The sequence below is a fragment of the Rhinoderma darwinii genome, chromosome 2 (assembly GCF_050947455.1).
Source record: "Rhinoderma darwinii isolate aRhiDar2 chromosome 2, aRhiDar2.hap1, whole genome shotgun sequence".
In the NCBI taxonomy this organism is placed as follows: Eukaryota; Metazoa; Chordata; class Amphibia; order Anura; family Rhinodermatidae; genus Rhinoderma; species Rhinoderma darwinii.
In genome coordinates this window covers 124,183,247-124,296,226 of record NC_134688.1, presented here as the reverse complement: position 1 = coordinate 124,296,226, position 112,980 = coordinate 124,183,247, and the positions used below count along the sequence as shown (strand labels likewise).

At 41.7% G+C, this 112,980-nt stretch overlaps 1 protein-coding gene across 4 annotated transcripts; it reads left to right on the top strand.

Moving 5' to 3' along the window:
* Nucleotides 1–38,413: 38,413 nt before the first annotated feature.
* COG3 (component of oligomeric golgi complex 3) lies at nucleotides 38,414–112,393 on the top strand. 4 transcript variants are annotated; one of them, XM_075852263.1, is made up of 23 exons: nucleotides 38,414–38,653; nucleotides 43,070–43,216; nucleotides 43,588–43,649; nucleotides 43,911–44,076; nucleotides 46,048–46,122; nucleotides 48,094–48,186; nucleotides 48,978–49,103; nucleotides 53,104–53,184; nucleotides 57,952–57,995; nucleotides 59,422–59,548; nucleotides 59,792–59,883; nucleotides 62,044–62,183; nucleotides 64,074–64,234; nucleotides 66,300–66,408; nucleotides 72,242–72,357; nucleotides 73,279–73,368; nucleotides 79,809–79,929; nucleotides 85,179–85,267; nucleotides 85,343–85,477; nucleotides 95,597–95,672; nucleotides 99,974–100,101; nucleotides 103,137–103,235; nucleotides 109,245–112,393. In XM_075852263.1, the coding sequence occupies exons 1-23, from the start codon at nucleotides 38,480–38,482 to the stop codon at nucleotides 109,272–109,274; spliced, it is 2,481 nt and encodes an 826-aa protein (XP_075708378.1). In that variant the 5' UTR covers nucleotides 38,414–38,479; the 3' UTR covers nucleotides 109,275–112,393. The 4 variants fall into 4 exon arrangements, with proteins under 4 accessions (XP_075708378.1, XP_075708377.1, XP_075708379.1 ...); XM_075852262.1 differs by having other exon boundaries at nucleotides 53,101–53,184; XM_075852264.1 differs by lacking the exon at nucleotides 109,245–112,393 and adding an exon at nucleotides 108,541–109,225 and having other exon boundaries at nucleotides 53,101–53,184.
* Nucleotides 112,394–112,980: the final 587 nt, after the last annotated feature.

The window sequence follows — 112,980 nt, the reverse complement described above, 5'->3', positions numbered from 1 at the left end:
GAAGCAGAGGTCTGCAAATTCACGTCCTATCAGCACGGGGTATATGCGAATAGGACGTGAATCTACAGATTGTATGAACGGGTTAATATGATATAATTTAAGCTTTAACCCTTATATTCTAATAATGGCAAGTGTATAAAGCCATGATGTTATAAGTCTTTAGCAGTGAAAGGGGTTAAATCCCTGCTCATCCTGGGTTTGAGCCCAGTGGGCGGTCCTACTCTTTGAATGACAGCCTTTCCCGTAGGAGTGTGCATACCGAAATAACTCTTGATTCCAGAGTAGGACCGCCTGCTGGATGTACTCTTTTTCCCATAAAAAAAAAAAAATACGCACACGCACACACACGCGCTCTATAACATGCTGCTCACCCACAAATTGGACAGCAATTTCAATGTGACCGGTTCCTTTAACCCCTAGGTGCACCACAACGCAACTGTACGTCGTCCTGTACGTGGCCATTGTCTTAGCAAACGAGAACGTGAGGTTCCCGGTGTACACTGTCGGTGACAGTGTGCACCAGAAACCGGGAGGCCAGCGGACACGCCACTGTTGCCGATTAGAGGCTCGTTGCTGCTGATTTCGGCAATTAACCCCTTAAATGCGGCGATCGATTGCAATCTCCGCATTTTAGGGGTTTCTAGCACATCGGCAGACCTCCCAATGAAACGTGGGGTTTGCCGATGGTTAACATGGCGATCGGAGGCCAAACAATGGCCTCCGTGTCTGCCATGTACGGAAGCCTATCAGGACAAGCCTCCTGATAGTCACTGACAGGAAGCCTAAGTCACTGTGTCGTTCCCAATGCACACTGTCCATGTGCATCGGGAGGTCAGCTGTCCATGACCGCTAACATTCAATGGCTCATCGCTGCTGATTTAGGAAATTAACCCCTTAAATGCGGCAATTGATTGTGATCGCCGCATTTAGGGGGTTTGTAGCACATCGGCAGCCCCCATGCAATTGTGGCTGTTGCCGATGGCACCCAGAGGCCAGACAACGGCCTCCGGTTCTGCTATGTATGGAAGCCTCTGGCTGGTCCTCATAGACTTACTGTCAAAGTGACTGTGATGTCACACTGACAGTTGGAATACATTACACTACCTAGGTAGTGTAATGTATTTTAGCAGCGATCAGTGCTGCTGGTAAAAAAAAAAGTGTAAAGAGTAAAAAAAACAATAATAATGTTTTACAAAAGTGTAAAAATAAGTTGTTTTTTTTTTTTTTTACCTAGAAGTCTTTTATTATAGGAAAAAAATTAAAACGTTAAACAGTACACATATTTGGTATCACCGCGTTCGTAGCGACCCAAACTATAAAAGTATGTTATTTTTCCCGCATGGTGACCACTGCAAAAAATAAATAAACGAAAAACAATGCCAGAATCACTTTTCTTTGGTCACCACCCCTCCCAAAATATAGAATAAAAAGTGATCAAAAAGTCGCATGTACCCCAAAATAGTACAAATAACTACAACCTGTCCTGCAAAAAACAAGCCCTCCCACAGCTTTTTTGACTGAAAAATAAAAAAAAGTTATGGCTCTCAGAATATGATGACACAGAAAATGTATTATGATTTTATTGTGCAAACACTGCAAAACATAAAACTATATACATATGGTATCGCCGTAATCGTACCGACCCGCAAAATAAAGTAAAACTGTAATTTATAGCGCATGATAAACGCCGTAAGAAATTATTTAAAATACCCAAATCACTGTTTTGGTCAGCTTAGCTCTAAATATAAAGTAATCAAAAAGTTGTATATACCAAAAAATGGTACCAACAAAAACGTCCGCTCGTCCCGCCAAAAATAAACACACACATCGCTCAATCAACCAAAAAATAAAAAAACCTATGGCTCTTAGAATGTGTTAATACAAAAGTTTTTTTTAACAAATAAATATTTGTTTTTAAAGTAGTAAAATATTAAAAACAACCTATAAACTTTATTTTGCGTCTCAATACAATTACGGTGATATTAAATGTAAAGTTGTCTTTTTTACCGCACGGTGAAAGCGGTAAAAACGAAACCCAAAAAACTATGGAGGAATCAGTTTTTTCAAATTTCACCCCGCAAAGAATTTTATTTTCAGTTTCCCAGTACATTATATATATATTATATGGTATTTTAGATGGTGTCCATTAGAAACTACAACTCTTCCCGCAAAAAAATAAGCCCTCACACCACTCTATTGATGGAAAAATAAAAACATGGCGTTTGGAAGGCGGGGAGTGAAAAACTAAAACGGAAAAGCAAAAAAAGATCAGTCTGGAAAAGGTTGATTAATTCATTTTCATGGCCTAATTCCACTAAATTCTGCAAAAAAAAAAAACTGTGGTTCAAAATGCTAACTATACGCCTAGAAAAATTCCTTGAGGGATGTAGTTTCCCAAATGGGGTCACTTTTGGAGTGTTTCCACTGTTTTGGTCCCTCCAGGGCATTACAAACGAGACATGGCACCGGAAACCATTCCAGCAAAATCCGTGCTCCAAAATCCAAATGGTGCGCCTTCCCTCCTGAGCCCTGCTGTGGGTCTAAAAAGCCGTTTATTACCATATAGGGGTATTTCCGTAATTGGGAGAGGATGCTTCACAAATGTTGGGGTGCATTTTCTTCTTTATTCCTTGTAAATATTACAAAGCTCTCTTTTTCAGAAAAAAGTAGATTTTCATTTTCACAGACTAACTCCAATAAATATAGCAAAATACCTGTTGGGTTAAAATGCTCACTATACCCCAAGATAAATTCCTTGAGGTGTGTGGTTTCCAAAATAGGGTCATTTTCGGGGGGTTTCCACTGTTTTGGCACCACAAGACCTCTTCAAACCTGACATGGTGCCTAAAATATAATTAAAAAAAGGAGTCCCCAAATTCCTTTAGGTGCTCCTTTTGCTTCTGAGGCCAATGTTTCAGTCCATTAGCGCACTAGGGCCACATGTGAGATATTTCTAAAAACTGCAGAATCTGGGCAATAAATATTGAGTTACATTTTTTTATGTAACACAGAAGGTTTTACCAGAGAAATGCATTACAAATAAATTTCAGCAAAAAAAAAAAAAAATGAAACTTGTAAATTTCCCCTCTACTTTGCTTTATTTCCTGCGAAACACCTAAAGGGTTAAGGAACTTTCTGAATTCTGTTTTGAATATGTTGAGGGGGAAGTTTTTAAAATGGGGTGATTCATTGGGGGATTCTAATATATAGGGCCCTCAAAGCCACCCTGTAAAGATAGCATTTTGAAATTTTCTTGAAAATGAGAAATTGCTGCTAAAGTTCTAAACCTTGTAGCGTCCTAGAAAAATAAAAGGATGTTCACAAAACGATGCAAACATTAAGTAGACATATGGGAAATGTTAACTAGTGACTATTTTGTGTGGTGTGACTATCCGTTTTATAAGCCAACCATTTACATTTTGAAAAATGCAAATTTTCTCCACATTTTTCCACTAACAAAGTACAATATGTCACGAGAAAACAATCGCTTGGATAGGTAAAAGCATTCCGAAGTTATTACTACATAAAGTGACACGTTAGATTTGAAAAAAAATCAGCAGTGCCACAAGGACAAAACAGGCTGCGTCCTGGAGGGGGTTAAAGGTGGCCATACTCATTGAAGCTGAGCCACGGTATCCGCATGCGGATTGCGGCTAAGTGCGATGCTTCGCCTGTACTTGCAACTTGAAACCACATCAATTGCCGGTAATCTGCGAGGTATTACCGTGGCTCAGTGTGGACTGGATCCTAAACATATACTTAACGCCTTAGAAAGATACACTATATGGCCAAAAAAATATGTACACCACTCCTAATTCTCCATTTCAGGTATATCAGCCACCCCCATTCAAACAGGTGCATAAAATAAAATACAAAGCCATGAAATATTCATTAACATTGTAATTTGGGTCATACTGAAGATTGGACTTTAATCATAATATTCATTCTGATCTTCTAGATCTGCTTCTGTAAACAGTAAGTGCTATTATTGTGTAGTGGAAATGCCTTGGAGTAATGGCTCAGCCACAAAGCATAGACCATGCCAACTCAGAGAGTGGGGCAGCCGAGTGCTAAAGTATAAGGCATGTAAAAATAGTCTCTCCTGTTGCATCACTCACTACAAAGTTCCAAACTGCCTCCAAAAGTGACCGGTACAAGAACTGTGCGGCAGGAGCTTCATGGAATGGGTTTCCATGGTCAATTAACGGCACACAAGCCTAAGATCACCATGCACAATGCCAGGTTGGCTGGAGTGGTGGAAAGCATGCAACCATTGGTCTCTGGAGCACCGGAATTGCTTTTTCTGAAGAGATTAATTATGCTTCACTATGTGGTAGTCTGATGGATGTATGTGTTTGGCTAATGCCAGGAAACTGCTACCTACTGGAATGCATAGTGCCTACTGTTAAGTGGACGTGAAACGCGTTGCGAATAAATAGTAGTTTTTTACAAAACTTTACTTGATCTCAGGTTACTTACTTTGTCCACGAACAAACAGCAGCGCCTCTATAGATCCTTTGTTTTATCTGCATCTCTGCCTACTGTTAAGGGGGAGGAATAGTGGCCTGGTTATCATGGTTTTTGCTAGGCCCCATATTTCTAGTGAAGGGTCTATAAAGACATGGTTTGATGAGTTGAGTGTGGATGAACTATACTCCCAACCCCAAGCCAAAATTTGAGTCAATGGCATATTATCAGACCCTTTCCTGCTGACTTCTGGAATAAACTACGTCAGGTTTCAGTGCTCTTTGGGTCGCAGGGTCCCCCCTCTCTATGTTCCAGGATTTTGACTTGGGACAGCCTAACACTATACAACTTGCGGATTTCAAACTCACCCTCCAAAAGTTTGTAGCTACCACTCCTCAGCCATATGCTGACCCAACGTGGTTGGAGAACTATATTTTCCAGCCAGCTCTTCCTAACAAGTTATTGTCCAAGCTGTTTAGGGGGTCTTCTCTTAGACGTATCGTCACAGAAACCTCATTACATCAGATACTGGGAAAAAGACCTGTGATTATCTCTCACACAACAGAACTTCGATTTTGTTCTTGAGGAACTGGCAGCATGGGTGACAAACTCTAGAACTACGTTTTTGAGGGTGTGGAGAACTCTGCTATCCTCGGAGCATGGGAGGTTGAGCAGGACTAGTTGATAACTTGCGCCCTTACCTTTCGGCTTCTAAGGGAGACAGATTTTTGGTCATTCCAAATGTTAGTCGTTACCCGTATAGCCTTCACACAGTTCTATCGGACCTAGCTGCTTATAACATACGTGGTACTTACCTTTTAGGACAATTTTCTAGAACCCTCCTCCTGATATGGTACATGAACATGATAATACTATGTGACGTTAATTTTCTGAGTCTATGGAAGGTGCTATTTTTCCTTTGCAATGTACTATTCCCTCACTGATCTATGTGTGTACTAAATACTTATGTCATTCATATTATAACTACCATTAGATGTATATACTGTATTACATACTCATTTTTGTATCCATCGTAGCTCTGGACCCGATGTTAGATGTCTGTTTTACTTACCTTGTTATCATGCAGTTCCTTGTTGCACACATTCTCATCTACTTATTTTCAGCCCCAGACTGATGCTTATTGCTCATATCTATGATGTAGAAAATTTGTTAGAACGTTGTTGCCTAAACCTCGCCCGATTCATTTTTATTTCCGTATGTGTCTGTTTCTAAATCATATCGCATCTGTCGATTTTGGTTTTAAAGTGTAATGTAACCTTTTTTACGTTTTAATAAAAAGGAACCTACAGCTCATCGTGCAAAAAATAAGACCTCATACTGTTCAATCAACAAAATAATTAAAAAAAATATGCCTCAGAATATGGCAACACATTTTTTTTTACAATGTTTTTTTCTGTGTATAAAAAAAAATATATATATATATAAACTTGGTATCGCCGTAATAAAGTTAAGTTGGGGTTTTTACCACATGGTGAAAGCCGGAAAAAAAATAAACCCAAAAAACAATGGAGGAATAGCAGTTTTTCCAATTCCATTCCACAAAGATTTTTTTTTTTACATTTTCCCACTACATTGAATGGTTCATTAAATGGTTCCAATGAAAACTATAACGCCTCCCGTAAAAAATAAGCCTTCACACCACTCGATTGACATAAAAATAAAAAAAGGTATGGCTATTGGAAGGCAGGGAGCGAAAAACGAAGCATGGCTTGGACTTTAAGGGTTTAATCATTCTAGAGTACAGTGGCGGTGTACTTTACACCCTACATCTGACGATAGGCATTTTGCTTGGTTAGGTAAGGCTGTTATGCAGCTACTAGGCCATAGAAACCCATGCAAAGAAGCTCCTGGCGTACAGTTTTAGTGCGGATGTTAATGCCAGAAGAGGTTTGGAACTCTGCAGTTACTGAGTCAGCAGAGAGTCAGCGACTTTTATGCACTACAAGCCTCCGCACACAGCAACCCTGATCTGTAACTTCGTGGCTAAGTTGAGATGTCTAAAAGCTTCCATTTAAAAATAATACTATTACTCACAGTTGATTGTCGAATATCTAGGAGGGAAGAAATTTCATAAACTGGTTTGTTGCAGCGGTGGCGTGCTATTACAGTACCACGCCCGAAAATTCAGAGCACTCTTTAGGGTATGTGCACACGCTAGCTGTCATTTACGTGTGAAAAGACCGACTGTTTTCAAGAGAAAACAGCTGCCTCGTTTCACTCGTAAATGCTCCTCGCATTTTCGAGGCGTCTGAGACGCTCGTAAATCTTGAGCTGTGCTTCATTGAGTTCAATGAAGAACAGCTCAAATTACGTGGCAAAGGAGTGCCCTGCACTTCTTTGCCGAGGCAGTCCATTTACGCGTCGTCGTTTGACAGCTGTCAAACGACGACGCGTAAATTACAGGTTGTCTGCACAGTACGTCGGCAAACCCATTCAAATGAATGGGCAGATGTTTGCCGACGTATTGCAGCCCTATTTTCAGACGTAAAACGAGGCATAATACGCCTCGTTTACGTCTGAAAATAGGTCGTGTGAACCTTAGAACGATCCATTCTCTCACAAATGTCTGTAAAGACAGACCTCATGGCTACGTGCTGGATTTTATACACCTGTGGCAATGGGACTGAATGAAACACCTGAAGTCAATGATTAACCCCTTCAGGACCAAGCTCATTTTGGCCTTCAGGACCAGGCCCATTTTTTCCAAATCTGACGTGTCACTTTATGTGGTAATAACTCTGGAATGCTTTTACCTATCCAAGCGATTCTGAGATTGTTTTCTCGTGACATTTTGTACTTTATGTTAGTGAAAAATGTGGTCGATAAATGTAATATTTAGTTGTGAAAAACACCAAAATTTAGAGAAAATGTGCAAAAATTAGCATTTTTCTCAATTTACATGTATCTGCTTGTAAAACAGATAGTAATACCACACAAAAATAGCTACTATTTAACATGTCCCATATGTCTACTTTATGTTTGCATTGTTTTTTGAACGTCCTTTGATTTTTCTAGGACATTACAAGACATAGAACTTTCGCAGCAATTTCCCACATTTTTAAGAAAATGTCAAAAGGCTATGTTCTCAGGGACCAGTTAAAGAGGCTCTGTCACCAGATTTTGCAACCCCTATCTGCTTTTGCAGCAGATCGGCGCTGCAGTGTAGATTACAGTAACGTTTTTATTTTTTAAAAACGAGCATTTTTGGCCAAGTTATGACCATTTTCGTATTTATGCAAATGAGGCTTGCAAAAGTACAACTGGGCGTGTTGAAAAGTAAAAGTACAACTGGGCGTGTATTATGTGTGTACATAGGGGCGTGTTTACTTCTTTTACTAGCTGGGCGTTCTGATGAGAAGTAGCATCCACTTCTCTTCAGAACGCCCAGCTTCTGGCAGTGCAGGTCTGTGACGTCACTCACAGGTCCTGCATCGTGTCGGCACCAGAGGCTACAGTTGATTCTGCAGCAGCATCAGCATTTGCAGGTAAGTAGCTACATCGACTTACCTGCAAACGCCGATGCTGCTGCAGAATCATCTGTAGCCTCTGGTGCCGGTGTCCTCGCTCGTCTGACACGATGCAGGACCTGTGAGTGACGACACAGCGTGATCTCTGGAGAACACGGCTGTGTCTGCACTGCCAGAAGCTGGGCGTTGTGAAGAGAAGTGGATGATACTTCTATACACAACGCCCAGCTAGTAAAAGTAGTAAACACGCCCCGATGTACGCACATAATACACGCCCAGTTGGACTTTTACTTTTCAACACGCCCAGTTGTACTTTTGCAAGCCTCATTTGCATAAATACGAAAATGGTCATAACTTGGCCAAAAATGCTCGTTTTTTAAAAATAAAAACGTTACTGTAATCTACATTGCAGCGCCGATCTGCTGCAATAGCAGATAGGGGTTGCAAAATCTGGTGACAGAGCCTCTTTAAGTTCTGAAGTGGCTTTGAGGGCCTTAAATATTAGTAAGTCCCCATAAATCACCCCATTTTGAAAACTTCACCCCTCAAAGTATTCAAAACAACATTCAGAAAGTGTTTTAACCCTTTTAACCATTTCACAGTAATTAAAGCAAAGTAGAGGTGAAATTTACAAATTTCATATTTTTTGCCAAAATTCATTTGTAATAAATTTTTTCTGTACCACAGAAGGTTTTACCCAGGAAATGCAACTAAATATTTATTGCCCAGATTCTGCAGTAGTTAGAAATCTCCCACATGTGGCCCTAGTGCGCTACTGGACTGAAGCACCGGCCTCAGTAGCAAAGGAGCACCTAGAAGACCTTTTTTTTTTAAGAATATATTTTAGGCACCATGTCAAGTTTGAAGAGGTCTTGTGGTGCCAAAACAGTGACCCCATTTTGGAAACGATACCCCTCAAGGAATTTATCTAGGGGTATAGTTAACATTTTGACCACACAGTTTTTTTGCTAAATTTATTGGAATTAGTCTGTGAAGATGAAAACCTACTTTTTTTCTGAAAAAACATAGAATTTTTACAGGGAATAAAGGAGAAAAAGCACCCCAACATTTGTAAAGTAATTTCTCCCAATTACGGCAATACCCCATATGTGGTAATAAACTGCTGTTTAGACCCACGCCAGAGCTCAGAAGTGAAGGAGCAGTATTTGGATTTTGGAGCACAGATTTTGCTGGAATGGTTTTCGGTGCCATGTCGCATTTGCAATGCACTGGAGGGACCAAAACAGTGGAAACCCCCCTAAAGTGACCCCATTTTCGAAACTACAGCCCCTATGGTATTTATCTAGGGCTATTTTGAGCATGTTGATCGCAAAGTTTTTGGTGTTATTTAGGTTATTTGTCTTTTTTTGTCCCAAAACATTGCATTTGCCTGTACAAATAACTATGTCGTGCTAAAAAAAGCATATGACCAACAAATGTGTCAGTCCGTAGAGTTAAGAACAGCATCTCACTTTGATATATAGTAAGTTAGATTGGGAAAATGTAAAAAAAAAATATGAAACTGTTTGAAGTGAAAGGCAATATATTTGAAGAGTGGAGGAAACAAATACTGAGCATGTTCACAGAATAAAAGGACAGCCATTGGGCTATATATATATATATATATATATATATATATATATATATATATATATATATATATATATAATTTTTTTTATTTTTTTTAAGGGACTGGTTGTACAACGTCTCATTAGCACAACCAATCCCTATATGAGGGACAAACGTGCCAAGTGACGCTGGCACTCCATAACAGATCCCTGCCCGGCAAGGTAGGAAGTCAAATGTGCACAAAACAACCAATCACCTGCAGAATATATAAAGGAGCAGTATCCAACACCGTATGTATAGATACAGTAAAGGATCACTAAGCCACAAATTATTGTCAGCTTTACCAGCAGTATTATCGGGTAGAACAAGTTGCACAAAACCGTAAAACAAGCCCACACTGCACAGATCAGGAACAGCTCGTATACCCTCCAAATAAAAAGAGCTTTGCCCGTATCACCAAAAAGTAAAAAAGGACTAAGAATGAAAATAACTGCTTTTTATGTCAGGACATAATCATAACAGGCAGAAACGAAAAAAATCGAACATTTTTAAAACTACATCCCCCAATGTATTCATCTAGGGGTATAGTGAGAATTATTAGTCTTGTTTTGGGGTTATTAAAATTTGTGAGTGGGCAGAAAATGGGAAATAAATAAAATTACTTTATATTGGCCAATATGAAGAAAGAGGGGACTGATGAATAAAAAATAATTTAAAACTCTAATGAGGTGTGATAAATTTTGAAGAATTCTTTTATGCATAAGCTGGGTTTTGTGGGGCATGTATCGCATTGGTAGGTGGTGTCTCTTCTGATCCCTCTTCTTGTACACACCCTACAGTTATTTGGGGGTCTTCTTTTTTTCTCGGTAGGGGGTATTTCTGTTGGAAAATGCTGGCCTGGAATAATGCGATTTACATTACTTGCAGTACCCTCCCCTTCTGGGTTTCCAAATATTAGAAGCCTTGATGATCTTCTCCTGGAATTGCAGGAAGGTTTCACGATTGCCTGCATACCTGGAAACCACAAACTCATTATAAAATGCAATTTGGGTGAGGTGGACGACCAGCTTTTTGTACCATGTTTTGCTCTTACGCATGGCACTATATGGTTTGATCACTTAATCGTATAGGTCCACCCCACCCATGAAGTGATTGTAGTCCCGGATGCAGGTAGGCTTGGTGGTTAGGGTGCTGGATCCACGTACTAGAACTGGTCTGCTGCTAGCATTATGAATGGTGGACAATATGTGTACATCCCTTTCGTCCTTAAATTTAAGAAAGAGCAGATTATCGCTGCAGACGGCACTACTTTCCCCTTTCTGCAACGTCTGCCCCAGCAGGGTTTTGGGGAGGCCCTTCTCATTCTTCCGGATGGTGCCACAGGCCACCGTGGATCTGGACGAAAGGGACTTTAGGAGGGGAATACTATTATAAAAATTGTCCACGTATAGGTGATATCCCTGACCAAGTAAAGGGTGTATCAGGTCCTAAACTATTTTGCCGCTGATACCAACAAATGAGGGGCAGTCTGGGGGTTACATTTTTTAATCTTTCCCCTCATAAATTTTAAAACGGTGTGTGTGTACCCGGTGGCGCTCTCACTCACCTTGTATAATTTTATGCCAGACCGGGCCCTTTTGTTTGGGAGGTATTGCCTGAAGTGCAGCCTCCCTTTGAAATTTACGCGGGATTCATCGACTGCTATATTTTTTTCAGGGGTGTCATTTTCTGAAAATTTTATATTATAGTGGTTGATGACAGGCCTAATCTTATATAGCCTGTCATAATGGGGGTCCTGGGGTGGTGGGCAACGGGAATTATCGTTATAATGCAAAAACTTGAGCAGGGCCTCAAAACGTGTTCTGCTCATCACCGTACTGTAGAGGGGTGTATTGTACAATACGTCATGGGACCAGTAGTTCCGGATATGTGGTTTTTTTCTTATGAGGCCCATATTTAACAATAGACCTCAACATTTTTTGAGTTCCACTGGGTCTGTGGGGGTCCAGTTTTGAACTCTGGCATTATATGAGGTGGGATTGCTAGATATAAACTGCTCTGCATACAAATTGGTCTGCTGGACCATCACAGAAACAAATTCCTCAGAAAATAACAAATTAAAAATATCTAATTCCCTGAACCCCGCTGTCTCTCTACTTGGATCCCTGAAGAGGCAGTAAAGTTGGGAACCTGAGGGGTAGAATTTACAGCGGGTGCCCACATCGCCTCATTTTAATCCGTCTGCGCAGGACCAACTGCTCTTCTGCGCTGTGGGGAGGTGCTTATCAGACTCGCTAGATGATGATGAAGATGAAATAACAAATTCCATCTCCTCATCACTTGCAGAGTCGGTGTCGGAGTATAACATGGCATATGCCTCCTCTGGACTATAAAATCTCTGGGCCATATTGGTATGGTACAGTATATAATAACTAATAAAGCTAATAAAACTCCCTAAGGCTATGTTCACACGGGGTCTTTTGCCGAGTTTTTTGACGCGGAAACCGCGTCGCAAAACTCGGCAGAAACGGCCCGAAAAACGCCTCCCATTGATTTCAATGGGAGGCGTCGGCGTCTTTTTCCCGCGAGCAGTAAAACTGCCTTGCGGGAAAAATAAGCGACATGCCCTATCTTCGGGCGCTTCCGCCTCCGACCTCCCATTGACTTTAATGGGAGGCAGGAGAAAGCGTATATCTCGCTGTTTTATGCCCGCGGCGCTCAATGGCCGTGGGCGAAAAACGGCGCGATAATTGCTGTTCACACGGAGTATTTTGGGGGAGGAATATCTGCCTCAAAATTCCGTTTGGAACTTTGAGGCAGATATTCCTCCCCCAAAATACTCAGTGTGAACATAGCCTAAGGCTGTGTTCACACGGAGTATTTTGCAGGAGGAAAATTCCTCCTGCAAAAACTGCTGCAGTAGGTTTTTGCACAGTGGTTTGACAAAAACTCGTCAAAACACTCGTCGAGGTTTTTTTTTCCTCTTTCTGACTGATTGAAATGGGGTTTTGGAGGCGAAAACCGCCTCAAGATGGGTCATGACGCTTCTTTTTACCGCGACACATTTTTTTTATTCGCGGTAAAAAAAACTCGTCCAACTCCCATTGAAATCAATGGGAGGCATTTTCGGGCGGTTTTTGAGGAGTTTTTTGGTGCGGTTTCCGCATCAAAAAACTCAGTGTGAACAGGGCCTAAAATCAATATAACTAAAAAGCGATCCCTAAAAATACAGGAGTGGGACGGAGCGCACTGTATAGGTCACAGGTAGTGACAAGACACAGAGGTCAGGTAATGAGCCTATATAAAGTAGCGCTACCCCTAACAAGATTCCATACAATTGCTAAATAACTGTTACATTTAAAAAAAAAAAAAATAAATTATGTATTTTTATTTTTTTTATATTTTTTTTAACAAGAAAACTAAACTCACTAAAAATACAAGAGAGGACGGAGTAGGTAGGGACAGAAGACCTTAAGTAAACGGTCAGCAGGTGACGGAGATCAGCAGGTAACGGATGTCAGCAGGTAAGCAGGATTACCAGGTGACAGAAGCTGGGGATAGGGGTCAGTATAGGGTAAAATTTGGGAACTTTTTAAATAAAATTGACAGGGACACTGAAAGGGACTTCAGATCTGACAGGGACCTTCACAGATCTGACAGGGTCCTTCACACTAGGCAGGGATCAGCTGAAGGGCATGGAGGGTGAGTATGGAGGAGATATTTTTATATTTTTAACAGGTTTTTTCTGTCAGAAACACTCTGACACACGGTACACTACACTACACTACACTGATGACCGGCTCTGAGAAGATCTGACATGCAATGAGCTTCTAAGAGCCGGGAAATGGCACTGTGTCGTCAGTAACAGCTGTGATTGGTTTGTCACATTTGACTGACCAACCACAGCGATCGCCGACAAATGGCCGCTCCGATAGGTCCTGGGCCGGGTAACTGTGATTGTTAGCTGTCACGAACAGCAACAATCATTGTGATGTCACCATGTCAAGTGACATGGTGACAGTTTGACTACAGGACGTTACTGTACGCCCTTTTGCGGGAAGACACTGCTAAAAAGGAAGTACAGTAAACGCCCATTTGCAGGAAAGGGTTTAGAGGTGTGTCCTAATACTTTTGTCCATATAGGGTATATAGAATGAGGGAAATGTATCAATAGTACTTCGGTAGTTTTCTGGTGTAGAAAAGTTGCAAATGCCCCAAAAGTCACAATATGCACTTTAAACCTGTGACTTTTGGGGCTCACGCACTTTATTGAAAAGTGGGTAGAGCTTAGTAAAAAGGCGCGAGGCCATCTGAGGCCCAACAAACTTACTATCCTTTACGCCAGAAAGTGTCATAAATTATAGTGGAAAATTGCAGCTGGCGTAGATTTACCCTTTGTGGCGCACAGACAGCCAGAGATGCGCCTTATTTATTAGGAAGTGTTCGCTTCTTAACACCTTAGAGACCAGTCTATTTTATGCAATTTCTTTAGTTTTTCCCATAGTCGCCTTAAAAGAGCCAGAACTTTTTTTATTTTTCTGTGACATAGCTGTATGAGGACTTGTTTTTTGTTGGACGAGTTGTATTTTTCAATGGCACCATTCTACTTGTACTTTTTTGATTAACTTTTATTAACTTATTGGGGGGGGGGGGGGTGATACCGGGTGTTTGGTATCGCCGTTGTGGGTGAAATAATCCAGGCGGACACAGAAAATAGTTTAACCCCTTCGCGCTCAGGTCAGTAATAGTACGTCCTGCTAAGTAGAACGTTCGCGCTCAGGTCAGTACTATTACTGACCTGAGTAAACACGGCGCCATCTTTCCCCGGCGCGTGTCTGAGCTGTGATACCTGCTGTTTCCGAAAGCAGGCTATCACAGCTTAGTGTGCAGGGACCGATCGCGGTGGTCCCCGCCGATTAACCCCTTAGAAGCCGCGTTCAATAGCGATCGCGGCTTCTTAGGGGTTAAGCTGCCATCGCCGGCCTGCTACACGATAGCGGGCCGTGATGGCTACTATGGCAACCAGAATCCTAACAATGGACTCTGGCTACGCCATCGACGGAAGCCTAGTGGGTCCCGACAAAATCAGGACCCACTATGCTTGCTGTCAGCGAACAGCTGACAGCTCTAATACACTGCACTACGCATGTAGTGCAGTGTATTAGAATAGCGATCAGGGCCTCCTGCTCTCATGTCCCCTAGTGGGACAAAGTAAAAAAAGTGTGAAAAAGTAAAAAAAAGTTGTGTAAAAATAAGAAAATAAAAGATTTAAAAGTAATAAAAGTAAAAGTCCCCCTTTTTCCCTTATCAGTTCTTTATTATTAATAAAAATATATAAATAAACAAATAAACTATACATAATTGGTATCGCCGCGTCCGTAACGTCCTGAACTACAAAACGATGTTGTTATTTATCCCGCGCGGTGAACGCCGTAAGAGAAAATAATAATAAACCGTACCACAATCACAATTGTTTGGTCACTTCACCTCCCAAAAAATGGAATAAAAAGAGATCAAAAAGTCGCATGTCCCTAAAAATGGTCCTGATCAAAACTACAGTTCGTTACGCAAAAAATAAGTCCTCGCACGGCTTTCCTGATGGAAAAATAAAACAGTTATGGCTTTTAGAATAAGGTAACACAAAAAATAAATTATATTTTACAAAATGTATTTTATTGTGCAAACGCCATAAGACATAAAAAAAAACTATAAACATCTGGTATCGCCGTAATCGTATCGCCCCGCAGAATAAAGTGAATATGTCATTTATACCGCACGGTGAACGCTGTAAAAAAAATTGAATAAAAAACAATAGTAAAATTGCTGTTTTTTTAGTCACCGCGCCACCTAAAAATAGAATAAAAACTGATCAAAAAGCCGCATGCACCCCAAGAAAACTACAATGGATTCCTCAAGGGGTCTAGTTTCCAAAAAGGGGTCACTTTTGGGGGGTTTCCACTGTTTTGGCACCACAAGACCTATTCAAACCGGACATGGTGCCTAATAAATTAAATTAAATTAATTAAATGTCACCTCTACTGCTCTAAATTCCTGTGAAACGCCTAAAGGGTTAATAAACTTTTTAAATGCTGTTGTGAATACTTTGAGGGGTCTAGTTTCTGAAATGGGGTGTTTGATAAGGGTGTCTAATATATGGGCCCCTCAAAGCAACTTCAGAACTGAGCTGGAAACTAAAAAATAAAATAAAAATGAGGCAATACTTCGCTTCTTACATTATACTGATAATGAGCCGTGCCCACCCCGAGATGGCCCCAGTTTTGACCGTTTGTATAAACGGAGACCCCTATTAGACCGTTTCAGTGCCCGGTTTTCCCAGCATTCACCCCCGAGAAGTGTATTTCTATAGATGAATCCCTGGTACATTTGAAAGGGAGGCTTCAATTCCGCGAGTACCTGCCGGGTAAGAGGGCAAGGTATGGCGTGAAGATGTATAAGCTGTGCGAGAGTGCATCAGGGTATACCTACAAATTTAGGATATATGAAGGGAAGGACACCAGTATTCAGCCCTCCGAATGCCCCCCCTTACTGGGAGTTAATACAAAAATTGTGTGGGATTTGGTGCACCCACTGCTGGACCAGGGTTACCACCTCTACCTGGATAATTTTTATACCAGCGTCCCACTCTTCAACTGCCTCGCTTCCAGAAGTCCTGCGGCATGCGGCACTGCTAGAAGAAACCTGAGAGGCCTCCCTACGACTCTGCTTGGGCAAACACTCAGAAGGGGTGAGAGCAGGGCACAATCTAGCAGCAACATATTGTGTGTCAAGTACAAGACCAGGGAGATGCCACACCAGTACCCATGTACCTGTACGAGGAACCAGTACAGGGACCCCCAAACTAGACTGCATCCTGGACTACAATAGGTACATGGGAGGGGTGGACTTGTCAGATCAAGTCCTGAAGCCTTACAGTACTTCTGGAAGCGGGGCCACAGGCATCGTACCAGGGCAACACTTTTTAGGAGAAGTTCCCCAAACTGGCAAGAAGGGAAAAAGTCAAAAGAGGTGCAGAGTCTGCTATAAGAGGGGGATAAGGAAGGACACAATATATCAATGTGACGCGTGTCCCGAAAAACCAGAGCTCTGTATGAAAGAGTGTTTTCAAATTTATCATCCATCCCTTTATTTTTAATTTACCCCAGTTTTACTCGCTCTGATCCACTTCGCACAGCTTACCCCTCCTCATCTTTCCCCTCTGAGCCCTGCTGTGTGCCCAGGCAGCTGATAACAGCCACATGTAGGGTATTGCCGTACCCGGGAGAGCCAACATTACAGTTTATGGGGTGTAGGTCTCCGGTGGCACATGCTGGGCACAATATATCGGACACTGACATGGCATATATATAGAAAATTGCAAATCTCACTCTGCACCATCTGCTGCGCATTATCTTTTACACAATACCTGTGGGGTCAAAATGCTCACTACACCTCTAGATGAATTCCTTAAGGGGTGTCGTTTTTAAAACGGGGTCACTTCTCGGGGTTTCAACTGTACTGATACCTCAGGGGCTTCTGCACACACGACTTAGCACCAGAAAATTCCCAGTAGGCCACATGGTGGTCCTTTCCTTCTGAGCCCTCCCATGGGCCCAAACGGCAGTTTATCACCACAAATAGGGTATTGCCGCACTCAGGACAAATTGGGCAACAAAATGCGGTATTTTATTCCTTGTGAAAATAAGAAATTTTGAGCGAAAACTACCTCTTATTGGAAAAAATAATTTTTTTTTTAATTCACAGCCCAATTCAAATAAATTCTGTGAAAAAACTGTGGGGTCTAAATGGTCACAACACCCATAAATAAATTCTTTGAGGGGTGTAGTTTCCAAAATGGGGTGACTTCTGGTGGGTTTCCATTGATTTGATACCTTTGGGGCTCTGCAAATGCGACATGGCACCCGAAAACCAATCCAGCAAAATCTGGGATCCAAAGAACACATAGCGCTCCTTTCCTTCTGAGGCCTCCCATGGGCCCAAACGGCAGTTTATCACCACAAATGGGGTATTGCCGCACTCAGGACAAATTGGGCAACAAATTGGGGTATTTTATTCCTTGTGAAAATAAGAAATTTTGAGCCAAAACTACCTCTTATTGGAAAAAATTTCATTTTTTTGAATTCACAGCCCAATTCAAATAAATTCTGTGAAAAAACTGTGGAGTCTAAATGGTCACAACACCCATAAATGAATTCCTTGAGGGGTGTAGTTTCCAAAATGGGGTCACTTCTGGTGGGTTTCCATTGCTTTGATACCTTTGGGGCTCTGCAAATGCGACATGGCACCCGAAAACCAATCCAGCAAAATCTCTGCTCCAAAGAACACATAGCGCTCCTTTCCTTCTAATACCTCCCATGGGCCCAAACGGCAGTTTATGGCCACAAATAGGGTATTGCCGCACTCAGGACAAATTTGGCAACAAAATGGGGTATTTTATTCGTTGTGAAAATAAGACATTTTGAGCCAAAACTACATCTTATTGGAAAAAAGTTTTTCTTTTTAAATTCACAGCCCAATTCAAATAAGTTCTGTGAAAAAACTGTGGGGTCTAAATGGTCACAACACCCATAAATAAATTCCTTGAGGGGTTTTGTTTCCAAAATGAGGTCACTTTTGGTGGGTTTCCATTGCTTTGATACCTCTGAGGCTCTGCAAATGCGACATGGCACCCGAAAACCAATACAGCAAAATCTGGACTCCAACAAACACATAGCGCTCCTTTCCTTCTGAGCCCTCCCATGGGCCCAAACGGCAGTTTATCACCACAAATGGGGTATTGCCGCACTCAGGACAAATTGGGCAACAAAATGGGGCATTTTGTTCCCTGTGAAAATAAGAAATTCTGATCAAAAATGACATCTTATTGGAAAAATTGTCATTCTTTTAATTTCACAGCCCAATTCAAATACGCGCTGTGAAAAAACTACGGGGTCAAAATGGTAACAATAACCATAAATTAATTCCTTGAGGGGTGCAGTTTCCAAAATGGGGTCAGTTTTGGGGGATTCCTACTGTTTTGGCACCTCAACACCTCTCCAAACCTGGCATGCTGCCTAAAATATATGCTAATAAAAAAGCACCACCAAAATGCACTAGGTGCTTCTTTGCTTCTGGGGCTTGTGTTTTATTCCACGAGCGCAGTAGGGCCACATGTGGGACATTTCTAAAAACTGCAGAATCTGGACAATACATATTTAGTTGTGTTTCTCTGGTAAAACCTTCTTTGTTACAGAAAAAAAAAAAGAATAAAATTGAAATTCAGAAATAAAAACGAAATTTGCAAATTTCACCTCCACTTTGCTTCAATTCCTGTGAAATGCCTGAAGGGTTAAAAAACTTTCTAAATGCTGTTTTGAATACTTTGAGGGGTCTAGTTTTTAAAATGGGGTGCTTTATGGGGGTTTCTAATACATAGGCCCCTCAAAGCCACTTCAGAACTGAACAGGTACCTTAAAAAAAAGGCTTTTGAAATTTTCTTAAAAATATGAGAAATTGCTGTTTATGTTCTAAGCCTTGTAACGTCCAAGAAAAATAAAATAATGTTCTAAAAACGATGCTAATCTAAAGTAGACATATGGGAAATGTGAGCTAGTAACTATTTTGGGTGGTATAACCGTCTGTTTTTCAAGCAGATGCATTTAAATTCTGAAAAATGCTATTTTTTCTAAATTTTCTCTAAATTTTGCAATTTTTCTCAAATAAAGACTGAATATATCGACCAAATTTTACCACGAACATGAAGCCCAAAGTGTCACGAGAAAACAATCTCGGAATCGCTTGCATAGGTTTAAGCATTCCGACGTTATTACCACATAAAGTGAAATATGTCAGATTTGAAAAATGGGCTCTGAGCCTTAAGGCCCAAACTAGGCTGCGTCCTTAAGGGGTTAACAGTTAAAACAGCGTGTTTATTTGATCGAGACACAGAGTGGCACAGTACACATACCACTCGCTGTGATAAAGTCTATTGGTTGATGGTAAATACTCTGCTCTCTTTCTTTACTCTGGACCCTGGATACCCCATCTGTAAATGGCTGACTCCAACCTCCAACTGCTTTTTCTTACCAACTGTTATGCAACACCAGCCACGCCTACTGCGTAGGGAACAGTCCAAAAGGGGAAATTCTATGAGTGGAGATAGAGGAGAATAATGGGAGAGTCCAGGAGGGGAAATAGTGGGGAATAAAGGGACGATACAAGGACCGATCACCGGGCTTCATTTAAGTACAACTGTCTAAGGGTATGTTCACACGGCGGGGGTCCGTAACGGCTGAAATTACGGGGATGTTTCAGTCTGAAAACATCCCCGTAATTTCAGCCGTAACGGCATGTGCAGGCGCTTGAACGCCGCGTCAATTACGGCCGTAATTAGCGCTGCTATTCATTGGAGTCAATGAATAGCGGCTCCAATTACGGCCAAAGAAGTGACAGGTCACTTCTTTGACGCGGGCGTCTATTTACGCGCCGTCATTTGACAGCGGCGCGTAAATATACGCCTCGTGTGAACAGACAAACGTCTGCCCATTGCTTTCAATGGGCAGATGTTTGTCAGCGCTATTGAGGCGCTATTTTCGGGCGTAATTCGGGGCAAAAACGCCCGATTTACGTCCGTAAATAGGCCGTGTGAACATACCCTAAAGGCTGTACGGGTGGGAAAGACTGACATGATCTGACACTTGGTGCCAGAAGACCACTCCCGTTCCGCCACAGGTGTGTAGAAAAAAAAAAGCAATTCTGCCATTGTTCTAGCGATTCATATTTATGCCGTTCACCGTGCGGTGTAAATAACAGGTTACCTTTATTCTATGGGTCAGAACAACGACGATACCAGGTAAAACCTTTGTACCCTCGGTCAGAAGTAGGAGAGTGCATACTTGGGAACATGACTCTAAACTGGCCGGTAATACCGCAGTGTGTAAAACTCGGGAACTCATTTCTCGTCGATTCTGGTGGCCATCTACAGTGAAGGAAATAAGTATTTGATCCCTTGCTGATTTTGTAAGTTTGCCCACTGTCAAAGACATGAACAGTCTAGAATTTTTAGGCTAGGTTAATTTTACCAGTGAGAGATAGATTATATAAAAAAAAAAGAAAATCACATAGTCAAAATTATATATATTTATTTGCATTGTGCACAGAGAAATAAGGATTTGATCCCCTACCAACCATTAAGAGTTTAGCCTCCTCCAGACCAGTTACACGCTCCAAATCAACTTGGTGCCTGCATTAAAGACAGCTGTCTTACATGGTCACCTGTATAAAAGACTCCTGTCCACAGACTCAATTAATTAGTCTGACTCTAACCTCTACAACATGGGCAAGACCAAAGAGCTTTCTAAGGATGTCAGGGACAAGATCATAGACCTGCACAAGGCTGGAATGGGCTACAAAACCATAAGTAAGACGCTGGGTGAGGAGACAACTGTTGGTGCAATAGTAAGAAAATGGAAGACATACAAAATGACTGTCAATCGACATCGATCTGGGGCTCCATGCAAAATCTCACCTCGTGGGGTATCCTTGATCCTGAGGAAAGTGAGAGCTCAGCCGAAAACTACACGGGGGGAACTTGTTAATGATCTCAAGGCAGCTGGGACCACAGTCACCAAGAAAACCATTGGTAACACATTACGCCGTAATGGATTAAAATCCTGAAGTGCCCCCAAGGTCCCCCTGCTCAAGAAGGCACATGTACAGGCCCGTCTGAAGTTTGCAAATGAACATCTGGATGATTCTGAGAGTGATTGGGAGAAGGTGCTGTGGTCAGATGAGACTAAAATTGAGCTCTTTGGCATTAACTCTACTCGCCGTGTTTGGAGGAAGAGAAATGCTGCCTATGACCCAAAATAACACCGTCCCCACTGTCAAGCATGGAGGTGGAAACATTATGTTTTGGGTGTGTTTCTCTGCTAAGGGCACAGGACTACTTCACCGCATCAATGGGAGAATGGATGGAGCCATGTACCGTCAAATCCTGAGTGACAACCTCCTTCCCTCCACCAGGACATTAAAAATGGCTCGTGGCTGGGTCTTCCAGCACGACAATGACCCGAAACATACAGCCAAGGCAACCAAGGAGTGGCTCAAAAAGAAGCACATTAAGGTCATGGTGTGGCCTAGCCAGTCTCCAGACCTTAATCCCATCGAAAACTTATGGAGGGAGCTGAAGATCCGAGTTGCCAAGCGACAGCCTCGAAATCTTAATGATTTACAGATGATCTGCAAAGAGGGATGGGCCAAAATTCCATCTAACATGTGTGCAAACCTCATCATCAACTACAAAAAACGTCTGACTGCTGTGCTTGCCAACAAGGGTTTTGCCACCAAGTATTAAGTCTTGTTTGCCAAAGGGATCAAATGCTTATTTCTCTGTGCACAATGCAAATAAATATATATAATTTTGACAATGTGATTTTCTTTTTTTTTAAAATATAATCTATCTCTCACTGGTAAAATTAACCTAGCCTAAAAATTCTAGACTGTTCATGTCTTTGACAGTGGGCAAACTTACAAAATCAGCAAGGGATCAAATACTTATTTCCTTCACTGTATAATCAAGGATATTGAAGACTGTCACCTCATGTTCCGTCTGTGCCTGGAACAAGGTCTCCAAAACTGGACCAGCTGGTCTTCTTCTGCCTCTCCCAGTTCCTGACACCCTGTGGTAAGACATCGTGATGGACTTTGTGACAGATCTGCCTCTCAGCCGGCTGCAATACCATCTGGATGGCAGTGGATTGCTTCTACAAAATGGCACACTTTGTTCCCATGCCTGGTCTACCTTATTCTCCTCCTCTTGCCGTTCTCTTTATACAGCAAATCTTTCGTTTGCATGGCCTGCCCCATCATATTGTCACCGACTACGGTGTACAGCTCCCCTCAAGATTTTGGAGAGCTGGTCATGCTGGACATTTCTCTTGCATACCACCCACAGTCCAAGTAGAGAGGGTCAACCAGATCCTAGAGAACTTTCTTCATCATTTTGTCTCTGCTCACTGTGACAACAGGGTGAATTTTCTTCCCTGGGCCGAATTCTCATAACAACTATTCCGGAGAATGCACGGGCTCCTCACAATTTTTCTTTGTATATGGTCAGCATCCTCGGACACCTCTTCCTGTATCTGCTTCCTCTGAAGTTCCTGCTGCAGACCTGTAAAAAATTCCTTATCTTCCATTATCTAAGCCATTTCTTGTATGAAAGAGTACGCACTTTAGAGGAAACCTCCTCCACAGTATGCTCCTGGCGATAAAGTATGGCTATCTTAAAAAACTTCTGCCATCATACAAATTTGCTCATAGTGACATGTCAGAAGTTCTGATCGGTGGGGGTCCAGGCACTGAGACGCCCATCTATTGCTAAAACGAAGTGGCAGAAGCGCCATCATGTAATTCTGTCATGTAATGGCCATCATGTAATGCTACAATTGTATGCCTAGATATGGTTTCCCCTGGGGATAACAGCTGTTAAAAGTGGATTAGAGAAGTCAGACCCGCAGCGTTTTCTTTTTTTTTTTAAAAAGTGGTTGTCTTTATAAGATGTCGCCTTTAAGGAGACTTAATTGCCCACCACAGCAGCTCTGGAAACCGCAATAGTGAAATGCGCATCAGGGTGCGGGGGGTATTGGCTTTCCTCTCTTGATATGGACTCACAGTGTATGTTGTTCCATTTATTGTTTTACATGTTTTTATATGATTTATTATTGCACTTCACTTTGGAGTCTGCTGCTTATTAGGGACTTTAGTGCCATCTGTTGTAGACTATTATGAATTGCAATTAATATTTTAGTGCCTGACATAGATTTCTATCAAATTTAGTGTACAATACTACTAACTACATTCTATTTGATTTTAAGTGTACTTTAGAAAATATTTATTACCGGAAGTGAAATTTTGTCTTGTCAGATTTATATTAAAACTTATGTCGGTAATATACATAAATGGAGATTATAAATTGATATGAAATTGAGGGCCTGTGCCATATTTTGGCACTTTTTGCAACATCTCTCAAACGTTATTTTTTTTTTTTTGTAAGATTCAATCTTTATGACCCCTTAAAGACTGGCCTATTTTGGGCCTTTAGAACATAGAGGTATTAATTACGGCAATACCTAATTTAAAATTCTGTGTTTTTTTAATGCTTTAGTACTTTTGCTGGATAAAAACATGTTTTATAGAAAAAAAAAAATATTTTGTGTGGCCACATATTAACATCTTAACACCGAAGGACGGATATATCCGTCCTGAGCAGCTGCTAGTTCGTGCAGGAGGACGGATATATCCATTTTGTGATGGCACGGGTACTGACACTGTGCCCACGCGATCAGCGGCAGGAGCACGGCTGTTATACACAGCCTGGCTCCTGCTGCAACTGCCGGAATCGAAGCGCGCTCTGATTCCGGCAGTTTAACCCATTAAACCCAATAGTTACAGCGACATCTAATGTGTTTGACAGAGGGAGGGAGCTCCCTGTGTCACCCCATCGGCGCCCCCGCAAAGAAATCGCGGGGCACTGTCTGGTTTCCATGGCAGCCGGGGGCCTAACAAAGACCCCCAGGTCTGCCTTCAGCAAATGCCTGTTAGGCGATGCCGGAGGCATGACCTAACAGGTTGCCTGTCAGTTTTACACTGACAGGCAATAATGCTTTGGTATACTAAGCAAAAACCAATGGCAAAATTCTCTTTTCTCCCATTCCCCCATAAAATATTAAATAAAAATTAATCTATAAGTCCTATGTACCCCAAAATAGTACTAATTCAAACTACACATTGGCCCGCAAAAATCATGCCCAAATACGGCCTCATTGACGGAAAAAGAAAAAAATTACGTCTCTTGGAATGCGGCGATGCAAAAACAAGTAATTTATTTCTAAAAGGCTTTTTATTGTGCAAACGTAGGAAAACATATAAAACCTTTACATATTTGGTATCCCCGTAATCGTGCCGACCAAAAGAATAAAGTTAACATGTTATTTAGGCTGCATAGTAAACGGCTTAAATTTATAACGTGAAAATCAATGCTGGAATAGCTGCTTATTTTCAATTCTCTCCTAAAATAAAGTTAACCCCTTAATGACCACCAATACGTCTTTTCCCGGCGGTCACTAAGGGGTCTTAGGCTAGGCCGTCGCCTTTTCACGGCGGCCCAGTCTAAGCTCTGCACGGGCTGATGACAGCCGGAATCCTGCTCTAACGACCGCGATTGAAGTTTACTTCGATCGTGGCCGTTTAACCCGTTAAATGCTGTGGGTTAATAGCGACCACAGCATTTAACTTTTTTACAGAGGGAGGGAGCTCCCTCTGTCACCCATCATCGGCCCGCAAATACAATCGCGGGCCTCCGATGGGGTGCCATGGCAGCCGAGGGCCTGATAAAAGCCACCAGGTCTGCCCTGGACATATGCCTGTTAAGACGTGCTGGAGGCACTGACAGACAATAATACTCTGGTATACTAAGTATACCAAAGCATTATAGCAGTGATCTAAAGATCGCATAGTAAAGTCCCCTTAGTGGGACTAAAAAAAATAAATAATATTAAATAAAAATTATTAGTAAAAAAACAACAAAACACATTTTTTTCCATAAAAAGTGGTTTTATTTAGTAAAAGTGTAAAAAATAAATAAAAGTACACACATATGGTATCACCGCGACCGTAATGACTCAAACAATAAAGTTAACATGTAATTTAAACCGCAAGGTGAACACCGCAAGGTGAACACCGTAAAAAAAAAACGCAAAAAACAATGGCGAAATTGCTTTATTTTTCCATTGCCCTCCCAAAAAAGTCATAATAAAAGTTAATTAATAAGTCCAATGTACCCCAAAACAGTACCAATCAAAACTACGTCTCGTCTTGGCAAAAACAAGCCCAAAAGATCACTACATTGACGGAAAAATAAGAAAATTACGGCACTTGGAAAGCGACGATGCAAAAACAAATCATTTTAGTCCAAAAGGGTTTTTATTGTGCAAAAGTCGTAAAACATAAAAAACCTCTACATATGTGGTATCGCCGTAATCGTACCGACCCATAGAATAAAGGTAACGTGTTATTTACGCTGCACAGTGAACGGCGCCAATTTAAAACGCATAGAATAATGGCGGAATTTCAGGGGTTTTATCTCTCCCCCCCAAAAAAAACCGTAATAAAAGTTAATAAAAAATTTATATGTACCACAAAATGGTGCCATTAAAAAGAACAACTAATCCCGCAAAAAACAAGTACTCCTAGAGCTATGTTGACGGAAGAATAAAAAAGTTATAGCTCTTTGAATGCGACTATAGAAAAACGAATAAAATAGCTTGGTCATTAGGGCCTAAAATAGAGGGGTCAATAAGAAATATGATCACAAGAAAATTAATTTCAAGTAAATACATGTGTTTGTAACAGGACATCACATCTCACTTTACAGAGTCGCAGGAAGCTAACTGTCCCCCTGCTCAGTCATCGCTCCTCGTAAACTAAAAACTACCCTTTCTCCTCAAGAACCCGGCAACCGTCAGACGTAAGAAACTGCTCATAAATTGACATGCAGTGCTTTTTTTTTGATCCGCAGCATAAATTGACATGAATTCAATGAGGAGTTAAAACCTGCAACAAATAGGAAAATGTTGCAATTTTTGTGGCGGAAAATCTCAATTCAGAAAAAAAAGAAAGATATTTTTGCTTGAAAAATATTAAAAAGGTTCATACTTTCACCCGACCGTTGTCATAGCGATGCGATCCTCTGTTTTGAGCGCAGCCTGGCCTCCTGGGATGACACTTCATCCCAAGTGACTGACACAGCCAATCACAGGCTGCAGCGGTCACATGGACTACTGCGTCATCCCAGGAGGCCGGGCTGTACTCAAAGCAAAGGAATGGTCGCTGTGACAATGCCCGGATGGGAAGTATAAACTTTTTTTTATCCCTGAAGTATTTCCCCTTGAAAAACGGAACCAATATTTGGTGTGGTTTTTCGTGGCAGAATTCCATGCGACTTCCAGGACTGACACGCTTTGTTGTACTTTACACAGCGGATCTGCCCTGTCTGTCCCTACCCCTCCTGGAAAAACATTAATATTTGTATAAAGAGAAATCCTCTTCTTCTGTTTTATGACTGCATCCTATTCTTAAAAAAGTTTTTTGTTTGGTAACTAGGTTCTTTTATTTGGGGGTGCAGTAGGTGAAGCTTTGGCTCCAGTTCCCACTTTTTTTCTTAGATGTCTTCAGAAGGTTCCGGGGACCGAGGTTTGGGACAAAGAAAAGCAACCTCTAAAGAAAAGCACGGTAGCTGCAGGGATTGTGATATATCCTCTGCCTGTTAGCTATGAACTTCTAGGTGCCATGGTTGTTGCCCTTGTGACCCTGCTGGTGAACCATCTCTGCAAGATAAGCTAATATGAAGGACTATGTCCAAGAATCCACGCGGAGATGAAAGAGCCATTAAATAGATCATTCTAATGGGGAATTCCAGATTGTAGATACATTTTTCTCCTCTGCGGAAGATGAGGAAATGTTGGAGAATATTCTTTATCGTAGAAAAAATACACAGAAATTGTTAAAGAGTCTCTGTCACCACATTATAAGTGGCCTATACTGTACATGATGTGATCGGCGCTGTAATGTAGATTACAGCAGTGTTTTTTATTTCGAAAAACGATCATTTTTGACGGAGTTATGACCTATATTAACTTTATGCTAATGACTTTCTTAACCCCTAGGCGCACCAGGACACAACTGTACGTCTCTGCTGCCAGTGTCTTAGCGCACAAGGACGTACAGTTACTGAGTGGGTCCCGGTGCACACTGTCGCCGACAGCTGACAGCTGACACGGTCCTTTGCCGCTGGTTTCGGAGAATTAACCCCTTAAATTCGGCGATCAGGTGCAATCGCCGGATTTTGGGGGTTTCTAACATATCGGCAGACCCCGGTCCGAAATAGCGGGGTTTGCCGATAGTATGGCAAACGGAAGCCAAACAATGGCTTCCGTGTCTGCCATGGACGGAAGCCCATCAGGACCAACCTTCGGCTGGTCCTGATAGGCTTCCTGTTAGAGTGACAAGAAGTCACTGTGTCGTTCCCGATGCACACTGTCGGCGACAGTGTGCATCGGGAACTTGGAGATCAGCTATCCCCGACAGCTGACACTCCAGTGTTGCCGATCAGCGGCTCATCGCCCCTGATATCGGCAATTAACCCGTTACATGCGGGGCTCAATTGCGATCTCCGCATGTAGGGGGTTTGTAGCACATCAGCAGCCCCCATTCAATCGTGGGGGCTGCTGATGCTTGTGATGGTATCCGGAGGTCAGGCAACGGCCTCCGGGTCTGCCATGTATGGAAGCCTATGAGGACCAGCCTCTGGCTGGTCCTGTAGACTTACTGTCAGAGTGACTGTGACGTCACACTGACAGTTGGAATACGTTACACTACCTAGGTAGTGTAATGTATTCTAGCAGCGATCAGAGCTGCAAGTGTAAAAAGTAAAAGAAAAGTTAATAAACAAAAAAAGAAAGTGTAAAAAGTAAAAAAAGTTAATAAAAATGTTTTATAAAAGTGTAAAAATAAGTTTTTGTTTTCCTATAATAAGTCATTTATTATAGGGAAAAAATGAAAAGGTTAAAAAAAAGTACACATATTTGGTATCACCGTGTTCGTAACGACCCAAACGATGAAACTATAATGTTAATTTTTCCGCACGGTGAACGCCGCAAACAAAATAAACGGAAAACGATGTCAGCATTGCTATTTTTTGGTCACCACCCCTCCCAAGATATAGAATAAAAAGTGATCAAAAAGTCGCATTTACCCCAAAATAGTACCAATGAAAACTACAACCCGTCCCACAAAAAACAAGACCTCCCACAGCTTTTTTGACGAAAAAATAAAAAAAGTTACGGCTCAGAATATGGTGTCTCAGAAAATAAATTATTTTATAGAAACGTAATTTTATTGTGCAAACGCTGCAAAACTTTAAAAAAACTATACACATATGGTATCGGCGTAATCGTACCGACCGGCAGAATAAAGTAAAACTTAATTTATTGCGCACGGTGAACGCTGTAAGAAATAAAGAATTGAAAGCGCCAAAATCGTTTTTTGGTCACCTTAGCTCTAAAAAAGATCCTGTGGGGTCAAAATGCTCACTATACCCCTAGAAAAATTCCTTGAGGGGTGTAGTTTCCAAAATAGGGTCACTTTTAGGGGGGTTTCCACTGTTTTGGTCCTTCCTGGGCGTTGCAAACCCGACATGGCACTGAAAACCAATCCAGCAAAATATGTGCTCCAAAATGCGCTCCTTCCATCCTGAGCCCTGCTGTGGGTCCAAACATCAGTTTACGACCACATATGGGGTATTGCCGTAATCGGGAGAAATTGCTTTACAAATGTTAGGGTGCTTTTTCTCCTTTATTCCTTGTAAAAATGAAAAAATTCTATGTTTTCACAGAAAAATAGGTGATTTTCATCTTTACAGACTAATTCCACTAAATTCTGCAAAAAAACTGTGGGTTCAAAATGCTAACTATACCCCTAGAAAAATGCCTTGAGGGGTGTAGTTTCCAAAATAGGGTCACTTTTGGGGGGTTTCGACTGTGTACCACAAGACCTCCTCAAACCTGACATGGTGCCTAAAATATATTCCTAAAAAAAGGAGGCCCCAAAATCCACTAGCTGCTCCTTTGCTTCTGAGGCCGGTGCTTCAGTCCATTAGGACACTAGGGCCACATGTTGTATATTTCTAAAATCTGCAGAATCTGGGCAATAAATATTGAGTTGCGTTTCTCTGGTAAAACCTTCTGTGTTACAGATTTTTTTTTAACCCCTTCCCGCTCCTTGACGTACTATTACGTCATGGCAGCTGTATCGTTCGCGCTCCATGCCGTAATAGTACGTCTCGGGAGTAACGGCCGTTTCGGCCGTCCTCCCGACACATACAGGAGCTGTGACGCTGCTGTCTTGTTCAGCAGCTGTCACAGCTCCTACAGCGGGGACCGATCGCTGTGTCCCCGCTGATTAACCCCTTAAAAGCCGCGTTCTATAGAGATCGCTGCTTTTTAGGGGTTAAGCTGCCATCGCCGGCCTGCTACGCGATAGCGGCCGGCGATGGTGACTATGGCAACCGGACACCAAACAATGGCGTCCGGCTCTGCCATAGACGGAAGCCTAGTGGGTCCTGACAACGTCAGGACCCACTATGCTTGCTGTCAGTGAGTAGCTGACAGTTCTAATACACTGCACTACGCATGTAGTGCAGTGTATTAGAATAGCGATCAGGGCCTCCTGCCCTCATGTCCCCTAGTGGGACAAAGTAATAAAGTAAAAAAAAAGTTAAAAAAAGATGTGTAAAAATAAGAAAATAAAAGATTTAAAAGTATTAAAAGTAAAAATCCCCCTTTTTCCCTTATAAGTCCTTTATTATTAATAAAAATATATAAACAAACAAATAAACTATACATAATTGGTATCGCCGCGTCCGTAACGGCCTGAACTACAAAATTATTTCATTATTTATCCCGCACGGTGAACGCCGTAAAATAAAATAATAATAAACCGAACCACAATCATAATTCTTTGGTCACTTCACCTCCCAAAAAATGGAATAAAAAGAGATCAAAAAGTCGCATGTACCTAAAAATGGTACTGATCGAAACTACAGTTCGTTACGCAAAAAATAAGTCCTCGCACGGCTTTATTGATGGAAAAATAAAAACGTTATGGCTCTTAGAATAAGGTAACACAAAAAGTGAATGATTGTTTACAAAACGTATTTTATTGTGCAAACGCCATAAGACATAAAAAAAAACTATAAACATCTGGTATCGCCGTAATCGTATTGCCCCGCAGAATAAAGTGAATATGTCATTTATAGCGCACGGTGAACGCTGTAAAAAAAATAGAATAAAAAAACAATAGTACAATTGCTGTTTTTTAGTCACCACGCCACCTAAAAATAGAATAAAAACTGATCAAAAAGCCGCATGCACCCCAAGAAAACTACAATGGATTCCTCAAGGGGTCTAGTTTCCAAATTGGGGTCACTTTTGGGGGGTTCCCAATGTTTTGGCACCACAAGACCTCTTCAAACCGGACATGGTGCCTAATAAAAAAGAGGCTTCAAAATCCACTAGGTGCTCCTTTGCTTCGGAGGCCGATGCTTCAGTCCATTACCGCCCGAGGGCCACATGTGGGATATTTCTCAAAACTGCAGAATCTGGGCAATACGTATTAAGTTGTGTTTCTCTGATAAATCCTTTTGTGTTATAAAAAAAATGGTATAAAGAGGATTTTCTGACAAAAAAAATATGTAAATTTCACCTCTACTTTGCTCTAAATTTCTGTGAAACACCTAAAGCGTTCATAAACTTTCTAAATGCTGTTGTGAATACTTTGAGGGGTCTAGTTTCTAAAATGGGGTATTTGATAGGGGTTTCTAATATATGGGCCCCTCAAAGCAACTTCAGAACTGAACTGGAACCTAAAAAAATAAATAAATGAGGCAATACTTCGCTTCTTACATTATACTGATAATGAGCCGTGCCCACCCCGAGATGACCCCAGTTTTGACCGTTTGTATAAACGGAGACCCCTATTAGACCGTTTCAGTGCCCGGTTTTCCCAAGCATACACCCCCGAGAAGTGTATTTCTATTGATGAGTCCTTGGTACATTTTAAAGGGAGGGTTCAATTCCACCAGTACCTGCCGGGTAAGAGGGCAAGGTATGGCGTGAAGATGTATAAGCTGTGAGAGTGCATCAGGGTATACCTACAGGTTTAGGATATATGAAGGAAAGGCCACCCCCAAACCAGACTGCATCCTGGACTACAATAGGTACATGGGAGGGATGGACTTGTAAGATCAAATCCTGAAGCCCTACAGCGCCATGCGGTGTTGTATAAGAAGCTGGCCGGGCGCATCATACAGATGGCATTGTACAATGCGTACATGCTACGTCGATGTGCAGGCCAGACGGGAACTTTCCTGGAATTTCAAGAGGTGATTATCAAGAACCTAATCTTTAGGGACCAAGAAGGGGGGGCACCCAGTACTTCTGGAAGCGGGGCCACACGCATCGTACCAGGGCAACACTTTCCAGGAGAAGTTCTCCAAACTGGCAAGAAGGGAAAAAGTCAAAAGAGGTGCAAAGTCTGCTATAAGAGGGTGATAATGGATGACACAATATATCAATGTGACACGTGTCCCGAATAACCAGAGCTCTGTATGAAAGTGTTTTAAAATTTATCATACATCCCTTGGTTTATAATTTACCCCAATTTTACTTACCCTGATGCACTCCGCACAGCTTATCCCCCCTCGTCTTTCCCCTCTGGGCCCTGCTGTGTGTCAAGGCAGCTGATAACAGCCACATGTAGGGTATTGCCATACCCGGGAGAACCCACATTACAGTTTATGGGGTGTAGGTCTCCGGTCAAAATGCTCACTACACCTCTAGATGAATGCCTTAAGGGTGTAGTTATTAAAACGGGGTCACTTCTTGCGGGTTTCAACTGTACTGGTACCTCAGGGGCTTCTGCATACATGACTTCGCACTAGAAAATCCCCAGTAGGCCAAATGGTGGTCCTTTCCTTCTGAGCCCTCCCATGGGCCCAAACGGCAGTTTATCACCACAAATGGGGTATTGCGGCACTCAGAACAAATTGCGCAACAGAATGGGGTATTTTGTTTCTTGTGAAAATAAGAAATTTTCAGCCAAAACTACATATTATTTGAAAAAAATAATTTTGTTTTCATTCCCAGCCCAATTCAAATAAGTTCTGTGAAAAAACTATGGGGTCAAAATGGTCACAACACCCATAAATGAATTCCTTGAGGGGTGTAGTTTCCAAAATGGGGTCATTTGTGGTTGGTTTCTATTGCTTTCATACCTCTGGGGCTCTGCAAATGCGACATGGCACCCGAAAACCAATCCAGCAAAATCTGTACTCCAAAGAACACACAGCGCTCCTTTCCTTCTGAGCCCTCCCATGGACCCAAACGGCAGTTTATCACCACAAATGGGGTATTGCCGCACTCAGGACAAATTGGGCAACAAAATGGAGTATTTTATTTCTTGTGAAAATAAGAATTTTTGAGCTAAAATGACATATTATTGGAAAAAATATATATTTTTTAAATTCCCAGCCCAATTCAAATAAGTTCTGTGAAGAAACTATGGAGTCTAAATGGTCACATTACCCATAAATGAATTCCTTGAGGGGTGTAGTTTCCAAAATGGGGTCACTTCTGGTGGGTTTCCATTGCTTTGATACCTCTGGGGCTCTGCAAATGCGACATGGCACCCGAAAACCAAACCAGCAAAATCTGTACTCCAAAGAACACACAGCGCTCCTTCCCTTCTGAGGCCTCCCATGGGCCCAAACGGCAGTTTATTGCCACAAATGGGGTATTGATGCACTCAGGAGAAATTGGGCAACAAAATTGAGTATTTTGTTCACTGAGAAAATAAGAAATTTTGGGAAAAAATTACATCTTATTGGAAAAAATGTCATTTTTTTAATGTCACAGCCCAATTGAAATAGGTGCTGTGAAAAAACTGTGTGGTCAAAATGCTAACAACAACCATAAATGAATTCCTTGAGGGGTGTAGTTTCCAAAATGGGGTCACTTTTGGTGGGTTTCCATTGCTTTGATACCTCTGAGGCTCTGCAAATGCGACATGGCACCCGAAAACCAATCCAACAAAATCTGGACTCCAACAAACATATAGCGCTCCTTTCCTTCTGAGCCCTCCCATGGGCCCAAACGGCAGTTTATCACCACAAATGGGATATTGCCACACTAAGGACAAATTGGGCAACAAAATGGGGTATTTTGTTCCCTGTGAAAATAAAACATTTTGATCACAAATGACATTTTATTGGAAAAAATGACATTTTTTTCATTTCAGAGCCCAATTCAAATACGTGCTGTGAAATAACTGTGCGGTCAAAATGGTAACAACAACCCTAAATGAATTCCTTGAGGGGTGTACTTTCCAAAATGGGGTCACTTTTGGGGGATTCCTACTGTTTTGGCACCTCAACACCTCTTCAAACCTGGCATGCTGCCTAAAATATATTCTAATAAAAAAAGAGGACTCAAAATGCACTAGGTGCTTCTTTGCTTCTAGGGCTTGTGTTTTAGTCCACGAGCGCAGTAGGGCCACATGTGGGACATTTCTAAAAACTGCAGAATCTGGACAATACATATTTAGTATTGTTTCTCTGGTAAAACCTTCTGTGTTACAGAAAAAAAAAATGAATAAAATTGAAATTCAGCAAGAAAAATGAAATTTGCAAATTTCACCTCCACTTTGCTTTAATTCCTGTGAAATGCCTGAAGGGTTAAAAAACTTTCTAACTGCTGTTTTGAATACTTTGAGGGGTCTAGTTTTTAAAATGGGGTGTTTTATCAGGGTTTCTAATACATAGGCCCCACAAAGCCACTTCAGAACTCAAGAGGTACCTTAAAAAAAAGGCTTTTGAAATTTTCTTAAAAATATGAGAAATTGCTGTTTATGTTCTAAGCCTTGTAACGTCCAAGAAAAATAAAAGAATGTTCAAAAAATGATGCCAATCTAAAGTAGACATATGGGAAATGTGAACTAGTAACTATTTTGGGTGGTATAACCGTCTGTTTTACAAGCAGATGCATTGAAATTCTGAAAAATGCAATTTTTTCAAAATTTTCTCTACATTTTGCAATTTTTCACCAATAAACACTGAATATATCGACCAAATTTTACCACGAATATGAAGCCCAATGTGTCACGAGAAAACAATCTCAGAATCGCTTGGGTAGGTTTAAGTATTCCGACGTTATTACCACATAAAGTGAAATATGTCAGATTTGAAAAATGGGCTCTGAGCCTTAAGGCCAAAACTAGGCTGCGTCCTTAAGGGGTTAAATTACAAATGAATTGCGGCCAAAAAAATGAAATTTGTAAATTTCACTTCTACTTTGCCTTAATTCCTGTGAAACGCCTAAAGGGTTAAAATACTTTCTGAATGTGGTTTTGAATACTTTGAGGGGTGAAGTTTTCAAAATGGGGTGATTTATGGGGACTTTCTAATATAGAAGGCCCTCAAAGCCACTTCAGAACTGAACTGGTCCCTGAAAAAATGGCCTATTGACATTTTCTTGAAAATATGAGAAATTGCTGCTAAAGTTCTAAGCCTTGTAACGTCCTAGAAAAATAAAAGTACGTGAAAAAAAACGATACAAACATAAAGTAGACACATCGGGGATGTTAACTAGTAACTATTTTGTGTGGTATTACTATCTGTTTTACAAGCAAACACATTTAAATTTAGAAAAATTTTAATTTTTGCGAATTTTTGCTAAAATTTGAAGTTTTTCACAAACAAATATTGAATTTATCGACCAAATGTTTTCACTAACATAAAGTACAATATGTCACGAGAAAACAATCTCAGAATCGCTTGGATAGGTAAAAGCGTTCCGGAGTTATTACCACATAAAGTGACACGTCAGATTTGAAAAAAATCATCTGTGTCCACAAGGCCAAAACAGGCTGCGTCCTAAAGGGGTTAATGGACAACTGGGCGTGTTTTACTTTTTGACCAAGTGGGCGTTGTGGAGGGAAGTGTATGACTCTAACCAATCAGTGTCATACACTTCTCTCCATTCATGTACTCAGCACAGCGTGTGCGGTCACTTAGACCCACATTAACGTTACTGAAGTGTCTTGAGTATTCATAGACATCGCATCCAACCAGGACGCAATGTCTATTCACAATCCCGACACTTTGGTAACGTTTGTGTGGGTTTTACAGCAAGGCAAGCCTAATCTCGCGAGATCTCGCTGTAAATGACAGTTTACAGTGAGATTACGCTTGCTGTGCTGTAAATCCCACACAAACATTACCGAAGTGTTGGGATTGTGAACAGACGTCGCGTCGTGGTTGGACGCGATGTCTATTAACTCTCAAGACACTACAGTAACGTTAATGTGTGTGTATGTGGCTGCACATAGTGAACAACGCAGGATCACTATGTGCTGAGTAAATGAATGTTGAGAAGTGTATGACGCTGATTGGTCACTGATTGGTCAGCGTCATACACTTCTCTCCACAACGCCCACTTGGTCAAAAGTAAAACACACCCAGTTGCTATTAAGAAAGTCATTAGCATAAATCTAATATAGCTCATAACTTGGTGAACATAGATCGTTTTTCTAAATAAAAAACACTGCTGTAATCTACATTACAGCGCTGATCACATTATGTAGAAGAGAGGGCATTTATAATGTGGTGACAGAGCCTCTTTAAAGCCTCATTTGGAGGACCAGGATATTGACCAGGTCTCCACCAATAGACGGCGAAGGGCCTTTAATGTGGATGGAGTGTTGGATCGTTGGGACCCCTTTACTGATCAAGAGGACGGTAATTCCAAGTTCCCTGAAAAAAAACAGAGCAGCGGTCACGTGTGCGCACTACCGCTCCATTCATTCTCTATGGGACTGTGGGAGATAGCTGAATCCTGCACTTGGCTATCTCCAGCAGAGACTGCCGCTCTGTTCATTCAGGGGATTCTTGATCGGTGGGACCCCCCGTGATCAAACACTCATCACCTATCCAGTGGATGGATGATAAGTTGTATTGGTGGGATAACCTCTTTAATACGGTTGACACTGTAGTCTCAGACTGTTTTACTAATATGTGCATGATCATATTCATTTTTTTTTTTTTTAAGAAACACGGATTTTCATCGTCTTCATATTCAGTTGGGCAACGTTCACACGTAGCAGATTTGCTGTTGATGTTCCATCTGGATTGCAAAAGATCCACAGCACGATACAGAAGTAGCAAAGTGAATAAAATTTGACCAAATCTCATCCACACGCTACAGAAAGTTTCCACGCAGACCTGCAGAACAGATCTTTCAATCCGCAGCATTAGCCCATGATCAGATGTGTATTTACGGCTGGAGTCACGTGGGAAATCAGGCTTATCTCAGATTTGCAGTTTGAAGTGTGGCTGATCCGCATGCAGATTAGCCCCACCCCACTTTAATAGGCGACATGTCACTAAGGGTCAATGACGCGTTTTTGCGTGCGGCGAAACCGCAGCATAATACAGTACCAGCATAGCCAACGAGATCCCAGGGAATCTCAGGTACACGCTGCAGTATTTTCCTGTACGTAAATTGATCTGTGGTGCGGATTCTCAATTTATCTTGCGTTTCCGTTTGCGAATTCTATCTACTGTGATTTCCGCATAAAAAACGCACCTTCAGGTGCATTTTTTTCCTGCGGTTTTGCTGCGTATTTTCCGCAGCAAAACATGCAACGTGTGTATGTAGCCTGAGGGTATGGTCCCTTGTAGCGGCATGCGCATGTGGCGAAACCTCTCTCACTTGGGTATTTCCCGCAAAATCATGCGGCCGTTCACCACTGCATTTGGGCGTGGTTTTAGCCACACGCAGACACCGCTATTTATGATCGAACCCTTAGGCCTTCTGCACACAGGACCGAAATGCTTGCGTTTACGCAAGATAAATTGACATGCGAAATTGAGAATCCGCACCACAGATCAATTTCCGGATTTTTTTTGCAGCCCTGTGGATGAAATTTGGTCAAATCTCATTAACTTTGCTGCTACTGTACGCAAATTCTGCAGTATCTGTCCTGCGTGCAGGAGGCCACATTGACCCCGGATTGTCCGCACGACACATCATTTGCCACATCTGCACACAGACATGGACTTATCATTGAAATCAATAGAATGCGGAGAAATCCATAAAGTGTATAAGGCTATGTTCACACTGAGTTTTTTTGCAGGCGGAATTTCTGTCTCGAAATTCCGTTTGGAACTTTGAGGCAGATTTTCCGCTCCCTGCACGCCAATTTTCGCTACGTTTTTCGCCCACGGCCATTGAGCGCTGCAGGCATAAAACGCAGCAAAATACGCTTTCTCTGGCTCCCATTGATGACAATGGGAGGTCAGAGGCGTAAACGCCCAGAGATAGGGCATGTCCCTTCTTCCTCCCGCGAGACGGTTTTACCACTCGCAGGAAAGAGACGCCTCCGCCTCCCATTGAAATCAATGGGAGGTCTTTTCGAGTTGTTTTTGACGAGTTTTGCGGCGTGGTTTCTGCATCAAAAACTCAGTGTGAACATAGCCTAAAGCCCTGTTCACACGGAGTATTTTGACGAGCTTTTTGGAGTGGAAAACGCGGCGAAACGACATGCAGGAAGGACAAAATCTGCCTATGGCTATGTTCACACGGAGTATTTTGCAGAGTTTTTTGACGCGGAAACCGTGTCGCAAAACTCGGCAAAAACGCCTCCTATTGATTTCAATGGGAGGCGTCGGCTTCCCGCGAGCAGTAAAACTGCCTCGCGGGAAAAAGAAGCGACATGCCCTATCTTCGGGCGTTTACGCCTCGGACCTCCCATTGACTTCAATGGGAGGCAGAGAAAGCGTATTTCACTGTGTTTTATGCCTGCGGCGCTCAATGGCCACGGGTGAAAAATCGCCACGAAAATCGGCGTGCAGGGAGAGGAAAATATGTCTCAAAGTTCCAAACGGCATTTTGAGGCAGAATTCTGCTCCTGCAAAAAACTCCGTGTGAACGAAGCGTGTTCCTAATGAAAGACTGAAGCGTCGTTCTTCTTGTATGTACAGCGTTCCTCACACCAGGTCCGCTCCGGCCCAGTTTCCTGCCGAACAACAGCCGCAGGTTCTAACCGAACCCACTATAATCTCTAGGCTCCGCCTCTATTGACAGCGTGGAAGTCGTGACGTCACCCGCCACGTAGGCGGTTTCCAGCGCTATTGGCTGTACTCGGTCCCCTTCAGTAACTGAAGTGGGCGTAGTTAAAACCCTGTAAACTTTTCCGGGTCATGTGACCCCGCCTCTTGTCAGTGTTGCCAGGTTTCAGGATCCCGGAAGCGGATCTGACAGGATCTGCTGCTGTGGCTGCCCCTCTACATGGTAGTAATGATGATGATGATGGCGGCGACTGGGGCAGAGGAGGTGGAAACTCGAGAGAGGTTGACAATGTGGGATCGGAGGTCTGACCCACTTGCCCCATTAACAGAGAGACAGACAGACTCCGTGTTAGAGCTGAAAGCAGCCGCTGAGGAGCTACCAATTCCTGCAGAGGTGAGTGACAGGGATGACAGCCAGAGGACGATTGGTTCTGCTAGGTACTCTGTCATCTGTGTCATGGTTGTCTCCGTGTGAGAACGAAGTAGTCGGCCGGATACAGCATAGTAGCAGGAGTCTTATTTCCTGATAATGTCGCCTTTTCCTTCAAGATGTGTCCAAGACTAATGTAAAGTTCCATGTTTGAGGCTGTAATAAATCTTCTAGATGGCGCCAGTAGATATATCAGAAAGGAATATCACCCAGGACACACAGGGCTTGTTTACATGTCATATTTGTCATCTGTTTTCATTCTAAACAAGATTATATATATATATATATATATATATCCATCAGTATGAGTGCAGGGAAGCGGTTGTCCCCCTGATGATAAGCTGATCCCGTGGCGTTCTGCTGCTCGGACGCCCTTAAAATGACTGGAGGAATCAGACATTAAAGAGGCTCTGTCACCAGATTTTGCAACCCCTATCTGCTATTGCAGCAGATAGGCGCTGCAATGTAGATTACAGTAACGTTTTTATTTTTAAAAAACGAGCATTTTTGGCCAAGTTATGACCATTTTTGTAGTTATGCAAATGAGGCTTGCAAAAGTCCAAGTGGGCGTGTTTACAGTAAAAGTCCAAGTGGGCGTGTATTATGTGTGTTACATCGGGGCGTGTTTAATACTTTTACTAGCTGGGCGTTCTGATGAGAAGTATCATCCACTTCTCTTCAGAACGCCCAGCTTCTGGCAGTGCAGATCTGTGACGTCACTCACAGGTCCTGCATCGTGTCGGCCACATCGGCACCAGAGGCTACAGTTGATTCTGCAGCAGCATCGGCGTTAGCAGGTAAGTAGCTACATCGACTTACCTGCTAACGCCGATGCTGCTGCAGAATCAACTGTAGCCTCTGGTGCCGGTGTCCTCGCTCGTCTGACACGATGCAGGACCTGTGAGTGACGTCACAGCGTGATCTCTCGAGAACACGCTGTGTGTCTGCACTGCCAGAAGCTGGGCGTTCTGAAGAGAAGTGGATGATACTTCTCATCAGAACGCCAGCTAGTAAAAGTATTAAAAACGCCCCGATGTACGCACATAATACACGCCCAGTTGGACTTTTACTTTTAAACACACCCACTTGGACTTTTGCACGCCTCATTTGCATAACTACAAAAATGGTCGTAACTTGGCCAAAAATGCTAGTTTTTTAAAAATAAAAACGTTACTGTAATCTACATTGCAGCGCCGATCTGCTGCAATAGCAGATAGGGGTTGCAAAATCTGGTGACAGAGCCTCTTTAAGTGTTTGCTAGGATATGCCATAACATTCTTATTAGTGGTGGTTGGACCTCTGGGACCCCTCCCGATCCTGAGAATGAAGGGGCTTCTTCACAGCACAGCTCCTCTCTAGTGGTATGCCATCACTTTCTATGATCGGAATACTCCTTTAACTCGGTAAAGACCATATTCGATACGTTCTATCTACACAAATGACAGGGCCAAATGTCAGCTTTGCTGGTGAGATGTACTATAAAGTAAACCTTCCACTTCATACGTAAATTACAGATAAAGCTGACACAGCCATAAGGCTCTGTTCACACTGAGTCACCTCCCATCGATTTCAATAGGAGGCGGAGGCGCGGGAAAAAGAAGCGACTTGCCCTATCTTTGGGCATTTCCGTCTCTGACCTCACATTGACATCAATAAGAGGCAGAGAAAGCATTTTTTGCCTGCGGCGCTCAATGGCCGGGACGAAAAGCGGCATGAGAAACGCGGCAAACGGCGTGCAGGCAAGTCAAAATCTGCCTTCAAAATTCCAGATGGAATTTTGAGGCAGATTTTTCCGCCTGCCAAAAAACTCTGTGTGAACAGGGCCTTAATATGCCATATACTTCATGATCCGTCTGTGCTCCGTTGTTTATTTAGAGCTACATTTCCTCCTGGTCCCTCTGCTGTAAGCTGTGAGAAATCTTCAGAGCACCAGATCTTTTCCCTGGTGTGCATGTCAGTACAAGGATCCTCACATCGTGCACAGGACCGTTTTCATCATGCGGATCACAAAACATGGATCCTAATGGCTTCCGGGTCCGGTCTGTTTATTTGCGGACTCATGTCTGCACCGATCAGCAGTATTTCTGGCTGACTTTGGTCACCGGAACGTATGCAGGAGGCTCTGTACGCTGTATAGCAGCCGTGCTGGGTTACTATTCACTTAAAGAGGAGCAGAGCTGCAGCACGGAAGCGATTCTGTGACCGGAGCCGTAAAAGTGTGACTTATTATAATCTAGCGCTATTTATCCCGCACGGTGAACAAAAAAAGTAAAAAAAAAGTCAGAATTGCTGTTTTTTTGTCACCCTTTCCTCCCATAGGAAAAATCGAATGAAAAAGCGATCAAAAAGTTGTATGCACCTGAACTAGTACTAATAAAATAACAGCTTGTCACCGCTCCATCGATCGAAAATTAAGAAAGTTCTGGGTCTCCGAGTATGGCGACACAAAATAATAATTTTTTTAAACAATCGTTTTTATTTTGTTAAATAAAATAAAAAACAATATCAACTTGGTATCACTGTAAGGGGGGATTCACACGAACGTGTATTCGGTCCGTGCGGGCCGCGTGGTTTTCACGCACCACGCACAGACCAATATAAGTCTATGGGGCAGTACAGACAGTCCGTGCTTTTTGCGCAGCGTTTGTCAGCTGCGCAAAAAGCGCGACATGCTCAATATCTCCGCGTATTTCGCACATCACGCACCCATTGAAGTCAATGGGTGCGTGAAAACCACGCAGGTCGCATGGAAGCACTTGCGTGCGAACCGACTGAAACAGCGCACCAGCTGTCAAAAGGATGAATGTAAGCAGAAAAGCACCACGTGCTTTTCTGTTTCCAAACATCCAAATGGAGTGTCTTTGAGATGAGCGAACCCGGACAATCGAACCGAACTTCACCGGGTTCGGCCGAACTCGGCAAAAAAAATTCCGGTACGAGACCTCAGGAGATAGTCACTGTCCAGGGTGCTGAAAGAGTTAAACTGTTTCAGCACCATGGACAGTGACTACCGATCCCAATAAACATGAACCTGTAAAAAAAAAACGAAGTTCTGACTTACCGATAACTCCCGGCTTCTTCCTCCAGTCTGACCTCCCGGGATGACAATTCAGTCCAAGTGACAGCTCCAGCCAATCACAGGCCAAGCACAGGCTGCAGCGGTCACATGGACTGCCGCGTCATCCAGGGAGGTGGGGCCAGATGTCGAGAGGCGCGTCACCAAGGCAACGGCCGGGAGAGAAGTTCTCGGTAAGTACGAACTTTTTCTTTTTTTTTTAACAGGTTGCTGTATATTGTGATCGGCATTCACTGTCGAGGGTGCTGAAAGAGTTACTTCCGATCAGTTAGCTCTTTCAGCACCTTGGACAGTGACGTGCGTCGACTAGCCTCATCTCTATGATGGCAGCTGCGTGAAAATCACGCAGCCGCGCATCATACACGGATGACACACGCAGCTGTCAAATGGTTTTTGCGCGCGCAAAAACGCAACGTTCGTCTGAATCTGCCCTAAGGCCTCATTCACACGACAGGGTTTTCCGTCGCTTGCGCTCTATCTCCTCCTCCTCCTCACAGCGCAGAGTGCATGTGAGGAGGAGGAGTTGATGCCATTCGGACGAATGGCTGTACACTGTGGCAGGGCCTGGGTGTACAGCAGGTGGAAGGGAGCACTGCGCTGGCTCCCTTCCCCTGCTTGTTTTAAAAGCGCCCTGGCCCCACGACACCTTCCATGGCGCCTCTAGCAGCTGCTGCGGCTGCTACTACTGCAGCGACGCCACTATAGCAGAGCAGTGAGGTATCTCCCCGCTCTGCTATGTGCTAGCTCCATTTTAGCTCCCTGAAGGAGCGGAATCCCCGTGTGTTCGGGGATTCCGCTCCTGGACAGAGTGCTTGATGTCTCTGTCCATATCTGGGCAGTGACATCAGGGGAAACTCCTGAAGCGGAATCCCCGAACACATGGGGATTCCCCTTCAGGAGTTGCCGCTGATGTCACTGTCCAGATCTGCCCGGCCCGGAACGGATACAAAAATAATGCAAAATGGACGATTTTACCGGCCGATACTCGGGCTCGGGCGGGACCCGGTCGTGTGAATCACGCCTAACTGTATTGACCTGCAGAATAAAGAATTAACATGTCATTTTTACCACTCCGTGAGTGCCGTAAAAAAGAAACCCAAAAAAACAATTGAAAAATGTATGTTTTTTTTTTTCATTGCACCCGTCAAAATAAATTGTAAAGTTTCCCATTACATTATACGGTAAATTAAGGCTTTTGGAAGGCGGGGAGGAAAAAAACGACAATGAGAAAAAGTTAAAAAAAGCTTTGATGGGAAGGAATTCAATATTTAACTTTTTTGTTGTTGTGAATTGTTTCTTTTCAGCTCCCGATAGAAGATTTATGCAGCTTGACCTCCACTTCACTGACTGTGAGTTTATCCGGAGCTGTTCCCGAGTCTACTGAAGGCATCTTGCAGCAAGGATTCTCCGCACTTGGAATGGAGGATGATCGAATTGAAACTGCACAACAAGTATGTGTGTGTTTACACTGTGGACAAATCTTAGCCAGGCCTAGGAGCAAGCCCCAAAAATTAGGAGCCTCGACGACCGGCTGTAGAGCCAGCTCCACGCGACCTGGGTGAGGGCCGATTCATTGACAATGTGCGAGCCTGGCCCTTCACACGGTAGTCAGAATAGAGCAGTGCCCTCCTCCGGACCTTCGGGTTGACAACTGGAAAACCACTATAACCCCATTCCTCAGTAGGCAGTAAAAATAGGACTCCTGAATAACTTTCACTTGTGTGAAACTGTTTGCAACCTGTCCCATGTTTTATTGGTTCGTGCTCTTGTAAAATACATCTAGGAGTTGTTTTTTTGACTTCCACAATTACTTTTTTTGCAGTTCTTTTCTTGGTTTGCCCAGTTACAGACCCACATGGACCAAGATGAAGGGGCAAAGTACAGGTATGTTCTATTTTTAGAACGTTCATTGACATATAATAGTGTTAGCTTTGACAGATAAATACAAGAAATTATATTATTTACATCTTAAACCCATATGAAACAGTTTATTTTGTGAATTTAGCTTTGACTTGGGTTACCGGAGGACTCCGATGTGAACTTGGCTTGGGATGCCAGGCTGGCCTCTAGCGCGTAGCTGGGGCTGAGGAACACACTTCTTTGTCTTGTTAAATATATTTGCTTATATTTTTTTGTTTTTTTTAGGGAGATGAGGGAGTACCTTTCTGGTTTCCAGGATCAATGTGATGCCATATTGAGTGATGTGAATGTTGCCCTACAGCATTTGGAGTCTCTACAGAAACAATACTTATTTGTAGCCACAAAAACAGGAACGCTACATGAAGCCTGCGAACAACTTCTAAAGGAACAGGTATTTTTCATGTTCTGTTACCACTAGTATTAGTGACAGCTGACACGTGTCTGTATACCTCTATACATATATACCGGCGTACGTTTTGCATTTTGGCATATCCATAATATGGCATAAATATCTGATAGTTGTGGCTCCCACCAAGCTCCTTCCTGCCTGGAGGCAGCAGAATATTATACATATCCATGCGCATTCCCCTGTCCTGTAGATATGACATAAATATCTGACGTGGGAATAAACCCTTCACAGTCCCTGCCAAAATGTGTATCCCTTTGTACTCCAGATCTGGCAGTAAATCCAAAACATCTTATGTGGCAGTTAATATTTGGTAATTTCATTAAAATAGAACATAAGAATGATACAAACTTAAAATATGTGGTCATAAACCAATTGGTTTCCAACCTGTGGTTCTTCTAGCTCTATTCTGTGGCGTGAGAGCATGCTGGGAGTTGTAGTTTTTCAGCCACTGGAGAGTCACAGGTTGAAGATGACTGTCATAGACACGCAGTTAGTTTTAATTGATCGCAAGAGTTTTTGGTATGAAGATTTTAGGTTTCATTCCCAATTTTGTCTTAAAAAAGCTGCATTGGAATTGCACTTTGTAAATACTTCCTCAGAATGAGGAATTAACAGTGGCAAATATATTAAATATATTTATGCAGTAAAAGCACACCAGGAAAAAATAAATAATTTGCTTTTATTTTCCAAATGACCTCTGAAAAATTAGATGTTAAGTTCTGCTTGGCTGCCATGGTTAACTACTACACCGATGCACCGGTTTTGATTTAGCTCCCACAATGCATTTGGCTCGAATGGCACATTCATAAAGCCCCTGCACTAGTTTTTTTTGTTAGGATATCCTATTCAAAGCAATGCATCGCTCTTGTGTTTGGCGTATGCGTAGTAGAGCCGATTAGACCGGTGAAACTTCAGTGATGTACTGCGCGTGTGCCGATGCGGAAGCAGAGGCGCGGGCGCGTTCAAGGAGAACACTGGGCCAGGCGTGATCATGTCTTCTACACTTCCTGGCCCTGTCAATCAAAGAAGGGAGGGTCGAACTGGGGAGAGACGATGGATCAGGTCATGCCCTCGTTGCTGCAAAAAGCTCATTTGCATATATAGAACAAAGATATCGCTGCAACTGAGCCACATCTGAATAATGAAAGCAGCGTTCTATTCATGTCAGGATACAATATCTTATTGTGCTGTTGCTTTGATAGGCAAATATCTGGTGACAGACTCCCTTTAACAGCAAATGTTATGGTAACGGAAAAGCGTTGCAATGCCGCGTGGGTGAAGGAAGTCCTCTTTATTCTTGTCATAGGAGATTGAAAATCGTAAATCTGGTCTTGGCAAGGCCCTAAAGGTTTTTTCCTGGTTCAGTAATTTCTTTTCTTATTGGAAAGATATAATGGCGGTTTTTACTGGGATGAAGCTTTACTGTATCAGATAAAAGATCAGAAGGAATGCTTTTTATTGAGTGTGTTGGCCACATTACTGGACTAAGCTTCTCCTTCACCTTATACTTTTTTGGTGTATTTTGAGTTATGGTCGTGATGCAGGTTTGTGCTTTACCATACTGAACCCAGCCGATTACATTATCATGGCCTTACCCACTACAGTATCCGTGTATCGGCTACATTGTTTTAGTTTATTTTTGGTCTTGTTTAATAATTGGAGAATTGGGATAAAGCTTTTTTTACATAAAGAAACTCTAAAATATACAAAGTCCAACCTGTCACTGCAAAATATTTCTCAACTGTAGGATTACATAAAACAGGGTGCAGGTTTTTACTACATTTACCTCTGAAACCATATCTTAAAGGGAGTAAGAAACTGCTTTTATGGGTTTCAGCACATAAACTGGAACTTACTAGCGTGGATCCTGAGCGGATGTACAGGAACACCCATATGAATGTGTGTGACGTTCAAGTCCTTATTTGATTGACCATTTTTCTTCTCTCTCCTCAGTCTGAACTTGTCAACCTCGCTGAAAGCATTCAACAGAAACTTTCGTACTTTAATGAACTAGAAAATATAAATACAGTGAGTATCGTTTGTTGCTTCTGTGTATACCCTTTCCTGTATTCTGTTAAATGGGCATACTGCTGCGACACACAGAATAAAGGAGCAGCACAGTAAGTGTATGTGCATACTAGGCGGATTACCTGAGGATTTTCAGCAATGAATTTAATCCCATGTATGGTCAGTGACGTTCCGGGGGTTCCCCGAGCTCAGCTCTTTAAGTAACATTGTGCCCGGGGAGTTCGGGTGACTTATCCCACTGTATGCCTATACAGTGGGATATGTCTGTTCTTTCCATCAGAGGTATATGTCAGGACTCCTCCAGACGTATACCTCCGACAGAAGGAAAAAAAAAAGTGATGTGAACAATCCCCTACAGTAGCAGCAAAGTGGATCAGATTTCAACAATTCTAATCCACACTGCAGAAAAAAATCTGCCGCATGTAAATTCCTCTTTTGAATATGCTGCAGAATTTCAGCACAGAAAATTTTGTAGGAAATTCTGCAGTGTTCTAGCGACAGTGTAAACCGGTCAGACTTGTTTAGTTAATAGATATACCACAGAGATTAGAATTTATATTTAATAATGGATCTTGGTGGAAAGCTTGTATTGAGCCTTTAAAGAGAACCTTTCACCTCCCCATACATGTGCAGAATGTAATACGCAGGGCTGCACAAACCCTGGGGCACTTTACATTTTTTCCTACCCTCCTCAGTTATTTAGATATCGGTGCCGTTCTATTTGGCACCCTATAAATAAATAACTCCCTGAACGGTCAATGGGGCGTGTACTGGCAAGGGGGCGTGTTACTATGGCTGTGACACTGTCCAATCCGCTACGGTCAGTGCCTCAGCAAGAGGTGAAGATAGGAGAGCGTGTATGCGCGCAGCTCGGAGCTATGTGTGTGCGCAGCTCGGAGCTATGTGTGTGCGCACGCTCACTCTCACTCTTCAGCTCTCAGCAGACTAGGACCAGACTGATCTCAAGACTGATCTCAAGAGATCACATATATGGGCAGTTGAAAGATTCTCTTTAATGGTTGAGGACTGCCCACTGTATATACACTGTGCGGGTTTAAGCTTGCTGCCCCAGCGATAAGGTAGCTGAATGTCGGGCGCTCAGCCGTCAGAGACTGCCAGCGACCCTGAAGAGAAGACAGAATCAGTTTTCACCACTTTCAATGCGTGCTGTATATAGAATAGAGGCAGCAGCTATTGGTCCCAGTGATCATGTGACTAGTCACATGATCGGCAGCATGCCCGTAGTAGAAGGCTGCTGCTGGGTCTAACTAGACTCAGAAGGCTCTTTTACAGTGACAATAATCACTATATCAGGGTCGATTTTACCCTTTAACAGTTACCGTGGAAAAGTATTGTGTAAAAACAATTAAATAAAACAACGTAATAAAGTCTCCCAACCTTTCTAACCTTTTCAGGGACGGGCTTTAATAATATAAAATAAAAGTAAAAAAACAAAAATAAATGAAATAGAAATGGCACATAAAATACGCCAAATAAAGTTCCCCTCTCCAATCATTGTCATTTCGCTAGCAATGACCCATTTAATCTAAAATATACGGTAGACATTGACTACCACAAGAAAAGTTAATTTTAGGGTTTCACTATATTACCATAAAAAAAAATTGTAAGGATATATGCAATTTGACACTTCAGCTATTTTTTTCCAAACTATAAGAGTGTAAAAATTCTAAAAACAGAAACCTGCATTGATTACGAAATAAAATGCAAAAATCAAGTTTCTAGCCCAAAACATAGAAAAAGCTATAGCCATTTTACTAACGCGTTCTAAAAATGGCTAAATGGTGCCTGGTCCTGAACCGGTTAATGTCCGTCACTGGTCATGCCTGTATTGTAGCCTACAGTCCCGTTCACCGGGTCCTCCGCTGCCGCCAGTTGTCCGCACAGTACAATGACCGTCGTAGAATGATATTGTGTTTAACTGATTGTCTCTGATCTTTTCTCTTTTTGTAGAAGTTAAATTCTCCCACATTATCTGTGAACAGCGAAGGATTTATACCCATGCTCTCAAAGCTTGATGACTGTATATCTTATATCTCCTCACACGTAAGTTGAAGCCTGTCACTTAAATATCGAAAAATAAGATAAAGTTGATTCCCTCAATAAACAGCGGAGTCTTCATGTAGCAAGGGGTTATCAAGGAGAGGGGCTATAGCCTGACAATGGCCCAAGGGGTTTAATTTTCATGCTGATCTTACTGTAAGTTTAAGGGTATGTTCACACGCACTAATTACGGACGTAATTCAGGCGTTTTTGCCACGAATTACGTACGAAAAATGCGCCTCGATAGCGTTGACAAACATCTGCCCATTGAAAGCAATGGGCTGACGTTTGTCTGTTCACACGAGGCGTATATTTACGCGCCGCTGTCAAATGACGGCGCGTAAATAGACGCCCGCGTCAAAGAAGTGACCTGTCACTACTTTGGGCGTAATTGGAGCCGTTATTCATTGACTCCAATGAAAAGCAGCGCCAATTACGTCCGTAATGGACGCGGCGTTCAAGCGCCTGCACCAGCCGTTACGGCTGAAATTACGGGGATGTTTCCTCCTGAAAACATCCCCGTAATTTCAGCCGTTACGGACGCTGTCGTGTGAACATACCCTAAAGAGTAGCTGTGGTTTCAGCAAACTTCTCACCGTGTGGATAGGTGATCATTGCCAATTTTGGGAATACTCCTTTAAATAGATGAATTTCTAGAGCTGTATTTGACAAGACCTATTCCCCTTTATATTCTGTGTATTTATCATATATGAAGGAAGGCTACATTTAAAGGTCTCCAAAATGTCTCTTGCAAAATATGCCAACTTTTTTTTTCTTCCATATTTGACATGCAGCCGAATTATAAAGATTATCCGGTTTATCTGGCAAAGTTTAAGCAATGTCTTTCTAAAGCCATGCACCTAATGAAGACCTACACGGTGAACACGCTACAAAACCTCACCAGTCAACTCATGAGACGGGTATGTGCAGAATTGTATGGAGTGGAATGGAGATTTGATGGTTTAGATGTAGATTGTAAGTTCATAAGGACAGGGCTCGCTTATGTCTCGTCACTGCCATGTTCTACTGCCCCTTATAAGCAATACCCGTCAATATGTAGGCTTTAATGGATGGCAGCGATATATTAAAGTTATTAAGTCCGTAAAACTTTCTCTATCGATTTGTATATGGCTGACGGTTTTTAAGTAGAGCTGTGGAATTATTTAGGACCTCTTTCACACAAGCGTATGTGTCTGTGTTTTTCAGTGTGTAATATGGAATTTTGTTCTATGTGGCTATTGACATAGGAGCAACATGCTATGATCTTCTGTGTACCACTATATACTCGTGTTGTGTATGTACCAAAATGATATTAGTGGGAGTGGGGAGTGAGTGGCTGGTTTGGGGAAGGGTTTTTGGTCTGCGTTTTAAAACACAAATTGTGAGTTTATAAAAAAACATGCACTACTTTCATCTGTTTTGCAGATGATAAGCGCCCACTGAAGTCTATTAAGTTCTCCTTGTGTCATCAAAATAGTAACTCTCTGTTTCTAGAAGACAGCCCATTAGTATTACAAATCTGTACCGCTGATGGTCCACTGATGCAGTATGATCCATAATTCGGTTATATTGAGGATCTGTATTACACACGTGTACAAATAAACTTCTGTGAAACAGACCTTAACCACTTGCGGACCGCCCATAGACTATAAGCGTCCGGGCGGTCAGCATTTAACTCTGCAGGGCCGTTCTATAACGTCTTGCAGAGTTAGCATGTTTGCCGCTCCCCAGCCGCATTTTGCTCCGTGATACTGCTGTCTCTAGACCGCTGTATCACGTAACTTTAACCGGAGACCATTCAGCCGCCTCCCAGCCTCAACTGCCTCCCAGCCGCCCAGGAAAAAACAACACGTTCGGCAGTATAGTGGCGCTGATTTCAACGCGGTTGCCACAACAAAATCAGCGCCAAAAGACTCTGTGTGAACTGGGCCTTAGGGTGATGTTAGATGTGGCGGATTCACTGCAAATTTTACCTGTGGATTTGCGCCGGCAAAGTCTGCAGCGGATTACAGTACAAGGCAAGTAGATGAGATTTTACAGAACTCCTCTGCATGCTGCAGACATTTTACACGGCAGATCTTCAAATCTTTGATATGTCGTTAAATTAATACCTTGGGGTCTACTTTCCATAAAATAAGCATTTTTGGGGTGTCCAAGGGGTTTTCCAGTCCACAAAAATTGATGGCTTATCCTCAGGATAAGCCATCAATATCTGATCAGTGATGGCCCGTCTCCCCGCAGCCCCGCTGATGGGCTGTTTTGAAGGGGCCGCGATGCTCGTACGATCGTCGTTTCCCCTTCATTTCCTTTACAGCTCACCCTGTGAATCGCGGAAACACTTGTAGCGGCGGTTCACAGTATTAGGCCTAATTCAGACGAGCGTGTTCGGTCCGTGATATACGGTCTGTATGTCGGCCACATTTCCTGGACCGAACACACTGCAGGGAGCCGGGCTCCTAGCATCATAGTTATCTATGACGCTAGGTGTCACTGCCTCTCCACGGAACTACTGTCCCGCACCGAAAACATGATTACATTACGGGACAGTTTTACCGCCCGAGGCAGTGACTCCTGGCGTCGTACATAACTATGATGCTGGGAGCCCGGCTCCCTGCAGTGTGTTCGGTCCGGTAAATGCGGCCGACACACGGACCGCATACCACGGACCAAACACGCTCGTCTGAATTCGGCCTTACAGTATACACTTGAATGGGAGAAGGCTGTAAAACTGAACCGCCAGTGTGTCCGCGATTCACAGTGTGAGCAGTAAAGGAAATGGAGTGGAAGCAGCGCTTGTATAAGCATTGTGGCCCTTTCAAAACAGCCGATCGGGGGTGTCGGACCCTGACCGCTCAGATATTGATGGCCTATCCTGAGGTTTATGGACTGGTAACGTCACAACATCTGTGATGGTCGTATGGTGTCAGTGAACCAACTTTGGAAATTCTTTCTCTAAAAGCCAGTTTGCGCACCATTCATTGTAACCGCCACCTTGCGCCCAGCGTGTAAGAAATGCACAGATACTTGGTATCGTTGAAGTTGGCAGAAGTGGCCAAATATGTATTCGGGTGTATTTACCCAGTGGCATGCACCAGATGTAAAAAAAAAAAAAAAAAAAAAAACACCTAAAATCACACATTCACATTTTTTCCAACTTTTTTTTCCATTTTTCCTTCCATTTTTACACAATATGGAAGCCCAATATGTTCTGGGAAAAACAAAACCTAATACATGTAGGTTGGAAAAATAATAGATCAAAAATTTCCTTTTTAAATTGGCACATGGCTAAAACTTAAAAATGGGCCTGGTCAGGAAGTGGTTAAAGGCTTTGTACACCTTTTTAAAAAAGTTTTTTTTTTTAATACAATAAAGATGTGTATCGGTGTATTTGGTTCAAGTTTGTAGATACTTTTTATTTTAAATTATTTTTACTTTTTGTCATGGAGCTGCTTTGTATACTGTATATACGACCGCTGTATCTAGCGCTGAGCCCTGAATCCTTCAGGTCAGCGGGACTGACCAGTTCAGTGGATCCTGCGTGTCCGATCCACCTGTTATCGATCACATCTAAGTAATGAATTTGGATGTGATCGGTAAGGCTGGGTTCACAAGAGCATGTTACGTCCGTAATGGACGGAACGTGTTTCGGCCGGAAGTACCGGACCGAACACACTGCAGGGAGCCGGGCTCCTAGCATCATAGTTATGTACGATGCTAGGAGTCCCTGCCTCGCTGCAGGACAACTGTCCCATACTGTAATCATGTTTTCAGTACGGGACAGTAGTTCCACGGAGAGGCAGGGACTCCTAGCATCGTACATAACTATGATTCTAGAAGCCCGGCTCCCTGCAGTGTGTTCGGTCCGGGACTTGCGGCCGAAATACGTTCCTTCCATTACGGACGTAACATGGTCGTGTGAACCCAGCCTTACAGCTCAATCCTGCGTGTCAGAGATACGCAGGACCCGCTGTCACTGAATTAGTCAGTGACGCTGACTTGACAGATTCAGGTCTCAGCGCTATATACAGCTGCTCTATATACAGGATACAAAGCAGCTGTATCTCAAAAAGTAAATTATTTTTTTAATAAAATGTAATTACAAAGTGCACCAATCACAGTAATACACATTCTATTAAAAAATAAATAATGTTTTCAATGGTGTACATAGCCCTTAAGGATATTTAGGAAATTTCATACAAAGTAACTAATTGTTTTTTTAAGAATTACTTCTTTCTGCCGCATTACAGTTAAAATATATAAGGCGTCTGCAAATCACAAACTGTAGTCGTTGGGACTGTAGAGCTTCTTTAAGAACTCGTACCCATTTGTCTCCTGACTTGGAGATTATTGGAATCTCTCATTCACTGCATTGGGACTGCAGTGCATGCGTCTCCTTCGTCTTATAGATTGGTGGGACTCACAGGGCAAAGGCTCCCACTCATAACCTCTTCGGACATGTCTCAGGGATATGTTAAACCTTCACTTTAAGGGAGCAATTGTAAAAACACTGGGGGGAATTTAAGACCAGCATTTCATACGACAGCCTTAATCTAAATTGCGCTGCAGTAAGATGTGACTAGTTTATTAAAAGGAGCACGCTTCTTAATAAATTAGGCGCATCTCTGGCCAACTGTGCGCCATAAAGTCAAATCTTAGCCAGCTATGAGCTGTTTGAGATTTGCGCTGTAATTTACACCAACTTCTTGTGTAAATTATAGTAAATTTGTTGGGCCGCGGGTGGCCCCGCTCCTCCCGCTTGTAGGTAAAATGACGTGAGCAGCATAAATTACCATATTGAAGTACTCCACTGCCTGGAAAGTGACCATCTCCTTTTAGATGTTCTACATGCACTTTTAAATGTGTTGATAATTTTTTATATTTCTGAATAAAACTAATATTTTGTATTTTCTTTCTCAGCAGGATCCATCAACTGCGCCACATTCTGACAATGCTTTCACATTATTTTATGTCAAGTTTAGGGGAGCAGCTCCGAAGGTCAGGGTAAGTTTTCTTTAGTTTCTACATTTGTTTCTGATATAGCATATAAAGTAAGCATGTTTTTTTTAATGCAATAAGGAGAAATGCATATCATTTTATTTATTTTTCCCCCTACACTATATGGCCAAAAGTATGTAGACACCTGACAATCACATCTATATGAGATTGTCATTCCTTACCAAAACCATGGGCCACCTTTTACGGTTATATCCAATCCCGGCCAATGCAAGCTGGTGTCAGCAGTAAAAAATAGCCAGAACCTGCCAGGTATGGTGCAGACTCTGCTTCTTCGCCCGCACCATGTTGACAGAGCACGCTTTTGTTGTCCAGATATGGTGGATGACACTAAGGGGTTAATACCGCACGTGTTTTAGGCCTTAAATGACTATAACATTTCAATCAACTTATGCTAATTTATTAGTGTACCATATGTATATCAACTTTGTAATTTACTTAGTTAAAATTAAGTTGTTTTACCATGCAAATTCTCTGTGATGTTACTGCGACTAGGTATCTCTTCCTGTAATCTGCTATCCACCCCCTGTTGTCACGCAAAATCTGTCACTAGATACAGAGGAGATGAACTGCAGGAAGTAGGGTATGTCTCTTCACTGCCTGCCTATAGAAGTTTATAGAATGGGGAGCAGGAGGAGAAGGCAGGGAGAGAAAGACAGACACCTAAACGCTGTCCGTAGAAGTCTGTGGAGGTGGGAGCAGAAAGGAGACACAGGCCGCAGGTACGAGTTATTAAATCTCACCCCAGTGCTGGATTCTCAGCTACACTGCTCATTACTGCCGTATAATCTCCTTCATAATACCGTTTTTTGCTGGGCTTACTTTTTTTCACGGTTTATTGTGCGGTAAAAATAACGAGTTAACTTTTTTATTCTATGGCTCGTTACGATTTTCAGTGGTACCAAAAGTGTATTTTTGTGTTTTGTTGAGAAACTTTTTTTTTTTTTGTTTCTCTAGGGGACTTGCTGTAGTGATCATCTTACATACTGTTTTGGAATACAAATATATGTCATTATAACACTGACAGGCAATCTATTAGGCTCTGCCATGGCCTAATGGGTAGAAACTCGTAACAGACCTTGTTGGCCTTTGTTAGGCCCTCCCAGGTGTCGTGTTAACCTATCGGCGCACCGCAATCAAGGCATAGGCTGATAGAGGGAGCTTTCTTCTTCTGTCAAACACATTAGATGTTGCAGTCACTATTAACAGCGGCATCTAATTAGTTACACTACCAGAGACCAAATTCATTGGTCCCTGATCAGTGCCTTGATTCCTAAGGCTGTCAGCAACAGCCTGGAAATCTGGATTGAACAGCGCATAGTCCTCACTCTTCTTCTAAAGTGCTGCCATAATAAAGTCGCACATTAGAAGTCCCCTGAACAGGCACCTGAAAAACCCTGTATAGCGGTCATCAAGTGGTTAAAATCCATGAGCTCCTCAGTGTGATCTTCTTTACTACCAATGTTTGTCTATGGAGATTTCATGGCTGTGTATTTGACTTTATTCACCCATTTGCAATCTGAGTGGCTGAAACACCTGAAATCAATATTTAGGAGGGCTGTCCACATACTTTTGGCCCTATAGTATATGTGCGCTACAATTACCAGATTTTGTTGGACTATAGGATGCACTGGACCATAAGACGCAGCCATAATTTGAAGCATAAAAGAGAAAATTTTTATTTCTTTTTTTTTGTGCTGTACATTTTCTATGGGTAATATTCAGGCGATATTACAGATACAGTACCACAGTGATGCCAGCCACAGTGCCCCAGTACAATGCCAGCCACAGTGATGCAACATATTGACCGCTCTAGTGTCCTCACCCTCCCCTGAACTCAGCAGACATCAGAGGTATGGAGAGGCAGGGGTTAAGTGATGAATTTGCTGTGCTGTGTATCAGAGGGGCGTGGCTAGAAGGTCCTTGCAGATCAGGACCTGCACAGATTTACTGTGCTGTGTGTACAAATGTCTGTTATTTGCTCATTGAACAGTGAGATGACAGAACCCTGTGTGTATTATGTGACTGTCAGTGAGCAGATATCACAGAGATCTTTTACACACAGCACAGGACATGCGGCTTCCATTACACTGCACTGCAAGGACCTTTGAATCACAGGGCTCAAGTCTCCTGCTCCTTCATACACTGGCATCTCCCTGCATTTGGACTGTTGGGTATGTTCACACGGCCTATTTTCGGCCGTTTTTCAGGCCTTAACACCAGAAAAACGGCAGAAAAATCGGAAGCAGAACGCCTCCAAACATCTGCCCATTGAGTTCAATGGGAAAACGATGTGCCTCGTTTTTTATGCGTAAAAAAAAATGGCCGTGAAAAAGAAGTGCAGGTCACTTCTTGGGACGATTTTTGGAGCCGTTTTTCATTGACTATCGAAAAAAGCTTAAAAAATGGCTGTAAAAGACGCCGCGAAAATCGCAAGTGGCTTAAAAAATGTCTGAAAATCAGGAGCTGGTTTCCCTTGAAAACAGCTTCGTATCTTCAGACGTTTTTGACTCAGCGTGTGAACATACCCTTGCATGAACCAGAAGATTAGAGCACAGTTTTTAGGACAAGAAGTGCATCGAATAGTCTGAAAAATACAGTATATTGTTATTAGTTATAAAATCTTATCCATTCTTTGTTTTTAAATCCTTAGTCTGATTCTTGAGAAAATTATTTGTTTTGACACTTGTTTGTGTATAGTTACAAATATTGGGGGAATTTATGAAGAATGGTGTTTCAGACGCCAGTCTTTATCTAAATTTGCGCTGGAGTAAGATGCGCCTACTTTATTAAGACCCCTTTTTAACCATTTGTGGACTGCGCATAGATTATAAACGTCTAGGTGGCCCACAATGAAGTCTGCAGGGACGTTCCAGATTCACACTGTTTGCCGCCCTGTAGCGGACTTTGGCTCCGTGATACAGCTGTCTCTAGACCGCTGACATAACGGAGCCCTGCCCAGAGACCAATCAGAAAGGTCTCTGGGCATGTGATCATTGTAACAACCTGTCTCAATGATCACTAGACTTTCCCCTTCGGCAAGTCAATGAATTGTCTGGAAAAAAATAGAAGGCGAAAATCTTTTATATGTCACTAAACAAATACCTTTGGGCCTAATTTCCTAAAAAGAGTCATTTTGGGGGTGTTTTCAGTGTTTTGGCACCACACAACATCTGTAATGGTCGTATCATGTTAACAAACCAGCTTTGGAGAGTTTACTCTCAAAACCAGTTTGCGCACCCTTCATTGTAAGCTCCGACTTACGCCCAGCGTGTAAGAAATGCGCACACATTTGGTATAGCGGAGTCGGCAGAAGTTAACAAATATGTTTACAGGTGTGTTTACCCAGTGGCATGCACCAGATGTCAAAAACATCACCTAAAATGACATATTCACATTTATTTTTTTATTTATTTCACATTTTTTCTTTTTAAATTTTTTTTTTCTTTTTACACAATATGGAAGCCCAACATGTACCTAGAACAAGACCAAACGCATGTAGGTTGGAAGAGTAATAGAAGAACAATTTGCTTATAAAGAGGCTCTGTCACCACATTATAGGTGCCCTATCTCCTACATAAGGAGATGGGCGCTGTAATGTAGGTGACAGTAATGCTTTTTATTTAAAAAAACGATCTTTTTTCACAACGTTAGGAGCGATTTTGGTTTATGCTAATGAGCTTTCTTAATGCCCAAGTGGGCGTACTTTTACTTTCGACCAAGTGGGCGTTGTACAGAGGAGTGCATGATGCTGACCAATCGGCATCATGCACTCCTCTCCATTCATTTACACTGCACTAGCGATAGATATATCGCTATGTGCAACCTCATACACAAGCCCTAACATTACTACAGTGTCCTGATAATGAATACACATGACCATCCAGCCTGGACGTCATGTGTACTCAGAATCCTGACAAGTCTGACTCTTTTCTGTGAGATTCCAGCAACGGATACGAAATCTCGTTTACCTCCGTGATCTCGCGAGATTTGGTTTCACTTGCCGGAATCTCACAAAAAAAGAGTCAGAAGTGTCAGGATTCTGAGTACACATGACGTCCAGGCTGGATTTCATGTGTATTCATTATCAGGACACTGTAGTAATGTTAGGGCTTGTGTATGAGGCTGCACATAGCGATATATCTATATCGCTAGTGCAGTGTAATTGAATGGAGAGGAGTGCATGATGCCGATTGGTCAGCGTCATGCACTCCTCTGTACAACGCCCACTTGGTCGAAAGTAAAAGTACGCCCACTTGGGCATTAAGAAAGCTCATTAGCATAAACCAAAATTAAACCTAACGTTGTGAAAAAAGATCGTTTTTTTTAAATAAAAAGCATTACTGTCACCTACATTACAGCGCCCATCTCCTTATGTAGGAGATAGGGCACTTATAATGTGGTGACAGAGCCTCTTTAAATTGGCACATGGCTAAAACTTGAAAATGGGCCCGATCAGGAACGGGGGTAAAGCCTCTGGTCAGGAAGTGGTTAATAAATTAGGCGCATCTCTGGCCTTCCGTGCGCAACAAATTCAAACCTACTATAGCTACGAGCTGGGGTGGATTTGTGCAATAATTTACACCAGTTTCTTTGCATAAATTATGGTAAATTGAAAAACTGTTGTAGGAAGAATAATAAATTCCTCCCAATGAGTTGGGTTACCTTGTTAAACATCAGAAATGCTTTGAAATCATGTCCTGTATTCACAACAAATCTGAATAACAGCAGCGACATTCATTTGTGTTTGCCTAGATGCTTATTGAACAAATGGAACAGCGATCAGAGAAGTTACCAGAGTGAGTATTTTAATGGGAATGCATGGAATTAAATGTTCCCCGCAGTGTGGCGGAAAGGTAAAGGAGATTTCCCATGAAGGACATTTATGACATATCCACAGGATATGTCATAAATGTCAAATAGATGCGGGTCCCACCCTGGGGACCCGCACCTACCTCTAGAACGGGGCCCCCTAATCTCCATTCTAGCTTTTTGTGCTCACACTGCCTCCCAGCCACTTACTCATTTCACGGTCGGGAGTTACGAAAACAACGTAACTCGCTGAGCTATGCTGTTTCTGTAACTCCCATAGAACTGAATGGTAGTTACAGAAACCGCATAGCTCACATGCTACGCTGCTTCCGTAACTGCCATTCACTATGGAAATCGGTAAGTGGCCGGGAGGCCGCATGAGCACAAAAAGTTAGATCGGGGTTTAGGGGGCCCCGTTCTAGAGATAAGTGGATATCTCATAAATGTCCTTCATAGGAAAAACCCTTTAACTTTTATTTGATTAAAAACATCATGTGATCTTAGAAATACTTTTTTAGGCAAGAGAAAATAAGTTGAGAAAAAAAAGTAAGACTTCTCTAATGGTCTAGGGTAATGGATGAGTTAAGGCCAGCTTCTTCTCCAATGGTATAGGGAAGTGCAGGGGTTAAAGCCTCCACTGCCCTCAATTCCAGTGTCAATACTTGCTTCCCTGGTGGTCTAGGGTAATGGAGGAGTTAATCCTTGGTGATGATAACTGGTGTCTGTGGTTTATTTACCTGCCCAGCCTCTGACAGGAAGATTAACACGGGGACGGAGAGGACTATCTAGCTGTGATTGAGCGGCTGCGTACTTCTTTCTATGATCAGGCAGAGCACTTCATGAGCACTTTGCCTAATGGGTAAGGGGGCTTTGGCGCCAATGCCCCCGATTTGAGGATGCACAAACTTGTTTAGCAGGATTATTTCTAGGTGGTTGCTTCTATTTCTATTATTTCATCAGTTATAATTGGTCTTCTATATAAAAACTAATGCAGACATAAAAATTGGAGCTGTCGTTGATGGGAACTCCCATCTGCTTTTATTTACTTACCCTATACGGCAAAATTTAAAAGTGCAAGTTTTATATATATATATATATATATATATATATATATATATATATATATATATATGGCTCAAATTAATTTATCTGGGGCCTTATTCATAAAAACTGCAGGGAAAAAGTTTTACTCATAGTAACCAATCGAATACCGGCTTTGATAAGTCTAGGGCACAATTGAAAATGTGTGAACTGAATGTTTTCTATCGACAGCGCTGTCACTTTTTCCTGCATTCCTTTCTATGCATGAGGTCCAAAATATTTCATTTGTGCTATTACGACAAGAAATTACTAGTTCAGCTATTGAAAATTGCACCTGTGGTGACTTCTTTTTTTTGTAATATTATTTGAAAGGTATCAACTACTCCTTGGCGAAATACATCAGTGCTATTTAGATCAGCGGGAAAACTTGCTCAGCCCAAGTATCACCAGCACAATTACAGATCTAACCAGCCAGAACAACAGGGATCACTGCACATTGGTAAGTATAAAATGTGATCGACGAAGCATCGAGGATTATTCATCCCTTTTATTCTGAATATTCTCCCCACTTCTGTGCTTTTCACGGCTCGATATCCTTTGGAACTGTGAAATAAAGTTACAGGAGGTCTATTGATGAAATGGATGGGTCAGCTGTTACCACTGGTTGGGGGATTGATTTCGGGGGCCTACGTATCATTTACTGTTCATGGATTGTAGTTAAATGCCTTTTCTTTGCTTGTAGGTGCGTAGCGGTTGCGCTTTCATGGTCCACGTATGCCAAGATGAACACCAGCTTTACAATGAATTCTTCACCAAACCGACACCTAAATTGGAGTATGTGGTAAATTTGTTGATGTTATTCTGGACTCTGTTCGCTGTCCGTTCTTCATGACAGTATCTGTGTATTTCATGCTGTTACTTCTTTTCAAATTTTGATTGCATTATTAATTCTGATTCCTCCATATGAAATATTCAGTTTCTAGTACAATGTTTGAGTAAAACTTTTTTCCTGTGAACTTTAAATTTATATAAAAATAAAACGCTACTGTAGCTATATTTTTAAATTACAACAGTTATACAGAGCCTTTTAACAAAATCAGTAATACACACCTTATGAATTCCCTGCCATTCCCATGCCCCTGTCTCCCCCTGGTCCTCTGCTAATCTTATTTATCCTGCTCCACCGATATGACAGTACGACATGTGACCGCTGCAGCCAGTGATTGGTGACGCGTCGAAACTGACACGTAATTGGCTGCAGCGATCACGTATCATTGCTGGAGCAGGTACAACCGAAACCGATGGGGAAGCTGTGGCAAGAGATTGGTAAAGTGAGTATGACTGTTTTTTTTTGTTATTTTACATCATTGTAAGCAGTTTTATCCCATGAAATGTTTTTTTAGAGAAACCCTTTAATAAATATAGATTATTTTTTTTTGTTTATTCATAAGGAAATAAGTCTAAGCTTTTATTACCTCCCCCTGTCTGAGAGGGCTTCGTCTAGTAAAAGGGATTTTATGAAAATAATGCTTCATCTCTGTATAAGTTATGCAGCTTTCTAATATAGGGGAAGGAATAGTGAATAAAATGTAACTTATAATTTCACCCATGTAAAATGGAATAACAATGTTAGTATAGATAATACTCTTGTAATATGTAACAAACACAGCAGTTCGTATTCCACTTGGCGAATACTGGGTTTTCGTTCCTTGAATGCACAGCAGGGTTGCTCAGGTTTATTGGAGTTACACAGTGGTATTCTGCCTGTCCCTTAAGCCTATTCATAAACCCTCACTGTTGAAAACACACCGGGCACTCGTTCTGAAAAGAACGACCCTGTTGTCTCCGGAACCTGTCCCTATTACTAAGTACGTTTTCCTAACTAGGGCTCCAGCTCCTACGCGTTTCGCCAGTTAAATACTGGCTCGTCAGGGAGATATTGAGCAGAACGGCTTGACAGATAGTGGGACTGTGGCAGAACGAGTGCCCGGTGTGTTGTCAACTGTGAGGGTTTATGAATAGGCTTAAGGGACAGGCAGAATACCACTGTGTAACTCCAATGATCCCGAGCAACCCTGCTGTGCATTCAAGGAACGAAAACCCAGTATTCGCCATGTTGAATACTAATTGCTGTTTTTGTTACATATTACAAGGGTATTATCTATACTATCATTGTTATTCCATTTTACATGGGTTAAATTTTATTCACTATTCCTTCCTCCTATATATTTGTTTAAAATTTGGAAGCTATAACGGGAACCAGCCCATTGATTACTTACCAATTACTCACCAATTCAACATCTCGGTGTGTTTTTTAGTGAATGGGAACTTACATCCAGAGTCTGAAAACCCTTACAGATGTAAAACTTCTCACAACTGTCTGTCCCTATTTCGGGTGTAACACCGAACCCCTGCAATTCTACTGAACCGAGCTTACAACGCCATAAACCCCTATAGATGACTAGTTTGTAAAACTAGTCTCTTGTATTGTACTTTGTTGAGGATTTTGGGTTTTGAGCTATCTGCGCTAAGTCTACAACAAATACTCCACATGTGACTATGACCTTAGTCTACACTTGTAGTCTTTTAGTTACTAGAAATCTCCTGTACAATCTGGTGAATTTGCTTATGGTACTATGGTCTTGTCTATTAGGCTTCGTTCACATCTGCGCCAGGGTCCCGTTCCGACGTTCCGTCTGAGCTTTCCGTCGGAATGGGACCCTTACTGACACAAGCGCAAAGCAAAGGTTTCCGTTTCCACCACCATTGATTTCAATAGTGACGGAACCGGTGCCAATGGTTTCCGTTTGTCTCCGTTGTCCAAGGGTTCCATCGTTTTGACGGAATCAATAGTGTAGTCGACTATGGAAGCCTGGTGCAGATGTGAACGAAGCCTAACCTGTGAATCTTTGCGACGAGAACTGGAAACTGTTTTGATTTAGTATTTGTTTTGTTAAATTTTATTCTTTATGCATTTTTACTATTTTATTATAGTGAACTTCTGGAGAAATTGTGTCTGTCTCTTTATGATGTGTTGCGGCCACTCATCATTCACGTTGTTCACTTAGAAACACTCTCTGAACTTTGTGGTATATTGAAAATTGAGATGCTTGAAGATCATGTGCAAAATAATGGTAAAGCCTGCTCATATTTTTTCCTCTATTGATGTAAAACCAGCAGGTTGATGAACATAAAGGGGGATTCTAGCCACAAACCCTTATCACCTATCCACTGAAGCACCACCGATGGCCAGAATGCAGGACTCCCATACTTAGGGTGGCGAGGAGGAGATTGAATGGAGTTGCGGTCAAGGATGCACGCTGCAACTCAATTTAATCTCTATGGAAGTGACAGAAGGACTTACCTCAGACAATGCTGAAGGGTACTTCTGAAATTTGTAGAGCCATCATTAACTAAAGGGAGCAATTCATTGAAAATGTTTTCTTATATTTCCTATCAGTGGGACTTTGCTATGGTTGTTTACTGCCACTATCATAATCCAAACTAAAGCATATACCTCTAAAGCTTAGAAGCTGGATATTAAAGTAAAACCTCTTTTTGGGTGGCATTTTGAAGTGGTTATACCACTATTCGAGGTTATGGCATATTGGTAGGGTCTGACCTCTGGGACTCTCACCAATCTGCTTTTAGCTTTTCACATAAATGTAGTTTCCTGCATAGCACACACGCTCTCCTGTCTCCAGCTCTTGCACTGTCCGTGTCAGTGACACCCCCCCCCCCTTGCCATTACACGCCCCCTTGCCAGTTCGGCAAACAAGTACAAGACTGTGTGATCTCTCGCGAGAGATCAGTCTTGTCCTTGTCTGCCGAGAGCTGAAGAGTGAGAGCGTGCGTGCGCACATGCTCTCCTCTGTCCAGCTCTTGCTGTGGCACTGTCCGTAGCTGATTGGACAGTGTCACAGCCATGTTACACGCCCCATTGACGGTACACGCCCCATTGACAGTTCTGGGGGTTATTTAAATATCGGGCGCCAAATATAACGGCACTGATATCTAAAGAACAGAGGAGGGTAGGGAAAAAATGTAAAGTGCTCCAGGGTTTGGGCAGCCCTCCCCATTACATGCTGCACATGTATGGGCAGGTGAAAGGTTCTCTCTAAGGCTATGTGCACACACACTAATTACGTCCGTAAATGACGGACGTATTTCGGCCGCAAGTCCCGGATGTATTTCGGCCGCAAGTCCCGGACCGAACACAGTGCAGGGAGCTGGGCTCCTAGCATCATAGTTATATACGATGCTAGGAGTCTCTGCCTCGCTGCAGGACAACTGTCCCGTACTGTAATCATGTTTTCAGTACGGGACAGTTGTCCTACAGCGAGGCAGGGACTCCTAGCGTCATACATAACTATGATGCTAGGAGCCCGGCTCCCTGCACTGTGTTCGGTCCGGGACTTGCGGCTGAAATACGTCCGTCAATTACGGACGTAATTAGTGTGTGTGCACATACCCTAAAAACTCTTACTTTTGTGTTATATTGTGGGTTGTTTTTTGTTTTTTCATTGACCAGTTTCTGTGTGTGTTAATCGATCTATTTTGTAAAATAACTGCGTACTTCAGAAGCCATGCCTGTACTACTATCAGACACTCTCCTTTTTCCATACTTGGCATATCTTGAAAGTGTTTCGTGAAAACTCTGGAGATACAAATAATATATATATATATATATATATATATATATATATATGTAATTGGTTCACATCGGCATTGCTGGTCTGGTAATACAGTACATATTCATTAAACTCCTGTAGCTATTTTATATGCACAATAAATGATCTCATTGCCTTGGGGCTTTTACAGCGCAACAAATGTAGTAGAGAGTAAATGAATAGTTGACTTTTCCTGTCCACCTTTCAGCTCATATAATGGATGAAAGTGAATATCTTTCCCTGATGTCGTCCATCATCCTCATCATTCATCTATCAATGAATATACAATGAAATTGTTTTGATTTACAAAGCTTTACGATTGCTGTTTTGATTTTCTCTATGTGCTATTTTTAGTTGACCAGCTTGGTGCCTTTGCTGCTATGGTGAAGCAAATGCTAGAAGATGTACAAGAGAGGCTTGTCTACCGGACACACATATACATTCAGACCGATATTCTGGGCTATAAACCTGCTCCTGGGGATCTGGCATATCCTGACAAGCTGGAGATGATGGAGGTATGCTATGCCCCAGTCACCTTATTAACTACTGTACACGGATCAGACATAATATTAAAACCACCTGCCTAATATTGCGTATTACTTGACTGTGCAGCCCAAACACAGCTAGCTACAAGGTGGATGGCCTAGCCTTCGCTTCCCACATGCAATGTGTGTCAATGAGCCTTGGGCGCCTATGAACCTGTCGCTGGTTTGCCTGTTGTCCTTTCTTGGCCCACTTTTGATAGGTACTAACCTGTTGATTTGGAGATACTCTGAACCAGTCATCAAGCCATCACAATTTGGTCTTGTCAAAATCGCTCAGATCCTTGCGCTTCTTTTTCCTGCTTCCAACATATCAACTTTAAGAACTGACTGTTCACTTGCTGACAAGTATATCCGTTTGTGTGAATCCCCATTAGAATAGGAAACTTGAGCGATCTGAGCAACATGAAAAAGGCATTGTCACCGGTTCTAGACCAACTTGGACCAGTTTTTAAAAAACTGACAACCTTGTGTGTTTTTTTTTTTGTGCAATGGTATTGAGAGTAAACCGAGGAAATGCACACAGTGAAAAGTGGATCCTGTGGATGTAAACAACTCGTCGACGTAAGGAGTCATATGAGGATGTAAAAAAAATCGTTCTTACAAACGACTGAATACAATGCCAGCGCTCCAACTGATGTGTCTAAACGCACAATCCGTTGTTCTTTAGCACAGATGGGCTATAACAGCAGACGACCAGTTTGAGTGTCATTGCTGTTTAAGGAAAACAAAAAAGCAAGACTCCAGTGGGCAAAAGAGTGAAAAATGTGATCACTGAGCAGTGGAAAACCATCGATTTCTATTTCACCTTGCTGATGAGAGGGTCAGTATTATGTGCAAGCAGCATAAATCGACAAAATCTTCCAGTCAGGTGTCAACCGTTCAGGCTGGTGGAGTAATGGTGCGGGGAATGTGTTTTTGGCACATCGTGGGTCCTCTGCTACCTGTGGATGGACATTTGAACAGTAGGGCTTACCTAAGCGTTGTGACTGACCAAGTTCATCCCTTCATAGCAGCGGTTTACCCTATGGCAGAAGGACATTTTTAGCTGCAACTGCGAGAAGCTATCCTGTCTGCATGGGCCAATATTCCTGCAGAATGATTTTAACATCTAGTGGACTCTGTCACGATTAATTGCTGCAGGTTTGAAGGCCAAAGGCTGTTCAACGTGCTACTAGATGTCTCTAATAAAGTGGCCATTCAGTGTATATATATTCATGTAGATATGTAGCGCCCACGTATTGTGTAGCTTACGAAGTGGCGCACATATAACATAAGACACATTGTTGAATTAATAAACTTCTCGTAGCAATTAAACAAAAGGAGGACCCCACCCATTAGAGCTTACAGTCTGAGAAGAAGGGATTGTCACAGTAGGTACAAAGTACTGATTTTGAACAGTGAACCAGAGAATTGTATGTATGTTGCGGGTTTTTAAATAATTTTGTACCAGCTAGTCAGATAGCATTTATGCATGCCAACACAAATGTGCAATGCATCATGATGAAAGAGATAGAGGGAAGTTTAATCAAAGAGGAATGGAAAACCTTGCAGTTTTATAGCCTTCATCTGTAGGCAAAGTTCAGGGGCACCAAAAAACTAATTGGTTACTTTCTTCTTAAATTGGTGATCATGTTAGATCAAAGAAGGCTGCCTAGATTAGTAAAATAAAAGGATGCTGACACCTGGGACAGTGTAGCATGTCATCGTGATGGACATGGGTAATCGTGGAACTTTCGACTCATCTCTGTTGGGGAAAAGTTTTTACATTGAGCATGTATAGAAACAGGGCAGGTTGCCTGGTTATATTCCATTCTCCTGAATAAAAGAAAGAGGGGAAAGCTAAAGGACTGACAGATCCACTTTAAATGTAGATCACACCAGAGGAGTCTATCAATTACTAAATTTTTATATGGTTACATATTCAGAAAATAATGCAATTTATCTGATCAAATAGTCAGTTATGGTAAATATCTTTTGAATGCGTTTAAAATAATAAGTTTGTATTTTAAAGTTGTAAAATGTCTTATATACACAGCAAATTGCACAGAGTCTGAAGGAGGAACAAAAGAGGTTGCAGTCTCCGGATGCATCATATTCTGATATCCATCTAGAGGATGCCGAAGCCAATAATCTCATCAAAAGTGGTATGTTTTACATTGGAACTAAATGTACAGCATTTTTTTTTTAAACACAAAGTCTAAGGCCTCATGCACACTTCCTTCACCGTTTTATCGGCCGTTTTTGACGGATCCGTGTGCACTCCGTGTTTCCGAGCGCCGAGCATGGTACTGTCCAGTGTGCTGAAAGAGCATGGTTGTTCAGCACTAGTCGCTGCTGAAAGAGTTAATGGGCTGCACTGATCGACAGTAACTTTCAGCACCCTGGACAGTGACTAGCGCTGAAGAATGACCATGCTCGGCGCTCGCAAAATATAATTTTAATGAAATAAAAAATAATAAAAATCAGTTCATACTTACCCAGAACTCCCTGCTTTTTCCTCCTGTCCGACCTCCTGGGATGACGTTTCATCCCATGTCACCGCTGCAGCCAATCACAGGCTGTAGTGGCGGTCACATGGGATAAAAGTCATAACAGAAGGCCGGCCTCCTGGGAAGACTCTTCATTCCATGTGCCAATCACAGGCTGCAGCAGCCACATGGATTGCTGCGTCATACAGGAAGGTCGGACTGGAGGAAGAAGAGGGACTCGTCACCAAGACAACGACCGGAGTACGTATGAACTGCTTTTTATTTTATTATCAGCAGCCTTTTCTCTCTATCAGTGCTGGAAAGAGAGAAGGAGCTGCCGATTTAGTGTAATATCTCTAATGTACACCTGCCGCCCGGCTGTTGCTAGGCAACGGCTCTGTCACACACAGACGGCACCCGGATGCCTTCCATATGCCTTTAAGTTTTTTTGACGGGCCCCATTGACTTGCATGGGCCTCACGGTCATGGAATCTCGGACCAAAGTAGGACATGCTCTACTTTTGTCGGAACAGAGCAACGGGACCGTCAAAAGAAATTGAAGTGTACATGGCCCCATTGAAATGAATGGGTCAGGGTCCTAGCCGGCAGAAAAACGGCTAGCACCCTGAAGGAAAAAACTGAAGTGGGCATGAAGCCTAAAAGAGGTATTCCCTTCTAATAATGTCATATCCCTAGGATATACTATAACTTTATTCTTAGTGGGGGTAAGACCGCTAAGTCTCCCGACGATTATGAGAACAAAAGGATTGAGGTCCCTACGACTTATTCCTTGCAAGTGTCGCTCCAAGCTACCCGCTCTGCAGGGAATTGCAACACTGCCCAATTCAAGCCGATAGGGCTGTGTGGTAGTTCCCTGCACAATGGGTGGCCGGGAAAAGTGTAGGAAAAATCTGTAAAGGGCTTAACCAGTGCTGCGGCTTCTTTATTATAATATTATTTTTTTTTTTTTTTTACAGTAATAAAAAAAATGCCTGTCATTGTTTGTTTGTAATGCAGATCATACACAAAAGATAGCGGATTGCCAAAAGATTAAGTCACTAGCTTAACCAGCTCTATTACATGCACACTTGGATCAGCTGAGCAAATGCATGTTTATTTCAGTAGGGAGAGAAAAACAGCTGTTGCCAGACACCCGGATGCAGCTTATTTTCCGGCCAAATGAAGGATTGGGCATGTTGAAGTCCTTCACCGAAAGATCTTGTGTTTTTTTTTTTTTTGTCTCTCCTGTTTATCTTTAGTTGCCACATGGCCTGAGTGACATTATAGTCTCTAGACCGTGTTATTGACCGAGCTGCATTCCAAGTAACCTATCCAGGCATATCAGGGTCATGGGACACCTGCATAGATTTTCTTTTCATTGCTGAGTTCTCTCGCTTTTTAAATATGGTGTATTTATTTTTTTGATCCCCTCTAAGGCTTAGTTCACACAGAGTTTTTTTGACAGGCAGAAAAAAAAAATCTGTCTCCAAAGGCAGATTTTGAATTGCTGCCATTTATTTTTGGTTTTTGCGCCATTTTTTAATCGCCCATTAAATCAAATGCTCCAAATGATCATTATGGTTTCTTTCTGCCTCCCATTGATTTCAATTAGTGGTCAGAGGCGGAAACTGCTCGAAGAGCATGCCGTTTTATTTTTCCACGAGCTGCAAGAAGCCGCCCAGAAAAAAAAATGGCCTTTGCCTCCCGTTTGAAATCAATGAAGGGCTATTTGAGGCGTTTCTTCGCACTGATTTCGACGTGGTTTCCACGTAAAGTCAGCGCCAAAGCAAAACTGTGAACTGACCCTTAGGCTCTGTTCACATATGCGTTGTGACTCCCATTCCTATCGGAAGCCACTACACTGTGCCAGATCAGTCGTATTACAGACACAATTGACTTATAATGGGATCCTTTGTGGGTTCTGCTGTTTTGACGACCGGCATAGCACTGCATAAATTGTCATTCTTGCCATAAAATCTGCTGGAAAATGGCAACAGAAGATCCTCCAACGCAAATCTAAATGTAGCCTAAATCGAAACCACGTGTGGGCCTTAAACAGTGGAATAGTATTCTCTACACATGGGTGTCTTTGGGTTAGCTATTAAACCAATGTGATGTTTCAATGTTCTATAAAGAATTGTAGATTGACATACAGGGCCATCACCTATAGGTGGCACTAGACTGTTTTCTTTCTTTTAGAGAGGAGCTATTTTGCATACTTTTCCCAAGGAACTTACCAGCTGGATCTCTGCAATAGCTGCATCAAAGGCAGCTAATTAAGCCAGCCATCTTATTTTGTACTGATGAGGAGCAACAACTCAGAAACAGTGCTGTCTACAGATGGGATTCTAGTTTGGCTATTAACATGAGTCATGTTTCAATTGTCTATAAAGGTTGGGACATTAAGTTACAGTATAGTCCTTGAGGTGGCATGGAGATAGTTTTCTTTCTGGATGAGAGCTATTTTGCTTAATTTCATTACACATTTACGGTTTAAAAAAAAAAAAAAAGAAGCAAAACCACATGTGCAACCATGTATGTAACCCATTGGAGACCTCGTGTAAACATGGTTCACCTTGAAAGCAGTGCCTCAGGCGTAGCGGATTTTCCAGCTTAACCAAATGAAATAATCTGTATACACAGCAGCTTTTGGTTATGAGCATGGTTTTCTTTAGAGGCATTTTAACTATCGGCCGTACTTGAGAAAAAATTCAATTGATTAATTTTGATTTTAAGACCACATGCCAGGAGCTTGATGCCTTCAATTTATCCACCATGAATATTTTCTATGTTGGAATGAAGCGATCAATATCACTACACAAAGGGAAAACCATAGACAAGGGAAAGCGTTTCAGTTGTTTCAATATCTTCCTGAGGAGGCCGAAATCCTTCACAAAGGCCTTTTATCATTATCTGCTAAACGTACCACGGTTTGATGTGGTGTTTCCATGGTGACGACATTTAGAAATGTTTCCTCAGAGTAGCTGAAGTGTAAATTGCTGTTTGTGTTATCAAGACATGAATTGTGAGAATGGCCGTGTGAGGCGTTTAATGGTCGAGGACTCTGGACAAGATGTACATGGGACTGATGGTGGCTCTAGACTCAACGGTAGCCATAATGAATCATTTCAATGGCATTGGACGAGTAGTTGTTTTTATCAGCAAACGTTCTTATTGTTCAGGGTTTAACACCGGGCGCGCACTCGCACCCTCCATGAGACCACCTCAAATGCCATAAGGGGGAAAGGTATTTTGTGACGCTACCAATAAAAATGTACACTTGGCCCAAATATAAAAGGGTTTACGGCCTACGATTAATATGCCCAGTGAAATAATCTATCCTGGTTGTCCTGTTCTTGAGCAAAATGGACTCTTTCCGTTAGGGCGGATTCACACGAACGTGAATCGCGTCCATGCAGGGCGCGTTGTTTTCACGCGCCACGCACAGCCCAATAGAAGTCAATGGGGCAGTACAGACAGTCCGTGGTCTTTGCGCAGCATTTGTTCGCTGCGTAAAAAGCGCGACAAGTTCAATATCTGCGGATTTCGCGCATCACGCACCCATTGAAGTCAATGGGTGTGTGAAAATCACGCATGTCCCACGGAGGCACCTGCGTGGAACGCACGTTTTTCACGCCGGACACGTTGTCTCTATGCTAATGAGTTTGCTAATGAAAAGCTCAAAAATGCTGCAGCACAGGTGCACACATCAAGCAGGGGTATTGCATTGTTGGGCTTTTTGTAGGCTGGCGAAAACATTACACCTCCTTGCGTTTTTTACACGCGCCGGAAAAATGCATACACGCACACACGCCCCAAATACGCATGCCACACGCTGCTGACACGCGCATAAAACGCAGCGTTTTTTGCGCGCGCAAAAATGACACGTTCGTCTGAATCAGGCCTTATTCTCATGCTGTTCCCACAGTCTTTAAAGTCACTTTCAGCTTATAAAGTTCCACTAAAGCTGAGTTTTAGCTTGTGTAGGGTATTGCCATCTTCAGCATTTTTCCACAAAATATGCTAGTTTTTCATTTATAGTTTTAATTGTTAAAATGTTATTGTATTGAAAACCTCTATTACGGATTTATGCTTCATTCTTTGTTGTACTGTGCAAATGCTTTGTGCACGTTCTTGGTTCTATTATATTTTATGACCATATAGTTAAAGGAGTTTTCCAGTTTCCTCAGGATAGGCTATCAAATCTGATCGGTGGCGGTCCAACTTCCGCCACCCCCAATCATCCGCTGCTTTGAAGAGGCCATGGCGCTCATTCGAGTGCTGCTTACCCTCTTCCTGTCACTGCTCTGTCCTGTGACAGGAAACGCTGAGATACTTGTCACCACGGTTCACGGTATTACAGCTTTCTCCTGTTCACTTGAATGGGAGAAGGCTGTAATACTGTGAAATGCCGCTACAAGTATGTCCGTGTTTAACGGGACGGAGCAGTGACCGAAATGAAGGTGAAGCAGCACTCGAATAAGCACCCTGACCCTTTGAAAACAGCTGATTATTGGGGTGGCGAGAGTCAGATCCCCACTGATCAGATATTGATGGCCTATCCTTAGGATAGGCCATCAATTTCTTATAATTGAAAAAGACATTTAAATTTTTTTCATAAGCACTCGTTTATTTCATATAGGTGTGTGGAAGATCTGTTACAACTGTGCGTTTTAAATGTTCTAAACCATGAACGTTTATTTATGTCCAAGGGTAGAAAAGAAAACCTGGACCGCACATCCACTTGCTATACTTGATCTATTGGGGCCTAGCAAAGAAAAATGTACGAACATGAGGTTCTTCTTTTGATCAAACTGTATAAGCCCATCTGCCACTTCATGGCGACCTCTTTCAATTGAGTCCCTACTCTACCAAGTGTAGTATCCCATGGCAACCAATGCCGCTGCAACACAGCACCTGCCGAGGGAGCAACCCAGGAGACCAACAGCACCCAGTCTGCCAGTCTAAACTACCTTTATTTATATCGCAGACCGTGTACATGGGCAGCAGGATGTCTTCAATTACAAAGCTGTTATCAGATATAAAATATGGTACATTTGTAAGTGGCACAAATTCACGGTGTATAACTGCCCATACGCTTAGAATGGCTTATCCGACCGCTATTCCTCCAAACTCCCCCCATACACATGCACCCTGGGCTTGACATGTGTCTTCCATGGGTAAAGGGGAAATAAGCCACTGCCAGACTAATCTGGCAGCAACTAATATCCCAGGGGAACAAAGTTTCTGGCATGTTAAGATCCAAAATGCTCAATCATTCTTTCCCCCAACATCTGTTTGTATCGGGACATCCCCATACATGTAAGATAGTCGGCTGTCCCGCGAATTTTCCTCAAGCAAATCTTCCTATAAAGTGAAAAAATCCTTTAAAAGTTACTATGTATATGCTCATTTTATGGGACGCTGGGTTCCTTTACATCTGTAAGCTCTAGAGTATTGTTCGAAGAGTAATGTATGACTTGTTTTATTATTATTTTTTTCTCCCCAGAATCTACAGTTCTTAGAGCGCAGAACACAATTTCACCTGCTGATCTGCATGGCATGTGGTACCCAACAGTAAGAAGGACGCTGGTGTGTCTCTCCAAGTTGTACAGGTGCATTGATGTAAGTTGAAAACGAAATCATCTGAATGTCATTGTAAACATACAATGTGCTCTAGAAGTTTGGGCTGCAGTCAGTGAACGAGCACTAAGGCACTTTTCATGAATGCCAGCAGAGAAGACAAATAGCAACAGTATCCAGTGATAAAAGAGAAACCCTAAGCACTAGGGTTTCTCTGCTGCCACTCGCCACAAGTGCCCATGCTTCTCTGCTGCCACTCGCCGCAAGTGCCCATGCTTCTCTGCTGCCACTCGCCGCAAGTGCCCATGCTTCTCTGCTGCCACTCGCCACAAGTGCCCATGCTTCTCTGCTGCCACTCGCCACAAGTGCCCATGCTTCTCTGCTGCCACTCGCCACAAGTGCCCATGCTTCTCTGCTGCCACTCGCCACAAGTGCCCATGCTTCTCTGCTGCCACTCGCCACAAGTGCCCATGCTTCTCTGCTGCCACTGCATACTAGTGCCCATGCTTCTCTGCTGCCACTGCATACTAGTGCCCATGCTTCTCTGCTGCCACTCGCCACAAGTGCCCATGCTTCTCTACTGCCACTGCATACTAGTGCCCTTGGGTGTATCTGCTACTAATTGATACTGGTGCTCTTGAGCTTTTCTGCTAGCACTGGCCATGAGTGTCCTAGGGCACCAATATCCAGTCGTAAAAAAGGGAAGCACAAGTGCCAGCAAAAAAAAACTCGCATCTCGACCTATAAACCGAGAAGGGTGTGCTGTCGAATGTACCCCACGATCTCTCTAATGGCCCCTGATTTGGTGTTCCCCTGCTAGACTTTGTAGCGACCGCTTCACATTAATTATAATTCATATCCGTAGTGACTGACCTGTTGTAAACATTGTAATTCCACATTTTCTAGTCTTCGATTTTGTCTTTTGACTATGGAGTACAATCCTCTACATTTTTTCTTCCCTAGAGGGCGGTGTTTCAAGGTCTGTCTCAAGAGGCTCTGTCGGCATGCATTCAATCCTTGCTGGGCGCTTCAGATGCCATCATGAAAAACAAGGTCAGATACGTAGCTGTAATGTGTCCATTCATTTACTGCTCAAAAGCAGCCAGAGCTTTTTAGAGTTCTGGGAAGAAATAACAAAGCACTTCTGATAATTCGCCATAGTTTCTGGTGTTCTGAATTCCTCACAGTCTGTAGTCTTGAGTATAATAGTAGTATGGGCTTAATTCGTACAATCTGCTCCACAGTCACATGCCACTTGAGACATTAATACGGCTCATGACTCGCATCCACATTCATTGCTGTTTCCTAAGTCCAGGATTCTGTTGAAATCGATAAAAAAATCAGAACCTTAACAATATTATTATTTGTTAAAATAATAACATTTGAATGTTGTATTCCATTTATTATTTTTCTTTATTATTTATTTCTCAAATGTTTTTTTTTTTTTCCATATAGGACTTTGTTCCAAAATCAGCTCTATTTTGCAGGCACATTTTTTTTATGTATTGTGCCCTTATGTTAACTAACACACACAAAAAGTAATTGGGTAAGGCTCTAGATTTCTGGAACAATTTTACAATTGCATTGGGGGTCGAAGCCATAATGCTTACAAGGGGTATTAGAGAATTATGCAGCTCCCCTCTGTTTTCTGTCTCCAAAATTAGAGCAGATACTAGTAGAGAATAGAACGAAACTGGAAGTTTGTTGGTCTCTTGAATACCTAATGAAAACTTATAGCTGCTGTAGTTACAGAAGCAGCATAGCACGCGAGCTACGCTGTTTTCGTAAACGACATTCACTTCTATGGTTGTTACGGAAACTGCGTAGCTCAGCGAGATTCGCTGTTTTCTGACTTACGTGGTCGCAAATTTCGAAGAGGCTCGGGTCTGCAGCGGTAACTGAGAAAGATAGAACCGGGTTTACGGGGCCCTGTTCTAGAGATAGGTGCGGGTCACAGAGGTGGGACCCGCATCTATCTGACATTTATGGCATATCCCGTGGATATGCCATAAATGTCCCTGATATGCAAACCCCTTTAAATTACAAAAGAATAAGATAATGAAAATTTAATTTTCTCCCCCTATTTCCCCTGTATAAAACTGAAAAAAATTTAAGATCTTGGTTCTGTCGCCCTCACACAATGTTTCGCAATTGGGCTTCTAAAGGATTAACTCAGATTGAACAATTAATTGACCCATCAGACCGTCGCCCTTATTTGTTCAATGAGATTCGAATGTGACTTGATCATGTTGGTCAACATCCGTTCTATTGCATGCAGGGCTTTGGTTACGCCTATGAGGTGATTAGACAATTACGAGACAAAGACTGGGATGATTTGTTTTCTCACTTGACCCAAGCCCATCAAAATAGGAAACGACTGATAATTATATATTACAATATCCTACGACAACTACTGGACTATTCTGCTTTAAAGTCAGGTATATCCTACTGGGTGGAACATATAGACAACATAACACACAAAGACATTAACATCTATGATGAATGCGGATAAAATCTAACGGCCGCCATGTACTGGGAGATGTCATTTAAAATAGCCCATAGAGCCTGTGTCTCCCCTCACAGGGGCTTTCTCCTGGGGAGCTCCTCTGACCATTCCTGTCTAAAATGTAAGATGCCGATGCAGACGTGTTGCATTGCTTTTGGTCCTTACCATGATTTGCTGCGCGTGATTTTCACGCACCCATTGACTTCAATTGGTGCGTGATGCGCACAAATATAGGACATGTCGTGAGTTTTACGCAGCGGACACGCTGCGTGAAACTCACGGACAGTCTGCACGGCCCCATAGACTAACATAGGACCATGCGAGGCGCGTGAAAACCACATGCGTTGCACGGACCTATTATACGTTCGTCTAAATAAGCCCTCAACCACACATTTTCTTGTATGTTGTTACTGAAATATCGTGAGATATATTCACCATGGAACACAACCTTGACCTGTCTGTTCTTATGTTCTGATGTTATATAATTGAAAACTATAATAAAACCTGTTTAGAAAAATAAAAGATATCGGTTCTGTCTTGGTAAAAGACAGAAAGTAAAAGTACAAAAATAAAATATATTCACCCTTAGAATGTGGCATTCCAAAAGGGGAAATTTTGCTTTAAAAATTAAGGCATCCAAAGGCTTTTGTCTTGAAAGGGTAAATTAACCATCTGCAAACATATACTATAGCAAACAAGCATCCAAAACCGAAGAGATCACTGTTGAAAAAGTGGCAGTGAAATTGTGATGGTGCAAGGTCCGGTGTTACAAGTGCTGACTGTATATGATCCTGACATAGTTGCTGGGGGCCTATGATATGTTTCCTAGGCTTTGGCAGCTGGCGGTAATGTTGTTGGCACCATGGTGCCAGGTTTCAGTATTGTTGTTACTTGTACACAAGACTATCTACAGCAGCCAGGGAGCCACATGCAGGGGACCCAAGAACCTCTTGAGCTGCAGGTTGGGAGACACTATAATAGATGACGTTATGTAATGATAACCGGCTGTATGTCATTGTATAATCGATACCTGCGCACAGAATTTGACATTGAGGTTATTTTTTTAAGCAGTCCGAGCGATAGCGTTAATAGAAATAGCTGCAATCTTCAGTTTGCACCTCTCCCTTCCTGCTCTTAGATCGATAAACACAATCTCAGAATTAGTTCTGCCCGGGGAAGACGTCTGAATCTGTTCGCTGCAGATTGTCCGAGAGAGAGGATTTCTTTTGGCTGTGAGGTCACGTAGCAGTGAGACGAAGGGCATCCGTGTGGAGCTCTGCTCCCTGGCACTCCAGTGCAATCGCCACTTAACCATTTATTATCCCGATGTTCTTCGTTTCTGTCACCAGCTGCCAAACGACTTATATTCCATAAACCAGTACATTCCCATTTTGAGTTTTTGCACAGTATAATTTCTTAGCTACCACGCTTGACATATATAACACTATTCTCATCCGTATGAGGTTTCTTATCGACTGTTTCCCTAGCACAGACCTATTTTTATTGCGTATTTTAAAGAGCCATTTATTCCAGGGAGCTCTGTATACGAGAAGGGGTTCAAGTACATAACATGAGACAATAAAAACAACAAGCGTAATAAACATGAGCCTAATAGTTGACAGACTGGTAAAGAAGGAGAGCGGACCCTCCATACGAGGTTATATGATCTACAATGGAAGGGGAAGGAGAGGGGGGATGGTGGTAGAAGCTGATCTTCCGGTACAGTAGTGGCCACAAGGTTATTGCAGGTTAGAAGCTTTTCTGAAGAGATGAATTTTCAGGTTATAGATGGTGGGAGAGAGTCTCTGATATGTTTGGGTAGAGAAATCCAGAATATGGTGGAGGCATGGAAGGATTCTTGGAGACGATGATGTGAGGAGCAGATCAGAGGAGAGCAAACAATAGGTCTTGTGAGGACAGGAGTTTACGGGTGGGAAAATATCGGGCGCTTAGGGCAGAGATGTATGGAGGGGACAGGTCGTGGACAGCTTTGTATGTCATTGTTAATAATTTGAACTAAATTTGCTGGGCAATGGGTAGCCACTGAAGGGATTGGCAGAGGGGAGAGGCAGAGGTGAAACTAGAGGAGAGGTGGATTAACCTGGCAGCAGAGTTGAGGGTGGATCGAAGGGTGCAAGAGTGTTAGATGGAAGGACACTGAGAAGAATGCTGCAGTAGTCTAGTTGGAAAGTATTAAACAATGCCCCTTATAACCAGTATTTATTGGTGAATTGCTGTATGTGCAGAGCCCTAATATATAAGGGGAGGTTCACCAAAGTTTGAAATTATGTATTCTTTAGAAGCTCTCGATAGTTAGAATATAGACTCTCATGCCATTTAGCTTGTGGTGATATTCAGGGCTCTTTACCAAGGAGAACTTTCAATAAATACAATAGATGCTTTTGCTTCACAGGGGTGGGTTTCTTGTAAACCAGTGAGGGTATGTGCACACGATAGCAGGCATTTACGTCTGAAAAGACAGACTGTTTTCAGGAGAAAACAGCTGCCTCGTTTCACACGTAAATGCTCCTCCTCGCATTTTGCGAGGCTTCTCTGACAGCCGTAAATCTTGAGCTGTGCTTCATTGAGTTCAATGAAGAACGGCTCAAATTACGTCTGAAAGAAGTGTCCCGCACTTCTTTTGACGAGGCTGTATTTTTACGCGTCGTTGTTTGACAGCTGTCAAACGACGACGCGTAAATGACAGGTCGTCTGCACAGTACGTCGGCAAACCCATTCAAATGAATGGGCAGATGTTTGCCGACGTATTGTAGCCCTGTTTTCAGACGTAAAACGAGGCATAATACGCCTCGTTTACGCCTGAAAATAGGTTGTGTGAACCCAGCCTGAAGGAATAAATCGGCAACCATCTAATACATCTAATACATGGTTGGGCTGGGCCAAGAGACACTCATTTTTTATAGTGAACCTCCACTTTGTCTAATACTGAGTGGGGAAACCTTTGACATCGATATGCCCTATGGGAAGGAGTTGTCCTGGTGAGATATCCCCTATGGAAAGGGATTGTCCTGGTGAGATACCATCTCAACCCCATTTTATAGGGTGTAAGACAACCCCTTTTTTTTTTTTTTTTTAGTACTTTTACCAGCCTTTAATTTTTATTTTTTTTAAGAAATACCCCTCCCTCACTATGGCACCCACAGAACCAAGCGCCACTGCATGTAAACATTGTGGTGGCACTCAGCCCATACATACTCTGCCCCCCCCCCCCAATACGAGACGCGTGTTAACACACAGAGGCTATGGTGCAGGTTGCATTTATTTGCCTGTTCCAGAAACTAGTCCAATGACCAAGTAAACTTCTGTATAATTAATTCCTCTACCCTGGACCACACATTATAAGCTTATCATTTTTCTTTGCTTTCGTACTCTCGCTTCTGGATGTGACACATGTTTTAATTCAGTAGTGACTTGAAGCCAACAAGACATAACGTTTCACGTTTTTGACATTGAGTTGTGTATGCTTTGATGTGTAGCATAATTTACATCTCTTACCATATATTTTTTTCATGCATATTTATTTAGATTTCGTATGTTACATGGTTCTTAATGTCTGTTTTAACAAGTGAATGGCAGGAGCAAAGAGTTTTACATTTTCTTCATTAAAATATTTATCCTCAGTGTGTGGATAAATCCGGTAAATTTCCCAAAAGGAGGCTGTCATGTTAGACATTGGAATTTTTTTTTACATTGTTGCCCTAGGGATGTTAAAATGTCCTTGGTATTCCGGCCAGTCGAGTCGTATTATATACAAATGGGCCATTATCCTTTTTCACCTTGTCCTCTGCAGTCCCGAATGTCACACACTATCCATATCATTCGCAGGCGTAACACTGGGTCAAAGTACATGTGCACATAGCACTTCAGACATGCCATAAACACTGTGTATAATGTAAAATTGTATGTGTGTTTGTGTGTGTGTGTGTGTGTGTGTGTGTGTGTGTATATATATATATATATATATGAAACATTTAAGCATAATCTTACATTATACACATTGTTGATAGCATGTCTGAAGTGCTATGTGCTCATGTACTTTGACCCAGTGTTACGCCTGCGAATGATATATATATGTATATAGATATATATGTGTATATATGTATGTATATATATATATATATATATATTACACACACATTATTTGTCTGTAAAATGTCTTAAAGGCTATTAGATGGTTTTTAAAGCTGTACAACACATACTTCTATATGAAAATCCTGCCATACTACACATAACGCTGTAAAATTATGGCATTATAACTTTGTGTCTTAGAAATACATGCTTAGAAATGCTATGACTTCCTGTGGCACCATGCGACAAGTTGCTCAAAGAAAATTACGCTAGCTATACTTTTTCAGGAGTCCGGGACCCCGAATCCCAGACAGTGCTTGGGGTTCCCATGATTCAGCACAAACGTCTTGTGTGACCTTTTAAAATAGTTGTATATACTTTATCAAATGAAACTAAAGTTTGCTCAGACCAGCAATGCCATACTTTTAAGGGTACTGTACTGCCCTATACGAAGGGAAAAGAAGGTCTTTGTATAGGAGAATGACGGTAATGGTTATTATCCCATCACATTGTATGAAGTCTATATTCTCTACAGCTATTAGGAGTATTGTATTTGCATGTTCTATGCAAGTAATTCAAATAACAAAAATGACTAAAGGTAAGCAAAAATTAAAAAAAAGGTAAAATGTATCTAATTTTTGTTCAAAAATATATGTCTTGTTTGTGTCTGTACATAGGTGTAAAGATAACGGAGATTAAATCCAAAAGCAAGTCTAATATTCTAGATACGTGTTGAGCTGATGTGCGACTACTACACTGTGTGAACCTACTTTATGTGGTTTCCTGTTGACACGAACATTTCAGAAGTTTTGCCTCATCGAGTCATTTAGTGATGATTTTTTTTTCCGGTTACTGCTAAACCGTAATAACATGTCCTCTTTGTATATTTGTTGTTCAGACGCAGGTTGACAGCCAGCTCTTCCTGATCAAACATCTTCTTATCATACGAGAGCAGATTGCTCCTTTTCATTCTGAATTCACCATAAAGGAAATTTCCCTGGACCTCAAGAGAACAAGAGGTATTTCTCTAGTGGTGTGTGGGAGAGCAGGACATGACGGGAATCTGTCCTGCTCTGGTCACCTACTACATGTATAGCCGGATTTCTTCATGTTCACCTGCAATAAGCTGCATGTCTGTCTGCTGTCATTGCACGTCTCTTTCTTTCCATTAATAACCTAAGATTCTGTGACCTCACCATTGAAGGAAATGAATCAACCTTCATTTATACGTTTTGTCAAGAGTGCAAACATTATAGTCACAATGGCAAATACATATAGATCTTAGCTGTTGGTGAAAGACAAGTTCATGTATCCTTGGGTTGAAGGATTAACTCCATAACCACTGATGATCTCCATTTTTATTGAGACATTACTGTGAACAGAGAGGTACTGTAGATGACAAGAAGAAAAGCATAAAATAATCCCTGTGGCGAAAATGCATTTATTTGGTAGGGAATTCCCTATGATATGGGCTTTCCAGTAGAAATCACAAAGATGCATAGAATCCAAATTTCTGGTAACTTTCCGGTCCTGTTTTATATTCACCTTTGCCGTCTACTTCATATGCAGAATACAGACTACTGCATTCTTCTTGTGGCTTTACAAGTTAGTTTAGAGGATTTGTTTGTTTCAGGTGCTTCTATAGGGGTGTATGATATTTTAAGCTTGGCTGAGCTATCAATCTGTTCTGAGCCGTATTCTGCAGTTCTCAGAAGTGTACATGTGCATGATGAAACAAAAAAAAAAAATGAAACTTGTGTGTTAAACGGAGAAGAGCTTGTGGATCTGATGTGATATTGAACAAAAGTAGATTTGTTTAATCAGCTTTCCTGCAATTTTTGCTGAATTTGGCTAAGCCCTTAACTACATCTTCCGTACGGGTACGGCGGATGTGCGTTGTAATGGGTGCTGGCTGTTTTATATAGTGACACCTGCCTGCAACAGCCGGGATCGGAGAGAACTCCAATACCGGTCGTTTAACCCCTCAATAGCAATTCCTCTGTCCATCCGATCGTGTCAAGCTATTGCCTAGGCTGCCCAGTGAACGCCGCCAGGTCTTCCTTCTGTGTTTTGATTTTGACCCCTGCCAGAGTAAAGAACATAAAAACAATAAATACACTGCAATACATAAGTATTTAATTGTTTTGCATTAGTGATGCTGCGATCCCATGATAACCTCCCCTAGGGGGACTAAAAAAACAAAAAAGTGAAATACAATTTTTTAAAAACCTAGAAATTTAAATAAATAAGTTTAAAAAAACTCACCTTCTTCGATTTTTTTACATAAAAATGTAAATAATGAAACAAAAAACCTAATTGGTATCGCCATAACATTAAAAACAATTAGAAATTTGGTAACTTACTGACCAGCAAAATATAGTTAACCCCTTAACGACTTGTCACGTACTAGTACGTGACAGCCGTTAAAGGGGAAGTATGGAGCGGGCTCACGGGCTGAGCTCACTCCATAGTCAGTGGGTGACGGCTGTGTTCTACAGTCGACACCTCACTGCAACGGGCAAAATCAAAGATCACTTTGATTCCGCCCGTTTCTGCCATGGTCAATCGCATCTGCTGCATTTAAATTGTTAGAATAGGGGGCGCCCCCCTCCAACACGCTATCACCCGCCCTTGACGTGTTCGGCGAGTAACAATGGTTGTTGTGGCAGCCTGGGCGCCTAATGAAGGTCCCCAGGTCTGCCATCTTTGTACTCCTTTGAAGCCCTGCCTCTAGCAGGCATTCAAAGGAAACTGTCAGTATCACGATATACTGCAATACAAAAAACTCAAATTGGCTGTGCCATTAAGGGGTTAACATGTAATTTTTACTGCGCAGTGAACGTCGTTAAAATAAAACCCAAAACTATAGCAGAGCTGCGTATTTTTTCAATTTTTACCCCGCAATTTTTTTTTTCTTGTACGGGCTAATCGACTATCGATTGAGCCCAAACCATTGAGGAAAACCGATCACAAACAGAGTGTGTTCAACGGCGCGCTTCTGACGCTTCGTTTTAGTGATCGGTGGGAGTCTGAGTGCTCGAACACCCACCGATCAAAACTTCTGACATGTCACTATGACACTATGTCATGTCAAAAGTTTTTTTAAAGTTTAGTTACACTTTGAATGTATAAAGTTAGAATGTGAAATAATCCTACAAATAAGTATCGAATTGTAAAGTCTTATGGATCTGCTTGCTGCTGTTGGGCTTTACTTGTTACAACTGATCTCTCCTAGCACACGCCTGTCTAACCGAAGCTCTGTTATTGCACTTGAACATTGCTGAAACAGTTTTTACTTTTTGTGTTGGGGTCATTGGGTAAATACATCCTTTTGGGGTTTTTAATTGGTTGACAGAAGGAGTGGCTCAAATGTTTGCTATATGAACATACTCCTGTGTCAGCCAATAAGTATTTGAAAAGTGGATGTAACAGGTAAGTGATTCTGATTTTTGCTCCTTAAGTTTTATTCACACATCGCATATTTGTTGCAGATTATGGTGGAGATTTTCGAACCACAACCAGAAGTGGATTCAGGAGGAAGGAGCAGTAGAACTTCTTCCTTTTACAGTTCCTTTTCCTTTTCAAACCACTTCTGGCTTTGGCTAAAAAACCTGCATCAAAATCTGCAACAAATACGCGATGTGTGAATCCATCCTAATGGTGGGGGCGAGGGAGCAGTGTGGTCACAATGACTGATGCAGCAAAAGCTGTCTTTTCAAGACATAAATATTCCCAAAATAGTATGATGCTTGGCACTTATGTCAGTCTTACATAATAAAACAGACTTGGAGATTGCATTACAGCTTTTATTCGTGGGGATCTGTTAGTTCTGACTTGTCTGTAATAAAAACTTGCATTTTTAATAAAATAGTTCTGGAGCATCTTTTCTCAGACCTCTGCGTGTTGCCATTCCTCTGCTCTTCCTCCTGGAAATGTATGAATAAATTGACAACCGGTGTTACCATTCCCCATGTTATTTTGGCATGACCCTACATTCCCTCACACTGTCCAATCACTGCTAAGACTTAAAGGGTACACGCTAAACGTAAAGAAAAGACGATGTCAACAGCCTCTAACTCTTAGGACTTCAGGTAGCAATACTGTATCTCACACAAGAAGTGAGTGGCCTTGTTAGGCCCCATGCACTCGACCACAAAAATCGTCCGTAATTGCGGACCGTAATTACAGTCTGCAATTACGGACCCATTCTCTTCTATTGTCCACGGACACCTTCCCATTTTTTTACGGGAAGGTGTCCGGGCCGTAGAAGTGCTCTTTCACGCAATTGCGGAAATTAAGTGTTGCTATGGGCAAAAAGGGCATGTTTTTGTTTGATCAGTTTTGATAAATGAGGCCCATGAATTGTGTTAAAATACCATCCTTGAGAAGGTGCTGGCTGAGCTTATTTACTTGTCTCTTGCCATCATTTATACAGTTTGTCTGCACGGATGGGAGTACATTGCCAAATTGTTATTTACCTGTCCGCTAACATATATGCCCAGTACAAACGGCTCCTATCATCCCTGAATCTCCCATTAACATGCACTTTTAGCACGGCCAAACCGATTCTTCTATAGTCCGGACAATAGGAAGGATCAACCGGTAAAGTCCAAATACCTGTATTATTTAATTTTCCCCTGGAGCAGATCATGGTTACATACAGTCCAAGATATGTGTAATATCCTTCTAGAAAATGAGGTTTGTTTGCATCCCCACTTTGAGAATCAAGTAAAATACAATGAGCTCTAGACGTCTTGATGGTGGACTTGAGGTTGTCTGACTTTTAAAAACCCATTTTTAAGACCTTTTTGGGGAACTTTGACTTAATAGATAGGGGTTCCCTTTTCAGGGTCCTCGTCTATAAGTCAGAGTGAAGAGAACAGACCGCTAATTGAGTTCAATGGGAACTGTGATCAGCTTCAAATGAAGAGATTGTGCAAAGTGGACCACCCCATGAAGTGAAGCAGTGGGGGTTTCTTGTTCTTACTAAACGGCTCACCAATGTGGATGCTGCGATGTTTACTCGGCAGTGCTTTGTAGGTTTCGTTCAATGAGCAGCACCTCTTCCTCCATTTATCTCTGCTAATTCACCTGCACAGCCTTTTCATCTCCTAGCCAGGTAAAGAAGTGGACGGAGAGATTCTTTATATTGCAATTTAGTGAGACATCAAAGGGAACCTGTTGCCAGGTTTATGCTGTCGTTTCTGAAATCAGCATAAGGTAGTGACCGAGACCCTGATTTCAGTGCTGGGTCCCTTACCTGGCAAAAATAAATAGTGTTCATAAAATCAATCTCCTGCAGCCCGTATTCATGAGCTTTGGCTAGCCCTGCCCACTCTTCTCTAAATGACAGCTTTCTTCCCATTCTGAGAGAAAGCCGCAAATCAGCGGCAGGGGGACGGGGCTAGCCATTTCAAATGAATATTGATGATTTCAAAGAGTGCAATATGTAGTCCGGGATATTCCGGACCTGCGACTAGCCACACCCACCCACCACTAGTCACACCCACGCGCACTGATTGGCCGCTTTCTCCCTATGCACAGTCTAGCAGCAGCTCGTGAAATACAGGCTGCAGGAGATAAACTATGATTTTATGGAAATTACAGATTATTGCTAAGTAAGTGACCCGTCACCTGCCATCAGATAGGCATAAACCTGGTGACAGACTCCCTTTTAAGTGGGTGCATTATTATTATTATTATTAACTATATCATATTATATAAAGAAACCCTAATCTTTGTAATGGACAAACCGCAAAAACAAAAAGGAAATATATGGCTATATATCAGTCTAGAGTTTTCTAAAATCGACTTGCAGGGAAAACGGGCTCGTGTCCGGCTAATATCCTTACGGTTTGTAACACCTCACAGCACTTGATGCCATTTTAAAGTTCTAGGCGCATATAGCATAGGAAGGTGCCAAATTTATAGTCCGACACAACTTATATCTGGAGCATCTATAAAAACTTGGCCATAGAAACATAAATGTTATTTTTCAGTAGAAACCAATTCCGTACTGTCAACGTTCTAATGCAGGTTTACAAAATTTTGGGAAAGCTCTGATTGGTTGGCAGACTTCACACCTATTTTTGTGACCTGTTGCATTCATTGGTGTGTTACTGATATACAGTTTGTTCTAGATAATGGCCAGAAATTGTCTCCTCTGTGTGGAGTTCCTTTCCCTTTAAGCTATGTGCATCTGAATATCACCTGTGGTTTCTAGATTTCCAAGTACTTTGGGTCATTTTTTTATATTTGTGATTTCTAGACGCTGCATTTAAAATTCTTCACCCAAAGACTGTTCCAAACTTTTTCAGACTGAACAGCAATAATGCCATCCTTGAGTTCTTACTCCAGGTAACTTCCAGCCCCTTATTCTATTATGTAGTGGGTTATAGTTATGTGTATATAAGCTTGTGGTTTACTCTTCAGGGAACACCGGAAATAAAAGAACATTACATTGACTCGAAGAAAGATGTTGACCGACACCTGAAGGCCGCCTGTGAGCTGTTTATTCAGCAGCAGAGCAAGATCTTTGTGGATCCATTAGAGGATTTCATAGCAAAGGTAAATTTACGTTTGTTTTCAGCACACGTATTATGTTATTCTGAGATTCTTCCTCTCGATTTTAATAAAATGTATTCAGTACATAGTGAAATGTGCCTTGTAAACTGAACGTTAAATGTGGAATCTGAACGTCCTGTAGAGAAATCCTTATCCGTCATCAGAAATGGAACATTTCGAGGGGTGGCATAGCCAGATACCGAGCTAGTCGGACACTCTAGTGCACCAGACTCCCAAAGGTCAACCTAAATTTCCACACTAGTGATAACTAGTGGCCCTCTCCTAACCCTGGTCAGAACTAAGAGAGAGACGTTCCCCCAACCACGCTCCCTGCTTTTTTCCCCTCCAGTGGGAGATGACCAAGATGGCGCTGGAGCATGGCCCAAAGTGGTCATTATTTAAAAAATAGGAGGACTCCTCCAGCTCACCGTTATGTGGGTCCAGGTATGGACTGCGCCCGGATCCTGAGTGGTGGCACACGATGTGGATAAACAAAACAGAAGAAATTTGATCCTGCGCTGATTGAGTTTAAAGGAAACGATGTTCCATCTTTATTCGTACAAATGGTAAAATCCGATGGAGGTAAGGGTGGTTGCATCAGCAATAAGCCTACACTTTTCTGACAGATCACCTGTCCTTGGTCATGGCACAATGTGAATCAACCAGCACTGGATCAAATTTCTTCTGTTTTGGTCATTAATCACTCAAGAAGAGGACTTTGGTTTTCCATTAAAGAGGAAGCCTGCCATACTACATAAAGAAAGGACAACCGTTGGTGCTTCCAAAACCTGAAAGGGAACGCTTGTGCACGGCTTTATTATACATACAAGTCCCTGCCAGTTATTTGCTGACTTACGAAGTCGTATTATAACCATTACCCCCCCCCCTCCTAAAAAAAACACTGGAATTACTGGTCTATTCCAGTTGGTTCACTTAAACTGGATCTTACTATATTCCTTTTGCAGTTTACCTAACTTTAGATGGTAGTGTTTTAATACCACTCTTGTTCTTCAGCTTGTTTTACACTTTGTTTTTATACTTTTTCAGTGACTTATGAATTGTTTATGCATTTATCATCAAAAGGATATTTTCTTGATGTCTTCCAATATTACTAAAGCAAATTTCATTATGGTATTTATTATTTCAACCCTGTTAAAGGACTAAATAGTCCGCTTAACAGAGCACTTTGGGGGAAAAAAAGCGAAACTATGGAACTGTGATATACTGTGCATACAAGAGAAGCACCTGAATTCAGAGGACACACATGGGTTAAAACAGAAGTGTTTTTCCCTCCTCTGCCATTAACCACAAAAGGAGGCGTAACGATTACTATTAAAGATGCGATCTCATTTCACTTAACAAAATCCATAATTGACCCTGAAGGTAGATATGTGATAATAATCTGTATGATCCAAAACATACTGTATACATTGGTATCCGTCTATGATCTTAATATTCATAAATACAAATTGATTAAAAATCTCCTTAGCTTTATATTCTCAGTTTAACAAGATTTTGTATTAATCTGAAGGGATTTTATTTTGGGGACAACACTTCATTTACACAAATCTCATAATCCTTCCTGAAATAACCCAAATTTAGCACAGCTTTTACTTAAAGAAGACCTCTTTGCTGTGTGGAGAATTCTTTACTCCTATTGATTTTGATTGTTTTAGTCCAAATTATTGAACAATACAATCTGTCCCCTCGCCATCCTGGAGACTAAACGACGACCTATTCTCAAATCCCAAATAGGGACGCACGATGCATCTAAATTTCAATACCATTTCGATACTGTGCACCCTGAAACGGTTCAATACCGTTAATTTATGTATTTAGATACCAAGCTGTGTGGCCGCACAGCTTAGTATTGAAATAAATTAAGAAAGCATGACGTGCGCACTGTACAGCGCCCGCGATGTTCTCTTCCTTCAGCGACCGCCCCACTCGTCGAGTGCCGGCTGCGGCACAGTATGAGAGGAACGCTCCTCCCTCCTTTCTCTACTGCCACCATTGATAAACTGAAAACGGGAGAAAGGAGGGGACTGTCGCGAGCGCACATGGTTCCTGATGATGTTTGTGTCGCTTGCGCAGCAGTGACAGACCAGCCGCGGGCAGGTATTAGAGCAGAGTAAGAGACTTAAATAAAGGCACTAGTATTTTTTGCAGCCAGCATTGAAGAACATTGGGGTTAATGTGACCCACATTAACCCCAATGTTGCCATTATGTGAGGGAAATTATGAAGTCACTTATTGTTAATGTGAGGCACAACGTGTTATGAATTTAGTACCTCTATGTGCCTCACATTAATATTAATTAACCCCATCATGCACCTCACACATTAACCCAATGTTGCCCATTACAACTGTGAGCGAGGTACTTGACGGGATCACTTACTATGATTATAATGGGCACCATTGGGATAATTTGAACTGCCTCCCCGCGGGAATACTGTCCCATAGTGTAATCATGTTTTTAGTACAGGGCAGTAGTCCCGCGGGGAGGCAGTGACTCACAGCAGCATGGATGACTATGATGCTAGAAGCCCTGCTGTCTGAACTATGTTGGATCCAGGAAAAGTGGGCTCCATATGGTCTGTATCTCACGCACCGAACACAGACATGTGAATTAACCACATCTTTTCCCTCGCACATTAACCCAATGGTGCCCATTATAATCCTAGTAAGTGATCCCGTCAAGTACCTCACTCACAGTTGTAATGGGCAACATAGGGTTAATGTGTGAGGTACATGATGGGGTTCATTACTATTAATGTGAGGCACATGGAGGTTCAAAATTGATAACACCATGTTCCTCACCTCAGAAAATGGAATGACTTTATATTTGTTTTTTGTTTTTTTTATTGTTGGCAAAGTATAGTTTTGGTATAGAGTATTGCAATACTATAAGTATCGATATCCAAATTCTGGTATCGTGACAACCCTAATCCCAAATATAAAAAAACAAGCGCTTACAGAATTCTTTGAGCTAAATTGTACACCCAATTTATTAGATACCAACATTTGGTGTGCCCATAAAGCTTTTATCAGAAGTAAATGGCCCAAGAAAAAAAAAAAAAAAGACTCAAAAACAACAAAACTTGCAAATTTAGAGAATACACACAAACATAAACATTCCCCATTATTATACAATCACTTCAGAGATCTAAGAATTCAGCTTTACCAGCGTTATCAGCATGAACAGAACTTTCACTACAGGAAAACCAAAGCCAAATTTTATTGGCAAGAAAATAAAGCAGGTGCGCTTCTAGCAAACAAAAAGCAAAGCTAGATCCTGCAAAGACAAAATACCCTACACATATGATGATTATAATAAAATCTTTAACCCACACCATCTAGCAAATACTTTTTCCTCCTACTACTTTTCTCTCTATAATTTAATGGGTGATTTGCATACACCTTCACCAGAATAAGTTTATTCATTTTCGGACCATATATCCCTCCCTAAACTAACAGAAACACAATTTCCCTTTTGAATGATCCTTTTTCCACGTTGGAAATTTCCCAAACTATTAACCTAATAAATCCCCTAGACCGGATGGCCTAACTAATGAATATTATAAATGCTTCAATCATATCGTATCCTCCCACTTGTCTAATGTCTACACTTCAGTAGCAGATAAAAGTGCAAGAGTTGCTACAATTATAACAATTCCCAAACGAGGGAAGGCCCCGGATAATTTTCTTACCAAATTCGAACTTAAAAATGGATTTCAAGATATTAGCAATTAGATTGTCCATTTATTATTCCCTTTCTCATTAATAAGGATCAAGTCGGCTTTAAAGAGACTCTGTCACCACATTATAAGTGCCCTGTCTCCTACATAAGGAGATGGGCGCTGTAATGTAGGTGACAGTAATGCTTTTTATTAAAAAAAACGATCTATTTTCACCACTTTATTAGCGATTTTATATTTATGCTAATGAGTTGCTTAATGCCCAAGTGGGCGTATTTTTACTTTAGACCAAGTGGGCGTTGTACAGAGGAGTGTATGACGCTGACCAATCAGAGTCATGCACTCCTCTCCATTCATTTACTCAGCGCATAGGGATCCTGCTAGATCCTTATGTGCTGTCTTATACTAACACATTAACAATACTGAAGTGTTTAGACAGTGAATAGACATTCCACGGGATGTCTATTCACAATCTCTGCACTTCGTTACTCTGTCTGTGGTAGTTACAGCACATCTTAAAGGATCCGTGTGCGCTGCCTAAATGAATGGAGAGGAGTGCATGACACTGATTGGTCGGCGTCATACACTCCTCTGTACAACGCCCACTTGGTCTAAAGTGAAAACACGCCCACTTGGGCATTAAGCAACTCATTAGCATAAATATAAAATCGCTAATAAAGTGAAAATAGATTGTTTTTTTAAAATAAAAAGCACTGCTGTCACCTACATTATAGCGCCAATCTCCTTATGTAGGAGATAGGGCACTTATATTGTGGTGACAGAGCCTCTTTAAGTCCGGACAATTCTAGATGGTGCAGGACCATTCATAAACCTTATCCTCTCAGTAGAGCGGACCCCGATGCCTTCTCTGCTGCTTTCATTAGACGCCGAGCAGACATTTGATTACATTGATGACATTTTGACTTTTGGATTGTTTTCCCCACTCTTGCCACTTAGACAAAAAGGCAGAAGAGGCGTGATGACGCACGACCTGACACATGTACTATAAATTACGCCAGAAGCTGGCGTAAATTCTAGCCAAAATCTGTCTCCTGGCTGTCTTGGATTTCGTTTAGTGTCGCACAGATAGCTGAAGATGCAACAAAATTAAAAATGTGCCTATTAATTAAAAAAAAAAAGCTAGCGTAAGAAACGGCAGATTTATTTAGACTGGTGCAGTCTTAACCGCTTCCCGACCGCCCACAGTAAATTCACGTCGGCACTTGCTGGGCTCTGTGCAGCGCCAACGTGAATTCACAGTGGGTGTTAAAAGCGCAATCCGGGATTCTCAGAGTAGCGCTGACACCCGGATCGCACTCTTAATCCCTGCCTCTGGTCCCGGAGACATGATCGGGACCTAATTGGTTCAGGTCCCGATCATGTGATCGCAGGGAAAGCTTGTTACTGTAACAAACTGGAAAGTTTGTTGCTACAACAAACTTTCCCGGGCACCTATTGCGGGTGCTGCAGTCGGTTGCATGGCAAAACCGGAGGCCATACAACAGCCTCTGGGTCTGCCATGCACGGAAAGCCATGAGGCTTCCTGTCAGTGTGACTCTCAGCGTCACACTGACAGTTTTATAATACGTTACACTATCTAGGTAGTGTAATGTATTATAGCAGCGATCAGTGCTGCAGATCTTCAAGTAAAACAAGTAAAAAGTTTAAAAAAAAAAGCAAAAAAAATGTTTTATAAAAGTGTAAAAATAAATTATAAGTTACAAAAACAAAAAATGCTGTTTTCCTATGATAAATCTTTTATTATAGGAAAAAGATGAAAATGTTCAAAAAAAAAAAAGTACACATATGTGGTATCACCGCGTTCATAACGACCCAAACTATAATATTATTTTTCCCGCACGGTGAACACCGCAAAAGAAAACTTGAAAAACAATGTCAATCACTATTTTTTTTGGTCATCACCCCTACAAAAATATAGAATAAAAAGTGATCAAAAAGCTGCACGTACCCCAAAATAGTACCAATAAAAACTACAACCCGTCCCGCAAAAAACAAGCCCTTACACAGCGTTTTTGACTGAAAAATAAAAGTTATGGCGCTCAGAATATGGTGACACAAAAAAGAAATAATTTTATCGAAAAGTGATTTTATTGCGCAAACGCCACAAAACATAAAAAAACCCCTATATATTAGCTTACTTAACATACTGTACATGCTACACATTTACCACCTACCACCAGAGCATACATAGATGTGTGGAACCTCCTGTCAACCTTTAAAAATCGACAATCAAATTCTCCTTCGCGTAGTCGACTGCGCTATTGATTCCGCCAAAACAAACGAAAACCTTACGGAATGGAGACAAACAGTAACCATTAATAACGGAACATTGAGGTCAATGGTAACGCTAACCGAAAGCTATGGTTTCCGTTTGCCTTTCGGTGATGGGTTCCCCTGGCGGAAACCATCAACGGAACCTAACGCTGATGTGAACAGGCCGTGATATCGGTGATCTCTAAAGTCTCAATATCAGTGGATCTTGATGTATTGCCTTTTGATTACAGAACGATAATTATCATTTTCTTATTGTAACTAGATTTAAAATAGCCAAACTTTGGAAAGATCCTAACCCTCCATCTATACAAAGTTGGCCAAAGTGTCTCTATTGGCCTAATGTTTATCAATTTACAGGTTCCCCATTTGGACTATATTTAGTTACAGATATATCCTCAAATATGAATAGTCGTCATTCCCTTCTATAACTTTCTCTCCAATGATTTATTTCATTTTATTTGTATTTTACATTCCTTCAGATCTATGTATGGTTATTTCTTCTCATTCCAGTACAACATCTTAAAGCATTGTAACTTACTTTTCAATAGCAAGCCATAAAAATGTAATGTTAAAAAAAAATAAAACTCTTCACCACTTCCATTAGACTGCGGAAATGCCTCCTGCAGAGTTTAATGTACAGTTTTCTGGGCTAAAAATACCCCTAATTTCACCTGTTAAAGTACTTACTGTTGCTTTCCTGAGAACTTCACAATGATGCAGCTATATGCTGTACATTTATAAATCCCTCCAATCCTCTCAAACCTGCTGAAGGGCTTTTAAGAATCTTTCACTGACCCTCTGGACTTCTGTAGGTCCTCATTTGCCTGCATTGCATGTCTCCTTTTTAAAAGAAAATAATTTATAAAGTCCTAGTAATACACTATTATTGCACTACATTTTATAATCTACTGATGTGATGTCACAGTAATGCTGTATTGTACTACAGCTAATAATCTACTGATGTGATGTCACAGTAAGACTGGGTTCACACGCCCTATTTTCAGGCGTAAACGAGGCGTATTATGCCTCGTTTTACATCTGAAAATAGGGCTACAATACGTCGGCAAACATCTGCCCATTCATTTGAATGGGTTTGCCGACGTACTGTGCAGACAACCTGTCATTTACGCGTCGTCATTTGACAGCTGTCAAACGACGACGCGTAAAAATACAGCCTCGTCAAAAGAAGTGCAGGGCACTTCTTTCAGACGTAATTTGAGCCGTTCTTCATTGAACTCAATGAAGCACAGCTCAAAATTTACGGCTGTCAGAGAAGCCTCGCAAAATGCGAGGAGGAGTAATTACGGCTGAAACGAGGCAGCTGTTTTCTCCTGAAAACAGTCTGTCTTTTCAGACTTAAATGCCTGCTATCGTGTGCACATACCCTAATGCTGTATTGTACTACAGCTAATAATCTACTGATGTGATGTCACAGTAATGCTGTATTGTACTACAGCTAATAATCTACTGATGTGATGTCACAGTAATGGTGTATTGTACTACAGCTAATCTAATGATGTGATGTCACTCTAATACTGTATTGTACTACAGCTAATAATCTGTGATGTCACACGAATACTGTATTGTACTACAGCTGATCTACTGATGTGATGTCACAGTAATACTGGATTGTACTACAGCTAATAATCTGATGTGATGTCGCAGTAATACTGTATTGTACCACAGCTAATCTACTGATGTGATGTCACTAATACTGTACTACAGCTAATACTGATTGTGATGTGACTGTAATGCTGTATTGTACTACATGTAATAATCTACTGGTCGTGATTTAACAGTAAGGTTTCTACGGCACTGACAACTTCCCGTAAATATACGGGAAGGTGTCTTGACAATAGAAGTGAATGGGTCCATAATTACGGTCTGCAATTACGGACGATTTTTACGGTCGTGTGCATGGGGCCTAATACTGTATTGTACTACAGCTAATAAAGTACTGATTGATGTCCTAGTAATACTGTATTGTACATCTACTGATGTGATGTCACAGTACTGTATTGCACTACAGATTATCGATTGTGATGTCACATTAATACCGTATTGTACTGCAGCTAATCTACTGAGCGTGATGTCACAGTAATACTGTATTGTTCTACGGATGTCATGTCATAGTAATACTGTATTGTTCTACGGATGTCATGTCACAGTAATACTGTATTGTCCTACAGCGAATAATCTAAGGAGTGTTTGATAGAAATACCGTATTGTGCTGCAGCTAAAAGGCTGGTGATTTGTAATGTCAGTTATACTGTGTTAAGGGCTATGTAAACCTTTTTAAATGTTTTTTTGTTTGTTTTTTTTCCAATGTGTGTTGTTTTTTTGTGATTTTAAGCACTATTTAAATTGACGTATTTTTTTTTAACTTTTACGATGCATTCTCTATGTATCCTGTATACATAAAAGCTGCATCGTTCTCGCTCAGCCAATTTTGTACGTTCAGCTGATCCACCGAATATCGATCACATCTAAGTAGATGTGAAGCTGAACTGACTGAATGAACTGCGCGAACGATACAGCTTCTTTGTATACGGGATACACAGAAGCTGTATCTTAAAACTAAAGGACATTCACAGTAATACTGTATTCTACTATAGCCAATAATCTGTTGATTTGTATTTGTGATATTTATATTCTGATGTCACAGTAATATGGAATCCTACAGCAAAATAACTGTAGTATGATACTCCATTACTGTGACATCACAATCAGCAGATACATAGCTGTATTGTATGATACAATAGCACTGTGACATCACATACAACAGATTATTAGCTGCGCTCCTACTGTGAATTCTAATTGGCTCATTCGTGATTTTGCACGCTTCTAAACTGACAGTTGTTGTTGTAATCCTCTGCAGTTAACACCAGGGAGCAGTGTCCTGCTTTAGTATGATTACAATCTTATTGCTAACACTATAAAGCATGGATATGTTGTTCCACTTTGTATGTACATCCTTAAAATGCTGCTTTGTCATTCAATGTTCATTATTTGGTGAAACCAGTATTTTTTATTGTGTTCATTGTTTTATTTTTTTATTATTATAATTTGTCCTGAACTGTTTTGTGTCTTTTTTTTTTTTTTTCCCTCTAACAATTTTCTAACAGAAAAATCTCCTACCAGACCAATATTTGGCTTTGTACACTCTACACTTTCTACTACAGACGAGCATCACCTATCTAACTTTGTATTAGATTTCTCCTAAACAGTCTTCCATGAGCTCTGATGTTTTGCAGTTGCGTTCTACCTTCTCCACTACTTTCCATCATTCCATGTACCTCAAGGGTCTTTCCCTGAACCCCCTCCTCTTCTCCGTCTATAGCCACTGCTTTAGGCAATAAAGTCTATTTATCTGCCCCTGACCTTTCTTATTACTAACCATGTCCTTAAAAAGATTTACTGTATCTGTTTCTTCCTTACCCATGATACAATGAGAATGCTCATAAGGTACCATCATTGTATCCTAGTTGGACAACTGCAGCACCCTCCTCAGTAGTCTGCCATCAAACTGAGAAGTGCCACCCCAGTCTTTCTTCAACTCCGCTCCTTCACTTAACCCTCCTCTCACTCTTCCTCCAGTTCTCCTTTCTGATAGTCACTTGTTACCCATCAACCAGCAGTATCCATTCATAATCCTTAAAAATCCATTTATAAAATTAGCCACACGGAACATCTCTTCAATAATCTCCAGATATCAACTTCCACTCTGCACATGACCAACTTCTCTTCCCTTTTCTTATCACTGCCACACACTCTTGCATCCAGAATTGCTTCTTCCCTTCTCTTGAATTCCCTAATCTTGAAACCCATCTCTTCAGGCATGCAATCCTCTATAACCAACACTTCAACACCACCCGCCTGATCCTACATACAAATTGCAGCACCCTCCGTTTCCAGGCTCCATTGTAAAAAAAAGACATTTTTTTTCATTTATCTATTACTATTATGTTGGCCTGTCTTGACCCCCCCCCCCCCTGTATTTTGAAGTTGATGGTACTATATAAATGAATATTAATAGCAACTGATCTCTAGCGATATTTATGGAAGGGAACTATTGAGCATAACACAAGGTCACACTAACTATTGCAGGTTTTTTTTCTTTTGTGTTTAGGTGACTGCATTGAAGACCATGGCTAGTCAAGGTGGCCCCAAATACAGCCTATCACACCAGCCATGGGCACAGCCAGGTTTGTAGTATTTTTGCTTCAGTATATATCCTTCACAAGAACCAGGCCTATAACTTCTCCATCATTATTTTGTTAGTTAAGAGTTTCCTTTCTTTTTTTTTGTTAAAGGGGTTTTCCCATTAGGGACATATATGATATATCCACAGGATATGCCAAAAAATGTTACATAGATGCGGGTCCCGCCTCTGGGACCCGAACCTATCTCTAGAACGGGGCCCCCTAAACCCCGTTCTACCTTTCTGTGTTCCCGCTGCCACTTGTAATTTCCGACCATGTAAGCATAAAACAGCGCAGCTCGCTGCTTCTGTAACTGCCATTTACTTCTATGGGAGTTACAAAAACAGCATAGCTCAGCGAGTTACGCTGTTTTCTACTTAGGGGCCGCTCACATATGTCCAGCGTCCGCTTCAGTTTACCTCAGGCGTGTTGAAGAAAAGCCGGAGGCAAACTGATACTAAAACGGTTCCCATAGCTTTCTATGGGACATCAGTTGTGGCGCCGGACCTCCCTGGGAGCCGGATCCAAAAACATTACCTGCAGCGTTTCTGGGTCTGGCTCCTAGGAAGGTCCGGCGCCGTATCCTATCTTAGTACATTGTAGCCGTATGAACGCCGGGTGGTGCCGCGTGCACCTTCCGGGAGCAGGCGGGAAGGTGGATGTGAGCTGGGAGCGGAATCCCCGGTCATAGCATTGCCGGGGATTCCACTCCAAGCGTAGCTCCTGACTACCTCCCAACCATCCCGGTATGTCCCGCTATCAACAGTTGAACTAATACTGAAGCAGGGAACCATCTGGTCCCTGCTTCAGAATTAGTTCACAGCGGAGGAGCAGAGGTAGCTCCTCCGCTTGCCGAGAATTCCCTGGGCACAGCGCTACTTTAAGCGCTGTTCTCGGGGAAGTCCTTGACATCACTGTCCATATATAGACCATGACGTCCGTGGCTACTGATTGGGCGGGATCCCCATTGCCGATCTGGCCGTGGATTCCGCTACTAGAGGAAAACCCCTGAGGTCACTGTCCATATATGGACATTGACGTCAGGGACTCCTCCTGGAGGGAATCCCCGGCCACAGCGTCGGCAATGCTTTGGCCAGAGATTCCTCTGGTAAAGGGAGCTTCAGTGGTGCTATCTTCAGTACAGGGGAAAGGGGGTACTATAAACTGTGGGGGTGGCGCTATCTACAGGGGGGCACTGTGTGGCGCAATCTACAGTGGGCGCTGTGTGGCACTATCTACAGGGGGCTGTGTGACAAATCTACAAGGGGTACTGTGGCATCTACAGGGGGTGTGGCACTATACAGGGGAAGGGGGTAGTGCTATCTACAGTGGGGGTGGCGCTATCTACAGAGGGCGCTGTGTGGTGCCATCCTCAGTGGCCGCTGTGTGGTGCTATCTACAGGGGGTACTGTGGCATTATCTACAGAGGGCACTGCAGCATTATCTACAGAGGGCAGTGTATCATTATCTACACATGAAATTCATCTGTGTTTAAAAATGTGTCAAAAACGGAAAACACTGACATGGAACAGACTCAAAACGGCTGTCTATAACGGACCTAGACGGCTGTTTTTAATGGCCGACACCCGAACCCTGTTGTGTGAATAGAAACAACAGCAATCCCTATGTGGTGTGGGTAGGAGATGCGGGGTGGTATCTGGGAGCTGTAAATGCGCCAAAAGCTAACTATATTCCCTGAAGTTAAGGCCAGTGTTTGGCGTCTTTGCAGGCTCACAAGGCTGCGTCGAAGATCTGATCTGAGTGGACATCACCTGCCTTCTGGGCTCTCTCTCTTGGCGCCGGCCTTGGCGCTGCACTGAATATGACACACATGACATTAAAATGTGTGTGTCCGACTTCATTGTAGCGCTGAGGCCGGAGCAGAGAAGGAGAGTCCTGACATGGTACACAAGTATCTCATCTGTCATGTATCCAATCTATCAAAAGCTATGCACCACTCTGATAAAATTGGCACATTTTCAGACCCTAGACTACCTTTTTGGTGGACCGTTGTAGTAAAAACGGATGGTAAAAACCGATGACAACTGATGGTTTTCTAGTAAAAATCGTGAAAAAGCCTGATGGCAACTGATACATTTTGCATCCGTTTTTGTATCCGTTGTAAACACTTGAGAGACGAAAAAAAACTGATGCTGATACAACTGATATATGTAAACGCACCCTTACATGGTTGGAAATTACAAGTGGCAACGGGAACAACGAGTTTTATGGGGTCCAATTCTAGAGATAGCGGCGAGTCCCAGAGGTGGGACCCGCATCTGACAATTATGGCGTATCCACAGTATATGCCATAAATGTCGCTAATTTATTAAGGTTTTTTTTATATGATGCTTAGGAAATACAATACTTGATGATGATTCTATGGATTCAGAACTACACAACGTTCATAGAGAATTTCGAATGGTTAAAGGAGAATCTTAGCCAAATGCTGAGAATCATCCCCCTCCGCTGTCTTTTAAATTATGTTTTACCTTTTAGGATCTCTTCCCAACAAGAAGTGACACGTAACCGGGCTTTTGTGATTTTCTAATGTGTTCTCTGAGTAATGGAAAACAATACTGAAATACAAATCATATTGCTAGACATTTCTGGAAATTGTGTCTCCAGTAATTGTGTAGAGATTGGGGTGGCTTTCATTATTTCCCTTTTCTCTATTCCAACAGAATGTCTTGGACAGTGTGTTATACAGTAAATACTGATCTGAGTAATCCCCTGCATGTACATTAATGCCCTTCGTTCTATTTACAGCTTATTGTCTGCATGCACAGATAATCCATACTGATCCCATTGTATTAGAGAACAGTATATAGACTTAAGCAGAACAGGCATTCAATAATTAACAAAATAAGACCAGGGGTGTAGCTCTCAAATTACTGGAGTGGAGGGCTGATACTTATGGGAAATATATAAATAATTTTCTCCGATTTTATCTTTTTTTTTTTTTTAGATACTTTTTGTGATACTTTTCTCTATTCTCTGATGCTTTGAAAAAAACATACAGTTAAAAGGGGTTTCCAGTCCTTAAAAATTGATGGCCTATTGATAGACCCACCAATAGCTGATAGCTCTGGCTCCGACTCCCAGGACCCCCGCCGATCAGCTGTTTTGAAGGGGGTGCAGCGCTCGTACGAGCACTGCTTCCCCTTCGTTTCTACTTGCTCACTGTGAATCAACGACACATGTAGTGGCGGTTCACAGTATTGCAGCCTTCTCTCATTGAAGTGAATGGGAGAAGGCTGAAATCCTGTGAATCCTGGGAGGATAGGCCATCAATATTTAGGGACTGGAAAACCCCTTTATATGGCAGCTCATTGATCTGCGCACATTTGCTCCTTTCAAAAGGAGCAATGATTAGTAATATATGGGGACGAGCGATCGTCCCTGTACATTTCTATCATGTCGGCAGCACATCTCCGTTGATACAGGGAGATGTGCTGCCGACAACAATATTTATTGCTGCATAAGTGATACGATCAGCTGATGAACGAGCGTTTGCCCAATTATTGGCCTGTGTTAAAGGGTCCTTAGTCATATTCACTACTTTAACAAGATTTTGTCATCTCCGCTTTCCTTTTTTCCAACGTCTTAAAACTATACCCATCTGTGCCAGGGGTCTACTTTCAGAAAGTATGTGGGAATGGGGGTGTAATATGATTTTTCTTATTTTATAATTTAGTTTTGTGTTTATCAAAAGTGTGAAAATTTTCCTGGCAGTGAAAGGGACTAATAACTGAGCAATGACCTGTATGACAGATCAGGTTATAAGCCTGACAAATCCAATGTGGTCTGATGGGGTTTTAGCATTTTTGACAGTAGCATTAGCTCTGTGGACTATGCTATTCTTGCCATCAAAAATACCGGATTATTTGACTGAATAAGAAAAATCCCAGTGTAAATCGTGCAAAAACATCTTCTACAACTATTATTTTTATTCCGAGGGAGCGGTCCTACTCAATGATTGACAGTTATACGCATGCATACAGGAGAGGCTGTCAATCATTGAGTAGGACCGCCCATTGGACTCAAGGATTTAAATGAATAAATTGCAAGTTATACTAAATATTTTCTCTCAAAACATTAAATTCGCTCCTCCTGCTGTATAACATGTTGCCTGCAGATAGGACAGCGTGTTCAACATGACAGGTCCCCTTTAATATGAAGGCTGAGTCTTTTGAACCTTTGTTTGACACTTACATTCAGAATTGTATCTCTCACTGATGATTCTTAGAAGGTTTTTTTTTTCCTTTTTATGGCTCATTGTTGAATCTGTCTTTGTTCCTCAGTAAAGATTAATGACCTGGTGTCTTCCACCTACAAGACCATAAAAACCAAACTGCCGGTGACACTGAGGAGCATGTCACTTTACCTAGCTAACAAAGACACAGAATTCATTCTCTTTAAGCCAGTCCGGGTAAGTACTTTTCCAGGGCTTACGATATACTGCTCTTTATGGGTTTCTGATTTTATAAGCTTTTATGTTATGGCCAGCTTTAGACTTATAAGGGTGTTTTAGTAAAGCAGACACCTTTCAGTGTCGTGGATTTAACGTTTTATTTTTTATAACCTGTACATTGATATGGACAATATTTTTGTCTCAATGAATGTCCTGTCACTACTAGGAGATGCCTCGTTTCATTTTTATTTTATATTACACCTCCTGGAGGAAAATCCATCCCTTACAGCCCAATATAGAAGCACTCCCAGCATTTGTGGTTTATGTGCAGGTTACACTCCAGAGTTCCAGCCCCGATTGTATGCAACTGTATGTCATACAGTTGCCTACGTATCCCATTGTGAAAAATAGCAGCAAAAAAATCCTGCTCGTATATCGTATTTTTTTTTAACTTTTTTTTTCCATATAGAGATATTGACAGATAACTATGGAAGAGAATTCCTTGTTACCTAATGTTCCTAACAACTTACTCATGGTTCACTACTGGTTTCAGACAGATCCGTAATGAATGGAGAGTAGAAAGTAGCTTGGTATTAACCATAAATTATATCCTCTCTCTGGTCTTGACTGCAAAGATTTAATTTATTAATTATTTTGGTGCCATGGGGTGTACTCCTGCATAAAACATTGTTATGATTGTCATACACAAGGGAGAAAAGAAAACCTGGACCGCACATCCACTTGCTATACTTGATCTATTGCGGTTCAGCAAAATAAAATGTACGAACATGAGGTTCTTCGTAAACATTTTAATCAAACTGTATAAGCCCACCTGCCACTTCATGGCGACCTCTTTCAAGTGAGTCCCTACTCTACCAAGTGTAGTATCCCATGGCAAGCAATGCTGCTCAATACCGCATTAACAAGCTATACAATTGGGGTGTAATTTTCTACAGTCCCTTGGGGAGATTATGCCCAGAGCTACATCACTGCTTTGGGTAATATTTTGCACTATAGCATAGAGATTGAAGGCTAGTATGGTTCACTGCCTCAGTAGGTCATTGTCCTGCTTATAAAAGCTATGGAAATCTTTTGTCATGGGAAAAATTATTTTTATATATGTTTATTGGTTAACCGGAGTCTACAAAAAGTTGAACTAAGTTTCAGACTGCAATCTTCATTCCTTTGTTCATTTTCAGACCCCCTGATATTTAGTTTGCAAGCTGATCTAGTTTCTCCTGTTAGGGTCTCCTCCCATAATAAATGCTGGATGTAAGGTCTGTGTATCCAGGATGCTGCTGCCTTCACTATTTATCATGTATCAACACAGCTTTCTCTCTACACTAGCTTGTGTGATTCCCCATCTGCTTTTGTCCATATCTACACTCTGAGGCCTTGTTCACACAGTGCAGATTTGCTGCAGATTTTGCATGTATTTTTTAAGCCTAAACCAGGATCTGAAACTAAACAGAAGAAATATATATAGTAAGGCCTTAAAGTGTCCCCTCTCCTGGATCCAATTCTGGTTTTGGTTTAAAAAATGCAAGCAAACTCTGCAGCAAATCTGCACTGTGTGAACAGGGCCTGATACTGACTGCCTGTGTGATATGTCCTCCCTGAAGACTTGGAAGCTTTTCCCCCTCTCCACTCTTTGATCTCCTCCTCCCTGCTGCTATCCCTAACACTGTATAAGGTAGGTGGAGCGTAGATTACATTAGCCCTTCAGGAGAAAAGGACTGACAGATTTGTGTTAGAAGCAGCAACAAAGCCAGTTATCTACAGGAGCTACACAGACTCCACAGCAGCAAAATGGTAGTCATTTTTTAATGAAGACTATTTAGAAATTTGCTTAACTTTACATTTAGGAAATAAATGAGCAATACATGCATGGTGGGGAGATGACACGGGTTCACGAGCTGTATACTAAAGCTGATACTGCTACCTCCAATTTTGGATGGTTAACCCCTTTTTATACTGTGATTAATTTTCGACCGTGGCATCTAAGTGGTTCTATACCCCATCGCCCCCTGTCACGCAATGGGGAGCTGGTGCTGAATATTTCTATGGCAACTGGAAGCCTAACAATGGCCTCCAGGTTTGCCATCTATGAAAGCCTATTAGTTTTCAAAATAGGGTCACTTCTCAGGGGTTTCCTCAGGGCTCTGCAAATATGACATGGTGCCCGAAAACCAATCCAGCAAAATCTGTGCTCTAAACGCAAAAAGGTGCTCCTTCCCCTTTGAGCCTTGCTGAAGTTTGACCATCATATGTGTAAAATATAAGGAACACCTGTGGGGTCAAAATGCTTGCTACAACCCTAGATGAATGCCTTGAGGGTGTAGTTTCCAAAATGAGCGTCTTTTTGGGGGTATTTCTTATGTTTCGGCCCCTCAAGGCGTTTGCAAACCTATAGTGATGCCTGGAATACATCCTAATAAAAAGGAGGCCCAAAATTCCACTAGGTGTTGCTTCATTTCTGAGGCCTGTGTTTCAAGTAGCAGACTAGGGCCACTTATGGCATATTTTTTTAAAAACTGCAGAATTTGGGCAATAAAGATTGAGTTGCATTTCTCTGTTTTTCTGCTGTATTTTACGGCTGTGTTAGAGGAAAAAAATAGGTTTTGGAAATTGTCTTATAAGTTATAAGCCTTCTAAACATCCTAAAAAAATAAAAGGCTGTTTAAAAAATGATACCAACATAAAGTACATTTTAAATTCTTAACCTTTTGTGTGGTATGACTGTCTTACAATCCGAGCAATTCAAATGTTGAAAAATTTCTAGTCTTTCTAAGTTTTGTATACATTTTAGTGTTTTTCCACAAATAAACACAGAATGTATTGACCGAAATTTACCACGAATATAAAGTACAATATGTCATGAAAAAAACGGTCTAGAATCACTTGAATAAGTAAAAGCATTACAAAGTTATTACCACAAGAAGTGACATCTAATTTAAAATAAAATTGGCTCTGTCAGAAAGCTCAAAATTGGCAGTGGCGTTAAAATACAAATTTACATAATTGTTAATTCCTTTCTTGTCATATTGTTACAGAGCAACATTCAGCAAGTCTTCCAAAAGATCCACATTCTGTTGAAAGAAGAATTCATCACTGAGGATTTACAGATTATCGCTTGTCCTTCAATGGAACAGGTACAATTATTAAAGTGCTCTTGTGCAGTGATAATCCAGGCACATCACCCTCAGTACTGTGTGCAGCAAACCTACTGTAGATGTTTGTCCTTTCATCTAGTCCACACTTCCCTCATTCATACATCACACATAGGTTACCTGCTTTGTGTTATATTGTGTTATTATTAAAGAGGCTCTGTCACCACATTATATGTGCCCTGTCTCCTACATAATCTGATTGGCGCTGTAATGTAGATAACAGTGTTTTTTATTTTGAAAAACGATCATTTTTTAGCACGTTATGAGCAATTTTAGATTTATGCGAATTAGTTTCTTAATAGACAACTGGGCGTGTTATTACCTTTTGCCAACTGGGCGTTGTACAGAGGAGTGTATGACGCTGACCAATCAGTGACCAATCAGTGTCATACACTTCTCATTGTTCCAGCCCAGCTTCTTTCACTGCACAATCACACTGGGCTGGAACAATGAGAAGTGTATGACGCTGATTGGTCACTGATTGGTCAGCGTCATACACTCCTCTGTACAACGCCCAGTTGGTAAAAAGTAAAAACACGCCCAGTTGGACATTAAGAAATGAATTAGCATAAATCTAAAATTGCTCATAACTTGCTAAAAAATGATCGTTTTTTTCAAAATAAAAACCACTGCTGTTCTCTACATTACAGCGCCCATCAGATTATGTAGGAGATAGCGCACTTATAATCTGGTGACAGAGCCTCTTTAAAATGTCATGCTTTTACACTAAAATATCTGGTATGTAGGCAGCAGGGCTGCCATGAGGAATTTCTGTGCCCCATAAAGCCAGGATGTCTGGGATCCCCCTCCATTACCGGGGTTGGGCAATGGAATGTGTGGCGCTCACGTTTGTACATTATACGCATTAACGGATTTTGGTGCTGTCAATTACAGTGAATGAAACTATGGAGCAGGCAGTGACCGGTTAATGCTCAGGATTTTGTTCTATTTAGCCAAAACGTATCCCACTGTATGGCATACGTCGCCTGGGGAATGGCCCTGTGGAAAATCCTGAAGTCACTGTCCATAAATGGACAATGTTGTCAGGAGTTTTCCCAGGGCTGGAGTCCCCAGGCAGAGCTTCTACTAGCGCTCTGCCCAGAGACTCTGGCTTTACAAAGCCTGAGTCCACGGCCAGAGAGTTGGCAACGCTCAGACCGGGGATTCCAGCCCTGGAGAATCCCCTGACGTCACTTTACATATATGGACAGTGATGTCAAGAGCTTTCCCAGGGACAAAGTCCACGGGCAGAGCACTTATGATGCTCTGTCTGGGTACTCCAGCATTGGGAAACTCCTGACATCACTGTCCACATAGTAATGTCAGGAGTGATATATGCTTTTTTTGTGGAATCTCTCAGGATGGAATAGCAAAGTCTACTATGCTATTCTATCCTTCAAAAATAAGGTAAACCGACGTCTACCAGCCCGACGGAGGCTAAAAGGACATAATGGAGCCCTATGAATTTTAGTTTACATTGTTTATAGTGTACGCTAGGAGATTGTCTCTACAATAAATGTAGGGCAATAACACGATGTGAAGGGGGCGTTAAGAGAGGGGGAAGCACTTGAGAGGATATAAGGAGAACTAACTTTCCTACATTGCCATTAAAGTCCAATGTGCTTTTCTGCAGCAAAAATCTGAGGCTTACCCTTGGATTTCTGCCGCAGATGTACCACAAGTGTGTAGCAGATCTGCACGAGAATTAGTCCCATTGTCATTCGAAGGGGCTAATCCTTGGCTTTTCCGTGCAAAATAATTAGCATGTTACTTATTGCTGTGGTGGATCTTTTCATGGTGCGGACAAAAATAAACGTGGAAAATTTTTCGTAGCATGTGAACTGGGTTGCGGAGACCTCATGTGCATGGGATGCAGATTGTCATCGAAATCCGTATAAAATCCAACATGTGTGAACGGGGCCTTAAGATGAATTAAAAAAACTAGGCCAAATGCACACGATGCATATTACGTGCAGATTTGCCGCATGTATTTTCGTGCGGCAGATCCGCAGTGTAATACAGTACCAGCAAAGTAAATGAGAGCTCAAGAAATCTCATCTACACGTCGCAGATTTTTTTCTGAATGTAAATTGACCTGCGGTGCGTATTTTAAAATCTGCAGCATGTCAATTTATTTTTGTGTTTCCGCTTGCAAATTGTATCTGACCAGTTTAAAAAAATCAAAAATAACATCCGCAGCATAAAATCTGCACCTGAGAATGCACTATTAGGGCTTGTCCACACGTTGCGGAAGTGCTGCGTTTTTTTTTCGTCTGGAATTGCGGACGGAAAATACGTAGCAGGATACAGTAGCAGCAAAGTGGGTTTGATGTAACAAATCTCATTCACACGCAGCGGAAATATTCCGACCAGAAATTGACCTGCGGTGCGTATTTTTCAGACCTCCGCATGTCAATTCCTGCTGCGGAAAGTGGACTGAATTGCTGCGTTTTTCAAAGGAGATGTCACCATCCCCCAACATTGTGAAAAACGCAGCAAAATATGCACCATTTTCTGCAGTAAAAAAATGCAGGAAATGGTGCGTTTCTTTCTGCAGCGGAACATCTACTTTCCATGGAATTGCTGCACAAATTTTCAAATAAACGGCTGTAAAGAACGCATCAAAAAATGCTTGATTCATAAAAAACGGCTGAAAATCAGGGGCTGTTTTCCCTTGAAAAGCTCCGTAGTTTACGGCCGTTTTTTGTTTGCTGTGTGAATATGCCCTAAAGGGCTAAAGTGCTTTCCAATTCTGCAACATAATAGGCATGCTGCTGATTTAACAACCATCAATACGTCCTAAATTCCATGGAGATTTTTTTCTGCTGCATGTGCATGGGGTTTTCAAAATGAGTTAGGGCTTATTCAGACGAACGTGTTAAATGTCAGTGTGACGGCCGTTGTTTTAACGGCCGTCACATAGTTGCATGTATTTCTTTGGGGCTATTTACACAGCCGTTGTTTTAACGGACCGTGTAAAGGGGCGTGAAAAAATAGCACATGTCCCATTTATATCACTTTTTACAGATCCCTCAATAGACTCAAGTCTATGAGTGATCCCTCGGAACGGTTTCCACACGGGTGCAAATTGGCATTGAAGAACTGCCATTTCGCACACGTTCGTGAATATTTGTAGTGAATTTTCAGTTCGCAATCCGCACACAAAATAGGAGACAAATCGGCCACTTCTGAAGTGGCCTTGTTGAAACGTCCATGTTCGCTCCGTTTTATATAGACCAAGGCCTTATTCAGACGGCCGGGCTCGGTCGGTTTTATATGGACCGTGTATCGGCCATATTTCCCAGAACGACCACAGTTCAGGCAGCCGGGCACATAGCGTCATAGTTATCTATGACGCTAGGAGTCCCTGGCTCTCGGCGGGAATACTGTCCCCGGTCCCGTACTGAAAACATGATTACAGTACGGGACAGTTTTCCCGCGGAGAGACAGGGACACCTAGCGTCATAGATAACCATGTTGCTAGGAGCCCGGCTCCCTGAACTGTGGTCGGTCCGGGAAATATGGCCGATACACGGTCCATATAAAACCGACCGAGCCCGGCCGTCTGAATAAGGCCTTGGTCTATTTACACAGTGCGGTCAAATCAAATTTTTTTGCTAAATGGCAACAAAAACTTGATTTTACCGCACTTTGATTATAGCCTAACAGCACTATTTTACCATGATTTGTACCCTTTTTTTAGTGCAATTTTCGTAATCGCGGTACAAATCACACGGTTTTGCTGCGATTATTTAAAAACGCGGCAGAACCTCACCATTTTTGCCGCGATTACGAAAATCGCGGCAAAAAACGCTAGGGAAACAATTTTAACATACTTTATATAATAAAGTTATATATAATGAAGTGGGGTTAGGAGGAATGTGAAGCAGGATGGAGAGAAGGGGACACTCGCCAGCCTGCAGGTCCAGTCGGCGGTGTAGAGAAGGAGCTGGGGGGCGGGATCTCTCCACACGGAGCTTGTACATGCTGCATCTTCCCCTACTGTAAGTCCTCTCAGGGCCCCAGCGTTACTTAAGAGTAAGGAACGGGCCCTATTACATTGCAGGGTCCGTTCCTTTCTGCAAGTGACTAACGCTGGGGCCCTCAATGAAATGTGTAAAGTTGCTGAGAAGCGACGGGCCCCTATTTTTCATCATTCTGGTCGGGCCCCTGACAGCAGTACCAGCTGTACTGCCGTGATGGCGGCACTGGTAGGCAGCATCCTATATGTGTACCCACAGTTACGAATTCTCATTTGATTGTATACTATAACATTATTTTTATCTTCTTAGTGCAAGTTTTTTTTGTTTTTGTTTTTTTATACTGATTATAACTTTATCAGATAACTCCTATATGGTAATTCTTAACTCTGTGACCCATTCATCTTTATAAAGATATACTAGTGGCTAAAGGCCCTTTTACACCTGCCGATATTCGGCTGGTGCAGCGAGTGCCAATCAACAAGACATCGTTGATCGGCGCTCGTTTGCTCCTGTCACACGGAGCTATGGATGGGGACGAGCGATCATTACTCTGATCGCGCGTTCCGATACGTTATCATGCCAGCAGCACGTCTCCCTCTTTACACAGGGAGACGTGCTGCCGACAACGATAATATTTAACTTTTTTAAAACAATACGACCACCAGATGATCGAGCGTTTGCTCGTTCATCTGCTGATCGTTCCCCTGTTTACACAGGTCAATTATCGGCAACTAGCTTTCTATGAATGCTTGTCTACCCAATAATCGCCCAGTGTAAATCCCTCTTTAGATGTCCTTCCTAAAACAAGTTTCTTTCTTTCTCTCTCTCTTTTAAACTGGGTTAAGCTTGCCACATACAGTGAAGTATTTCTGCCCAATCGGGCCTTGTGCCATGCAGGTGTAACGAACGCTTTTGATGATCATGTTTTAAGTCTAGGGACAATTTAAACAAGACTTCATTTTTCGGCTTCCGCTTTGGGGTATATTTACACATGGCGCTTTTCCTGTGGTTTTTGCCATTCTTTTATGAAAGAAACCTCTGAGTTTTTTGTTTTGCCTAGTTGCTGTTTTTGCAGATAAGAATTGCCCCTCTGGCCTCTGTAGCTGTCAGCAAGCTACAGGTCATAGCTCATAGCCTGTGGTAGGCTAGCTACTAAACAGTTTGCAGTTTGTTGCTTGGAATACTCAAGTAATTTAAATTATTCTTCGCCTTCTTTTTGAACATACTTGCATTGAAAGAAACGTTGCTGGCGAAAGCATGTTAGGAAATTGCAGATAATGCAATTCTGTTTACCTCCAAATCAGGGGTGCTTTATCCATCGTTAAGGCAAAGCAGTGATATTGGACCATTTAATAGATGCGTAACAACGCGTTTTATGCAGCAGATGCCGGGTCTTCAGATGGTTAAATGCTTTGGATGTGAACCGATTTCTTAGTGCATCAAACTCAAATATTTCGGAGGTAACAAGTAACATCCAAATAATCATTTATATAAGAGAAATTGGTACGGATGTGGGGACCCGAATCTGGTTTTGTCACGATGTACCAGTGGATTGTGTGTTACTGCACCTCACAACAATTCTCCATTGTCCCTATGGTAGTGGTTTATTGTAACTCCCCTTATTTACTATTGACTTGCATACTGAGCGCTCCGCACATCTGAGGATGAACAGTCCCTTTGTTTCCATGGTAATTTAGCAGCCTCCTATCTATACAAATAACTACTACGGCAGCATTTTTCTTATGAATGTCGACTGGATTTTAGAGCGGAGATGTGTGTTCTCATGCATGCAATGCAGTAGCCCATATAAAATGTGCATTATGCCAAGAAGCATGCAAAGCAAATCTACACACACACATTTTGTAGGAATGAATACATTTGAGCTGGCTAAAAATAAAACTTGCCCATCGCTTAGCGAGGACCAAAGGAACTGAACAGACACATTATAAAACGAGTGGTTGTTTTAATCTGTCATGCGCTGACAAGTGTGTTTGTCTCCTCCGTTTAGGTGAATCTACTGCTGTCCATGTCTAAATAGCTGAAGATTGCGAAACTTTTCCCATTTGTCTGGATGTTCTTGGGAGAAATGAAGCAGAAAGGCTGAAGTGATGTTCTGCAGAGCACCGCAGGCCATTGCAGGGATACATGTGGAAGGAGAGCAAATGAATCCACGGTATACCAAAGCACTTGTGTTCTCTGGAAACCTGTTAGATGTTCACATTGAAGTTCTGCTCCTACCAGTCTGAAGCGAGACAAAAGGACCTCAGGGTGAAGCGTCTATGGTGACGGACCCCACACTAAAAGTCATTACCCGACACTCTGCATTCATATGGGTGGAAGTATCTACATACATTGACCTTTTTAACTGATGACTATAGTAAATGTGTGTGAATTTATTCTAAAATTAAAAAAAAAAAAAAAAAAAAAATAAATATATATATAGAATATATATTCACCTCTTGCTCTCCCAACAAAAAACAACCCTGAACTACATATACCCAGCCACAGCTATATTGTTTTAGGTATCACCCCCTCCCCCTCCTAATTTTATTTTTTCTTTCTGCATCTACATATAATGGAAGTTCAGCCTAAATCAGGATTGTCAAGATGTATTCAAACAGTTGTTGAAGGGTTAAATAGCTAAACTACATCCTTTTTGTTATAGGATAGAATTGTAAGCTCGTCCAAGGTCTTTAAACACATATGTGACAAGTCCTATCTAATATAAAGACATGACGTTCCCTTGTAATAAAAAAGACAAGTTGAAAATGGCGGCCTCTGCTGTGTAGGTTAGAGCTCCACCGGCTACATGTGGAATTATCTGTGCCGTTAGGTTGAGCGTTTCCTCTATCTGAAGCCAGATCCATCTATGAACTGCCAGCTGAAAGGACACATTTATAACAGAATTAAGAAGCAATATCTAACACTTAAGATCCCCAGGGACTCTCCTTCCAGGATTATTGAAGTATCTTTTAATTAAGACTCTATAAAATGAGTGCGGCTTTTTCTTTCCCTTTAGAACAAATAATGACACCAGGAGAAGGAGTAAACATTACTATACAAATTGCAATATGGCAAATGACCTTTAATCAGGAATATCTTGGCACATTGACGCATTTCGCTTCATAAAATGAGATTGTTCTTTATTACTAGCGGAAACGCTAGACCAGGATTCGCTGCTGCTAGGTTAGAATTTAAAAAAATAAAATAAATGCATTATCTATATTTATTTTCTTTACATGTATTTTCAATGGCAATATATAGGCTAAATGTAATGATTTCTTCAATAGCCTATACTTGTGTTTAACCCTTCACATAGTTGTCCTGCAGCATTTGGGAATTTTTTTTAAGTGCGGACCAGGTACCCATCGTTCCCTCATTGTCTATATATTTAATATAATAGTACCTGAGCACTTCCCTGTACACGAGGATATAAAACACTGAAAGAAATCCATGAAAGGAGATATCTAATCCCTAATATTGTTCCTATTATGGCCTTCACTTTATATTTATTAAGCTGTACTAACATTTTAGTTATTCATGGAGCTTTTCTTTTATTACTGTATTATATTATTCAGACATATTGCCGACACTAAAAAAAAAATGTAGTATTTACACCTCCGATATTTTCTTTTTTATTTTCTCTTGCAGTATTATTGCAAACAACCACAATATACAGATGTCTTTTGTATATTTTTATCATGAAGTCTTCCTTCGAACAGTCCTAATGATGTACCCATCTGAGGTTATGAGGTGTTATAGTTCACTTGAATCTTAAACTTTGCATTGATCTCCACTTTTTGGGGTTATAGTGTTCTTGATATTAGGAGATTACATTTTGGCAAATTTTTCTGATAAATTGTTAGTAGCCAAATTGCCATTACTGCAAAATGGGAAGGGATCCGTATGAAGAACAGTCTAATCGTAGAGCTTGTCTGCAAACTTTAGGCTGTCGTTCTGTTGTAGAACCACCAAGTGAGGGAGACTGCTGGGAACGGGTGAGAATCTTCATTCTCTGTAGATAATCTGCCCCTTAGTCAGATCGCTGATACTTGGCTAATAACGATATATTAGGTAATTACACATAATACAGTTTCCTAATATTTTAACCGGGGTACCTACAAAACGGAGCTCCACTTTAATGTATGATAGGGGAATGTTGCAGAGGAATTATTCATAGTATATAGACAGTACAAGACAACTCTATTTATTTAAATGTATAGTGTGGATACAGTGCTTCCTCCAGGTAGTGAGACCTTTCTGACAATTCATAGGGTGGTTAGGCCGAGTTCACACTTGGGTAGTTCCGCACCGCAAATCCACATCAAAGTACAGGACACTACATGTGGACAGGGTGTTCAAAACCCCATTTACATGTAGCAAAAGACTAAAGAAAACCCAGAGTGGAATTTAGGTCACGATCTAGATTTTCAAATCCGCATCATGTCAATTCTGTCGTGGATATGTCACAGATTTTCACTGCGGATTTCAGCGTTTATACTCCACCTACTGGTTTGCTGCACCATTGCCCTCCTGAAAATTAGTATTTCCACTTTCTGCATTTTGTGTGCATTGTATGCTTGCTTCCTCTAGAAGCTGTGACAAATTTCACATATGAAATTCTAGGTATCTCTGTACAAGTTAATTGTCATCTTATGGAAGCCTATACTGTGGCTCATGGATAACAAGGGGTTGCCCAGGAGCATTAATCTAGTAATGACATTCGGCATGGCTATCCGTGGTGACGGGTTTTGAGAGACCGACGAGATTAAGCGGTAGATATCAGTTTCTTATGAAGACTGTTGTAACTATATTCCCCGTGCCTTGTAATATATGTATATTTACCTCCTTTTCTAATGTGATAAGATAATTACTGTACATATGAAATGTTTTATTGTACAGCAATATTGTAGTTATAAAGGAATGTATTTAAAATTTGGGGAAAATATTTTGTTTTGTCATTTATAAAGTACAAACTGGAAAAGAATAAAGAAAAATAAACTATAATATGATTGAAATGTAAGTGCTTATTCCTGTGTACAGTTTTTAATAGGGGGTTTAGTGCAAATAATGTACATAGTCTTTGAAGGATATGTTTAAAATGGCTGAAAAAACTTTTATGAACTTTTTAAATAAAGGTTTTGCCTTCTAAGATAACTGGCGATGGAATTTGTGCAATGTCCATTGTATGTCTGTGTTTATGTGAACAAATGAGACGTTGAATGACAACCACAGGGCAATTACATGTGTAGTATTAATACAGAATAAACCAAACTGCATGTCTTCAAGAGGTTCTCCACCTAAATTATTATTTAAAAAAAAATTATTATATATAAAACAGCGAGGTTCCAGTACTGACAAGGTTATTTAAACTGGTGCTGAGACATGGGCAGACAAAGGGCAATCTTGAGCTGGTGACTTAATCCCCTTCTGGCATTCACGTGGGGACATCATTTGTGCCTCCTTTGACCATTTGCAAGAGATTGACAAATTGAATGGCACACTCCTGTAGTAAGGCAGGATTGTCCATTAAGTCATATCGGCACCACGGTTAATATCCTATAGATGTAGTAGTATTACCCCTTTTTAAAGACTAAATTGACTTTATCCTTAAAGGGATTGTAATCGGAGACAGACTGGTTGCTATGGACATGCTGCCTGACAACCCAGTTTATATGGATGTACTTGTTAGGCAGTGTATCTGTCGCCACAAGGCTGTCTCAAAAGGCACAAAGCTGACATGG

What these genes read in the sequence shown, in the direction of transcription:
- COG3 (XM_075852262.1), top strand. Translation starts at nt 38,480, where the DNA reads ATGGTAGTAATGATGATGATGATGGCGGCGACTGGGGCAGAGGAGGTG. An exon ending in ATGCCATCATGAAAAACAAG is followed by an intron (nt 73,369 to 79,808) that starts GTCAGATACGTA and finishes TTTGTTGTTCAG; the next exon opens with ACGCAGGTTGACAGCCAGCT. An exon ending in TTCTCTTTAAGCCAGTCCGG is followed by an intron (nt 100,102 to 103,136) that starts GTAAGTACTTTT and finishes ATATTGTTACAG; the next exon opens with AGCAACATTCAGCAAGTCTT.